The sequence below is a fragment of the Lissotriton vulgaris genome, chromosome 4_1, assembly GCF_964263255.1.
Source record: "Lissotriton vulgaris chromosome 4_1, aLisVul1.2, whole genome shotgun sequence".
Lineage (NCBI taxonomy): Eukaryota > Metazoa > Chordata > Amphibia > Caudata > Salamandridae > Lissotriton > Lissotriton vulgaris.
The window spans coordinates 1044790394-1044934572 of record NC_141691.1 but is presented as its reverse complement, the minus strand read 5'-3'; positions in this window follow the sequence as shown (position 1 = coordinate 1044934572).

Below are 144179 nucleotides of genomic sequence, written 5' to 3'. Positions count from 1 at the left end.
GATGGTGGCACGGGTGAACCAGAGGGTGGCAGTGGTGAACCAGAGGGTGCTGTGATGAACCAGAGGGTGGCAGTGGTGAACCGGAGGGTGGCAGTGGTGAACCAGAGGGTGGCAGTGATGAACCAGAGGGTGACAGTGATAAACCAGAGGGTGGCAGTGATGAACCAGAGGGTGGCAGTGGTGAACCAGAGGGTGGCAGTGATGAACCAAAGGGTGACAGTGATGAACCAGAGGATGGCAGTGGTGAACCAGAGGGTGGCAGTGATGAACCAGAGGGTGGAAATGGTGAAGCAGAGGGTGAAAGTGATGAACCTGAGGGTGGCAGTGGTGAACCAGACGATGGCAATGATGAACCAGAGGGTGGCAGTGGTGAACCAGAGGGTGGCAGTGATGAACTAGAGGTTGGCAGTGATTAACCAGATGGTTTCACGGGTGAACCAGAGGGTGGCAGTGGTGAACCAGAGGGTGCTGTGATGAACCAGAGGGTGGCAGTGGTGAACCGGAGGGTGGCAGTGGTGAACCAGAGGGTGGCAGTGATGAACCAGAGGGTGGCAATGATGAACCAGAGGGTGGCAGGGGTGAACCAGAAGGTGGCAGTGGTGAACCAGGGGTGGCAGTGATGAATCAGAGGGTGGCAGTGATGAACCAGAGGGTGACATCAGTGATCCAGAGGGTGACAGTGATGAACCAGAGGGTGCTGTGATGAACCAGATGGTGGCAGGGGTGAACCAGAGGGTGGCAGTGGTGAACCAGAGGGTGCTGTGATGAACCAGAGGGTGGCAGTGATGAACCAGAGGGTGCTGTGATGAACCAGAGGGAGGCAGTGGTGAACCAGAGGGTGACAGTGATGAACCGGAGGGTGGCAGTGGTGAACCAGAGGGTGGCAATGATGAACCACAGGGTGGCAGTAGTGAACCAGAGGTGGCCGTGATGAACCAGAGGGTGACAGTGATGAACCAGAGGATGGCAGTGGTGAACCAGAGGGTGGCAGTGATGAACCAGAGGGTGGCAGTGGTGAACCAGAGGGTGACAGTGATGAACCAGACGGTGGCAGTGGTGAACCAGAGGGTGGCAGTGATGAACCAGAGGGTGGCAGTGATGAACCAGATGATGGCAGGGTTGAACCAGAGGGTGGCAGTGGTGAACCAGAGGGTGGCAGTGGTGATCCAGAGGATGGCAGTGATGAACCAGAGGGTGGCAGTGATAAACCAGATGATGGCAATGGTGAACCAGAGCGTGGCAGTGGTGAACCAGAGGGTTCTGTGATGAACCAGAGGGTGACAGTGGTGAACCAGAGGGTGCTGTGATAAAACAGAGGGAGGCAGTGGTGAACCAGAGGGTGACAGTTATGAACCAGAGGGTGGCAGTGGTAAACCAGAGGGTTGCAATGATGAACCAGAGGGTGGCAGTGGTGAACCAGAGGGTGGCAGTGATGAACCAGAGTGTGACACTGATGAACCAGATGATGGCAGTGGTGAACCAGAGAGTGGCAGTGGTGAACCAGAGGGTGGCAGTGGTGAACCAGAGGGTGCTGTGATGAACCGGAGGGTGGCGGTGATGAACCAGAGGGTGACAGTGATAAACCAGAGGGAGGCAGTGGTGAACCAGAGGGTGGCAGTGATGAACCAGAGGGTGGCAGTGGTGAACCAAAGGGTGAACGTGATGAACCAGAGGGTGTCAGTGTTGAACCAGATGGTGACAGGGGTGAACCAGAGGGTGGCAGTGGTGAAACAGAGAGTGATGTGATGAACCAGAGGGTGGCAGTGGTGAACCAGAGGGGGGCAGTGGTGAACCAGAGAGTGGCAGTGATGAACCAGAGGGTGGCAGTGGTGAACCAGAGGGTGGCAGTGGTGAGCCATAGGGTGGCATTGATGAACCAGAGGGGGCAGTGATAAACCAGATGGTGACAGGGGTGAACCAGAGGGTGGCAGTGGTGAACGAGAGGGTGATGTGATGAACCAGAGGGTGGCAGTGGTGAACCAGAGGGTGGCAGTGCTGAACCAGAGGGTGGCAGTGATGAACCAAAGGGTGACAGTGATGAACCACAGGATGGCAGTGGTGAACCAGAGGGTGGCAGTGATGAACCAGAGGGTGGGAATGGTGAACCAGAGGGTGAAAGTGGTGAACCAGAGGGTGGCAGTGGTGAACCAGAGGGTGGCAGTGGTAAACCAGAGGGTTTCAATGATGACCCAGAGGGTGGCAGTGGTGAACCAGAGGGTGGCAGTGGTGAACCAGAGGGTGACAGTGATAAACCAGAGGGTGGCAGTGATGAACCAGAGGGTGGCAGTGGTGAACCAGAGGGTGGCAGTGATGAACCAAAGGGTGACAGTGATGAACCAGAGGATGGCAGTGGTGAACCAGATGGTGGCAGTGATGAACCAGAGGGTGGAAATGGTGAAGCAGAGGGTGAAAGTGATGAACCAGAGGGTGGCAGTGGTGAACCAGACGGTGGCAATGACGAACCAGAGGGTGGCAGTGGTGAACCAGAGGGTGGCAGTGATGAACTAGAGGTTGGCAGTGATTAACCAGATGGTGGCACGGGTGAACCAGAGGGTGGCAGTTGTGAACCAGAGGGTGCTGTGATGAACCAGAGGGTGGCAGTGGTGAACCGGAGGGTGGCAGTGGTGAACCAGAGGGTGGCAGTGATGAACCAGAGGGTGGCAATGATGAACCAGAGGGTGGCAGGGGTGAACCAGAAGGTGGCAGTGTTGAACCGGGGGTGGCAGTGATGAATCAGAGGGTGGCAGTGATGAACCAGAGGGTGACATCAGTGATCCAGAGGGTGACAGTGGTGAACCAGAGGGTGCTTTGATGAACCAGATGGTGGCAGGGGTGAACCAGAGGGTGGCAGTGGTGAACCAGAGGGTGCTGTGATGAACCAGAGGGTGGCAGTGATGAACCAGAGGGTGCTGTGATGAACCAGAGGGAGGCAGTGGTGAACCAGAGGGTGACAGTGATGAACCGGAGGGTGGCAGTGGTGAACTAGAGGGTGGCAATGATGAACCACACAGTGGCAGTGGTGAACCAGAGGTGGCCATGATGAACCAGAGGGTGACAGTGATGAACCAGAAGATGGCAGTGGTGAACCAGAGGGTGGCAGTGATGAACCAGAGGGTGGCAGTGGAGAACCAGAGGGTGACAGTGATGAACCAGACGGTGGCAGTGGTGAACCAGAGGGTGGCAGTGATGAACCAGAGGGTGGCAGTGATGAACTAGATGATGGCAGGGTTGAACCAGAGGGTGGCATTGGTGAACCAGAGGGTGGCAGTGGTGATCCAGAGGATGGCAGTGATGAACCAGAGGGTGGCAGTGATGAACCAGATGATGGCAATGGTGAACCAGAGCGTGGCAGTGGTGAACCAGAGGGTTCTGTGATGAACCAGAGGGGGACAGTGGTGAACCGGAGGGTGCTGTGATAAAACAGAGGGAGGCAGTGGTGAACCAGAGGGTGGCAGTGGTAAACCAGAGGGTTGCAATGATGAACCAGAGGGTGGCAGTGGTGAACCAGAGGGTGGCAGTGGTGAACCAGAGAGTGGCAGTGGTGAACCAGAGGGTGGCAGTGGTGAACCAGAGGGTGCTGTGATGAACCAGAGGGTGGCAGTTGTGAACCAGAGGGTGACAGTGATAAACCAGAAGGTGGCAGTGGTGAACCAGAGGGTGGCAGTGATGAACCAGAGGGTGGCAGTGGTGAACCAAAGGGTGAACGTGATGAACCAGAGGGTGGCAGTGTTGAACCAGATGGTGACAGGGGTGAACCAGAGGGTGGCAGTGGTGAAACAGAGAGTGATGTGATGAACCAGAGGGTGGCAGTGGTGAACCAGAGGGGGGCAGTGGTGAACCAGAGAGTGGCAGTGGTGAGCCATAGGGTGGCATTGATGAACCAGAGGGGGCAGTGATAAACCAGATGGTGACAGGGGTGAACCAGAGGGTGGCAGTGGTGAACGAGAGGGTGATGTGATGAACCAGAGGGTGGCAGTGGTGAACCAGAGGGTGGCAGTGCTGAACCAGAGGGTGGCAGTGATGAACCAAAGGGTGACATTGATGAACCAGAGGATGGCAGTGGTGAACCAGAGGGTGGCAGTGATGAACCAGAGGGTGGAAATGGAGAACCAGAGGGTGAAAGTGGTGAACCAGAGGGTGGCAGTGGTGAACCAGAGGGTAGCAATGATGTACCAGAGGGTGGCAGTGGTAATCAGAGGTTGGCAGTGATGTACCAGAGGGTGACAGTGGTGAACCAGAGGGTGGCAGTGATGAACCATAGGGTGGCAATGATGAACCAGAGGGTGGCAGGGGTGAATCAGAGGGTGGCAATGGTGAACCAGAGGGTGGAAGTGATGAACCAGAGAGTGGCAGTGATGAACCAGAGGGTGACAGTGGTGATCCAGTGGGTGACAGTGGTGAACCAGAGGGTGCTGTGATGAAGCAGATGGTGGTAGGGGTGAACCTGAGGGTGGAAATGGTGAACCAGAGGGTGAAAGTGATGAACCAGAGGGTGGCAGTGGTGAACCAGAGGGTGACAATGATGAACCAGAGGGTGGCAGTGGTGAACCAGAGGGTGGCAGTGATGAACCAGAGGGTGGCATTGATTAACCAGATGGTGGCGGGGTGAACCAGAGGGTGGCAGTGGTTAACCAGAGGGTGCTGTGATGAACCAGAGGGAGGCAGTGGTGAACCAGAGGGTGACGGTGATGAACCAGAGGGTGTCAGTGGTGAACCAGAGGGTGGCAGTGATGAACCAGAGGGTGGCAGTGGTAAACCAGAGGGTGGCAGTGGTGAACCAGTGGGTGGCATTGATGAACCAGATGGTGGCAGTGATGTACAAGATGATGGCAGGGGTGAACCAAAGGGTGGCAGTGGTGAACCAGAGGGTGCTGTGATAAACCAGAGGGTGGCAGTGGTGAACCAGAGGGAGCTGTGATGAACCGGAGGGAGGCAGTGGTGAACCAGAGGGTGACAGTGATGAACCAGAGGGTGGCAGTGGTGAACCAGAGGGTGGCAGTGATGAACCAGAGGGTGGCAATGATGAACCAGAGGGTGGCAGGGGTGAACCAGAGGGTGGCAGTGGTGAACCAGAGGGTGGCAGTGATGAACCAGAGGGTGGCAGTGATGAACCAGAGGGTGGAAATGGAGAACCAGAGGGTGAAAGTGGTGAACCAGAGGGTGGCAGTGGTGAACCAGAGGGTAGCAATGATGTACCAGAGGGTGGCAGGGGTGATCAGAGGTTGGCAGTGATGTACCAGAGGGTGACCGTGGTGGACCAGAGGGTGGCAGTGATGAACCATAGGGTGGCAATGATGAACCAGAGGGTGGCAGGGGTGAATCAGAGGGTGGCAATGGTGAACCAGAGGGTGGAAGTGATGAACCAGAGAGTGGCAGTGATGAACCAGAGGGTGACAGTGGTGATCCAGTGGGTGACAGTGGTGAACCAGAGGGTGCTGTGATGAAGCAGATGGTGGTAGGGGTGAACCAGAGGGTGGAAATGGTGAACCGGAGGGTGAAAGTGATGAACCAGAGGGTGGCAGTGGTGAACCAGAGGGTGACAATGATGAACCAGAGGGTGGCAGTGGTGAACCAGAGGGTGGCAGTGATGAACCAGAGGGTGGCATTGATTAACCAGATGTTGGCGGGGTGAACCAGAGGGTGGCAGTGGTTAACCAGAGGGTGACAGTGATGAACCAGAGGGTGGCAGTGGTGAACCAGAGGGTGGCAGTGATGAACCAGAGGGTGGCAGTGGTAAACCAGAGGGTGGCAGTGGTGAACCAGTGGGTGGCATTGATGAACCAGATGGTGGCAGTGATGTACAAGATGATGGCAGGGGTGAACCAAAGGGTGGCAGTGGTGAACCAGAGGGTGCTGTGATAAACCAGAGGGTGGCAGTGGTGAACCAGAGGGAGCTGTGATGAACCGGAGGGAGGCAGTGGTGAACCAGAGGGTGACAGTGATGAACCAGAGGGTGGCAGTGGTGAACCAGAGGGTGGCAGTGATGAACCAGAGGGTGGCAATGATGAACCAGAGGGTGGCAGGGGTGAACCAGAGGGTGGCAGTGGTGAACCAGAGGGTGGCAGTGATGAACCAGAGGGTGGCAGTGATGAACCAGAGGGTTACAGTGGTGATCCAGAGGGTGACAGTGGTGAACCAGAGGGTGCTGTGATAAACCAGATGGTGGCAGGGGTGAACCAGAGGGTGGCAGTGGTGAACCAGAGGGTGCTGTGATGAGCCAGAGGGAGGCAGTGGTGAACCAGAGGGTGGCAGTGATGAACCAGAGGGTTGCAGAGGTGAACCAGAGGGTGGCAATGATGAACCAGAGGGTGGCAGTGGTGAACCAGAGGGTGGCAGCGATGAACCAGAGGGTGACACTGCTGAACCAGAGGATGGCGGTGGTGAACCAGAGGGTGGCAGTGATGAACCAGAGGGTGGCAGTGGTGAACCAGAGGGTGGCAGTGATGATCCAGAGGGTGGCAGTGGTAAACCAGAGGGTGGCAGTGATGTACCAGATAATGGCAGGGGTGAACCAGAGGGTGGCAGTGGTGAACCAGTGGGTGGCAGTGATGAACCAGAGGGTGGCAGTGATGTACCAGATAATGGCAGGGGTGAACCAGAGGGTGGCAGTGGTGAACCAGAGGGTGCTGTGATAAACCAGAGGGTGGCAGTGGTGAACCAGAGGGAGACAGTGGTGAACCAGAGGGTGACAGTGATGACCCTGAGGGTGGCAGTGGTGAACCAGAGGGTGGCAATGATGAACCAGAGGGTTGCAGTGGTAAACCAGAGGGTGGCAGTGATGAACCAGAGGGTGACAGTGATGAACCAGTGGATGGCAGTGGTGAACCGGAGGGTGGCAGTGGTGAACCAGAGGGTGTCAGTGGTGAACCAGATGATGGCAGTGATGAACCAGAGGGTGGCAGTGGTGAACCAGAGGGTGAAAGTGAAGAACCAGAGGGCAGCAGTGGTGAACAAGAGGGTGGCAGTGGTGAGCCAGAGGGTGGCAGTGGTGAACCAGAGGGTGACAGTGATGAACCAGAGGGTGGCAGTGGTGAACCAGAGGGTGGCAGTGATGATCCAGAGGGTGGCAGTGGTAAACCAGAGGGTGGCAGTGGTGAACCAGTGGGTGGCAGTGATGAACCAGAGGGTGGCAGTGATGTACCAGAAGGTGGCAGTGATGAACCAGAGGGTGGCAGTGGTGAACGAGAGGGTATCAGTGATGAACCAGAGGGTGGCAGTGATGAACCAGAGGGTGGCGCTGCTAAACTGCCCGGGAGCCCTGTGGGTATGAGCCCCTGTGCTGCCCAGGGGTTGTGAGCCCACGCGCTATTGAACCGCCCCAGGGCCCAGTGGGGGTGAGCTCCCGTGTTTCTGAACTGTTCTGGAGCCCTCTCAGTGTGAAAATCTTTCGTGCTCAATTGCCTGGGAGCCCTCTGGGTGTGAGCACACATTGTGCTAAGTGCCCCCCTGCCCCCAGTACATATATACCCATACCGCACAACACCATTATGCTCTTGGACCATGAAGTCTGGTGCCTGGATGCTCCTGATCCGAGTAGGTGGTACCACCGACTGGTGCAATCAAAATGTAAAGTCATAACTTGCTACACAGCACTAATAAACACGTCTCCCCCTTGCACCGGTATGCGCATGTACGAGCCGTGGAGCACCCGCATGCCACTGCACCCTACTGCCCAGTGCAAGCATATGCCTGTACGGGGCAGTTTAGTATGAGATGAGACATTGTCCAGCAGCAGCAGCTGCATGCTCCTGAACCCACTGAGCAGGATCAGAATGGCTTTCTACCAACATGCGCAGCAGAGCTATTTTGGTCATCTGAAGGATTCTGGGGTCCTGTGCCAAACGTATTTTTGCATCCATGAGTTTCCCGAGCGCCATCCCCACGTAGCTCCTGAGACCAGGAGGGTGCTTTCTCTTCATCTGCTGCTCTGCTCGGTCTCTGACCCTTTATAAACAAGATGCATGTGAACTCGCATAGAATCCCAGCCCATTTGACCCCGTCCACAACACACTAGAGGTATGAAAGTCTTCCCGCCCGTCCCCACTATAAGGGTCAGCTCACTCAAGGGACCTTGGCGCCTTTTGGCGTGCTGGCAAAGTTACAGGCACACGTGATCACATATTTGTGCAAATAGTACAAAAATCCGCGAGTTCGCTGGAAAAGTCGCAAACTCGTGGATTTTTGTGCCATTTCGCACGAATTCGCGGACCGCGAATTCGCAATTTTCGCCCATACTTAGTCACAATCCCAGAACCCTTCTGGAGAAACTGCCTGCCTAACAGTGTTCTTTCTAGAGTAATATATTATTTATGAAACATACGGTACTATTTGCATTTGGCACAAACACAAAAAGAGCCAACACAATGCCTTTGTTGCCTGCACACTGGATTCACAAAGGAGTGTAACGTTAGTATGGCAACCCATTGGTGGGAACGTGTAGGAAAATTGAATAAAGTCTATTACTGTTTTTAAAATAAATATATTATAATGCATAATGTAAATGATTGGCATTCCTTTTCATTACAACTACTTTAAGGTAGGCATAGAGGAGAGAAAGATGCTAATAAATGGGTTTCTGAATGGCAGGGAAAGATGTCCCTTAAACATGTATGCCTCTAATAGAGATTATAGAAACTTCTTTGGACACTGCTGGAACTGGGAATCCCCTAGCACAATGTTCCAATAATCTAAGTGGAAGACTTTAATTAAGTATTTGATGATCCAATAATCTAAGTGGAAGACTTTAATTAAGTATTAGATGAGATATGGACAGGCATGCCCAAAACAGCATACAAAACCTGGAATGAGGACTGCGTTGGCCAAGATCATGAGCAGGGTAGGCTGTCTAAACCTTTGGTGGGTCCTCCATCTAATAACAAGTGAATATTCCAGCCTTTTGACCACACATAACACATACAGCAGACTGCAGTGAATACAGGCCTCACAAGTGCTTAGTTCAAAGATCCAGGAGGTCTTATACCTGAATAGATATTTCTCACATGCCCCTCTCTTTAGGTTGAATACATAAAAAGACAGGTTAACATTTGAGTCCCTGCATGAAGGCTAAAAATGGAAGCCTATAGAGGCACAGGTTCTTGACTGACATGTGTACTAAAATTAAAATGTACTTGGAGCATACCTGGGGAACAGCAGTCAAAAGGTATAGTAAGTAAAAGTCTATGCAGGTGGTCCTATGACAAGAGTACATGAATAAAATATGTGGTGCTAAATGTCAGCAAAATCCTCTTGCGACCCAGGAGCAATGGGCGTCTCAGATGTAAAGACAGCAATCTGTAGACCTGCGGGCTATAAACAGACTCCTGTAAGAAATTAGAGAACAGGAAAAGGTTTGGGATAATTTTACTCTCAACGTATTCTGGAAAAGGCTCCACAGAGAGGCTGATGAATAAAAATGGAGAACAGCCCAGCTCCTTATAACTGTGCCTGAATTGAATAGACAAGGCTATGACTCCAACTAAAGCAGTATACATGACTTATTGAAAGAGCATTAGGTTCAACTCTGCAAACAGAATCTGACTCTGAGATTCCCATAGGGGACTTCCTCAATAGTTTCCACCTTCCCAAACTTACAGAAGACCCGGTGACAGAGAAGAGAGAATTGGTAGAAGAAATTTGGAAGAAGCTGGAGGAAAACCACTGCGGGGATAACCTTTGCCCAACTTCTACCCCACATTTATGGTGCAGCTGGCAGAGAAACTACTAGAGGTATATAATTAAGCTAAGTGATCTGGAGTACTCGTAAACACAATGAGAGAGGAGATCATCATCATCATGTTTCAAGCTGGTTCCCACTATCTACAGGCCTTTATCAATAGAGAGATATGGAAGAATGAAGTTTAGCCCTGGTGTTGGACTTGGCCCTTTCTGCAGGGTCATCACCAGACCTTTTACCTTCCCTTCCCCATTTTTGCTTAATACATTTTTGTTGGCCCTAGAACTCTGTGCAGTTTGCCACGGCTACCCAGTGCTAAAGTGCTTGTGCTCTCTCCTCCAAACATGGTTGAATGGGCTTATACACAATCAGCATATTTAATTTATTTATACATCCCTAGTATAGTGGCCCTTCATGTGCTTAGGGCCTGTAAATTAAATTCTACTAGTGGGCCTGCAGCACCGATTGTGCCAGCCACGTATGTAGCCCTTTGAATATATCTCAGGGTTGTCATTGCAGCCTGCATGTGCAGTTTTAAACTGCCAATTCGGCCTGGCAAAAAATAAATCTTTTGCCAGGCCCAAACTTTCCTTTTTAATTTAAGTAAATGACCCCTATGGTAGGGCCCGGCCAGCTGAGAGGGAAGGGTACCGGTATATTAAAAAAGTGGGACATGTCCTTTAACTAATGCAAGTCCTACCTCTCCCATAAGATAACATTGGAGTTACCTTAGTACATTTTATATGCTGTAACTTCTAAATGGGATCTGGTAGACAGTTCAGTTTGGTCTCTAAAGAATTATAACTAAAACCCCTATTGAATGGTAAAGTCAGATTTGTATTCACGGTTCTGAAAATGCCACTTTAAGAAAGTTGGTATTTTCTTGTCCTATAACAACAACAAAGCAAACGTGCTGCAATATGGCTCTCAAATATGGGAACCAGAGAAACTCATTAATGAGCTTTTTACTCAATTTAGGATGATTTTTGTTCTAATAACTGGAGAGGGCATGTTTCAGCCCAATAAGGACCTGCAGATGGGTCCAGGGCTTTCTTTAGGAATAGGATCCTGTTTGTCTCTTTTTGAACCCTGTCACAAGCATCAGCATCCATTCAGTGCACAAGCAAAAATTCATACTTTACCCGTTCCTAATGGGTGGTCAAGGTCAATAAAAGGGTACTAAAAAGACAAAAGACATATATAACATTTGTATTTGATAAAACAGCATATTGTGCAAACCCAATTAATTGGGACATGTCATATTTAAAAACACTAGCAAGACCGACCAGTGATTGCTAGTATCGAAGGACTCAGCCAAGCCACTCATGGGGCAGCATAACTACCTTTTAGATAGGTGTGTGTGTGTGTGTGTGTGTGGTCTCACTCATACAACATGCATGTAACGCAATGTGAAAATGTATGTTTGTCACACACAGGCCCACACTCACAATCTAACTCTTACCCTAATTTTGGCACAGATAAACCTCATGGAGGACTGGGATGAGATAAGCCTTGTAGTCACACACTTTTGGAAAAATACAAAATTGTTGCACAATCCATGCAGTTTAATAACTGCAGGGGTCCTTTTTAAAGTACTGCAAGCAAACAAGTATGCACACCCAATCTGTTTTACTTCATCAAAGGCCATTCCCTGCCATCAGCACGTATTCATACTTCTCTGTCTTCCCAGACTGATGGCAGGGAGAGACCTTTGATGAAGAAATGACAGATTGGGTGTGCATACTTGTTTGCTTGCAGTACTTGGAGAAGGACCCCTGCATATATAATATCTGTTCTAGAGGGCATTTGGTTTTAACGTTTTGTGCTAATTTTGCCACATTTATAATGAACGTACAGATTCTGCTAGATCAGATCATGCAGGATAGAAGATTGAGCTGCGAACCAGACAGAGATTTCTCCAGTCCCTTCTCCTATTCGCCTTTGTGATGTATCCTCCAGTGATAGGAATAAGAGTGGTGCTCCAGGAGTGGGGTTTCAAGGTAGGTACTACCTCCCCCACAGTATCAATCTATGCTGATGGCACACTCTTATAACTTAGGTAGCCTCAGATGCCTGTTCCACGCCATCTTCAGGAGCCAGACAGGGTTGGCTCGGTTTCTTGATTACAGACCAACTGGGTTAAGACCACTTTAATTCCCTCAGAGAATATGATGGAAGCAGATGCACCGTGTCTTCTAGACCTAGTGTTGCACTGGGACGCAGAAATAATGAGATAACTGGGTTTACATGTGGAACATCTTGCTATCAAACAATATACATACAACAACATCCAAGAACTCAGCAGGTATGACAGCAATTGCTGCTTGGGTGAGAGAGAAATTTCTCCAGTTAAATACTGGGGATACTGAGATCGAGCTCTTTGGTGACACCCCTTTACTATGGTTGACAGAGTGGTGGCCACCCGAGTAAGGTTCTCCTCCTGCCCCTAAGATAGTGGTCAAAAATCTGGGCATCTCTCTAGACCCGAAACTTATGATGAAAGATCAGGTGGCTGCCACAGTAGATTCCTGATTCCATATGTTAAGCCCCTGTGCAGAATCTTCCCTTTTCTTCCTCTCTGTGTGTGAAAAACACATTTTCAGGCACTTGTGATAAGCGGCCTAGATTACTGTAATGTCTTCCTGATTGCGGCAAGACTCTAGGAGGTACAAAATACCGCTGCCCTTCTCATTAAGAACTCACCAGCCGGAACAGCCTCCCTCCCACTCGTACATCACCTTCATTATCTACTGACACGTAAGAGGGTTAGGTTTAGGATATGCTGCATTGTGCAAAAAGCTTTGAATGGCAAACGGCCTGGGTACTTAACAGAAAAACCTATCCGCTACCAGACGAATAGATCCCTACGATCAAGAGAGAAATCTGTGTCCCTCACTCCCTTTGTTAAGAAATCTCGCATGGGCGGAAAGGCTTTTTTCTATTTAGCCCCCTACTATTGGAATCAACTTCCGATTCATCTTGGTAAATGCTCAGAATATCTTACGTTTAGAAAACTTCTTAATACTGAGCTTTTTTGAGCTGTTATTACCTGGTCTGCACTAACGGCCATGCCTCATACAGCACGGAGATAGCCTTTGAGGTTAATTCGGGCACTTTATAAGTAAATAAATAAAAATAAATAAACATGGATAGATTGATTTCCGACTAAAATATTCAGTGTGATAATTTGCTACTCTCCACCATGGGGAGAACTGCAAACACCAAAATGATATTCCTTAAATGGTGCTTGTATTTATTGCTAAACTCTATATTCCCCATGGGATGTACAACTTTTAATGAGCTAGATGGGTTTATGATATCTCCGTCTGGGTTGGAAAAATCTGTAGGCTCCAAATCGACTCATTGAGGCAGGACTGATAGGATGATGGTCTGGTACAAGCCAGCATAGCTGCATAACTGTAGCATGCAGTCAGATGGTTAATGAAGGGCGACAACTGGGACAAGAGTTTTTCAGTGCAGGGGCCCTCAATCTGCTAAATGAAGGGGTAAAACTCCAGCGCTCTCCATGCTTTGAGACCAAGGTCACCAGAGTTAGAGCTGGGCCCAGGCAGGCCAGCTCACAGGGCCCTCTAGTAGAAGGGAAGTCCATTGTGGCGGTTCCTCCTTGTGCCAAGCAGTCCTCTTCATCTAGATCCAAGTAAGCACAATCAGCCCATTTCCATGGGGTCACAGCCCCAATATTTATACCAGCAATGTCTTTATTGTCCCCCAGTCACCCAGTTCTGGGGGACACCTACACATTTCTATGCAGTGCACAACATCTTCCTTTGTCAATGTAGGATCTGGCCCCATACACACCACAGGGGGCGGAGCCAGCATTGTATAAGGCAGGCTCAGTCCTTTTAAGGCCCAGGTGCTACTCCTCCCACTACTCCAAATGCATATTGTCCCATTCAGCCTAGCTCTGACTCACCCAGCCACTCTGGAGCCACTGCATCTCCCTAGTCTCTGCCACTCAAGAGCTAGACATGCAATACACAACAAACAGGTACAAAGACCCATAGCACACAGAAGTGCCCACCTCTAAAAGTGGCATTTCTAAAAAAGTGATAATAAATCTGCAAACACCATTACACAGCATTTATTACCACTATTCCAAACATACCAAACTTGACCACACTACTTCTCTCATGTCAGGAATTACCACTGAAACACATATCAGGGAATCCTTAATGCATTCCTATGAGAGGACAGCCTCACAGAAGTTAGAAACCAAAATGGTTGTTTGTCACTACCAGGACATACCACCACACAGTTATGGCACATGTCCTATCTTTTACCTACAGCACACCTTGCCCATATGGTTAGCTAGGGCCTACCTTAGGGGTGACTGATATGTAGAAAAGGGGCGTCACAGACCTGGCAACCACTTTATGTGCCATGTCACAGTGGCAGTAAACTGCGAGTGCAGGCCCTACAATGGAAGAGGGCTGAGACAGGTTTGAAAGGCTACTTTGGTGGGTGGCTCAAGCAACGCTGCAATCCCTCCAGTAGCATTTAAGTAACTGGCCCAGATATATAAGATACCACTTTACAAGGGACTGAGAGGTAAGGTAAATATGCCAAACAGGTGTAGTCCAATCTTACTAAGTTTACCGCAGAGAGGACATGCATACTAACACTGAACAGCAGTGATAAAGTGCCCAGAGTTCTAAAACCAGCAACACCAGGCCAGAAACAATACCAGGAGAAAGGCGAAAAGTGCAGGGATAACCCTGAGAAAAGAGCCAAGCCTAACAATTTCCAAAAAGATTTCCTACCTGTCTAAGGTGTGGGGAGTTGGGGCTTTCTTGCTAATTATGACCTGATCCAATATTGGATTTATATGGGGCTTGGTACACCTGAAGCACTTTATGCAAGGCTGCACGTTCAAGCAAACTATTTAATGAATTCTCTCCAGTTCTTTGTGGTAGATGAAATTGAGAGCTAATAGGAGATATAATTAGTCTGGGTGTGGGGTGTGGGGGAGGTATGTAAGCTCATACAGATGTTTAGTGAAATTAATGGTTGAGCTAGAAGAAGTTGGGTATTGTTACGATGCAGAGGTGCAACTTTCAAAAAAGGAGAGTTTTGAAATGAGTTGTGTGCAAAATGCAGAAATACATAATTAGAGATTAAGGCAATCATGCAAGTGATTTAGTGAAGGTTGTGTCAGATAGAAAAGACTTGCAGAGATGAGAAAGGGAGAAGAGTATCATATAAAAAGAAAAAGGTGAGATTATATTCAGAAATTTTAAGTAAGAATACATTTTTCATGCCTGATTTTATGAATACAGAGGACACTTCGGGACACAGCATGCAGGATTCTAGACAGAAGCGATATTTTAAAATTATTTGAAGATATTGCTATGTTTGGTACATTTGAAAGCACCAGAACTGACTTAAATTTTGATGATAACAATACAAATATATGGAATTATAAACAAGGAGATAAAGCAGTAATCAGTTTTATTTACCCTTGATGTAGATGTATGTTTGGTGCATCATTACTGGGTTATAGAAATATAGGTAAGGGTCATATATAGATTCATCATGCACAGAAGGAAAAAATAATTTTGGGGTATACTCTATCCTGTCCCCTTTAGTCTGAAAGGGTCACTCTTTTGAATTGGAATTTTATGTACTGCTGATTAGACTTCCTGATGCAATAACCCACTTACCCGAATCCCATGTGGTTCTGATGTGTTGACGTTGAAATCCTTGGCTTCCTCCTAGGGGCCTGTGCATGAGGTCAGGATATAAAACTGCTTCAACCACAGGCCCCTCGTGGAAAGGGGGCTGGGGTTAGAAAGACAAGATGCTGCAGTTCTCCTCCATGCCAACTGCAGTTAACCTCGCAAGTTACCGCCTGAGATCTTGTATTGCACCAGTTAAGTAGGGCCTGTAAGGCACAAGGGAATAGGTGAGCACACAATCTTTAGGTCTTTTTCCCCCTTGAAGTATGTAGCACATTAGTTGTGACCATACCGTAAACAAGTATCTACGGGGCACTGTCATTCCGATGAATGAGTCCTCCGAACTCACTAAACTGGAGGTTGAAATCCTGCCAATGTCAGAGCGGACATTAAGACTTGTAAAAAATGAGTTCCGGATGCTGTGCTTTGTAACTGGTCCAAGACTCAGTGTGGTAAGGAGTAGATTTGTTTATAGTGTGGACAATTCAGGCGTGTCCAGCAAATAGCTGGGGTTTGACAGATCCCTGTCAGAGGAGATTAGATGTTGCGCTTAAAATTTTGCCTTGCAATGGAATAGTCCAGGAAAGCTACAGAGCTCTGATCATATAAATAAATGCATATATTGATTGTGAACAAGTATAGCTTGAAGCTGGAATTGTTCTTGATTTCTCCTTAATCTCTTTCTTCTTCTTGTTAAAGCCTTCTGAGGGATTCTCCTACTCACTAGATTTTCAGACAGTTAAGTGTCTATATTTTGAAATGGCTAATGGTTGGTACTGCATCAATTGGGTGAACAGAACACAAAGCATTTCAATACAGAGAATAGATATGCCTATTCAGAGGGTGGTGGAAGAATTGAAACATAGTTGATGTCGAATTGATAGTTGTGCTGTTGCTGAGACTGTGAAAGTCATCCCTTCTGAAGGCCATCCAACAGTGTGGGGTTTAGTGGGATGAAGTGCATGAAAGCGTCGAACTATATAGGGAGAATGAACAAAAGATGCTGGTTCCCATGAACCTTCTGAGGGATCATAGCCCTTCCAATTAATCAGATAATATAATTTACCTAAAAAGCTTCTAGAGTCTACAATACTTTAAACCTCATACTCCTGTTGTCCCTTTACCTGAACTGGTGGAGGAGGTGTAGCTCTGCGATTGTTTGGATAAAATGGTAGAAGGAATGAAACAGGAAATACTGGGTAAATCGTGTATTCTGGGTGTAGTCGCAACTTTACAGTAACTGGATTGATTATCTTAATGACTTCATGTGGGCCAATTAATCGTGGCTGTAAATTACATGGATTCTCTAATTGCAGGTGTCATGTGGATAGTCAAACCAAGTCTCATTCCTCATACTTGGGAACTGGGGTATTATGCTTATCATCAAATGCCTTCATGATGGACTTAGCCTTAACCAAGGTCTTCCTGGCATGTTCCTGAATTTTACGTAGTTGTTCTAAATGTTCAGTGACAGAAGGGACTTAACTTGAAAGTCTTGGGGATTCTAGGGTGATAGGCTGTGGCAAAGAAAAAGGGATTGAGTCCAGTGGCAGAGCGTGTATGGTTATTTTAGGCAAATGGTAAAGCATGATCCCAATGCCTGGCAAAGGTGGATAGGAGGCATAGAAGTGTGATCTCTAAGGATTGGTTAACTCATTCTGTTTGGCCGTCATTTCAGGGATGGAAGGCAGAGGTAGTGGCCACTTCTATACCTAGTTTGTTGAAGAGGACCTTCCAGGATTTTGAGTTGAATTGTTGGTCCACGGTCTGAAATAAGTTTGTATGTTAGACCATGCAATTTTACTATATTTATGAACACCTAACTTAAAACAGGGGCGGCAGGCAGCTTTTTAAAGGGTATAAAGTAAACCATTTTTGATAACGTGTCCACTGCTACCAGGATTGTGATAAGAGTATTGTTCACTGGGAGATTTGTAATAAAATCCATACTTTTGGTGTGCCAGGGTGCAGGTGGAATGGGCAAAGGTAGTTGAAGACCTGCACGGGTAATATGAGTGGGCTTGTTGTGGGCCCAGACTGGGCAGGTGTTAACAGACACCTTTATATCCTTAGACATAATCTCCCACCATAAATATTTTTTTTGCAGAGCTCTAAAGTCTTGTCAGTCACTGTGTGCCCAGCTAAAGTAGAGTAATGATTCCATTGAAATACCGTGTGCTACAATTAATCTGTGGATACAAAGAGGTTCATTGTAAAAAAGAAAATTATCCTTTATAGTCTGTTTTAGATTCTGTGCTCAGACATGAGGATCTAATCTTTGATGTTCATTCTGTATGTCTTTCATGAAAGACTCGACTTTAGTGAATGTGACTTGTCTTTTCATAGGAATAACACTGGGGGTCATATGAAGGACTCAGGGCATTAGTATGATCTGGTCTAGATAGAATATCTCACTGAATTTGTTTTGCAACTGGGTGATATGTGATAGTAAATTTGAAGTTACTTAAATAAATGGAGCAACTGCATTTGGTGTGGGGTCAATGCCTTGACAGAACTGAAGAATTGTAAGTTCTTATGGTCAGAAAAAATTGTGCCCATATGTTAGGCACCTTGGAGATAATGTTGCAACTCGGCGAAGACTAATTTAATGACACACTGACACTGACCTGGGCGTTGCGGAGGGTGCCCACGAGTGCCGCAGCTTTTCTGCGCCGTTCCCGCTGTCTTCGCCAGCCTTTCTGCCTTCCTGCCTGCCTGCCGCCGCAGCCACTGGACACCACGGCACGGCGGACCTGGGACTACATCTCCCAGTGGCCTTGCGACAGGAAGTCGCGCACGCCCTGTCCCGCCCCCGGAGGTGCTCTTAGACCAGCGAGAGCCCCGGGGGAGCGGGGGACACACTGACACTGACCTGGGCATTGTGGAGGGTGCTGAGGAGTGCCGCAGCTTTTCCGTGCCATTCCTGCTGTCTTTGCCAGCCTTTCTGCCTTCCTGCCTGCCTGCCACCTGCCGCCCCAGCCACCGGACACCGCGGCATGGTAGACCTGGGACTACATCTCCCAGCGGCCTTCGCGACAGGCAGTTGCGCATGCCCTGTCCCGCCCCCGGAGGTACTCTTAGACCAGCGAGAGCCCCGAGGGAGCGGGGGACACACTGACACTGACCTGGGCATTGCAGAGGGTGCCGAGGAGAGCCGTATCTTTTCCGCGCCGTTCCCGCTGTCTTCGCCAGCCTTTCTGCCTTCCTGCCTGCCTGCGGCCTGCGGCCGCAGCCACTGGACACGCGGGGCGGCAGACCTGGGTCTACATCTCCAGCGGCCTTCGCGACAAGAAGTCGCGCACGCCCTGTCCCACCCCCAAAGGTGCTCTTAGACCAGCGAGAGCCCCGGGGGAGCGGGGGACACACTGACACTGACCTGGGAGTTGCGGAGGGTGCCGAGGAGTGCCACAGCTTTTCCGTGTCATGTCCGCTGTCTTCGCAAGCCTTTCTGCCTTCCTGCCTGCCTGCCGCCTGCCACCACAGCCACTGGACACCGTGGCGCGGCGGACCTGGGACTACATCTCCCAGCGGCCTTCGCGACAGGAAGTCATGCATGCCCTGTCCCGCCCCCAGAGGTGCTCTTAGACCAGCGAGAGCCCCCATGGGATGCGCGCAGGCGGCACCGGGTGAAGCCCGGGCAAAGGGCGGGCCGTCTGTGGCCATCTGGGGCAGGGGGAGGCATGGCTGGGCCACCCCCCTGACATCGCCAGAAACATGGGTAAGCGCAAGAAAACACAACATGCTGAGGAGGGGGGAAAAATGCAAAGGTCCCAAGACACTCAGAGACCATCATTTCATATTTGTCCTCAGCTGTGGGAGCACTTACTAAAGAAATTGCGAGTGCTGAACAGGAGTTGGGTCTGGCTTCACAGTCCATAACACATGGTCCAAACTCTGCTGACATTCCACATATACATACACTGCACATTCCCTTGGAACCGGAGGTGATTGTGGTTAAACCTACTCCGTCTGTGGCACAAATACCCGATCCCCTTATTGGCAACATTCTGGACCAGAACATTCAAGGGACCGGCCCAGATTTGAAGCAATCCTCCAAAAAACGGAGGAAAATGGAAAGTACATCTTTTGCAAAACAAGTGACTGTTGATAACCTGGGCGTTCAGCTTGAAGCTTTATTTGTAAATCGCATTGAGCCCTTGTTACTGGGCATTGCCAAAGACATTGTGGAAACCTTAAATACTTGTCTTACTGGTTTGTTAAAGAAATGCTCACTTATTGATAAAATTGTTAATGACCATACACTAGCCCCGTCCTTATTGAGAGCGGGCCTAGATCCTCAGGGCGCAAACCCTAGCAAGGCTATTGAAAAATCTGGTTTGTTTCAGTGTGATAAAGAGGAGTCTGCAGTTAAAAATGGGCCCCGGAACTTAAATATAGCCCCCTCTAACATAGACGTGGCAACCTTAGATTTACACTACCCGGGTAGTTCTCCTCAGCGCTCAAGCATTGCCAAAAGTAGGCAGGCAAGAGGTTGCCATATGAACTTAGATTTGCCCCCTGAGGCAGCCCCATTTGTTGCTATATTCAATGGTGTACCCCCACTCAATGAAGGCCAAGGTGAATCCACAACGGAACTTTTGACTAAGGCCAGATCTTGGTGTAACGATTTTTTCCAGTGGCAGGTTAAATATCTCAAATAGGATTATCATGGCTAGAAGGGTGGGCTGGATCGGGAAGTGCCCAAAAGTGGTCCAGGGGGAATGTGTGGTAATACATTTTAATTGTTATGACCTGGCAGGCAGACTGTTATGGGATGGCTCGAAGATTTTAGATTCGGGCACCTTGAGACCGGTTCCTTTGGTTTTTTTCTACCCGTCCCTAGCAATCCATTCAGGGGCTTATTCCGCTAACACAGCCAGGAGGAGTTTGAGCCCAGTTATGGGAAGGGACAGAGGGACTAGGCATACACATACACTTACCCCATTTGTTGGTCTGGGATCCCGGTTGGTACCTTCTCCTACGACAATACCCATATTATTTAGAGACGAGGGACCAGTCTTGTGTAATCGTTTTGCCCCTCTTTCAGATATAGAGGAACTGGATTGACAGTCAGTCTCGCTCACACCTGCCACCCCTAGGGTTATCCTAGGTTTATCTGCCCTGATGCACCAGCAGTTTGTAAAATCATTAGCTGGAACGTGGCCGGAATCAGAGCCAAGAGGGCAGATGCGGCCTGGGTTGAATTTGTTATGAGTCATGAGATCATCGCTATTCAGGAATCCTGGGACATTTCTCCCGGTTTTTGGTTGGATGGTTTCACCAGTTTTGTTTCCCCGGCTGCCCCAAGCTCCGCTGGTAGGGCCAAGGGGGGCCTTATTACTCTTTTTTCATTAAAACTTAAGGGGCCCCTGACCTTGGATAAAGTATGTTCACTGAACCTCTTAATTGTGGAATGCGCAGTATCGCCAAGTTGCAAAAACATTTTTATTAATTGTTATAATTCGTGGGATAGGGACAACGGAAATGACCATATCGCTGTCTTGGAATTTCTTTTATCAAAACTCAGTCAAAACAATCACATTGTCTATGAGCTTATCCTAATGAGTGATTTTAATATTCATCCCTGCAAAGACCTGTGTAATACTGGAGAAGTGGAGGGCCCAACATGTGCAATGACCCCTCATTTTTAGCATACAAAGGCAGGAGAGGCTCTAGAGGAAATGCTGGCTAATCATAATCTTTTCAAACCAGCTATTACCGATGGGGGGGGGCAACATTAAATACATATAAAGGTACTGACCCTGGGTCTGTAATAGATTACATCTTCTTGACCCCAGGCATTTTACATAGGGTTGCGTCCTATAGAGTTATTGCATCTATATACAGTGATCACAATCCGGTGTTACTTGAGATACATTGGGGAGACTCAAAGGGCATCAGGTCCTACCCTGCACAACCAGAACCAGCTACACGCCCCGTCGACCAAGGGAGAAGGCTAAAATGAACTAAGGTTATCCCCGAAAATGTTATTGAAGAACTACTCCCCAAAATTGAGAGGGATATGCTGATTTGCCAGGATAATAATTCTACAAACCAGGAGATCATGGGGGCCTTTGAAACTATGTGCACACAAATCTCTAAGGCGCTGATTGTTAAATCAGGCTCGGGCGGAATCAAACATCGCAGATGGTTTGACTCAAGCTGCTCAAGAGCCCATAGGGCATTATTGCAAGCACTAAAAACTAGTCCAAGAGATAAAGTAGCTGTTGCCATTTTATGGAAAGAGTATAGGGCAAAAACTGAAAGAAGAAAGAATAATATAAAAAACACAGCCTGGGAAAATTTACTCTCTATCGACGTACTGCGCGATAGCACCCAGTTCTGGTCAATAATAAATCAGCCATTTTTCTCAGACTCAGATAACTTGGACACGGATTGTGTTATCCCAGATGATCTATGGCTCCTGCACTTTAGAAATATTTATGGTGATACTGATTCTGGAGCACAAGGCTGCTCGAGTGTGGCACTGGATTCTGCCCCTTTAACCTTTACTCAAGGGGAAGTGGAGAGAGCTATTTTGGAGACCTCTAAGAACAAGGCCCCGGGGCCGGATGGTGTTCTGGCTGATCTTTATAGATTTTCCCCTAAGCTTTGGGTCAAGGTACTCACAAATGTTTTCTCGGCTGCAAATGGCGATACCATCCCCACTACCTGGGCCACATCAATTATTGTGCCAATCTTCAAAAAAGGGCAGCGTGTTGACCAGGGGTGTTATAGGCCCATCTCCCTTCTAGACTCTGCGATCAAGATACTAGGCAGAGTCTTACTATTCAAACTAAGGGATAACATCGACAATACTGCATATGTTAATCGCTAAATATAACGTAGCCAAGGAGGGGTCGTTATTTTTGGCGTTTATGGACCTCTCCTCGGCTTTCGATTTAGTGAACAGGGCCAAATTATGGAAAATTCTTTTGGAGATTAGGATAGACAAGTCGCTGGTAAATTTCATGGCGTCCCTCCACCAGGAACTTTTTGCTACAGTTAGGGTCACCAATGAGGGGAGGTGCACCAGCCGCTTTAAATCTGTGCGAGGAGTGCGCCAGGGCTGCATCTTGGCCCCCCTCCTCTTTACCATCTACATTAATGGTTTGGGTAAACATCTAGAGTCAGTGGAGGGGGATGTCCCGCGTGTAGGAGGAGCAAGAATACCGGCACTCCTGTACACGGACAATGCAGTCCTAATAGCTCGCACTGGGGTGGACCTCCAGCGTCTGTTGGATTCATTTGGTGCTTTTATGGACCAACTGGACCTAAAAGTAAATGCCAAAAAATCTCACACAATGGAAGTTGGCCTCCACAGGAACAAGCGAAAAATCAAATCTTTTATTTGTAAAGGGGACGTGGTTTCTAGGGTTGCTGTGTTCCCTTACCTGGGGGTTCTTTTCGATGAGAGGGGTATGTGGGGCCCCCAAGTGAAGGCCAAGGGTATATCCATTGCTAGATCAACGTCTGCCCTCATGGGGTTTTCAAAAAAGTTAGGGGTGAGGCCCATGGAGGCCCTCTTAAAAGTCTATAATACTAAATGTATTCCAATTGTTGTGTACGGCTCACCTCTATGGGGCCACACATCTATTGAATTGATCCAGAGAGCGGAGAATAGATTTCTGAGATATCTTTTGTCTGTCCCGCAGTCGACACCAACCTTTTCAATCCACTGTGAGGTTGGTCTAGACTATGTAACCGTTAAGCTCAATTTGGCACCATTAATATTTTGGCTAAAGACCTGGTTCAATTCTGAGCTAAAGCTAAATCATGCAATTTTGTTTGATGTCATGTCACTGGACCATGTCAAGAAAATATCTTGGCTGGAATATTTGAGAAACACTTTTGCCCAGCTAGGCCGCCCAGAACTCTTCCTATTACTATCTAGTATTAAGCAGGAGGACGTTAATTGGACCAAAACACATTTCATGGAGAGGGCAAGATTGGCTCGTGAGGAGCAGGAATTGACAAAACCCTCAGTAAGAGCCTATTACATGTTAACAAATTCCCCCTCACTTGAGCCATACCTCATGATTGTAACTAATCCTCTGCATAGATTTCTATTGATTACATTTAGGTTCAATTTGATTCATTTTTCGCTGGGTAGCTATCAAACATGGTCAAAACCAGAAGAGGGCCCACCCTGTTGTTGTGATAAATTTTCACAACAGGATACAATGCTTTTTATTATGTTTTGTGGCTTATATTCGGACAGCAGGCAAAAATATCTGGCACCAATCCTGAGAGAGGCTGGATTCAATCAGGTGAGGCCCGCTCTAGCCTATCTCCAGTCCTTGAATAGTACCCGCATTATATTTTGCGTGGCTAGTTTCTTGGTGGCAGCAATCAGAACTAAAACAAATATTTGCGCATTCTTATTTGACAAAATGAATTTTCCTATTCAAATGCATTATTTATGTTGTGTGTACCATGGATAGATGAATTACAATTAGAATTAAATTGAATACTGCGCTTTACATTTTATTGTAATGTACTTTTTCACTCTAAATGTATTATTTATGCTGCGCATGGTCAGAGGTATGCACTTACTTAGATTACCCCTGCATTGTGTTCTTAAAACTCACGGTTGTCTAAACTTATGAAGTGGATATTTTTAAGTATGTATATACATGTTTTTTTTTAATGAAGGTATATTAATGTTTTATTCCCTTTTATGATTTTTTTAAAATCAAATAAAGTGTTTTTGACTGACTGACTGACTGACTAAGAGTTCTCTTTTAGCAACCGTATAGTTTTGCTCTGCCAGAAGGAGATTCTTAGAATAAAAGGCTATGGGATGTAAATGATCAGTTTTTGGGTCAGTTTGTGATGAAACTCCTTACAGGTTATCTGCGCGGCGTTGGCCTCCACTTAGAAGGGCTGGTCTGGGTCTGTATGCTAGAATGTTGGTGCTGTGGTGAATTTATTTTTCAGAATGGCCAATGTCTGGTCAGATGCTGGAGACCAATTAAAGGCTTGACTTTTTCTTACTAAGTGTGCGATGGGCGCTACAATCCCCAAGAAGTGTGAAATGAATCAGCGATAAAAATGAGCAAACCCAAGCATCTGCTGGAATTCTTTTACCGAAGTGGGGGCTGGCCAAGCTCTATTTGCCTTCACCTTTTTGGGATCCATAGTCATTCCAGAGGGTGATAGGTAGTAACCTAAAAATTCTACCGATGAGAGAAAAAGGAACCTTTCTCCAATGTTACAAATTGGTAATTTTCCCTGAGTCATTGTAGCATTGAGTCTACATTTTGCACATAGTCATGTTCAGAGTTGGAATAAATCAGTATGTCATCAATATAGACGATAGTGCACATGTCCACAAATTGTCGGAGAATTTCTTTGATAAAATATTAGAATGCTGCTGGAGCATTACATAGCCCAAAGGGCATCACCGTCACTCAAATAGTCCAATTTCAGTAGACTTGATAGGATCAAAAAGTCATGAAGATCTAGATACTCCTTGGGTTGTCTTGGGACAACTTCTTCCTGAGTAAGGGCAAAGTGTAAAGGTGTTTGAATCTCTTGAGCTTCTTAGTAACAGGTGATGGCACACAGGGGGAGTCTAATGTGACTGTGCAAAGTACCCAATCTATTTTTGGGTGTGATATTCCAACCTAGGTATGCTCAGGATTATACCAAATTTGGGAGTGTCAATTAAGCCAAAAACTGGTGCGCATTTTCACAGACTAGAGTTAGGGCCTCAGTTTGGAAGCAACTTGAGTCTGAAAACAGTTCAGAACAATCCAGTTTAAAACTGGTTCTGATAGGTCAAAAAAGTCCAGTTTGATCTGGAATCTATGAGCACAGGTAATACATGCCTCTGTTGGGCCTCTAACAGCACTGTCAACCTAATGGTCAGGTAGCGAGAGACTCTGTTCCCTACGCTGGTAAAATATTGTGACATTTAAGTTATTTCTCTCAACAAGATGATCTTGTTTCCCGACAAGGGCTCTAGTTTGCCTGTTCTTGATTGTAATTCTTTATACTGGCCAAGGTTTTGTTCTTCTTGGGTCTGTTAGTACATTCCCGGGAAAGTGTCTACCCTTACCTAAAGGCACATGTTTAGTCTGCGGCGGCGTTCTTTTTCTTCACTAGACAAGGGACCTTTTATTCCCCCTATATGCATTGTTTCACCCTCTGGAATCATATTTTCTTATTCTCTCTTTTCTGTCTTAGGAACAACTATCCTAGAATCATGATGAGTTTTGTCTCTGTTTCGTTTCTCTAATCAATTGTCTAATTTGACCACTAGGTCAAAAGAATTTAGAGTAACCCTCACAGAGGTCGATAATATGTGATAAGGAATCTTTGAGATGGTCTCTTAACCCTCTGTAAAAAATGGATGTTCTTTTTTCTTCTTGCCAAAGTGTTTCGGCTACTAAACAATTGAATGTAGTTATGTATAATTTTGAGCGTGAAGGTTTAAAGCAGATACTACCAGGTTTTCAGAGAGCAGCTATTACTAATCACACAGTACAAATGATGTTACCATTAGAATATGGTCAAGACAAAGAGTGTGCAAAGAGACGCTTAAGTATAAAACAATTATTTACTCACCAGAAACTGAGGAAAGTGAGCTGGTCTGACCTCAGTGCTAGACGCTGCAACCCAGAGCAAGCACAGGAGTTGTGTTGGACAAGTGTGCTGCCATCTCCACAGTTTCTGAATATCTGAGACTCATAAACCAGACTACAGAGATCCACATGCAGTGTCAGTAAGTTCCACACTGGTCTACAATGTTGCTGCTTTCCTGAAACCACCTTCACAAGCTGATACTGCCAAAAAGTACTATATTGGCAACAGATGGACTGCTTGAATAGAGACATTTGATCATTTCATTGATGAACTTGAAGAGACTGATAACAGAAATATTATCAAATATCTCAAATATCTAGCTAGGGTGGTGAAAAATAAGTCATTAGGAGAATGCCGCAAACTGATGAAGAAGTCACATATTGACAAATTAAAGAAGTGTTAAATCTCAAATTCAATCAAATGCCAAATATTGATTACAGAAGATTCAATTTCAGCCAGGGAAGCCTGAAAGTTGGTGAAATCATTGATGAATTTGTGTTAAGACTTGACTCACTCATCAGACATTGTAAGTTCAATTAATATAATGATGAAGAAGCCATGCATCTGAGAGGTATTAATGGATGTTTGCTACATTCATTTAGACAATGAATGCAGAGAGAAACTCTTCAGGTGTTATTGGCTGCCAGAGCTGAAGAGAATGATGATAAACAAAACTGCCAACATGTAGGCTGGAGGTGCCCAGAATGAATCAGTCATGAGCATGAAAATGAAGCTAAATCTAAAGACTGAAGAAGACAAGGTGATGTCTGCCAGTAAAAAGAATTTGTGTTTTAGATGTGGATCTTTATTTTCACATTGAAGGAAACGTCCTGCTATTGGACAGATCTATAAAGGCTGTGGGAAGGATAACCATTTTGCGACAGTTTGCAAAGTCAAGAGAAATGTAAGTGTGTTACGGCGTGAAAACAAAATGGCCTCAGAAATGTTTCAGAAGCAAAATTCGACGTGCACCCACAAGGCCTAACGGCAGCACCAGTTAAGACAGATTGACACTGAACAACATCGATCATCATCCATACCATCATGAAACAGGACTTCTGCATAGGTATCAAGTGAGAGTAAGAAATGATTGAGCTATGTCAATGTTTACCTCAGAAAACGATGCACATGTTGGGTGGGCTGCTTCTGAAGAAAAATGTCAGTCAAAAAAAAAGATCGACATGCCAAAGTACCAAAGTCATTCAAACATTGCCCCTGAAAATTACACTGAAAATAAGTGGTTGTTCGATACCTTTCATTATAGACAGTGGTGCATCAATAAACATTAAGCCTGAGGAGAAATACAATGAATTATCTCTTTTACCTCAACACAGACCTTCAAAATCCAAAGTATACACTTGGGATGCATTGATGCATTGATGCCTTTAAAAGTCAGTGTTCATTTGTAGTGAAAATGAAACACAGGAGAACAAAGGTACAAGAACCCATCCATGTGCTTCAAGACCTGTCTATTCAACTTCAGCACAGTCGCTGATATGGGACTTATTTCTGTGATTTATAAAATGAATGCTTAAAACAATATAGTAAATCAGTTTCCTTTCAATATTTTATGGTTTGGGAAAGCTTAAGACTATGAAAGTAAATTTGCATAATCATGAGGATGCTTGCCTGTTGCTCAAAGATATAGACACATTGCTTTTAATTTGCAAGAAGCTGTTAAGGAATAATTTGAATAGTTACTGAAGCATTATATTATTGAGTATTCTAGCGGTCCGATGCCATGGGTTTCTCCCATTCTGATAGTGCCCAAAATGGACAGTGAAGGAGTTGTAGGCATATGCGTCGACATGCATCAGGTAGCAAGGCAATTGAATAAGATTGACATCCAAGTCCACACATTGCTAACATGATAACTTAGTTAAATAGTGCCGAGGTCTTCTCTCACCTTGATTTAAATAAAGGATATCATCAGTTAGAACTTGAAAAATAATTCAGGTATTTTGCAACCTTTTCTACACATGTTGTTCTATTTTGGCATAAAAGACTAAGGGCCTCATTAAGACCCTGGCGGATGGGTTACTCCATCACAATGGTGACGGATATCCTGTTCGCTGAAATAGAAATCCCATAGGATATAATGGGATTTACATTCCGGCATAGAGGACATCCATCACCATTGTGACAGAGTAAAACCTCCGCAGAGATCTAAGTTAGCCCATCAGTTCTGGTATGTCATCGGCTGCAGAACTGTTTCAAAATGTCATTTGATGAATCATACAGCCTGTCATGAATTGCGTTCAGTTACAGCAATGACAAACTGGTTTTTGGAACTACCCAAAAAGAACACCATAAGTATGTAGCTAACTTGCAGAAGCAGGTTTAACTTTGAAGCAGACAAGTGTGAGTTTCATAAGACAAAGCTAAAATTCTTTGATCATATCTTTTCTGATGGTGATGTGACAGATGATCTGGCTAAAGTACAAGCACTGTCAAATGCTGATCCCCGGCAAAATGCTTCTATATTGCATTAATTAATTAATTAATTGTGGGTTTGTAATGCGCTAGAATCGACTCCCGAAGGAGTATCTCTGCGCAGTAGACCGCTGGGGAACCCGTCCTGGCTTTCCCTGTGAGATGGTCCCTACTGGGTATCTCCAAGGTGAAACCAGGCATCCCCGGCGTATGTGGGGGGCCTTTGTGGAGATGAGGCAAGCTAATGCCCAGAGTTGTCGAGTGTGATCCCTGGTTAGAGTAGGCCCCGAGAATTATCGAGCCGCTGACCCTGGTCCACAACCCTGCTGCGTCGGTAATTGAACCCTGGTCCCAGGCCTTCCTCTGCTCTCGGGTCTGCCGCCTCTAACCAGTGAGCCACACCACTCCACATTTATTTCTTAACATGGCCAGTTAGTGTTTTATATACATATAAGAAATTTCCACTGTAAGTGCTCTGTTGGGAGACTTGATGAGAAAGAATGTTTAATTTCATTGGTCATATGAATGTAAAAAGAGTTGTAAGAAATTACACAAACCATTGAGAATTCTATTGAAATGGCATACTTCAGTCTGAAGCTTCATAGAGAGGTTGTTGTTGAAGTTAGACAAGTCGGGTTTGGCACTATCCTTGCACAGGTCATGCAGCCTCTTGACCTCCTTCCGATCACTTTAGGAAGCATTCCTTCAAACCAGTCAGTCACTCTTACTACTCAAACTCAAGCCTAAGCCTGGCAACGCTACCGGGCAAAACCATGTAGTCGGGGGCCAGGTGAGGAAAGGGTAGTTGGTCCACCACACTGTGGGCCAAACAGAGAACATCGATGAATAGGGAATGAAGCAGGGAGAGCCAATTGGAAGAAAGAGGCATCCTGTCAGGTACAGGGCAATCAGAGTCACACCTAAGCAATCTAGGCACAACCTCTAGTGTCCATTGATACAGGTCACACCAGACCATTCCTGTTACACACAACAAAGAGTTGCAAATTCCGCAACTCCATGGAAATGAGACACAATGTCAAGTGCAGGTTTGTACTGGTCGCACCACGCGATTCCAGTCACACTCACAGGGGCATGTTCGGCAATGCTTCACGAGATAGAATAAGGCATTACTAGGGTTACGCCCCCAAGTCTGAGGGACACAACCTGTGGATCGGATCCCACATGCAATAAGCATGTAGTTGGAATGTCGCAGAAGAACGATATGGCACAATAAATGAAGCAGGCCATGCTGGATCCTGCAACCTGTGAATCAGCTCACCACCAAGATGTATATGTGTACAGAGGTCCCCATGATGCAGGAGCCACACACCTTAGATGCGGGCACAATTTCTGTGACCCCGTACCAGGCAATCCAGTCTCCAGGCACAATTCTTAGTTCCCCACTAATGCTTTGCTACAAGTTGGAATACAGCAGGTGATGTGGGCACTTAAGAGGGCATGGCCCTCCAGGTGTCACAAGCAGATGGTGTGTGTCCCTCATAGGAGATCTTTGATGTTCCTGAGACTATGGAAAGAACACGGGCAAGGCAACAAGCCCTTGGAGAGCACACTTCAAAGAGCCACATATCAGGAGGTAGCCAACCCAGGTCAGCCACTACTTAGGAAGGGTGCACAGCTCCATTCAATGGCAGTAATCCTCCTTTGCACAACACATTCCTCTGACACTGTGTGCCACTGAGTTCAAGGCTCTCCAGTACCACGTCTCCACAAGTGTGTCCCTGCCCTGATGAAGTATTGCACCAGTAGGTATACTATAGTGTGATTTTAAAGTTGAGGGTGGTTCAAGGGTCTTTCACGCCAAGAGGCCCATAGGAATCAATGGGAAGTCATTCTCAATTTGCGATTAGCAATTTGCGAATCGCAAATTGAGAATGCATTTTCAAGGGTGCAAGGGGGGTCCAAAGGACCCCCCTGCACCCCTGAAATATAACTTTAAGTGCATTTTTCACACACACATGCCCCAAGGGCATGTGTGTGTGTTAAATGAAAATTTAAAAAATGCACTTTAGTGCATTTTTGAAAGTTTTCGCAAATTACCATGAAGGTCAACTTCACGGTAATTTACCTCTCCCTATTTGCGAATTCGCAAATTTAAAATGTTCATGCATTGCATTTAAGAAACCTCAAATTGCGATTTCTTAAATGCAATCGCAATTTTTGAAATCGCAACATGATTGCGATTTCTAAAATTGCGAAAGACACGATGCATCCCAATTTTGTCAATTGCATTCGCAAACGGCCGAAAATTGCAATTCGCACCGTTTGCGAATCCAATGGACAGTAATGCATGTGCCTGATAATTACACATCAGTCCTGGAAACAGTACACTCGACTGCTCACTAGTGATGGTGAATATCAAAAATAGAGTCGAGAATGCTCATTCCGGAGAGTGGTCTAAGGCAGAAAATAAATTAAGTGCCCAATGAAGGACACTGTGCAATTGTTTTAACCAAAAGAGCTCTCCGAGACCGAGCCTGATTTCCTTACCTTGATGACAGGGTTTAAAAGGAATTAAAGGCCTATCAGTTATGCAGCTGAATTTCCACAAAAACGATTCACCAACATGTCAGAACTCCTGAAACATGCATGGGAGAGAATAGCTAATGACTTTTTTGGCCCACTTGGCAATGGAAATCATCTGTTGGTGTTCATGCATGAATACTCCCGATTTCCATTGATTGAAGATCCTTTATCTAACACTGAAGAACAAGTTATTGAAAGACTAGATGGCATCTTTGTGACCTGGGGTGTTTCAGCCATAGTGAAGTCTGACAATGACAGCTCAGAGATTTCTTGGAGCAATTAATATAAAGCATCAAAACAGCACACCTCTATGACTACAAGCCAATGAACATGCTGAGCGTTTTTTGTGTACACTAAAGAAAGTAGTGCAGCATTCTACTTTTGAGAAGCTCATTTTGAAAACTGTTGAATTCTACTTTGACAACCTATCATTCAACACCCCACTTGACCACAGGTGAAAGTCCTGTGACTTTGATGTTCAGGAGAGCAATGAACACCACATTACCTCAATGTACCGATCAAAGAAAGAAGAATGAGATGACCGCTCATGAGAAGGACTTGGTAAACCAAACAAAAAATGCAAGTGTATGCTGACGACGATGACATGTGAAAAACATCATCTTGAGGAGAGAAGATCCAATGCTCATATGACAAATGCAGAGAAGAAAATCTGATGCTCTTTTTGGAACAGAACCTTTTCAAGTGATGCCAACCAAGGGACACATGGTGACTGCCCAGCGCCCTGGGAAGTCTATTACCCAAGACTTGTCTGATTTCAGGTACTTGACCAGTCGTTCATCAGATCCAGTAGTTGAAAGAGAGATTATGGGGCCTATTACGATGTTTGTCAGTTACACGCAGATGTGTAATACTAAGCTCCATGTGGAGCGTAGTCCTTTGCGGGTAACCAGGCTAGGGAGGATGCTACATACATGAAATGCATTTTTTCACAGAAAGGCTTGCATGATTTAAAAGGAACACAAAGCCGTTTTGCTAGAAAGCTGAATAATGTGAACCAAAAGGGATCAGAGGCTAAACACATTACACACCCCAGCGCGTGCTCTGAAAGTACGAAAGGGCCTTTCTGTCGCCCACTGCTCTGGGGGGCTGCCATCAAGGACTTTCCAAACCGCTCAGGTACACTTGAAATCTCACGAGTAATTATAATAAAAGCTTCTTCGACAGACAGTCCAAGAGGATGTTCAACCCACCTACAGCTGCTTGATGAATAACCACATTCAGTTTCTCTCTCCAGAGACTTGGGCGATGTAGCTATGAATACGCGATAAATGTATGAACTATTGTGCTGTCATCACTTGCCATCGATCATACCACTTCCTTTTCTTTCTGTTCCCTTCCAAACCGAGTCTCACCTATTTGTGCTGTTATCTCACTGCTAAGTCCAGTGTTAGCACTCCCATATATATTGTTCATTCAGTGTACCGCGCAACAGCTCGAGCAGTCTGGTTGAATTTTGATGTAGTTCGTGAACACCGCATACTTTGCCATGGATATATATCTATTCCTTTTAGATTGCTTTATTATATACGAATTCTGACAAGGTGGCACGGAGTTCAAAAAGCTTTTAGAATTAAAATTAGAATATACGAACATAGTTTTACGTGCCTCGTTATTTTGAACTTTTTCATTTTGATGGGCTCTTAATTGCTTCAGTTCTTCTTAAATTTTCAATTTGTTTAAGCCAGAGCGCTAATACTTTTCCTGCCTTTCTTTCAGATTCCAAAAATATCTAAATAGTAGAGAGTACAGATTGCTCAGCCTTAACTGTTAATTGGTTGTTTTGCTCTAGTTAAGACTTTTTTTGCTAATTATTTGACATTTTCGGCTGATTAGTACCTCCACATTTAATAAACTTAATAACAATAATATAGCCTGCATAAAGATAATCTTCTATTGTAGTTGAAGCACGAAAGAAAAACATGAATATAAAATACATTTGAACATAATATGTTTAATGACAAACGTTATGGGGTGGGGGTCAGATAGAGAATATGTAGCAAACTGATAAACTGATTACTATCCCATGAACCCAGTTTGAAGAAACAGAGTAATTAATAAATTCATAGAACCTAAATGTAGACTATGTAATGGCATACCTTTATCCAAAGGGGATTTTAGTAGAAGAATGCAAAGAAAGAGAATGCTCTTCCTAGTGATGGAAGAAAAATTTAAATTAAAATAATGTTTATAATTTGGTTGGCTGTAGCTTTGTACCAAGGGCCCAAAGTTGCGCATATACTTGCCCATCTGAGCAATCACTGTGTAATCATCTGGGTTTTGAGTCAGAACTCTGTCTGCCCTGGCACAGCTTGGAAAGATACAGGGCCCACTGTGCGGCTGTCCTCGAATGTGAATCCCTTGCAAACTTCAAACTTTGTAAACAAAATACATTTTCCTCACATTTCTGTGTTGGAAAGTTCTGGAATCTGCGGGGAACTGCACACTTTCACCCACCCAATCCTCCTGACAAAAATAGTACCTCCCTTGTGTGGGTAGGCCAAGTGCCTGTGACTGGAAACAGCCAAAACATAACATGGACCTATCACATTTTTCCACATAAAACTGACCCTTTTTTGCATTGTGCCTAGCTGCGATTTTGGGCACTAACTCAGCCGGCACCTAGAAAAACCTAGAAAACCTGTACAATTTCTGAAATGTAGACACCTGGAGGATTCCAGGATGGGGTGACTTTTGTGGCTCTCACCAGGTTCTGTTACCCAGAATTCCTTCCAAACCTCAAACTTTGTAAAAAAAAACATTTACCTCACATTTCTGTGATGGAACATTCTGGAATCTGTTGGGAGCCACAAACTTCCACTCCCCCACAATTCCCGCAAGTCTTCCGATAAAATGGTACCCCACTTGTGTAGGTAGGCCTAGTATCCACCACAGGAAACGGCCCAATTTGCAATGCGGACCTATCACGTTCTTCCTTAGAAAACTGACCCTTTTTTTTGCAAAGTGCCTAGCTGTGGATTTCGGGTCCTAGCTCAGCCAGCACCTAGGGAAACCTAGCAAACATGTACATTTCTAAAAACTAGACAGCCAGGGTAATCCAAGATGGGGTGACCTGTGTGGCTTTCAATAGGTTCGCTTACCCAGAATCCCTTACAAACCTCAAACTTTGTCCAAAAACACAAATTTTCCTCCTAATTCTGCGATGGAAAGTTCTGGAATCTGTGGGGAGTCACAAACTTCTACCCACACAGTATTCCTCAAAGTCTCCCGATAAAAATGGTACCCTACTTGTGTGGGTAGGCAAAGTGCTAGCTACACAAAAAGGCCCAATACGAAATGTAGAACCATCACGTTTTTACACAGAAAACTGACCATTTCTTTGCAAATTGCCTTGCAGTGGATTTTTGGCCCTAGCTTAGCCGACACCTAGGGAAACCGACGAAACCTGTACATTTTTTTAAATCTAGACAGCCAGGGGATTCCAGGATCCTCCACAAAGCTCAAACTTTATTTAAAAAACAAAAACACATTTTCCTCATATTTTAGTGATGGAAAGTTCTGTAATCTGCGGGGTGCCACACTCTTCCACTCACCCAGCATTCCCCTAAGTCTCCCCATAAAAATGCTACTCCACTTGTGTGGGTAGGCTTAGTGCCCACGACAGGAAACGTGGACCCATCATGTTTTTGACAGAAAGCTCACTCTTTTTTTTTTGAAAAGTGACTGATTTCAGGCCCTAGCTAAGTCAGCATCTAGGGTAATCAACCTAGCAAACCTGTACATTTTTGAAAACTAGACACCCTGGGAAATTCAGGATGGGATGACTTGTGTGCCTCTCACCAGGTTCTGTTCCCCAGAATCCCTTGAAAATCTCAAACTGTATTAAAAAACACATACATTTTCCTCATATTTCAGTGATGGGAAGTTCTGGAATGTCCTGGGTGCCACAAACTTCCACTCACCCAGAATTCCCCCAAGTCTTCCGATAAAAATTATACCTCACTTGTGGGGATAGGCCTAATGCCCAAGACAGATCGGGGGTGATAACCCTCACTTGCTTCCCGAGGGAGGAGAAAGACGGACCCTTTTGTGTTGCAGTGGGGGTATTGGCATGCCCATTGTAGCCATCCCCCAACCCTCTTTTAAAAAAAACAAAATCATCACTGGTGGCTAGTGGTCTTTCTGACCCCGAGGGGGCAGAAAGACTGTGCACATTTTTGAGGAGTGGTGGAATTATAAAGCCCATTTTAGGTAGCCCCCACCTCTTAGCATAAAAAGTTTGAAAAAAATCCTTGGGGTTTAGTGTACTTTCTGCCCTCCTGGTAGGGCAGATCAGCAGTGATAACCCCCATCTGCCTCCTGGGGGCAGAAAGACTGTCCCTTTTGTGTTGGGGGGGTTTTGGTATGCCCATTGTGAGCAGACCCCACTCCTCTTTTATAAGAAAAATCACTAGTGCCTAGTGGGCTTTCTGTCTCCCGGTGGGCACTTTGAGGGCTATTGCACCCATCTGCAGCACAGGGGGGAGGTAAAAAAACTATTGAGAATTTCCTGGTGTCTTGTGTGCTACTGCCTGCATCTGCCTCCCAGGGTGGCAGAAAGACTCATCGTGGGCAAATTACTATGGGGAGCAAAAGCCCTTGCCCAAGGAGCAGCTCCCCACTCCCTGGTGCCTAGTGGGTGAATCCCTGCCTGGGGATCACCCTCCAGGGGCTATCCCCAAGTAGGTATCCAAAAAGAAAGAATACCATTGGAAAGGGGAGATGCTACCCTTTCTAATGGTACCTCTCCCATGGGATTCTGTGCTCGGGGGCTAAGATATCCCCTTTCTGACATGGAAAGGCTGTTGGAAAGCGACACTGGGGGCGCCTAGCAGGGCCCACTTCATCCATGGCCCTCCGCCACTGCACTGTGTGTCAGGTATTATGAGCTGCCTGCCACATGGTGCAGAGATGTTCACAAACTCCCATTTCTCAATGGGAGCTTGTGCTGCAGGCGGTTTCCGCCTGCTGCACAAGCTCACACTGAGAAATGGAAGTCTGTGACTGCACCTTGGGCAGTCACATCCAAATAATGCTGTCGGAACCGCAGACCTGAGGTTGACCGGTTCCCAATATACAGCAGTGTCGGTCGGAGGCAACTCTGACCGACACTGCAATAAGGGCCACGGAGTGGTATTTTAATTATAATAATATTTTTATTTATTTATATTTATTAAACATTATTACACATTTGTAATTTAAATATTTAAATGTATATATACAATTTTTATATTTAAATATTTATATTGTTTTTCTTTAATAAAGTTGTTAAAATATTTTATTAGTTTGAAGTGAAATTCTCTCTCTACTGCTGCACTGACTGGAGTGGGAATATAATTTTTTACCCCTGCTGAGTCTAACACTATTCCTACTGTTGCAGTGACTGGAGTGGGAATAGTAATATTTACCTCTTTTGAGGCCAATGCTTTCCCTACTGACTACAGTGGGAATGGTAATGTTACACCTTCTGAGTCCAACACTTTTCTTACTGTTGGGCAGACTGGAGTGGGAATATTAAATGTTAGCCCTCCGTAATCTAACACTTTCCCTACTGTTGCAGTGACTGGTGTTGGAATAGTAAATTTTAGCCCTCCACAATCCAACACTTTTCCTACTGTTACACTGACTGGAGTAGGAAACATATTTTTGACCCCTCCTGAGTCCTACTCTTTCTCTCCTGTTGCAAAGACTGGAGTGAGAATAGTAAATTTAACCCCTGCTGCGTCCAACGCTTTCCCTACTATTGCACCGACTGGAGTGGGAATAGTAATTGTAACCCCTCATGAGTCCATTGCTTTCCCTACTTTTGCACAGACCAGAAAGGGAACAGTACATTTTACCCCTCCGCAATCAAACACTTTCCCCACTGTTGCATTGACTGCAGAGAGAACAGTAAATGGTACTTGTCCTGAGTCCAATGCTTTCCCTAGTGTTGCGCAGACTGGAGTGGAATAGTATTTGTATTATTCCTACAATTTTACAGTTGTGTTTATTTTGTTCAAATGTATGTTATCATGATGAATCAGTTTATTTTAAATTATATTATTTTTAATTAGTAATGTTCATAATGTGCAATATATTTTTAGTAACATGTAATTTTTTATATTGTTTACTTTTTTATGCGTAATTAAATTGGTATGTCTTTAAATATTTTCCAGTTTATGTGTTACGGTTTTTTATTGTTTTTGTGTCTATACATATATATAGATATGTATGTATACATGTACATATATCTATATATAAATATATCTATATATATATTTTATATTACCTACTGGCGGTCACCAGTAGGTAGTTATAGTTAGGATTTTTTTCAATGCAAAATCTCAAAATTCTATTTGGAATAACTTTGGCGCCGGTTGACGAATCTGCCTGAAAATTTCCTCAAATTTGCCTCGCGGAGTTCCGGTCCTTCTGTGAAAGTTTGGGGGGATTCGTCAAGCGGGGGCCGAGATAAAAGAGGGGTCCCAAAACGTGTTTTCCCCATGTTAATTTCCATAGGGCGGTCGAACTCACTTTTAGCCCGAACGGCTGGATGTATTTCCACCAAACTTGGCAAAATTGTAGGGACTGGTAGCCCGATGTGCCTTTGCTATGTCTCAAGATATGTGCTCCAGTGGATTTTGAGTAATTTAGGTTAAAAAAATATATATCTATAGACGCGCCCCGGTACGCGCACCGGGCGTGCAATGCAACTTGCGCACAGAAAGCTGATTGGTTCACGGGTGTCTGTAAATATTCGAAACAGTCCGGAGCAGCCGCCATCTTGTGTCTCGGTAGGATCGAGACACAAGAGGTGGCATGAAAAAAAGGGGGAAATGACTATGAGGGGGCAGGGTAGACCCCCCTGACCCCCTAGGTTTGATGTGGGGGCTATAATAGGGTCCTGCGGGGCAAAAAAAAGAAAACACGCACCAGGGAGCGGACCGGGGAGCGAAGCATGGGGAAAACCCAGTTTATTCACTGTGTCACCTCTACGACCCTTTCTTGCGTCAATACGTCCCTTTTGCATACATTACACCTGACGTAGGAATAATGCGGCGCAGGGGCTTACAAAGTGACGCAACTACCTAGATGCGTCACTTTGTAAATATGACTGAATAAGGTGCATTTTTTACAGCAAGGTGCGTCACAAAAAGTGACGCTCCAGTGGCGTTAAAGTGACGCATGGCCTCATAAAGGAGGCCTTCAGTCTTCTACTCATGCGTCATATTAAATTTATGACGTATTATGTTGGAAGTTCTACAGATACGTCAGTATTTCAGACGTATCTGTAAGCGCAAAAGAGATGCATTGATGGATTGTGTCTCAAAAATGAAGCAACTCCAGCAATGCAGCTTTCACATGGGGCAAGCCCCATGTGAAAGGGCCTGCACGCCTGCTGTGAAACAGGCATAATATTTGGAAGCAACAGCGTCATAAAAGTGACGCTGTGATATCTCAGAGATTTCACTGCGTCACCTCTATGACCCTTTCTTGCGTCAATACGTCCCTTTTGCATACATTACACCTGACGTAGGTATAATGTGGCGCAGGGGCTAACAAAGTGACACATCTACCTAGATGCGTCACTTTGTAAATATGACTGAATAAGGTGCATTATTTACAGCACTGGTGCGTCACAAAAAGTGACGCACCGGTGGCATTAAAGTGACGCATGGCCTCATAAATGAGGCCTTCAGTCTTCTACTCATGCGTCATATTAAATTTATGACGTATTATGTTGGAAGATCCTACAGATACGTCAGTATATCAGACGTATCTGTAAGCGCAAAAGTGATGCATTGCTGGAGCGTGTCTCAAAAATGATGCAACTCCAGCAATGCATCCTTTCACATGGGGCCGGGGCCCATGTGAAAGGGCCTGCACGCCTGCTGTGAAACAGGCGTAATATTTGGAAGCAACAGCGTCATAAAAGTGACGCAGTGATATCTCATAGATTTCACTGCGTCACCTCTACGACCCTTTCTTGCGTCAATACGTCCCTTTTGCATACATTACACCTGACATAGGAATAATGTGGGGCAGGGGCTTACAAAGTGACGCATCTACCTAGATGCGTCACTTTGTAAATATGACTGAATAAGGTGCATTTTTTACTGTACTGCTGCGTCACAAAAAGTGACGCTCTGGTGGCGTTAAAGTGACGCATGGCCTCATAAATGAGACCTTCAGTCTTCAACTCCAGCATTGCATCTTTTCTTACCCTACCACACCCCCGTTCCTTTTCAACATTTTCTTTGAATATCCACATTCCCCATATTCACTCTTCTTCTCCTTACTTTCCTTCCCAACACTTACCTTCTTTCGGTGCCCCTACTTCACTTCCTTTCTCCTCATATACCTTTCTGTTCTTTCTTACTCATTTTCCTTTCCATTATCAATGCACTCCACTTCACTTACTCTTTTTCATTTTTTTAAGAATATAGCTCTTTGATGAGAATTGGAAGTAGTTCTGAAAAGAACTTTTTTTTTCTTTTTTTTTTTAAGAACAGAAACAAAAACAGGGAATGGAAACTGCTCAACAGGAGCAAAAAAAACAAAAAAAACAAAAAAAATTAGGACTGGAAACGGCAGTGTGGGTTCTCCAAAGCTCGAACCATGAGCAGGACACTTTGCTCCCCATAGGTAAGGAGTTGATCGCAGTATTTGCATTTCAGGACACCTTTGTTGAATGCAGGTTGTATATTAGGAACCAGCTCCTGCGATTGCCCCCTTCCAGAAGTAGTTGCTCCTCCGGTGGATTTAGAGGCCCCATCACTGGGAACCTCTTGTGCCAGAGCCCCGACACTTTCCCGGGCAAAATTCTGGGGGTGCCTCCTCTCCACATGGCGTATCATTGTGAAGTTCCCAAAATAATATTTCTTTTTGGGGTCACCCCGTGACAGGACTTTTTTGCAGATCCTGCACTCCACTTCTGGAGCATTCACCTTTTTCTGGTCAGCTGGTATTGAAAAAAAATTCCAAATGAAATGCTCCTTCACCTTTGCCTGAGGAGGCTCTTCATCGATGAACACAGGCTCATCTTCACTGCTGGATGGTCTGGCAGCCATGATTAACCCAGAAAGATGCAAGAGCAAAAAGGCAGGTCTTTCAGTCACAAAAGTGAAAGAAGAAGTGAAGGAAATGGGTGGAGATTTCATTCTTTGTAAAAAAACTGTTAGCAACCAATTAAAAGTGTTATTTTAAGGTCACATGACTTACGCGCTGACGCTGCGCGCACCGGAGCGCTTCCGGGTGCGCATACGCGGCGCGAAGGTAGGCGCTTCCGGGGCGCACACGCGGCGCGAACGTATGCGCTTCCGGGGCGCACAGGCGGCGCGAACGTAGGCGCTTCCGGGGTGCATACACAGCGCGAACATAGGCGCTTCCGGGGGTGCTTACGCGGCGCGCCGAAGTGACGTTTTGATAGTTTCACGGAAATGCAAAATCATTTTCATTTCCTTATTAAAAAAAACTGCTTTTATATGTATGGTACTAAATGTCTTGCATTATTATTTACTTTTCATTCATATTTTTTTTCACGAACGAAAGTAGCGCTCTGGGTGCGCTTTCCGGAGAGCTTACCGGAGCGCGCACTCAGAGCGCCCCAGGAAAAAATTATAAAAAAAAAAAGATTATAATTAATACTTACACAAAACAGCAAATTTATAAAAAAATCGTAGGTTAGAAACTCGATATAGAAAGGAATTAGCATTTAAAAAACCTATGAAATTCACTGAAAAAAACATAGGTTTCACACCAGTTATAGTTAGGAATTAGCATTTAAAAAACCTATTAAATTCACTGAAAAAACCATAGGTTTCACACCAGTTATAGTTAGCTGGAAATTTTACTGACATAAAACCATTGAAATTCCACGTTATAGTTAGTTGGACTCACTATAACTTGCGCGCCTGCAATGCACTGCTGATGATGTCACATATTACATCACTCATGACATGGCCAGAGGATTAAAAAAGAGGTGATAAAAAGATGTTATATACAATATTTTTGAAAAAAGCCACACAATGTATAAAGAGTGCTAAAAATGAAGATTGTGCATACTCATACAGAATGTTTAGTGAGCAAAAATACCAAGAACGTAATCGGTAACAGCAACATAAGTGTCATAATGTGCAAAGTGATATAAACACGGCTAATTCATCAATTATACAAATGGCAGCAGGAAAGTTTATTGGATAAGGTGCAAACAGTGATGTCTAGTAACAGACCCTAGCAGGCAAATCAATTCAAATAATTTAAATGCTTCCACAGAGATTGTAAAAAATTCCTTTGGCAAAGTGTGGTTGTTAACTTATCTTAAAAAACATGATATTTCCATTTACTTTCTGATCATTAACAACCCCTTCCGAAAGTCAAAATTATCCTCAGCGCACAAGAATTCGGAAAAGACCATAAAATCGGTAAAACCAAATTAAAAAACACGCTAAAAGCAACATATTGATAAAAGCCAAAATCTAAAAGCTATTTAATACTGTTGCATAAAGAGGAAGCTCATCATACTGGGCCTTCATAGTTGTCCCAAAACTAAAAAGATTTTAAAAAGGAGGTTTCCAGGGTATATGATCAGATATATTTACAGAAAATTATGAAGGTCCTCCCCCATGTTGAGGCCATTTGGGATTTTGCTATTGAGAAGTACTATATAGTGGCTCTCCAATTGTCTCAGTCTTTTTTCTCTATCCCCTCCCCTCTTTGAGATAGGGACGGCGTCAATAACAAAGTATTTCAAATCATTCAGGTTGTTCTTGTGAACTAGTTTGAAATGACGCGCCACTGGATAGCTAGCATCGGAGTTGACTATTGCCTATTGACTATTTGTGATATGGCCCTGAACTCCTTACTAGCACATTCAGCACCCTTGGTTTCCTTCAGTTGGCGCACTTTTGCAAACACTGAGGCAAATTGCAGCATCAATTTTGTATCATGGTTCTAGTGCAACTCAGAAGCACCTAATGGTGGATGCCACTCCGTGACTTTAAGCACGGCTCTGCCTACCTTTGTGCATGAATTTATGAACTGTCAAAGTGTGCATGTAATATGTCTATGTGTGCGTATGCTCAAGTTCTGTACATAAGTCAACCTATTGAATTTGTTATTACTTGTTTTGAAAACGGAAAACGGAAGAGTGTGTATGACGGCTGACCATGAAGTGGGGTGCAGGCAGCTGAGCACTCTAGACTAAGCCTGGGCGGAAAATCCGTTCCGCTCGAGAATTTTGCGGATTTTTGGTAAATTCGCAATCCGCGAACGCTCGCGAATTTACCGAAAATCCGCAAATTCGCACGCAGCGGATTTTTTTTTCTTGGTGATACAATTTTGCGGCGTGCGGTGTAAGTTCGCAATTGTGAACATGTAGGTGCGGCGGGCAGCAACAATCTCGCACTCGCGAAATTACAAAAATTGCAATTCTGCACAAGAAATCCACTAGCAAGCAGCATAGACCCTCTGAAAATGATGATTTTTATCAGAATAACTCCTCAGATTGACATTTGCCTGCACTTTTTTGGATTTGAGGCCTTTTGACTTTCTTTGGATCACTTTTGGATTAGAAATCAACGTTCACAAGTAAGCTTGTTTGGGGCATTACAGTTGCTGTAATGCTGTTCTGCAGAAAAAAGAGTTTTGCAAAAGTGAAAGCATTCAGCAGGTTCGAAAGTTCAAACTCATCATTAGTAACAATTCCCTGTAGTGCTTCCTGACTGGGGCCCCTCCAGAGTTCAGTTGCTAGTTGCAACAATTGTATGACCCTGCTCTGACCCTCACAGCAGGCTCATAGAATAGCTACAAGTAGGCCACAAAGGTCCTGGAAAAAAAAATTGCACTGCAACAGAAAGCAAATTACAGATAAGGAAGCAGGTGCCAGACTGGAATTTTAAAACAGTGACACAATAATAAATCAACTTAATTCATGTCAGTTGAAGCAGGGCAGGTGTGCTTGCTTTTCCCCCCATAATCTACAGTGATAATGAGGGTGGCATTGATGTACCAGAGGGTGGCATGGGTGAAACAGAGGGTGGCAGGGGTGAAACAGAGGGTGCTGGGAACCTGTGATGATGAACCAGACGTAGAAACAACATAATCGCAACCGTTCCGAGCCGACATGTAAGTTCGCAATTGCAAACTTGTACAAAACCCTCGCAAACTGGCAGAAATCCTTGCGAACACACAAAAAAAATCCGCAAATTTGCGAGAATTCGCGGATTTTGCGGATTGCGAGTTCGCAAATTCGCAAAATTCGCAAACGCCAGATTCGCAAAATTCACTCATGCTTACTCTAGACTATCTCTGGGGGCGCAGGGTGGACGGAGGAGTACAGGGCGCACATGCTCTAAACTTGGGGTGACATCTGTGGGGCGAGCTCTAATGTTGGTCAGCGGGGATGACCGGCTTTATGAATTAGAGTGAGTGAAATCAGAGGGTGCTGGGTGGGGACAGAAAGCAAAGTGCTCAAGAGACGGGTGTCCAGGATCACAATTTGTAAAGTAGAGTGCAGGGAGCAGAGGGCTGTAGAATACATCTGGGCGCACAGGCAGTGCGTAATGTCAGAGGTGGACACTAGAACAGAGAGTAGAGAGAACACCACCTCGAGTGTACCGTAGTAATTCAAAGGAGTGTAGAAAGTATCAGTTCAGCCCAAAAAATGGGGGATTCATTATTTACATTCGATAGTATGTCAGAATGGCCTACAGGGGGAAATGTGCTGGAAACAAAATGAACATAGAACACGAGGTGAAAAGGTTGGGAGAAGGGTTTTGGGGGTGTATTTGTGTTTAAGATGGTGAATCAGCAGATCTCTGATGTAGCGGGTGTAACTGCCTGCGACTGGTACAAAAGGGGGTGGTGATGGACGGAGCATCTGAACCAATCAAACACTCACACCCAGTCAACAGATCTGGGTTTAATCCATCACCGTTCTTTAGCCCACTCTGCCACCCCAGTTCAGACATGGCCATATGCAAATCAGTCTGACCCTGTGCCTCATGGGAACAGTCCAGCCCGAACTGCCAAACCATGCCTTCCCTGGACCAGAAACAAGCTTCCTAGGACCGGTTTCTGCCATTCCAGCTGTCTTCAGCCAGGCTTGCTTGAATCCAGTGGCAAAGTGAGCAAGGGACTCACGTCTGAGCATACCCTGCCAACTTATGGCGAACAAAGCGGTAAAAAAGGGGTGGTGATGGACGGAGCATCCGAACAAATCAAACACTCACACCCAGTCAACAGATCTGGTTTTAATCCATCACCGTTCTTTAGTTAGTGTAGTGTCTCGCTTGCCCAGCCACCATTTTAGGCTCTGGTGACCTGGTGGCTGGGAGCGCTGTAGTGCAGGTTTTTTACCCCCGCCCGCCCTCTCTTGGGTCTTTGGGTTTTCTGGGAGCTTATTTTGGGCAGGGTTTTTTCAATAAGGGCGTGTTTGGAACAGGTGCATAGGGGTTTGGTGATTGTTATGCTGTCACTTGGAACAGGTGCTGGCGGAGTTGTTTCTGAAGTTGGCCAAGTTTGGCTGGAGTTTGGTAGTTTATCGTTAAAGTTTGGGGAGTTGGTGAACAGGAGCGGGGATGGTTGAGCAGGTTGTAAGTTTACATTAGAGGTTTGTTAGTTACAGTTAAAAGAAGGCAGATAGGATTGGAGGTCTTGGCAGGGTAGGAGTTTGAAATGTTATGTGATAGGATAATGTATTATTTAATGGTATTGGAATGTTATGCATTGTATGTTGCAGAGTGGGGGGTTTTATGATGTGGGGATCATAGGGGAGGGGGAGGAAAAGTCAAGGGGTCAGGTAATTCGATGTTTAGAGAGGTTTTAGTTTTGTAAGGCAAAGTGCCAGTTAAATAAAATTGTGATGCGCACCTGTTTCACTAAAGCGGCCTTTTACACACACAAATGGTTGTCGGTGTGGCTTGCCCCCTCATCCCTCCCAATATGTCAAAGGGTGAGTGGAAAAAGGATTGAATGTGTCTTTGTGCCCTGTCAATGCTTTGGTTATAGAGCTTCAGTTTGAACACTAGGGTCTCGATGACAAGCTGACCGTACACCTGGACGGAGCAGTTGCGGTAGTTCAGGGATACTGCACATGGAGACTTGCAATCAATGCCCAAGACCCTTAAGTGGTGCTGAGATGTGCTCACTATTAAACTGAGCTCCCTATTGAGCGGTGTCTGTAGATCCTTACTCGCTCGCCTTACACTAGATGAAATAGGATATAGACAAAAGTGTGTAATAGCTGAAATATGGGCTGCGGAAACAGTGGCAAAAAAAAGGTTCAATGGATCCTAATGCAATTTAGGATACAGGGCCGCCATCCCCTATCTGGGTAGTAAAAATAGTTACTTATTATGAGTGAAGTGGGCCACTCACACAACAGGATTCCAGCACCTTCTGCACTTGCTGCACTATTAATTGAGATGCCCAGCAGTAAGAATTGCGCTCTTGGCTGAACAGTGGGCTGTGACAAAACGTGTCTGCGGCTCTCCACTGCAGTTTCCTTGGGAAACTGTTTGAAGGACCGAAGCCCACACGTGTTCACAAAGCATGAACCACAAGGCAAATAAAGCTGTGGTCAGGCTACTTTGCTCTACACTTGTTGTTATGGCTCTCCCGTGGGTGCTACAGTGTCCTGTTCTTGGGTGACGAAAATAAATGTCGACGTAAAGGGTTTAAAACAATAGACAACACAGCAAGCTTGTTCTGCAACCACTTTGCTTTCAACTGCTTGCATCTTTTTTTTTCTAGAATCGACGCAGCTTCTAATAGAATAACAGTCAGCTCCATGGGAAAATTCCAGATGATGCAGGCTTCATAAGAGATTGTGTGATTGCAGTCCACAAAGACAGTGCTATATTTTCTGTAATTTAACATTGTACCCCTATCGCATGGCGCTTTTAAAATTTCTACATAGGTCGGACTGGACCGTGAAATGGGACATTTACTGAGCTCCCACAATGAGGGTCATTTAAACGGAGCAGCCTTGTTGCCCCGGAGCCCAGCGGTAGTCCGGAGATCTCTTGATCCCGGAAGAGGCTCTGGGACCCTGGGAATGCCATTAGCGAGCACCCAAGGAATGTCTACCCAGTGAGAGGGGGTGAGGGGGGCAGTGGCCCCGCGGCGGAAGCGGGAAAGGTCAGCCTGCAGTTGCCCGTATGTTTGCAGCAGATGTAAAATGAAAATGTTTTTTTATTGAATATCTCTGTAGGACTTGTAGTGTTTTTATTTCTGTTAATTGTAAGTCATGTCTTCCTTCAGTGGAACAACTGTTATTGAGGCACAAGATGGCTGCCAACACTTCCTGGTTTGAAGTCTTGGCATCCAATTAGAACCAAGCTTGTGCTGGGGGTGGTTAGGCTCCACCCAGATATCACTATCTTTATTATTTGATTTTCTCAAAAACTATTGAACGGTTTTACACCATTTTAAAAAAGGACGCTTTCTGTTCCAAGCAGTACCTTTTTGACAAATTTGGTGTAATTCTGTTCAGCAGTTTTTGCTATAACCGTGTCTAAAGTTTCCTGTGAGAAATTGATTTTTTAACCTCTATTTTTTTAATTTCTCAGGAATTACTAAATGGATTTACACCATTTAAAAAAAGCGCTTTCTGAACTAAGGGCTACCTTTTTTGCAAAATTTGGTGCAATTCCCTTCAGCAGGTCGGGCTGTAGCCGTGTCTAAGATTTCCCATGGGAAATAACATTGGGAAAACATGTTTTGGGATACCCCTTTTTTCTCGGCCCCTGCTTGATGAATCACCCCCAAATATTCAGGATAGGGGGTAAATGGAGCGCCCCACGAGTTTTGAGAATTTCGCGAAGATTCATCAACCAACGCCAAAGTTATTGGAAATAGAATGTTGTGAATTTCCTATGGAATGTAGGTCCTAACTATAACTACCTACTGACTGTCTAAGTTAGTGATTCGGTGTCTTAGTGAATGTATGGGGGAGAGGAAGTTGGCTTAACGGCTAGGGCGGTCAACCTCGAATCTGGGGAACTCAGTTCTAGTCTCGGCAATGACATTGAACATCCTATGATTCTGGGCAAATCACTTAAACTCCCCATGCCTAACAAAAAATTGTATGTGTCTTCATGTAACTCAACTGGTGCTGTGTGAAGTGCTCTGATACCCGATACCTTCGGGTCACGTTCGCGCTATATAAAATTACGTAAAATAAAAAAATTAAAATGGGTGAGTGACTAGGTTGTGTGAATATCTGTATCTGTCTGTCAATTGGTTTCTAAGTGGCTGTATGGGTCAGTGAGTGTGTACATGAGTTGCTGTTTGGGTTAATGATTAGTTGTCTGAGTAGTTGTATGGGTGTATGAGTGCCTGATTGGGTGGGTGAGGGGGCGTGTGACTACCTGCATAGATGAGTAAGCGGGTGAGTCAGTGGCTGTACAGGTTAGTGAGTACATCTTTGAGAGGCTTCATGTGTGACTGAGTCTGTGAATGGCTGAGTGGGGGAGTGAATAGATGTATCAGTGGTATATGAGTGAATAACTGCATATATGAAAGGCAGTGTAGGTGAGTGTTGGAGTATATGAGTGAATAATTGTGAGAAAGGCTGTATGGGTGAGTGTGTGCTTGTGTCAGTGACTACAGGTGAGTATGAATAAGTGAGTGGGTGTGTGTAGGACTGTATGGGTAAGTTAGTAGCTGTGTGATTGACTCTCTGGGTGAGTGAGTAGGTGTATGACTAGGTAGCTGCTGCTGCGAGAGCGCTTCGCGCGTTTTTGCAGTAAAACTGCTGTTTTAAAAACGTTATTTCATTATTTCAGTTGGTTTGGTCATTTTGACCCTTTTTTAAAATTGCCCCTCACTTGCACCATAAATTGTGCCCCTTCACCGCCGTTTGGGCGGGTCTGGTCCTGGGGTGGGTGCCCTGCTCGTTTTTGGCGGCCATCTTGGAGTGGGGTGAGTGGAGTGAGGCGTTTCAATCTGCTAGCGCTTGAGTGCGCATTTGCCGCCTGGGAACACCTATTTAAGGCGAGTCCCTCCTATTCTTAGCCCCTGACAAGGTAGCTGCTGCTGCGAGAGCGCTTCGCGCGTTTTTGCAGTAAAACTGCTGTTTTAAAAACGTTATTTCATTATTTCTGTTGGTTTGGTCATTTTGACCCTTTTTTTAAATTGCCCCTCACTTGCACCATAAATTGTGCCCCTTCACCGCCGTTTGGGCGGGTCTGGTCCTGGGGTGGGTGCCCTGCTCATTTTTGGCGGCCATCTTGGAGTGGGGTGAGTGGAGTGAGGCGTTTCCATCTGCTAGCGCTTGAGTGCGCATGTGCCGCCTGGGAACACCTATTTAAGGCGAGTCCCTCCTGTTCTTAGCCCCTGACAAGGTAGCTGCTGCTGCGAGAGCGCTTCGCGCGTTTTTGCAGTAAAACTGCTGTTTTAAAAACGTTATTTCATTATTTCTGTTGGTTTGGTCATTTTGACCCTTTTTTAAAATTGCCCCTCACTTGCACCATAAATTGTGCCCCTTCACCGCCGTTTGGGCGGGTCTGGTCCTGGGGTGGGTGCCCTGCTCATTTTTGGCGGCCATCTTGGAGTGGGGTGAGTGGAGTGAGGCGTTTCCATCTGCTAGCGCTTGAGTGCGCATGTGTCGCCTGGGAACACCTATTTAAGGCGAGTCCCTCCTGTTCTTAGCCCCTGACAAGGTAGCTGCTGCTGCGAGAGCGCTTCGCGCGTTTTTGCAGTAAAACTGCTGTTTTAAAAACGTTATTTCATTATTTCTGTTGGTTTGGTCATTTTGACCCTTTTTTAAAATTGCCCCTCACTTGCACCATAAATTGTGCCCCTTCACCGCCGTTTGGGCGGGTCTGGTCCTGGGGTGGGTGCCCTGCTCGTTTTTGGCGGCCATCTTGGAGTGGGGTGAGTGGAGTGAGGCGTTTCCATCTGCTAGCGCTTGAGTGCGCATGTGCCGCCTGGGAACACCTATTTAATGCTCCTCCCCTAGCGCAGCGGGATCGCGCAGCGGAGGCAGGAGTCGTGCCAGAGTCCTGCCCGTCTGCGCCCGTCCGCGCTCGGTTGCGCTGGTTTCGCGGTGGCTTTAACATCAGGTGCATCTCCAACTATGCTTACGTACACCAGGGAAACTCTCCTGGCAATTAACAACTGTCTGCCTCTCTGTGCCGGAGCCCGTGTTCATCCTTTGTGTGGCCCTCATCGCTGTGCTTGTGGCGGCTGGCTACTCGAAGCTCCATCTTGCTTGGGGTCCTGTATAGTGCTGCCTGCCATAAGCAGTAATGTCTCTTCGCGACATCTCACCATCTGGAATCTGAATGTAAGATCGGCGGTCAAGCATTATCAGGATATTGCTGATCTTATGGACAATGACTCCCCTGACATCTTTTGTCTGACAGAGACATGGCTGCAGGATACCGATTCTACTGTACTGAATCTGGCGCTCCCCGCTGAGTATTCCATCTACACGCTCAACCGCTCTTCGAGAGGGGGCGGAGTCGCTCTTGCAGTTAAGTCTTGCTATCCTTGCGCCTGGAGTGTGCAGAACATCACAGGTTGCGAAAGCGCCCTGTTCAAGGTTGCAGTTACACCGCATTTTACCTTGTCAGGATTGCTGATTTATCGACCACCTGGTAGTTCAGTGGCATTTCGGGAGGCTCTTCCTGAGGCAGTCAGTTCACTAGCAGTAGGGTCTGCCAATTTTTCTATCATCGGAGACTTGAATCTCCATTTTGACACTCTGTGTCTTTCTTCAGTGGGAGGGATGGTGGCGGATCTCGAGGCCCTTCAACTGTTCCAGCTGGTCTCAGACCCCACTCATAGTGGAGGCAACATTCTGGACCCCTTTGTTTCTAACTTAGAGGGGGCTACAGTGCCCCCCCCCTCCCCCTGACCTGGTCAGACCACTTGCTCGTGACTATTTACTGTCCTCTTAAAGAAGCCCCACTTAAGGCGCCACTGCGAGACATGCCCAGACGGCGCTGGAGCAAACTAAAGGCGGAAGATCTCCACCGCCTTCTTACTGACGATCCACTGGGTGCAGTGGAGAACGTGGAATCTGGTTATGACCATTTCTGCGGATGGGTAACCAGGGCCCTCGACTCCCTTATCCCGATGGTTTCTAGTAAGCGTGGTCTCCGCGCCCCTAGCCCCTGGTATGATGGCAATCTAAGGGCTCTGAAAAGTGTCTGCAGACGTGCAGAGAGAGACTGGAGGAAGAGGTATGACAGCAGCAAAAAAACCCTGTATATGGCTGCGGTCAAGTCTTATCACCGCGCGGTTTGTAAAACCCGGGCTGCATATTACGCTCTGGAGTTTCGCAGCAGTGGGAATCCTGTTAAAACCATCTTTAAGGCCCTTAAAGACCTTGTGGCAAGGAAGCCTGCCGGTAATTCCATCAGCTCCAATACCCATTGTGAAGCGCTGGCGGCTTTCTTCCTGGAGAAGGTCCAGATCATATATAGGGCCTTCCCCACCACTGCACAAACCAGTATGGGGCCACCCATCCGGCTGGATCAGGTGGTACTAGACTCTCTCCCCTATCTCTCTTTGGAGTCTTACACGGCCCTGGCTCTCCGAGCTAAGTCTGGGTCGCCGGTCGACCCACTCAAGCCACCAATGTTCAGAGACCAGACTTTTGCTCGCCCGGTCTGCGACTTAATCAACATGTCGCTATCATCTGGTCAGGTGCCTTTGAAATGGAAGCATGCAGTAGTAATGCCCATTTTGAAAAAAACATCTCTCGACTCTACAAAATCGGAGAACTACCGCCCGATTTCGCTTCTCCCGTGGCCAGCCAAACTCGCGGAGGCGCATGTTAACACCGCCCTCACTGATCATCTGTCGCGTGCCAACATTCTGGACGATACCCAGAATGGTTTTCGGGCCGGCCACAGTACGGAGACAGCATTGCTATCTATGGTCGAGCACCTGCGGGTAGTTCTGGATGCAGGTCAAACGGCGGCGCTTGTTTTGTTAGACCTAAGTGCCGCCTTTGACACGGTCTCCCATGATATTCTCCTGCAGCGTCTTGAGGAGATAGGGGTGATCGGCACTGCACACCAGTGGTTTTGTTCGTTTCTCAGGGATCGTTCCTTCTGTGTGGCGTCCCCGCCCTATCAGTCCAAATGTCACCCTCTGTCTCTTGGGGTCCCGCAGGGTTCCTCGCTGAGTCCCACGTTGTTTAACATCTACGTGAGGCCGCTGGCTGAGGTTGTGAAGCTCTGTGGTATGACCATGGTGTCGTACGCAGATGACACCCAGCTAGCGGTCACGATCAGTGGGGACTCTGGGGTGGATGCCCCAAGATTCAGAGAAGGACTTAGGGCGGTGGCTGGTTGGATGACGTCCAACTGTCTCCAACTAAACGCCAAAAAAAAGGAGGTGATGATCTTTGGGAAGCGGACGGACCTATGGGGAGATACTTGGTGGCCCCCTGAGCTGGGGCCGACCCCCACTCCGGTTGCGGAGATCAAAAATCTTGGTGTTTGGCTGGACCCTTCCCTTAACTTCGTTGGCCACACCAAAAGGACGGCGGCGTGCTGTTTTGGCATCTTGCGCAATCTGCGACCTGCCCTTAAATATTTCGATGCCGCAACTCGTCAACTGGTGGTACAAGCAACGGTTTTGGCTCGGCTGGACTATGCCAGCTCCCTTTTCATAGGGTTAAACCAGGCCGAGCTAACCCGACTTCAAAGAGTGCAGAACGCAGCGACCAGAGCAATCGTAGGTCTTCCTAGGTTCTGCTCGGCCGGTCCAACTTTGCGAGCCTTGCATTGGTTACCCGTTAGGCAGCGGATCCACTTTAAAGTACTGTGCATTTCTTTCAAGATTCTGAAGAGCCTATCGCCTCCCTTACTGCGCCAACTTTTGTGCCCATATATCCCGGGCCGCACTTTGCGCTCGTTGGACCAAGAACTAGCGGTAGCCCCTCGGTTCAAACTCAGCCGTGCGGGGGGTCGCTCTTTTAGGGTGCGGGCAGCCGCACTTTGGAACGCTCTCCCCTTGAAACTCCGGACCCTTGGCGACTTGCTTTCTTTCCGCAAGGCCGCTAAAACTCATCTATTTTCTGAGCTATGTTAAAACCTCAACTCCCCCATTTTTAATAATATTTTCTGTTTTCCTGTTGTGTTGTGTTCGCCACCTTGTCGGTGCGCCGGGACGCTCCTTCGCTGGAGCAGCCGTGCACAATATAAATAGCACTAACATAACATAACATAACATAACATAACATAACTAACTCTGTGGGTGACTGACTATGTGAGTAGCTGTATGGGTAGCTGTATTTGAGTAGGCATGTCAGTAGTTGATCTTAGTGAGGGAGTTGGTGTATTATGTCTTAGAATAACGTGTACTACAAAGATGTAGACGTTGTTAACATGGAATTTTCATGGAGGAAGAAATGTTGTTTTCAAGTGGACAATTTGAAAAAGTGGATAGAAGTAGATTTGCAAAAATATATGATCATTACACTACACATCCACTACATTCAAAAGAGGTTATTCGGGATGCCATTGAATTGTATCAGATGAAAGTAGCTCAAATAACTCCATTGAGTGTCTGGAGAAACGTTTAGAGGCTCAATAGTTTCCTCAACTATTTTAAGCTGGACTAAGTGGATGGTATGCGGACTGACCTGCGCAAGTACCTGCAGCAGACAAAAAGTCAAAAAGATTATATTCGGAGGACCCTAGATTTCATATTCCATATGTATTCCATCAGTTGTTTGAAATAAGTTGCTTCTTCTCAGTTCTCTTTGGAAGAAAAGAAAAATTATAAAACAGAAATACCTTCTTAATAAACATCAGTACTTTTAAAAAACATTTCAAAAATACCCGACAAAGTCTTCCCAGCAGTAGTGACTCAGTTTCTAACTAACCCTGAATTTCAATCTGCGCCCCTCTGGGGTTAATTTATACTTACTGACAAGGGTCTCCTTTATTGTGAGATACCTCAACCTCTTCCCCTTCTCGAGAGCCAGAATGTTTTCCCATCCCTGATTAATGTGACTCCAAAAGCACCTCTGCAATGCTCCTTTGACATCCTCTATACCTCTACAGTTACTTCTATTTCCAGAAATAATCTGTATATATATATCAACCCCCTCCTTAAAGCAGTTACCAAGTCTCTGAATATATGAACTCTTTCTTCTGCACTGGGAACAGTAGTTGTGCTCCCAGCATTTTTGCTTAACTCTAACAGCTATTTGGCCTTCAAGTACACCTCCTTGACACTCAAGCCAGGAAGACGCCTTTCTCCTACAAGGCCCTCTTAACCTCACCTTTTTTCTCCTCTACACCCAGCTATGCCAGTCGCAGCCTCAGGTCCCACTCAGCCTGTATGTCTTTAAAGTCCTCAGGGGACTGGATTTGAGAGGAGACAGTACTTCCTGCACCATATCTAATAGAGAAGTCTCCCTCTGGGGGATGCCCTCTCCTCATTGGAGACATTACCCACTAATGTATCTACTCCTCTCCCTCCTTCTGAATTCCATTACTGTTTGGGGCTGTGATTCTGAGGTCAACTATATTCTGGGTTCTCCCATTTTCAAGAGTGGGGAAGTAGTCCTCTTAAAATTATTCTTATGGTGCAGATTGCATTCTGCCGCTATCCCCCATGCTCTAAGGGTTAACTAATACTCAAACCTGGATGCACACATGAGTAAATGGGTGTGTGACTGTTCTTATGGGTATGTGAGTGAGTGTCAACAGTCATGTCATGAGACATGACACTGACTATGTCATAAGTGATGTACTATGTGAGGTCATAAGCAGTGCATTGCGGGACGTCAGTTATAGTTAGCTCAGATGACTATAATTGCTGAAGTACTATGGTTTTGTACAAGTAAAATCTGAGTCTAACTATAACGTTTCTGTAACCTTTGGGTATTCCAGTGTATTTCTAAGGTTTTTTAATACTATTTTATAACTATAACTTAAATGTAACCTTTGGTTTTCCAAGTGAAAGGGGCAGGCATTCAACTAGCTCACAGTAATCCTGCTATGTGGGATGTACTGGGGGTAATGGGAGGGGCGTTTGGTGACCAAGGACCCTCAGTATCCAAGAGGAGTTCATCCCCCAACTAGTAGGGTGCCAGGAGGCGCATTTGCAGAGTGGTGGAGAAAGGGTGTGGTCCTCCGACTTACTGTTATTTTGTGTCCCTGCGCTAGAATGTCATGCTGCTATGGCTACACAGAGGAGGGTTGTTTAAAATAGAATGTTTTGAGCTTGTTCTGGAGGATCAGTTCAGAATTTTCCTGTCTTAAGTCATGGGGAGGGAATACCACAGTTTAAGGGCTAGCAGGCTGAAAGAGCAGCCTTCTTACTGGGCTCTTTTTACCCTTCGCATCGCTGCTAACCTAGCCTCAGAATATTTGAGGCACTGATTTGGGTGATGGGACTTGATCAAAGTATGAAGATAATGGGGGCCTTTGCCATTTAAATTCTGTGGCAGAAGCAGAGGGCTATACATGTCCCTCTATTTTTAATTGGGAGTCCATGCAATATTTTGAGCACTAGTTCCAAGGATGAGCTTCTGGGGATATTCAGGAGTAGCCAAACGGCTGTGTTTTGCACTCTTTGAAGCATCTTTAGTCTGCCTTGGGTGCCACACAGATAGAAAATATTACAGTCATCTAATATGGAGCTCAGGAGTGCTTAAATTATGTTATCCTGGCCACTATTGGTAGGTGGTCAAAAATCTTGCTTAGTGTTTTCAATATACCAAAACACTCCCTTGCTAGTTTGGATATCTGGTTGTCAAACTTCAGGTTGTTGTCAAACAATATTCCCAGGTTCTTTATTTTTTGTTTGGGGGGTTGGAACTGAGCCAAGTATCCCTGGCCACCATGCTGTGGACCAGATTGTTTGCCCGCAATTAATGCCTCAATTTTCACTGCATTCAGTCTTGGGCAGCTCTTGTCCATCCATTTTGCCAGGCTGCCAGGCAGGAGCGAAAGTCAGCCACTGGGATATCACTGTCCTGAAACAAGGTAATGATAAGTTGGGTGTTGTTAGCGTATGACACTATCATCAATTAAGCTTTATTCGACAATTTGTCATAAAAGCATATACCTTTTACATCAGGTCCCAATAAAACAGATAAAATCCGATAAAATGAGTAGCATCTCTCAGTTAAAAAACATCTACAAAAATAAAAATAAATAATTATAAAACAGTGCAACTAGAGCAATAAACACACATGGAAACCCAGCTCATAGTAACAATAGAAAAGGAGCAGTACAATGTTGCTAATTTGGGAGCCGTGACATGTATAAATTCATATATATTGAAGTCTCTATAACAATTAAAGGCATATACACTAAGCACATTAATCATGATGCCGCAGTAGCTTTGGCTCTTATAGTCCATTCCCAGCCTAAATATTTAGCTGCAGCAATATTAAGTGGCAGCCATGTTTCAGAGCGAAGCAATCTTAGCGCCTCATCGCATTTCCTTATCCCCAGGGCTCGACAAATAGGGGCCAGCCATATTCGTCTTGGGCGAATATAGGCGGGACAGGAAAATAGCAAATGAGCCAAAGACTCAGAGGTTTCCTTGCAACTAGGACAAAGAGTGTCCGTTGAGGCCTCCCACCTTGCAGTAAACAATTTGACTGGGAGCGTACCTACTCTCAATTGAAACAGGAGCTTTCTATCTTTTTGCTTTGTGATAGCATCCCAGTAAGGTTCTAAGTTTTGGACTGGTTTAACCATGAGGAATTGGCCCGTCAGAGTCAAGGGGTCACTGTTCTTATATGTAATGGTATCCACTCATCCCCAGTATATTTCCTTCATTTGTTCTCTGGACGGGAACCGGGCGTTCTCAGGATTTTCCCACATTGCCACCAAACCGATGTTTAGCATAAGTGATCTAACCTGCTGTAACCGGATGTATGACGTTACAATGCATACTTTTACCACGCATGCCTTTACGACGCGGTTTTTACATCGCAAACCTTTACAACGCATAGCCCTTCGGGGTGCTGGATAGTGAAAAATTTAATTTACTATTCCAACTCCGGTCCCCGTGGACACTAGGGAAGGTGTTGGATAGCAAATTAAACTTATTCCCTATCCCAGCGCAATGTGTTGTAATGGTTTGCGTATTAATGGTCGCGTTGTAATGGTAGTGCGTTGTAAAGGTTTCGTTGTAAAGGTTGTTCACCGCTGTAACCATGAGATCTTTTTAAACCGGTCACAGCGTATCAAGGCCTAGATGTATCATCGTTCTCATTTGCGAATTCTTAACAGCGATTTTTACCGAATCGCTATTAAGAATTAGCAAAATGGGATGTATGTTTAAAATCGCATTTTTTTTGCGATTCCTTATGATTCCTAATTTGCGAATTCGCACGTTGCGAATTCGCAAATTAGGAATAATTTCCCATTCATTCCTATGGGCCAGGAGGCCCATAGGGATGATTTGGTAAAAATTCTCAAATTGCGATTTCGCTATTTGCTAATCGCAATTTGAGAATTATTGCAAGGGTGCAGGGGTGTCTCATGGACACCCTGCTGCACCCCTGAAACTTACATGTGTGTGCATATGGCGCACATACATGCCCTATGGGCATGTATGTGTGTCACATGCCACACTCAAAATTGCCACATTTTGGTTTTTTAAAGGATTTCGCAAATTAACACGAACCTCAAGTTCGTGTTAATTTGCGATTCCTTAACCTGAATTCGCAAAATAAAAAAGCTTCATACATGGCATTTAAGGAATCGCAAATTTGCGATTCCTTAAATGCTTAAGCAAAATAAGGAATTGCAATTTTTTGCGATTCCTTATTTTGCTAATTTCACATACATCTCAAAAGATGCAAAATGTCAGTTTGCGATTCGTTAAGGCCGAAATTCGCAGAATTTCGGCCTTAACGAATCGCAAAATGCTTGATACATCTAGGCCCAAATCTTTAAAGCCCTTAGCATAGTGAGCCAGTAATGGGGTTGTCCAGATTCTCCACCAGTACATCAAGGGGTGTAGTCTAGTCTAGCGCTATCCGTGAGTACATTCCTTCCTAGATCATGGAGCATGGGCTTTACCGGGGTGCTTTGCGGAGTTTCACTAATTTTCAAAAGAAGCTATTCTCCGCTACAGCCAATTCAGACAGGTTATGAAAGCCCCAAAGTTCTGCCCCATATAGGACTGCACTAATGACTTTCATATTGTAAATAGTCAAATGAGGGCTTGCTGGCTTGGTAAGGGATGCATTAAATTCAGACAATGTGGTACGCCCTAACTGACGATGTTTTAATGTGACCATGTCCAGATGCTTATCCCACTTCATATTATGCTGGATAATAACTCCTAGGTATGTGAAGTCATTCACCCTCTCCAAGGGATGCTTATTCAATAGCATTACTCCTCCTGAGGATCTTTGTGAGTTGTATGTCACGTATTTAGTTTTTGAGACGTTTATCTCAAGACCCCGTGTATTACAAAATTCCTCAAAGAGAACTAACGCACGCTGTAAACCACTTGGAGTTTTTGCTATTAAGAGGGTATCATCGGCGAACATAAGAATCGGAATTCTTACGCCCGCCAATTTAGGTGCGTCCGTTGGAGTGTCCTCTAAGAATTTTGCAACCCCGTTTATAAAGATGGAAAACAAAGTGGGGGCCATAATGCAACCTTGTCTCACCCCCCTGCCCAGTCTAAATGCGGGGGTAACCTGGCCCTGAGTTCCCCACCTAATCTCGAGGCACTAGATCAAAAGCTGCACTTAGGTCTACAAAGGCAGCAAACAGGCTGCCTTTTTCCAGGACCACTGTTTTCCAACAAAGGAGAGTGAAGCAAAATGTCTGATCATTAGTGCTTACGCCTGAGCGGAAGCCTGCTTGAAGGGGGGATAGGATGTCCTGCTCAATAAGCCAGTCCTGGATTTTATCTAAAACAAGGCGAATCATGATCTTTTGGGTTGAGTCAATTAGACTTATGGGACTATAATTTCCCAGATTAGACTCATCACCCTTTTTAAATATTGGGATGATCACAGCACCTTTCCAAGAGTCAGGTATTGGTGCACCCATTGCAATTTCATTCATTAGAAGCAAGATGTAACGGCTCCATATAGTTTTATCATGGAGAAAAATATCAGCTGGAAAGCCGTCAGGGCCGGACGCTTTACCTCCCTGCAGGGTATCTAGTGCAATGTCGACATCCGTTTTTAAGAAGGCAGGGCCGTCATAATAAACCCATGGGGGGTAGACTGTTCCTCGTCAACATTACTAGACTCATATTATGATTCAAAGTGCTTGACCCATTGATCTTGGCTCACATAATTGACTAGTTCTGCATGGGTCCCACCTCTGCCCCATTTTACTACATCCCAGAAGAGTTTCTGATTTTTATTTTCACAGGCGCATTTAACTTCCTGCCACCTTTTTTCATCCCAGGATTTTTTGCCATCTCCTGGGCTTTCTTATATTATAATAATGCCTAGCATACCGAACTGAGGGCATATTACCACCCTTAATTGCTTTCCCCAGAGAGCTACGGGCTTCTTTGCATTCCTTATTAAACCAGGCACTTTACTTTTTCTGGATGGTACCATTATTTTTACCAGTCTTAAGAAAATAGGTGCAAAGCTGTCTAAAGAACTCTGTGTGGAAACTAATAACCTCCTCAGATGAGGCCCTATTAAGTAAAAGTTCCTCCATGACTGAAGTTGCATTAACTGCATCTACTGCTAACATCCCTAGGACTTTCGGTTTTACTAGGACATTCGCCCATCTCAAGTGCCTCATATTATTTGATGGAATTGGATCAAGGGTTAACAAATCCCCTACAGAGGGAGATGTAACTATGTCTGCTCTAATTTAAAAGACCGCAACTAGCGGGTTATGATCGCTTTCGATGCGAACAACAACACTCATGTCTCTTAGTTTGTGCCATAACTGACAATTAATTAAAACATAATCAATACGGCTTTGACTGGTGCCATTGTTGAATGTGGGCGCACCGTCTTTGTCTGACTGAGTTCTGCCGTTTGTGGCCCTCAGGCCTTTCTCCATGCAGAGTGAATGAATCTGAATTATGGCTTCTGTCCAATTTTTGACAGGAATTAGTTCTAATTTCGGGATATTCCACAATTGATCTTCAAGATCATAAAAATTAGAAGTCCCGTTTAAAAGGGGTTCAAAATTCAGGGTAAAATTTCCTACTAATATTACATCTCTGCCCCTAGAATGCTGGTCAAGCAGTGAGTCTAGGGCTGACAGTACATCCGACTTCTTTCCCTTAGTGCCCCTCGCATAGATGTTATACACATCAAGCCTTTTGCCCTCACCCCATGTGAATCTAAGTACTAATATGTCCTTACTGTAAGATTCTTAAACCTGCACCGCAAAGCCAACATCTTGGCGAACCCAGACTGTTAGACCGCCCGATGGCCGGCCTTTACCACCTGCAATAGCTGATACATAAAGATTTAAATAGCCTACACAATAGATCAGTTCCATTGCCCAAGTTTCCTGAAACAGGCACACATCATGCCCAGAAATAAAAGATTGCCATTCAGGGGAGCTGGTTTTAGAACCCAAGCCCGCTATATTCCATGACACTGTCTTTACGCCTTGACCCTTGACCGCAGCATTTAAGGGGCGCATATGCAAGTTAAAAAGAGTTGGGCTCAGTGTGGAGCCCTGCCGGATCACCTGCGTCTGTTGAGCCATCTGGTAGGTGCGGTTCTGAAGGAAGCTGACCAACCATTTTAGGGCAATGCCTGTGACCTGCACTCAGGTCCAGCATGATCAATGCTGCGGTTTTGCCTTCCTCCTCTTTGATTCTCAGAGATTCAGACATGAGCTGAAGTGCATATTCTGTTCTAAACTGGGGGCAGAACCCTGATTGAGTTTCATGTAGCAAGTCCTTGGGCATGATATAATTCATCAACTGTTGATTTACATGTTTTTCTGCCACATTAAAAAAGAATGGGAGCAGAGAGATGGGCCTAATGTTTTCTAGTTTGCCTGCATCTAGACTCATTCTTTTTAACAGAGGCATCACTGTTGCATGCTTTCATTTCTGAGGGAGTTGGCCTGAGTTATACGAGTGATTAATCCGATCACCGAAGCTGGGTAGTATGGCCTCTAGTACTTGCTCAAGCATCACTGAAGGGTCTGGATCAAGTGGAGAGCCTGATTATACCTTAAGAGCTAACAAACATAGTTCTGATATTTCCAATATATTAATTGTGGATAGGCCACTTGTGGAGTTGGGTAGCTCTGGCCAGATTGTGGGATTGGAGATCTCTTTGGATTCTGAGGTGAAGGATTTATAGATCTTAGAGGTTTTGGGAGAAAAATTGAGTAATTTGATTGCATTTCTCCACCAAAGATACTATGGCTGGGGCAACTCACCCCGAAGAGGACAAAGATTTCACCATCTGGAACAGTTCTCAGGATGAGTTTTGGACTTACTTGATTTGATGGGTGTAAAGTTGACTGCGTACAGTCCTGATCTGCTCATAGTAGGAATTCCTCACCTTATCATAATTGGCCTTTGCTGTAATTTTATATTCTTTACGCCATATGTGCTCCAGTCGCCTACAGGTTTGAACCACTTTGCAGAGGGTGAGACGTGGGTTGTTTTTGTTAGTGGTCAGTGGGGCTAAGCTGTCCAGTGCACTGCTAATACAGTGACCTACTTGTGTGTTGGCAGTATCTAGGTTGCTGTTCAGGGTAGGGCAGTTCATTCCCAGAATCACTGTAAAGGACACTGGCATTACATTAGCCCACTTTTGTTTTAGTCAGTGCTGACTGCCTACTGACATAGGAGTGCAGGGAGGCAAAGTGCCTTGGAAGGGCAACAGAAAATGGTCTGACCAGGCCATATTTATTGTAAAGTCCACACTCACCTGGGGGGATTGGAAAATAATGGGTCCAGGGTATGACCCTACTTATGAGTGGGAGCATGAACCAATTGGTTGATATGAAAGCCTCTAAGGTACTCCTTGAGGGAGATTGCCAAGGGGCATGGGATGTCCTCAAAATGTAAGTTGTGGTACCCTAGAATTTAAAGGTTGGAATATTTAAATGAATGTAACAGGAGGGGTTGTTGTCCCCAAGCATCCTCAGCATCCAAGGGGACTCCATGCCCCAACCAGTAGTGCACCAGTTTGCAGAGTTGTGGAAAATGGGGGCGGGCCTCCAACAACCTCTGCGCAATCCCACTGTGTAGGACTTACTGGAGATAACAGGACCCTCAGCATGCAAGGGGACTTCATTCCCCAACCAGTAGTGCACCTGGAGGTACGTTTGCACAGTGGTGGAGAAAGAGGCCATGGCCTCTGATGACTACTCAACAATCTGGCTGTGTTGAACTTACTGGAGGTAAAAGATGGGGTAGTTGGACCTCAAGGGCCCTAAGAAACCAAGGAAACTTCATTCCTGAACCATCAGCGCATCAGGGGGCATGTTTGCAGAGTGGTGGAGAAAGGGGGCGTATCCTCCTAAGGCCTGTCAGCAAGCCGACTGTGTGGGCCTTACTGGAGGAAACAGGTGGTCTTGTTGGCTCCCAAGGGCCCTCAGCATCCAAGGGAGCTTTATCTCCCAACCATCAGTGCACCAGGAAGCCTGTTTGCAGAATGGTAGAGAAAGGGTGCTGGGCCTCCGACGAGTGGTCGGCCATTTTTTCCTTTTCTTTTGGGGGCTACGATGTCACAGCTCATATATTCCATAAGCAAAACTCTCCTGGTTTCAGAAGTGTAAATGAGCCCTCCAGTCAAAAATTGGTAAACATATGTTAATCCACACAGTCCATGGGCATTCAATCATAACGTGTTACTACCCTCACTGGTCTTAATCATATGAGAATGCAGAGTAATTGCTTGCACTCTTTGGAAACATTCAAAGTGCATAGGCACTAAGGAGAGACTTCCCACAGGATCAGGTCGATATAGTGAAATTTATAGCTATCAATTAGCAGTGTTTATAATACATACATTGGTAATCAGTCAGAATCTGGTTTTTGCCCTAATTATAGTACAGAAACAGCTCCGCTGGAGGTTGTTGAATATTTACTTCACTCCCTTGTCTACCATGGCAGAATCATTAGGGGCAAAAATTGAGTACTGGGAATATGGATTTTTAAATTGGTCTTTAGTTTTTTTTAATTTATAATTGTAACCATAATGAATCTCAATGATTGTGATTGTACTGTATGCTTTAATGAATTGTTTTTACATTTCGAATAAAGCTTTTTGAACTTGAACTTGAACTTGAGTCATATGGAGATACATTAAGCCCCTAGTTCTCTCCATTCTCTCCCTGCTGCCAATCTTTCTGTAGCAGTCCCAGGACACTCCTTGGAGTGACAGTCGTTTATAAATAATTTAACATAGGCATCTTGTAATCTCCATTCACAAAAATATATTGTATTTGTATTTACACAATCTATGTCACTGATAAATTCTGAATGTCTTGTAATTTGCACATTCATGTCACAGATTAGTCCTCCTATTTTGATCAACAGCTGAAATTAGAATTAAAACCTTCCTTTTTAATGGTGCCTTTTTAATGTGATTTCCCATAGGAACCTTTAGCCACACCAACAGCCCTAACCACTGAAGGGACTTATACCAAATTTGGCAGGGAGGTAGATGTTGGTTCACGGAAGTGCCTTTTGCTTATTTGATGTGAATCCATTCAGATGTTTTTGAGAAATTTAAGCTGCAAATTACAGTGATATCTCTGGCCAAAGATATTGGCAAAGGTTTGCGATGAATCATGAATGCACACGTCAACAGGAATGCTCTGATTGGCTTGTTGCAGCCTGAACAAAAGCTGCGGCTGGCAATGGTTCCTGGGCTAAAAGTTTGTTTACAGGCCCACATAAGAGGTCAGGGTGAAGATACTCTGACCCCATGGTGGAGAAATGGGGTGTTAGTTACACAAGTAATTTGTCCAAAATAGATTTATTTAATTACGCATAATATTTGTTATGACACCACGACCATCCCCTTGAGTACCGGACATCATGACTCTCGCCATGTATCACAAATATAGGTGGAAATAAAAAAAAATCAGTCAATAATTAGTAAGCATTATTATAGAGTTGTTGCGATTCTGATAAATGTTTTTATATAGTTATTTATAGAATGAGTTATATACTGTGATTGTTAGAGTTAATTATATAGTTATAATTTTTTTATGTGGTGATGGCTATTGAATTCCCACTTTTGCTTTCTGCTTTCAGGATTTACCTGCTGGGATCATAATGACCAACGTCATTGAAATCTCCGACATCACCATAGAAAGGGAAAGTAGGTTATAGAGATGGTTTTTCTACAGATACACTGGAAAAAAATGAGTGTGAAGTGTACAGTAATAAACACCTAGGGCCAGATGTAGGTAACTAATTTTTACCGATTCTAAAATACCGAATTTTACCGATTTGGTATTTTAGAAAAGGGAAATGAGATGTAAGAAAAAAACGGTAAAAAATACAGATTCGGTAAAAATCGGAATCCCCGAATCCGTACTTTCTGAATCGGTATTTACCGAATCGGCAAATACCGATTCGGCAAATCCCATTCATTCCTATGGGCCTGGATGCCCATAGGAATTAATGGGATTTACCGAATCGGTATTTGCCGAATCGGATACAGAAAAAGCAAGCAGTTGAGCTACCAACCAATCACATGACTCCACCCCGACCCTCAGCCAACCAACAGAGCAATCAACCAATCCTGTGCAACCACCCCACCCCACAACCAGGAAGTGGCCACACCCATGCAGGTGCAGAGTAACTGATCACCCAGGAGGGCAGTTACACACTGACAGGCTGTTGTGAAGCTGAGCTGTGCAGGACTGACAAATGGATTTCCAGGACTCCCAGAGGGAATGTGCAGAGAGGAAGAGGAAGAGGAAGATGAAGTTCAGCACAGGTGAACTCCAGGTGCTGATGGAGGAGGTTGTAAAGCACTACTCCAAGATTTTTGGAAAGCAGTCTCTGCAGGTAGCAGAGGCTGTGAAGAGGAACACCTGACTGGGGATACAGTCCAAAGTGAACGCGATTGGAGTGACAACCAGGGAAGTGGACGATCTGAAGAAGAGATGGTATGATCTGAGGATCATTACCAAAAAGAAATTGGCGGCAAGAAGGAAAGAGGCCAATGCTACGGGTGAAGGAAAGAACAGGGCACCTGCTCTCACGGATCTTGAAGAGCTCGTGGAGTCCACACTGGAGCCAGAGTGCGTTGTAGGAATTGGTGATGCAGACAGCTCAGCCCGAGCTGCATCAATGAAAGGTAAGGGAAATGTCCATCATTCCTCACCTCTTGCCTGTCTCCCTCCCCCAATGTGGCTGTGTGTTGAGGTACTCCAGTACAAGCTTCTGTATCCACCTGCAATGCATGATGGTAGTGGTAGTCATAAGAATTCACATCAGAGCAGGCAAAATGAAAGAATGTCAGGCATGCCACACAATACAATTAGAGACAGGGGAGGACCAGGAAATAGTGCAAATGATATGTGATTTATTATAGTAATGCACAGTGAAAGCACCACTAAGCCACTGTCCATATCTGTCCACAGTAGAGACTTCGCGCATGACAATGCAGGAGAGGGAGAAGAGGCCACCCTAAAGGGAGAGGAGTGAGGAAGGAGCCAGGGATGCAGTGCCCAGCACAGCAGCACCTCCAGCACCCTGCACACAAGCATCTCCCATAGCAGAGGCAGCCAACATGCAACTGCCATCATCTCCTCTGCTCCTTGACTCACCACAACATGAGCCACAACAACTTGCCACACCAGCAGACTCAGAGGTGTCAGAAATCTTCAGGCCCAGGTGGCATGACGTTCCTCCGCAGAGAATCTTACAAACATCCTCTGATGAGGAAAGGGAGGGTGAGATACCAACAGAGTCAATGGCAGAAAATATAGCTGGTCTTCCATCCACTCCTGTCACTGTATCCGGAGGCACAAGACGCCGTAGGGTCCTGGAGGCAAGCTGTACTGGGCATGATGACGGTGTCTTCTGTGCCCTTGAGACAACAATGGTCAAGGTGCAGCGCCTGCAGGCGAAAGCAATTAGTGCAGTGCACAGACAAATGTGCCATATGAGCAAAAACTTTGACACCATGAACCAGGGGATCACATCAATGGCGGACAGCATAAGGGACATTGCTGATGGGGTCAGGGACATGTCATAGTATGTGATGTCACTTTGTGATGAACTCCACCAGGACCGCGCACAAAGGCGCAGGGAGAGGCAGTGCATGCAACAGCAGACAAGGTGCATGCACCGTCTTGCAACAGCGACTTCACTGCTGTGTCGCCGTTCTGTTGCTATGCCGGAAGGGCTGGTGCACTGCTGCACAGACCTCACAAGGGGGATGGGGAGAGTCACTACAGCAATGGAAGTGCTGCTGACTAACCAGTCAGCCACCACAGGAGGTGAAGGTTTAGGGGACACAGACAACACCAGTAGCAGGAGCAGCACCCCTATCCCGGTAATCCAGAGGAGCAGCAGACGCCAGAGTACAGGCGCTGGCACAGCAGACAATGATCATACCCAACCACAGGCATCACGCAGTGCAGTGCATGGGCGCATGCAGTAAGGCTGCCAAATTTGAGTGGACATGTGAGGGTGAGGTAACCCCTGTCCGCCCAGTTGTGCTAGGCACACTTAGGATGTAACAAATATGTCTTCAGACATTTACCGTAGTGCCAAATAAACTACGTTTATTGCATTAAAACCCTTGCTGTGCCTCTCTACTTACTCAAAAGCAGTTGTGTGTGATCTCTGCCCGTCTCTGTCTGCCATCTGTCGGTGTTGGTACTCCTACTGTGTTGGCTGCAGGTAGTGCCTGGTCATCGTCATGGTCTTCATAGTCGCTCAATTCCACCTCCGTGCCCTTCTTAGTAGCGAGGTTGTGCAACTTAGCACAAGTTGCAATGATCTTACAGCATATGACTGGTGAGTACTGCCGTGCCCGTCCACGTTTGTGGAGGCAGCGGAACCTGCTCTTCAGAAGGCCAAAGGTGCGCTCCACGATGTTCCGGGTTGATTTATGTGCCACATTGTATCATCTCTGGCTGGGGGTCGTGGGGTTGAGGTAGGGTGTCAGGTCGAAGTAACGGAGGGCATATGCACTGTCCCCTAATGTGAAATGAGAAAAACATTACTCACAGGCACACATAAACATACGTCTGCATTATCTATCAAGGGAGTGTCACACAGTAATTTACCTAGCAGGTATCCTTCACCAAATTCCCCTGCTGTCAGGCGGGTGTAGATCCCACTGTTTTGGAAGATGTAGGAGTTGTGGGTGCTTCCCGGGTACCTGGCCACTATGTCCATGATCATGTACTTGGCATCACAGATTACTTGTACATTTATTGTGTTGGATGACTTCCGATTCCTGTAAATGTGCTCAGTGACAGCAGGTGGGAATATTGGGATGTGGGTTCCATCAATGCAGCCAATCACGTGTGGAAAATGTGCCAAAGTCAGTCTTGGTCCTGAGCAGGTCCGCATCAGTGTCCGGGAAGCGGATGTAATGCTCCATTCTTTGCATCATGGCATCCAGGAACTTCCTGAAGAAACGGGACAGGCATCTCTGGGACACCCCACCTACTGCAGCAACAACACTCTGGTAACTCCCAGATGCAAGCAGGTGTATGCTACAGAGCACCTGCACATGAGCTGGGATGGTGTGCGCCCTTGGTGTTGGGTGCTCCAGGAGTGGGTGCAGATCCCTTATCAGGTCCAGGATGGTTTGAGGGTGTAGCCTGTACCTTTGCAGTATCTCTGGCTCAGTCAGATGGAAGAGCGTGATCCTCTGCCTGTAGACCTGCTCCTCCCTTCTCCATTCCCTCTCTCCTGCTGCCTGTAGCCATAGCCACCTTGCTATGATGTAGAATGCCGCCATTCTGGTTACAATGTTGCATTTTGGGGCCCTATTTTATAGCCTGCACCTGGTTACCACCTACTTTCAATCCATGCTAAATACCGACTCTTAAATACCAAATTTGAAGCAAATTCGGTATTTTAGGGGTCACCTACATCTCAAGAGTCTTATTTTTCCATTTCTTATTTTCCGATTCAGTAAATTTACCGATTCGGAACATTTACTGAATCGGAATATTTACCGATTCGGAAAATTTACTGATTCGGAATATTTACCGATTCGGTATGTTTACCGATTCGGTAATTCTACCTAATCGGAGAATTTACCAATTCGGTAGTTTTTGTGAGCCCTACATCTCAATGTCCAAATACCGGTCGATAACGGCCGAAATTACCTTTTTTAGGCCGTTACCGACCGGTATTTGGCTACCTACATCTGGCCCCTAGTGTGTAAAATCCTGTTATATGTGAGCATATATGTGTTTTCACTTTATGGAAAAAGTGCAATGATCGTGGTTAACAAATTCATTATGACTTCCCGAATAGCCATGATAACGATAAATAAGTCTTGAAGATGGTTTTTGAAGAAAAGTATTACAAAAATATGAGTTTAAACATGCTTTGATGTATATACTAATATGCGTAGTGCAATGTTCAGAATCGATTTGTTTTACATACTTTTTTTGCATGTCTTGGTGGTCATTGAATATCTGTGTTTGTTTTCTACTTTCGTGATGTGTCCGGGGATCGTGATCACCAACTTCATCGGGTCTCCACAGTCACTGCGAAAAGATAAAATGGGTTTTAGAGATGGTTTTTATCTAAACTCTTTAGAAAAACATGACTTTAGAAAATAGTGTAAGAAACCCCTAGTGTGTAAAATACTGTACTAGGTGTGAGGGATATGTGTTTTCCTTTTATGGAGAAGGAGTGATCGTTGCTGTTAACATCACGCAACGTTCTGAATAACCGCAAAAATGGAAAATAAGTCTTGAAGATGGTTTTTGAAGAAAAGTATTACAAAAATATGAGTTTAAACATGCTTTGATGTATATACTAATATGCGTAGTGCAATGTTCAGAATCGATTTGTTTTACATACTTTTTTTGCATGTCTTGGTGGTCATTGAATATCTGTGTTTGTTTTCTACTTTTGTGATGTGTCCGGGGATCGTGATCACCAACTTCATCGGGTCTCCACAGTCACTGCGAAAAGATAAAATGGGTTTTAGAGATGGTTTTTATCTAAACTCTTTAGAAAAACATGACTTTAGAAAATAGTGTAAGAAACCCCTAGTGTGTAAAATACTGTACTAGGTGTGAGGGATATGTGTTTTCCTTTTATGGAGAAGGAGTGATCGTTGCTGTTAACATCACGCAACGTTCTGAATAACCGCAAAAATGGAAAATAGGTCTGGAAGATGGTTTTTAGAGAAACTTAGTACAAAAATATGAGTTTAAACTTGCTTTGAAAGAAGTATTTATATAGTACAAAAATATGAGTTTAAATATGCTTTGAAAAAAGTTTTTATATAGTAATATGTGTAGGTAAATGTTCAGAATGAATAAAAAAAATGGGATGTGTTGGTGGCTATTGAATGTCTGCTTTTGTTTTCCGTTCTCGCGACGTGTCTGCGGTGATTGTGATGTCATTGTGAACATCCCAAAAAACTAAAGGAAAAAAAACCTTTAGAAGAAAACTTCACAATATTTTGGGTACAGGTTGTGTTTATACGGCTGCTATACAGAAGACCTGATTCAGGTTACTTAGAAACAACATGTTGCTTTCATCTGTAAAGTGCACTCCATCGTTTCTATAAATTCCATTCATGTCAATACGCAGCTTGTTGTTATAGATACTGCCCATGCAATGATCTCTGAGGAATGCAGAAATTGTTTTATGAACATGTTTCCTGGCTTTATCAATCTGCAGATGAAATTCATTTGACCATTCCATTTCTGTCTTTGGCTTATATTAGAGTACACCAAGACAGTGTGAGGGAAAAGAGGCATCCGTTTTGCAAAGGTTTCTTTCATTAGGATTTCCAGCCTTACCCCCAGTCAATGTGCCTAGGTCACTGCCACCACAGTGCACAATCAGGAGGTGAGAACTGATGAAACTTTAACCCTCTCTGGCCAAACCAATCAATCTGCACTTTTGGCCACCAAAGTCCCTTACAATACCTTTCTTTTTGTAGCTTCTTTAGCCCAATAGATATAGCTGTGGCTCACAATCAATACTGTAAGTATTTCGAAGTGAAATAGCAATAGAAGTCAAGAGAAGGCTGGATCTCAGTTAGATAGTTTTCCAAAGGAAAAGCAGTTAAACATGAGTATTTTTGTTTTTTGATATATTTCATTGATGCAGCATGAACATGAATACAATTTAGTAGTGTGTTGGATGCCTTTGCAAGAAGTCTTTTACTTGGCTGTTTTTTAAGAAAAGAAATGAAGTACAGACATGGATATGCTTTTGAATCTGTGGAGTAAAGCACACCTACTGTATCTTATTTGGAAGCAGCATGTTCCTTCTAGAATGTGCTGTGAACTTGTGACATACTGGTTCCACCAGGTTGCTGGGTAAACTGAGGTAAGCCTGTATTGGGGAGAAGGGTGTTAAAGAGTCAGAACATTTTTTTTAAAGTTGAGGAGTGATGACACAACCAAAGTAATTGCAAGTTTTAATTTCCAACTCGGAACTGTAATAAACTGCTGTGTAGTATTTAAATTCAGAAAAATGAAGCTAGATATAGGTTTGAACTCCCATTTTGTTCTTGCTTTCTCCGCGATTATCATGAAAACATTGCAAAAATGCACTGACAGGAACCTTGTTTTGAAAGAGAAGGAAAAGGTTAACAGATGCTAACCATTCACAAGTGGAGATTCAGAAATATAAAATAAAACACATGATTTTATTTGCTACTTTTCTCATGATGATAGAGTGGAAAGATGAAGAGGTTGCCATTTTAGAGTTGCTTTGTATGAGAGTGGTGTACCATACTTGTGCTTAGTTTTTACAGATCTTAACAGTGTCAAAACTGTCCAGAAAGAGCTAAAACAACAATATAATCCACTTACTCAATTCACTGATATCTATATAACTTTGTAATTATTTTAAAAAAGGGCTCATTAGAAATGAAGGTGTATATGGGAGTTTGATTAAAAGGAGTATCAGAATGATGTGAAAAAATATATGAGATGAACTGCATCTATTAGAGGGTATGTGTTTAAGAGGTTAGTGGTGAATGTTTTAGGAAGTAAAAGATAAATTAATTAGTGCCTCTTTATATATTGTGCGTTTTATTGAAAAATAACAGTCTAGTAATGTGTAAAGTTGCAATGAGGAACTAAGAATGTTTTAAATGTGTAAACATCATATGCAAAATAGATACATCTGTTATTGGTATTCTGGGAGTTGTAGAACTTTTAGTAACATTATTAAACAGAATTAGTGTTGTGAGAAATAAAAGATGGGAACATGTTGCCCACCTTTGTATGATTTAGGAATAGGTAATACCTTCTATGTATGTATTGGGAAGTGTTTGTCAATGTGTTTTTTAACATTTATGACCTCTTTGCATATGCTTAGATGGTGAGAAATGGTTTTTATGCTTGCACATAGCTATATGTAAGGTGGGAATTTAGAGGTTACTTAAGGATGCAGCGAAGTATATAGTTTTGGAAAGGTGGCTTGAAGGTGTACATCTATTAAATAATCACATATGTGTATACATTGTGATCTATGTTCAGTAAGTCTGATAAAAATGTCATATGAATGGTGAGGGTAGAGCTTTTCTTTAAACATGGTTTGTTTAAAATTGAGGAGGATTAATAGTGCAGAATGCCTCTAGAGTTCTTGTACTAGCTTCATTCCAAGTGCTACTTTTGTTTGAGATATGCTGAATATATGTTTTAGAAGCAGAAGAAGTATTTGTGAAATTATGTAGATATGCAATTCTCAAAAGGTTTTGTGCATTAAAAAATTTCAAAATTATACTTTCTGTTTTAGAAACTTAATGATGCATTTGCCCACTCAGTAACAAAGCAATGTATGTTTCTAGAGAGCCATGTATGCATTTATATATCAAGTGTAATAGCTAGATTTAACTCGCACATAGCTCAGAAGAAAAGCATATATACAGTAAAACAGGTAGTTTGATACTGACAGAAGGATGTAACCAATGAGTCAGAGATTTTGTGACAATTGCTATGTATCTGGCAGCAATGAACGTATTTTCACAGTCAGTCAGGCAGTATTCAAGTACTCATGAAATCACCTAGCTGCTACTCAGCAAGTCCTCAAATCAATGATTCACTATCCATAGAGCTATTCAATCACCCATACATGACACATTTTCTCTTGCAGTCAGGCAGGCAGAAATTATGTAGTCTTTTAATTATGCAGTCACTACCCATACATTCATCTAATCACCTAGGTACTAATTATTGACTTATGAAATGAACAAGGCTGCAACTATGCATTCATTCCAATATTTTGACTAGAACCTTTGCAGCCATCTAAACACCCACTTACAAACCATATAGTAATTGAAATAATAAGGCACACACGTGCACTGATTAAACACTCAGGCACTACTCATACACTCATCTAATTATGTAGAGAGTTCCATTGTAGTAATCAAGTAATCATATCACCCATCCAGTAACTATGCAGCTATTTATTTATTAAGGCAATAGTCTTGCACTAATGCAATCACACCCAGCAGTGCACTTACTTTCATCCAATCTCTCAAAATCGAATCATGCTGCGACCCAGACACTAGTCATGCGCTCATCTAATTAGCCAGGCACTACTGATGCACTTATTTAATCCTCCAGGCACTACTCATGTAGTTATCAAAGCATCCAGGCACTACCTATTCAAGCAACCAAAAACAATTGGACAGCACTCAATCGCTGAAACGCTATTCATGCACTCATCCAGTAGCCCAGGTGCTGTGCATGGGTGTAAACAATGACGTATGCACTGTCCATGCACTCTATATATCACCTATATACTATGTAGGCACTCTTGCAATCATCCAGGCACTAGAGTTGCACTAATTTAATCATCCCACCAGTATTTATGCATGTATTGAATTATTGAAGCATTAGTCACGCACTTGTCTAATCATTTCTGTCTCTACTCATGCACTCATCCAAACACCCAGATACTAGAGGTATAGTCATGCAAACACACAGTCAGTAAGTAGGCAGATATGGAATGACTCATGGAGTTACGACATAGTCAGGGAATCATCTATGCACTACTTATATCCTCAGGGAATCACCTGGGCACTATGTATGTATTCATTCAATCATCCAGGGAGTATTGATGTATTAAACCACAAACCCATGTATTTACAAGTTTAACTGAGGAATATGTAGTCTTTTAGAACCATATGGGGAATTATATATGCAACCTGTCACACACTCTTTGCAAGTACTCAGAAGAATTAGTAAGATAAATATTTGAATGTGCAGATTTGTATATGCATCATTTCCCAAAATATTAATCCTATACATTTAAATAGAAAAGTACTGAGATACTAAATACACCAGTGACAAGGTGGTAGAGAGACTTGCAAATGCCTCTTATGGTGTGTTTTTGGATTTAAAGAGTTGAACTGTATGCACTTTTACACTTGGGTAATGTGGCGAAGAGCTGCAAGCCATTTCGCTGGGCAGTTCTGCATTGCTTTCATAGCACATGGATGCTTCATATTTACAACAATATGATGGACCCCTGTTGCTCTCCCCTGTGCTGGTGCACAACTGGCTGTCATGCTCCAATGGAGGCACCCTTGAAGCATGATGCAAGAGTACCTGTGTTGCGTGAATTCTTTTTTTTGTGCAGGAAGGCACACTTTGCTGCAAAAAACAATCACAAGAGGTGTTTTTCTCTTTCTATGTGTGCTGCAGAATGCAGAAGAAAAAATGAGTAGAAATAAAAGTAATTCTCCTTGTCCTGCCTCCCTACACGTCTCCTGGTCAGTCTTGGAGTTCTGATATATTCTGGTGTATTCCCAGGTGTATGAATCATTGTATATCTGTGAATGTGGTAAAATGCATTGGTGTTGCGTGGGGAAAACACCCACAGAAACACCCTCTGCAACTCCTTTCACGTAAAGTGCTGGGTGGAAAGGACTAACACTTACAAGACCACGAAAATCCACGCAGAGTAACTTTATGTGGTCTTGTAAATATGGACCATCACACTATGCCAATGATGTGTCAAGAAAAGTGATGCTTTGGTGCATGGGGATTGTAAATAGGCTCCCTTGGCTTGATGTTCATTTTAAAATTTACTACTGAATGGATAAACTGGTTTTCCAGCATGCATAAGTTAGAAGTGAGATGTGGTGCAGTTGTGTTGTAGGAAAAGGTGTCAAATGTGAAAAGATAACTAAGTAATAAAGGTTTGTGTTTTGCTTTCGGTATGCTATATTGAAGTAAGTGCATGTAGTAATATAGCTAGGGTCATCTGTAGATTTTAAACTGCAGTATACCATACAACCTGTTTTTGTATAATGTGTAAGTCAGTACTGAAGTAGTTTGTACGTTGGCTAGGGTAAAAATTAAAATTTACTTTTTTTTACTAAAACAATATATAAATAACTACACAAAGTTAGAATGCCTACAAAACCTCAGACGAAAAATCAATAGAAGCAACCACAGTGTATCTGCAGAAATGACTTTCAGGAGGTTCAAAATGCAGAGAAAGTGCTAAAAGAAAAAAGAGCTACTCGAAAGAGGACAAAGTAATTTCTTAAAAATATATGTGGACATTTGCAAAGATTACAAATTAAAGAAAATACAAATATTACTATGAAAAACAACAAGAGTGGGCAAAGTGTACATTGGAAGAAGAGAAAAGATTGTAACAAACATGGACACAACATAACCAGAAGATAGAAGCAGTTTAGAGAAATCAAAGCCAGGATGTTTCATATAATAGTGGTTGTAAATTTAGTGAGAAATTTAAAAAAGTGTAGAAGAAACAGAGTTGCAGTGAAACAGAACGACAAGTTGATAGAGTAGATGATAAGGCCTTTGCTTTGAAGAGGCAGCTTTCCATTTTGATTCTCAATAGAACAAAGTGTTTTAACAAAATAGTGTTGTTCATGAAGAGACAAAACCAGAAGAAAAGATCAGTAAACAGAAATAACTTTTGTACAGTTTTTAGTGGAGAACGGATACATACTTGTTGTATTGAGCCTTTCTTTATTGAAGAAAGCTATCTTCAGGTTAACAGACTACTTCATGCTATTGATGAAATAGGACGATGTTATGAAATGAAGAATGTTAGTCCTATAGCAAAAGAGGTGACGGTACCTAAAAATGTAGAATAAATTATTGCAGAAGAGATGCACGGAAGGCGTAGTCAGAGTTCTGTATTAGAAATGGAATTGTAGTAGTGTTTGGACTATATAACAACAATCCACTGACAATGGGAACATTTCTACGTATGCTTCCAAGGCAAAGTTTAAAACATAAAACAAGTTATATCACTAAACAATGCAAACTTTAGTTAGGAGGCTGTACTATGTGAAAACACCTGCTTTATGTTTAGGAGAGATGAATGGAGTACTTTTGCATGGTAGTGTGGCAGACGTAGAAAAGGTTTGTGGTGATGTGCAATTTCTTTTCTTTGATCCTGAGCAGGGTGCTAGGTAACATGAACAGTTGATAAGAGAAGAAGTTGCAGAGCAGGACACATATATCACTGTTGATACTTTTAAAGAAGAGAGTGAAACATTTAACACAGTGTTGTCTAAGAAACCAGAGTGGATTTTTTTAGGTTGTCAATTCACTTACTAGAAGATTTAAACACAGACTGTTGATATATTTAAAAAGTGAATAAGTAAATAATGATAACTGGCAAAAGTTACTTGTGTATTTATTTGTGGAGAGACGGTTTGACTTATCTATACTGCAAGTTATATGTAAATAGTGTTACAATAAATTAGAAGATAATAAAAATAACAACTCATAGACATTACATACCCATTTGGTAAAATAATAAAATGCCTTCTAATGTGGAAAACCTATGAAGGGCCAACATTTAAAAAAAAATCTGCATTTATTATTCTTTGCAGCATTGTGAAGGGCCATTATAGACTCCTCTCCAGCACTCACTATAAGTCCACAATACATGTGATATGAACCCCAATGTACCCCAATTAAGGCCTCGGTAGTTGTATGATCTTTTACCTACATCTGTCCTAATATTGTTCTTCATAACAGGTCTGACACCGACCTTTTTACCTAGTTAGGTACTACATGACTGTCGGGTGGTTTTCTCTAAAAACCTAACCTCATGTGTCATGCATGAGGATTCTCAGTATCACAGCAGGATTACCATCTTCTGCATAATTAGTCTGTATAAGGGTTATCTCTATCATCATCCTTGCCCTACATGCCCATAATACACTTTTAGATAGAACCCCTGAGGGTACCATCTGGTATATAAGCACTACATCTTCGCTGGGCAATCCAGAGGAGAAAGACTTCCATGCTAAACACTGACGTGAGATGCTGAGGTTCCTGCATGCAGACACTCCAGCATGCAGTGATCTGACATCCCTCGCTGGGTGTTCATCTCGAGACCGCTACAGAGTCCTCCTCTCTCCCAACGACCACGTTGTTAGAACGCGATGCCATTACAACACAAGTCATTACGTCAACTTGCAGTAGATGGCGCTCTAACATTTGGAATAGTATAATTTAGTATTCCAACTCCAGCCTACGCAATAGTAGGCAAGGTGTTGGAATAGTAAATTATACTATTCCTTATGTTAGAGCACCATCTACTGCAAGTTGATGTAATGACTTGCGTAGTAATGGCATCGCGTTCTAACAGCAAGGTTGTGTTGTAACAACCCCGTTGTAAAGGTATCGCAGTCTAATGACCGTGTTTTGAAGGTTGTTTCCCTCTACATACATGCTAAGTACACTTAGGCACATCTATTTAGGGTTGCATTGTATGAGGATGCATTACATACATACAAGACAACACCAGCATAGTGATTAAGAGTGCGGACAAAGGGGGAGGGATAGTCATACTTGACAAGAAAGACTATGATCAAGAGTGCCGCCGTTTGTTGGGTAACCAAACAAATTACATACCTCTGAGAGAGGACCCATCAAGCAGCCTAAGAACAGAGATAATTGAGTTGGTAATGGAGGCAGAAAGTAAAGGAAAAATAAGTAAACATGAGGCCGATTTATTGACACTGACGGAGGGTAAGATACCATACTTTTATACCCTTCCAAAAACTCACAAAGGTATCTACCCACCTCCAGGGAGGCCCATTGTTTCGGGTTTGGGTTCTTTGTTGGAACCGTTATCAAAATATTGTGATTTTTTCTTACGACCCATTGTTGAAAATACCAGCACATATATAAAAGATACCAAAAGCCTACTGGCTATGCTACAGACCATCACATTGCCAGAGGAATCCTCTTTTTTGGTTACATTAGACATAAAAAGTCTTTATACCTCTATACCCCAGGATGCGACAATTGAGGTGGTTACGGATATCTTGGAAGAAACTGATTGGCAATATCAAACTTCTCGCTCCTTTGTAATAGAGTGCGCTACTTTGGCACTCAAGAGGAACTTTTTCCAATATGAAGAAGACCTTTTCCTACAAGCCACAGGTACATCAATGGGGAGCACTTTTGCCCCTAGTGTGGCGGGCTGTATGTGTTCAATTCCGAACGCAAGAACATCCTACCATCAACGAACCCCCATTTTTCTAACATCATTTTATGGCAAAGATTTATAGATGATGTTTTGCTGATCTGGAAGGGTGATGAAGACTCACTGTGTTCCTTTTTTGTCTGGTTGAATCAACAAGACATACATTTAAAGTTCACACATGAATTTGACAGAACTAAGATTGAATTCTTAGATGTGACCATCACCAGAGTAGGTAGACGTTTGAAGATGAAGATCTTTTACAAACCCACGGCAAAGAACAACCTTTTGCACTATTCAAGCTTCCACCCACAACCTCTGAGAGAGAACCTTCAGTTTTGAAGTATTTCGGGGTTCCCAAGGCCTACACGCTCCAGAGATTACCCACTTACTCAAGAACTGTTGGCACGGAAACTGTAAAATGCAAAGAACAAGTTTATTAGGACCCCATGGGGTGGTGGTACACTCAAACAGCACCCTTCGGTAATGCAAGAGGTATCACACCGAACACCGGTGTGACCCCGTTTATATACAATTTTGGGGCAATAAAAGATAGGCGGCACAAGTTAAGACACAGTTTTAGAGACATATATGGTCATGTTTTGGAATACTGCCAGCTCATTGGAGAGTTTCAAACCCACTGGTCAGTTAGCGACACATTCCTGAAGGTTTACGGGTCAGTGAGAACTGCGCATGTGTGACTTGACCAGTACTAAAAATAGCCTGTTGCTGGGCAGATGAGAGTGGTCAGTGGAACGGACAAAGGACTAAAGGGTGCGTCGGCCACAAGGCCGCTCATGGTCTAAGATGGCCGCTGCAACATTCAAAATGGCGTTTATCGTATATAGCCAAGTTAAGGAGGACAACGTGTAGGTTCAGCTAATCGCTAATCCGAACGGGCAAATTACGACAGACGACCCTTTTAGCGTTTAGCTGAATCTACCTCATAATGAACATAGTCTGGATGTTCGTCCTCAATGTCTATTAACATAATTTTTGTCACCTCTTTGTGTAGCATCATTTTGTCATGGGCAAGAGCTCGTCTCGATGGTAAGCAAGCTGATAGACACATTGAACATAAGGCAGGGCCACATTGAATACACAAGCATATAAAAAACATTGCTCCCACAAGTATGCAGAGAATTGTCAACAATTTCCAGCCCCAAGTTGCAATCATGGACCAGAACCATCCAGAAAGTGTCCAAGTTCCATTGTCCGGGTGTATTTCGGCAGCTATTTTATGCAGCTTGGAAATCGCATCATACACAGATGGAGAATTATCAGGGACATAAACACAACAGCTGCTTCCGATGATTCTACATGCCCCCCCACGATCAGCCAAAACAACGTCCAGCACCATCCGGTTTTGGAGGGTGACAATTCTGGAAATCTGCAGTTCTGCAGTAATATTTCCCAGGGCAACAGCAGTGTCATTCGCAACAGCCTCGACAACGCGAGTCAGCCGTCTGATTTTCCGGCTGTTCAATGCAGCCCCCACAAAGGAGAATAGTCCCAGGTTGAAATCCACGTATTGTTGTAATGCAGTATCCGTTTGATCAATGTCCTCTAGAGCAACAGTTCGCTTAACTCTGTTCAAAACAAAATCGTGATACAGAGTATAGTCGTTGTGGTACATCGGAGGGGCAATGAATACAGGAGGTAGCACAAACGATACATAACATGTGCCCAACCACCCCACTGGAAGCTGATGGTACCCCTTCGTTCCACAGATGAAGTAGGTGTTTCGAGATGCAACAAATGAAATGCCATTCGGGCTATCAAACGTGAGAGTAATATTACATTCGCTTTTCCCCACTGCAATCGTGCCCTTGTTTCGAATACATAAATCGGCTTTTGTGGCAATGACGTTTATGACATGAGCACTGGATACATTCACATTTCGCTGATTGCTATATATTCGTGGAGCAGATACATTATCAGGCCTGTATTCTTCCCACTCAAAACGTGTACCCTCAGCCCGGGGAAACCCATCCTTGTCATGGGAACATATTTTATTCAAACGGAAAAGCACCCCCCCTTTGGTTGGCCATCTCAAAGTAAAGAGGAGGGTGTACCAGGCATTGCATGACCCATTGTGCGAAAACGGGAGTGGAATAAGTGGGGTGCCCCCTCTCTTCTGGTGCCCAGGCAACATTCCACACACCCAGCAGTTAGAGGTATTAGTCATATTATGCGTGTGGTGAAGAATCTGAATGAAGCTGTTATTTAAGTACGTTTGGCGATGGCGTTCTTCATGGAATGGCAATGTAAAATGGAAATGTTCAGACGGTGCCGGGGTAGTCGGCAGCAAATGTTCTCGTACAGGCACCACAAGTTCAACTACCCAAGCAATAACAGCTATCACCACAATCGTAAAAACAAAAAGAAAGGCACCCAGTATTTTCTTATCACGCGATGCCGTTGATGCCATAGTTTCAAGGGAGTCTGTGCGAAGTCTCAAACGACACAAATTGTTCACAGTTTTTCACAAATAGTCTCTGATACACGTACGTGTATACCCTAAAAAAAAGAAAAATGTGGTGCTGAACTCCGAGGTAGCCGTTGTTTTCTTCTCCGGGCCAAGACGGGTGTCGCTACTCTGGCAGAACTGATCCCCCCCCCTTGGAATTCCCGGTTTCCGTTTCACAAACCTGGAGCGGTTACCAACCAGTCTAAAAAGGAACAAAAATCTTCTTTATCGCGGTCGTAGATTGTAGCGCTCTCTTCCAGTAGCAGATTGGTCCGGGAAGACTCCCTCCACTTCGGCCGACGTCACAGCTGGGCTCTTTTCTTTCTCCAAGATCTCCTTATAGTCAGTCAGCACAGCAGGAGTCACCAGGTCCGGAGAGACACGGCGACAATGGGTCGAATGCACCCACCGCTTCCTGTTCGTCACTCGTACTGCAGTGCGGGTCGCCAAGAGGACCTGCTCGGGGCCTTTCCACCTGGGCTCCAAACTGCTTGCTCTCTCAAACGAGCGGATCATCACATGATCCCCAGGACGAAGATCGTGGCCTTCTCCAGTGGAGTTATCAGGGAGCGCTTCTCGAACCTGTTGATGAATAGAGAGCAAATCATTTGTTAATCGTGCCAAATAATCATTCATCATAACACAAGGCACATCATGTATTAATCGCGGCTTGGGCACCCCCCAGATATTCATGGGGCGGCCAAACACCACCTCATAGGGCGTAAGGCCTGTTCGTGAGTGGGGTACTGATCTAAGAGAGAGCAGTGCTAGCGGCAATGCATCTGGCCACTTCAACGATGTAGACGCCACGATTTTGGCCAGCTTAAGCTTCAAGGTGGCATTGTACCGCTCGACCAAACCTGCTGACTGAGGGTGGAATACAGCGTGGAACTTTTGCTGAATCCCTAACCCCTTCAGTACATATTCCACAATCTTTCCAACAAAATGGGGCCCATTATCGCTCCACAAAAATTTGCAAACTCCAAAGCGAGGAAAGAATTCCTTAAGCAACACCTTAGCTGTTGTCAAAGCCGTATTGTCTTTCGTGGGGTAGGCCTCAACCCATTTGCTAAAAGCACACACCACCACTAAGACGTACTTCAGGTTATTGCAGCGCTCGAGTTGGATGTAATCCATTTGAAGCACTTCAAACGGTGCAGAAGGTGGAACGAACCCTCCTTTCGGAGTATAGGCCCCCTTTCCAGGATTGTGTTGCAAACATACCAGGCAGGTCAGCACTACTCTCTTTGCGGTATTCGCAATCTCGGGATGTTCCCAAACTCGTGTTAAAAGCCGAGTTATTGCAAGAGCTCCGACGTGGGCCAGTCCATGAGTCATCTGGACCATCGCCTGTAAGTAAGCCGCAGGCAATTTCCACTTCTCCATGTCTTTGCTTCTCCAACAACCTTCGTCATCTAGCACCCCATCTGCTGCCCAAGCCGCAAGTTCAGATTCTGTAGCTGATTTTTGAATATCCCGTATCTCTGCTCTAGCATCACTCCATCTCTCGGCCTGTGATTGTACCACGTACATAGGGGAGCTAGTTCGGGACATGGCCGTCTGCCTTGCTATGTTGTCTGCAAAGGCATTTCCTTGACCCACTTTATCTGTGATCTTTTTATGGGCACTGCACTTCACTATCGCTACTTTCTTGGGGCAGAGCAACGCGTTTAGGAGATCACGCACTAACTCTCCGTGCATAATGTGCTCTCCGTGTGATGTCAGAAACCCACGTTCCCTCCACAGAAGTCCGAAGTCATGGGCCACTCCAAAGGCGTACCGGCTGTCTGTGTATATGTTCACACATAGGCCAGCACTCAATTCGCAGGCTCTTGTCAAGGCTATCAGCTCTGCTGCCTGAGCCGATTTTTGTGGTATTCTAGCTGTTTCAACCACCGTCTTAAGAGTCGTGATCGCATATGCTGCGGAAGTCGTACCATCTGGTAGCCTCAAACACGATCCATCAACCCACAGTTCCCCATCCACATCAGGAAGTGGCACATCCTGTAAGTCAACACGACCCTTTGTCTGTTCTTCAGTCAGGAAAACACAGTCATGATGTTGTTCTTCCTGACTCTCCTCGGCCGGATAGGGCAATAAAGTCGCGGGGTTCAAAGTAGCGCATCTTTTCAATGTTATGTGTGGCGCTAAAAGCGTCAGCTCATATCCTGTAAGTCGTGCGCTCGTGAGATATTGGGTCTTTGTTTGGTTTAACAGGGCATCTACTGCGTGAGGAACTAACACCAATAGTTTGTGTGATAACACTATGCCCTCACTCTGTCGTATGGCTACTGCTGTTGCCGCTACCGCCCGAAAACACCCAGGCAACCCTCGTGCTACAGGATCCAAAATGGCAGAGAAGTATGCACATGGTCTCTGCTTATCCCCGTGTAACTGCACTAACACTGACAATGCGCACCCATCATTCTCGTGCACGTACAATGTGAAAAGTTTCGTGTAATCTGGTGTTCCTAGCACAGGTGCAGAACAAAGAGCCTGTCTCAACTGCTCAAAGGCTTTCTGACATTCGTCTGTCCACTCAAGAGGCATCGGTGTAGTTTTGGACAACAATGCTAGCAAAGGTTTTATGATATGTGAAAAACCCATGATCCATTGTCTACAAAAAGATGTCAACCCTATGAAGGCACGCACATCTCTCTGTGTGCGGGGGACTGGTGTGTCTAAAATTGCCTGAATTCGATCAGATGTTAATGCCCGCCCCTCCTTAGACAACAGATGACCGAGGTAGGTCACCTGGGGTCTACAGTATTGAAGCTTTTTCTTGGAAACCTTGTGATTGTTTTGTGCCAAAAAGGAAAGCAACGCAAGCGTACTCTGTTCACATTGTGCATAGGAGTCGGCGGCGAGCAGAAGGTCATCCACATACTGGATGAGTGCCACGCCAGACTGCAATGTAAAGGAATCTAATTGACGTTTCAAAGCCTGGCTGTAGATGCTAGGGCTCTCAGTATAACCTTGGGGAACACGACAAAATCTATACGATTTATTATTGAGCGTAAAACCAAACAGATATCTGCTATCCGGGTGAACAGGGATAGAAAAGAACGCATTCTTTAGGTCAATAACGCTAAAAGTGGTGGCTGTCGGTGGAACCAAAGTAAGCAAAGTCGTGATATCAGACACCACTGGGTATTGGGGAATGACAATTTTATTTATTTCACGTAAATCAATAATAAATCGATAGATCTTGCCATCTGAATCTCTTTTAAGAATCGGTAGAATAGGGCTATTACAAACATTATAAGGGACCTCCTCCACCACCCCTGCGGAAATCAAATCCCGAACAATATGCGTCAGTGCAATTTCACCTTCCTTCGAGATCTTATACTGTGGCACTCGTGGTAGGGGGGCCCCCTCCTTAACAGTAATGTGTATTGGTGGAATGCGCATCTCTCCCACATCCGTATCAGATGTCGCCCACAACGTGTGCGGCAGAGAGGCCAGAGCGGGAATATCTAAAATGACACAAAATCTGTCAGGGTCAGGGCAATCATCAGGGTCAGGGTAGTTGTCATTCAGAATAACCCGCACTCCCTCTGGAGCGCAGCGTATTGTTGCTCGAAAATATTTAAGCAAGTCAATGCCCAAGATATTATCTGGGGTATGGGGCGATAACAAAAATTGGCCAAAGCTAAAGTATTTGTCAATGCATAGTGCAAGGGGCTTGGACAATGGGCTGGGGGAGGGTGTGCCATCAAACCCTGCACACGTAATCATTTCGCCAGACAGGGGAGCCCTCGGAACCAAGTTTTTCGACAGAGCGCTACGAGTAGCTCCTGTGTCGACTAGAAACTGATCAGTAGAACCCAAAATACCCGCTGTTACATATGGACCTTGCTGATCTACTGGCACTTCAACTGATTCCTTACCCCATCCTACGCAATCCTATGCATGCACATAATCCTGATGTTCCACATTCTCTCCTTCCGAAATCTGATATTGATTCCGTCTATCAAACGTATTTCGTTCGTCCTGGCCACGGCCCCTCTCCTCAACCTGTCTACGATCACCTCTGCCACCTCTCGTTCCAGTATAACCTCCTCTTGACCTTCCACTACCTCGACCACGCTGACTACGCTGTTCACGAAGTACCGGACAATCGTCGGCCCAATGCCCAAACTCCTTACAATAAGCACACTGATCCTCCGCAATGTCCGTACGACCATACGATGCGTTACCTCCACCTCGTCTACCTCTCTCATTCCCTCTACCCTGTGTTCCCCGAACCTGCGCCTTTTCTTGTCTTTGTGTGGATTGATATGGATGTGAATACATGTGTGTGGAAGTGATGGTATAAAAGTGATGCTTGTATGTATGAGTGGATGAATTTGGTGCCTTTCTTTAAACTGATCTTGCGTGTCCTAGCTTTTTAAACTGTCATTTGTTCCTTGATGATTAAATTTTCTAATGTTTAAATGAATTTATCTAAAAGAAATATTTTGATGTTTACATGTGAAAAAAATGAAAATTAAAAACTCTTTTGAATATAATCTTTTGTATTATTATGTGTGGGTTAGCCGCTGATGTGGGTTGAATTTCTGTACTTTGTTTATTAGGGAACACCCTTTCATGTTTTTTCCTCCCCGAACCTGCGCCAACATCACCTTCGTTTTCAATTCCTTCGTCTTTTTCTCTACACTTTCTTTAGCCTCCACTTCCTGCTGCTCGTAATACTGAGCCATAGTTAACAAGGACGCAGGGGTTGCCGTGGCCCAGGAACTTTCACTCGATTTCAATCGCTTAGCAATCTCCGGTAGGAGATTAGCTACATACTTATCTACAAACAGATGCCGACCCGTATCGTCTGTTAAGGATTGACCACTGTAATCATGAAAGGCCTCCTCGAAGCGTGTAAAGAAATCAGAGACCGTTTCATCGGGTTTCTGCTTGCACGACGTTAACATGGTCCAATCAATCTTTTTGGCGGGAACAAGCGTTTTCAATTTATGCAAAATAGCTGCCGGAAGATCTAAAATTAGCGGACAAGGCTTACATGCCGGTTCCCTATCTAAATCTGCAGCGTTTATTTCTTTCCAGGTTCCCCCCAAGATCGTTTCATCATTAGTCTTACGAATTTGCCTCCACATATCAGGTGGTAAAATTAGCCCAAAAAACAAATCTATATCTACAAGAGTCATCACACAAGACGATATAGCCCCTTCCACCCCCTCATAAAATGCCGCTGGGTTCTTTCGGAGATCAGGTAGAGAATTTTTCAGTGCCATGACATCTGCCCTATTCCATGGCGTATATACCCAATTATACACAAAATACCCTTTCGCATCCTTCGACAACTTATCATCATCCGTACCTTCCCCTTTTGGTGGAACATACAAAGGCGCGGCTTCACGCATAGGCATAACATGCAACGCAGAGCTCTTATCTGAACCACGGAGAGAACACTCCTTAACCGCCCCGTCATTTCCCGGCTCGGACTCTTTTTGCCTCCGTTTCCGTTCCTGCCTCAAATGGGTTGTCTCGTCTCGCAGCTTGATCAATTGCTTGAACAGGTCGTCAACATCTGAAAGATCAAAGTCACCTTTAGCTAAATTTTCACGGTACACCGACAACACTTTTGGCTCTAACGTATCCGAAAGATCTCGATATGCGCTTACAACCTCATCAGCCAAGGAAGACAAAAAATACATCACTTCAAGATCCGTCCACCCTGCTTTCTCTGATATCAATTGATCCTGAGTAACACTATGCTTATTCACTTTGCGAGCCCAACTACGTAAATGAGCGGACCTCTCCGCAGTAAACCTGAGAGCCGATACCCCCTTCTTGCCCGACTTATCCCGTCCGTCATCGTCAAAGTCCACAGCTGGGGCCGTCGGCGTAACATACGGAGGCGGTGACCGATCTAACAAAGAAAAATCATCAACTTCATTATTAAGGACAGGATAAAGTGGTCGGCGAATAGGAAACTGACCAGCAGTTTGCAAATTACGTTCCCGTTCCTCCCTTTCTTTCTTCTCCTGAGCCTCCTTTTCCTCAAGCTGTAAAGCCTTATCCCGAGCAGCCTTGCGCTGCTCTTTGTCCGCCAAGGCAACCTCACGCTTCATTCGTTCACGTGCCGCTTTCTCCCACATTCGCACACAATCAAACATGTTTTGTCTAGACCTGCGCTGAAACATACATTGCTCCACAAATTGGATTTTACTCAAATCGTATGACCCGTGTAGGGGCCATTGCAATTCGGGATCGGCCTTAGTGTACTTATGCCACAATTTACTGTACATAATAGGGGGGAGGCCGAACTTGATATACATTTCCCTATTTGGAGTTCCCTCTGGGGGAGCCGGCTGTGATTCCGCTAACCTGATTGAGGCACCTCCTCCAAAACAACACATTCCTCGGAGTGTGCTAAAAACAGGCATGTTCGAAAAATATCACGAAAGCGTGACACCAGAAAAAAATGGCACTTACAATTCTCCCCACGATTGTGCCGCTCAAGGGAAAAAAACAAAGTTAGAGAAACATCTCTACATGCCTGCCTATGTGAAGTGCACTACACATATAAGTTCAAAAATCACAAATTCACAATGTTAGCTAACTCAAATCAAAGTTCATAGAATTCGGCAAGCGTCCTCACCGGTCACAAAGCACAGATTTTTCAGTAAGCGTCCGAAGACTACCTTACCGAACACAATTCGTAGAACTCCAGTAAGCGTCCGAAGACTACCTTACCGAACACAATTCGTAGAACTTCAGTAAGCGTCCGAAGACTACCTTACCGAACACAAAGCTTACCAAATACTCAACTGTCCAGGTTCCAACTGCCAAGGTCTTGTAAGCCAAATCAGCCAAACGGCACTCTCTCAGTGATGCGGACACTTCGAAAACTCAGTCGGAGACCGGCGCCACCTGGAAGGTCAGATCGGAAGGAAAGGAAAAACACCGTGGCAGCCAAGACTCGGGTCACTCGTGGCAGCGCGCGCCCATGGCGGATTTCCAAGCCTTCGTCACGACCTCTCCTTCGGGCATCCGAGTCGCCGATGAGTCCCTTCGTGGTCGCCAATTGAAGTATTTCGGGGTTCCCAAGGCCTACACGCTCCAGAGATTACCCACTTACTCAAGAACTGTTGGCACGGAAACTGTAAAATGCAAAGAACAAGTTTATTAGGACCCCATGGGGTGGTGGTACACTCAAACAGCACCCTTCGGTAATGCAAGAGGTATCACACCGAACACCGGTGTGACCCCGTTTATATACAATTTTGGGGCAATAAAAGATAGGCGGCACAAGTTAAGACACAGTTTTAGAGACATATATGGTCATGTTTTGGAATACTGCCAGCTCATTGGAGAGTTTCAAACCCACTGGTCAGTTAGCGACACATTCCTGAAGGTTTACGGGTCAGTGAGAACTGCGCATGTGTGACTTGACCAGTACTAAAAATAGCCTGGTGCTGGGCAGATGAGAGTGGTCAGTGGAACGGACAAAGGACTAAAGGGTGCGTCGGCCACAAGGCCGCTCATGGTCTAAGATGGCCGCTGCAACATTCAAAATGGCGTTTATCGTATATAGCCAAGTTAAGGAGGACAACGTGTAGGTTCAGCTAATCGCTAATCCGAACGGGCAAATTACGACAGTTTGGTCAATATCTCCGTATTAGGAGAAATTGTAGTGAGGTTTCTGATTACAAGGAACAGGCAAAGGACCTAACAAGAAAATTAGAGACGAGGGGATATCCAAATCACCTCTTAACTAAAAGCTACAAGAGGGCACGCAATCAGAACCGAGATGCCCTCCTAGAGGATCTCCCTAAGCAAAGTGAAACAGAGATACCCTTGACATGCGTCACAACTTACAACACAGCATCCAACATGGTTAGTCGTAGTATCAAGAGACACTGGAATATCTTGACATCTAATAATTGCGCATGGGAAAAAACACTATTCTCTTACAAGAGAGCCAGGAGCCTGAAGGACTCCCTTGTTCACACACGCCCAAAGAAACAACAACACATAACAAGGAGTGTACTGGATGCCTGGGGGTTACCACCAGTGACCGGGCATTATCCCTGTGGCAGTTGTAGTATATGACCACTCACCTCGATGTCAAAAACACTCAATTTGGAACCAGGGAAGACATGGCAACAAAGACAACACACGAATTGCAACACTTGCAATGTCGTGTATCTAATTATGTGCCCCTCTGGTCTTAGGTACATCGGGATGACTAAAAGAATGATAAAACTCCAGATCTGTGAACACCGAAGTAGCATTAGGTTTGGGAAAAGCAACACCAAACTCACTACCCACTTTTTGGAACACAAACACTCTCCAACAGACATCCACTGGACGGTGATAGAACATTTGGAACAGGGAACAAAAGTAACACTCTTCGAAAAAGAGTTGAGATGGGTTTATCGGCTCTCGAGTCATGTAACTGGCCTTAATGATGACATCCCTTGGGGGTCGGTCTTGAGACGTTCAAACTGAACTCCCCATTCCCAGAAATATTCATGAATGTTCAGCACTCAAAATTAATACTTGAATGAAGCAGACATATACAGGGTGTGCATGTGAAAATTTACTGTGGTAGTAACACGATCCTGCAATGTAAGAAAAGCATACCAATATTTATTACTGACAGTTTAATTGTTAGATTGGGCTAGTGGGTCTTTTAGGCTCAATAACCTTTATTCTGGCAAAACAATTTACCCTGTCCTAAGAAATTACTATAGGGACAGCAGATAATCCGTTATTCACAGAAGACCGACTAGTGCTGGCGGCGGACAATCAAAATATCAAATTACATTGGTGTGTTTATCGGTGTAAACTCTTTAGAATAAATATAACACTCCTTCGAATAAATTGATTCCCCCTCTTTTAACTATAGGGAGTGTTGGTTATACGGATCTTCACAAACAAACGTTTCACCAACAATTGTTAAGTCTTATGGTCATCAATAAAGTTGGATTTGACGTGCGGGTGAACACTCTAGTGTTTTATGTCTGACAAACGCTACCGAGGACGTCTCCTCTATCAGCTGACCTGATCACGTCAGACGCACGACGTCATACGCATCACGTTACCTGGCTAATAATAATGGCGGCTCGGTGATCCGAACACCACCTTCGGATAGCAGCAGTTCCCGAAGTAGGTGGATTGTGGCGAGTCGCGGCGTACCAAGTAAGTGATGCAGAAGCAAAACGCTCTGATTAACAACTAGATTGTTATTTGAGGGTTGATTTACCATCTACTGCCTCAAAACTATTGTTGGCTTCGTTGTTGTTGTTACAGATCATACGCAGCGTGAAGAAGGTTGCCTTGCTGCTAATCCATGGGGAAAGCAAAGTCCCATTATTTTGTGAGTACTGGGCAAAACAATTTTAATTTCTTGACATTAAAACAGATCCTTCCAACTGTCTGAATTCCCAATCTTGCCGTCCTGTTAAAGGACGCGTTTATAAAACAGGTGTCGGACGCCACTCCACAATTGCTTTAAAAATTATGATACAACGCTAGATGTAGAAATTACAATTCGGCGCGAAGCAGGACTGATAGATTAGTCTTCACAATTCGGCGCAAAGCTGGACTAACAGATTAGTCTTCATAATATCGACCAACTTATCAGTCAAAACTGGTAACTAAAAGTTCGCTAAAAACGTAGCGAGTGTTTTCTTAAAACATAAGAATAATATGGAGAGACAAACAATAGAGCAACTCACTTCTGATGAACACTAAAGGCAGAGTGAATGAATGTAAAAAATGAACATGATTGTTTGCACTGTTTTTATGTCCTCTCTTTACAGAGTGGACCCCTGGTGAATTTCTGGGAGCTTGAAGAAACGGTACAAAACCGTGAGTCTGTATGAGAAACTTCTGAATAAGTTTTTTCTTAAAACACAAAAAAAACTTTTTGTAGATTTGTTTGTCACATATATATCCTCTGGGCTGGACGTGCCTTAGCGAGCACGGACCGCCCGTGGATTTCACTTTATGGTCCTGATGAAAGCTGAGCTGAACATAGCAACTAACAGCAGAAACATGTCGACCTTTTTTTAGGACACAGTGGTTTCTAAGAAAATCACTATATGGTCCTCACTTCTTTTTAATGTGACCAGCTAACCCGTGAATAAAATCATTTAAGGGTACTGCTGGGATCTTTTAACATTAGCACGCACTTCACTGAACACACACTGACTGTTTCACAAAGAACCTGCTCCGCTGCACTTGCAGGCGTCGAAGCACACAGGGGGGACATTCGGTCTCCCTCGTGGGAACCCAATGATAAAGCATGTCACCACTAGGGTGAGTGTGGGTTCTTTTTACATATAGAGTTCTTTCTCTTTACCAATAGGTTTGTGTCTGTCTCCTTTTTCAGATTTTGTTCTGATTTTTTCACTAATCTTCACACTTACTTTAGAGTGTATTTTTGGTTTTTAAATACACAGTTAGTCACTCTTTAGATGTTGTATGAAGATGCATTAATAGAGTCATGTATTCCTATTCCTGCATATATTCATTGTTTTTGCACTATGGTAGACTTCTACCTTTTCTTTACTCTGCTGGTGCTCATAACCTTATATATCCGTTTCTGGTTCATGGTTGTTGCAGCACACGTATTTTATACTGGAATGAGGCTGGCTAAATACTTATTGAAAACGTCCCCATCGTTTATTCTGTATATCTCTCTGAGACAAAGTGAGCACAAGTGACTGAGCAAAAGTACTGTCATGTTTCCATGATCCCTGAGGGGTCAGGGTTGTCATGTTTGATAGACGTTAGAAACTATTCGCTCCTTGGAAAGAGGGGCTCATAGTGGCACTGTGAGCTAGCTGGTCTGCAGACTAACATATCCTTTAGGGGTGTCTGGAATCAGTCCGGACACCAATCCCTTAGTTTATGTTGTCCAAAAGCACAGATCATATATAGATTTGTAGAAACTACATGACATGGTGGCGCCAACGTTGGCTTGGTTCTTATTTAATGGTCGAATCTGAGTAGTTCAGTTGTGCTTTTCTCAAAGACCACTTCTCACGTTTACGCAGAGACTTCTGCAGTGGGAAGGGAAAAAAATTGCCACAGCTGAGCAGGCATATACTATGTATTGGCTGTAGGTTTATTCAAGCTTGAAGGATAGTAGTTCCCTACATTGTGAAAAAACCTTATCTCGTTTGCCTTGAAACTCTTTCAACAATGTCTGTTGAAGAGGACACTGTGTTACATGCGAATGCAGCAGGGGATGGGGAACAGGAAGGTGCTATAAACATTTCAGAAAATGTCAGAAATGCACTTACTTTAAAACTAGCAGAGTTTGGAGTTCCAGCATTAGGTGGGACTGCAACATTCGTGATTGAGGCACATGAGTCATTCAGGATGGAGGTATTCTATTCATTGGTTACATTTCCACCTGCAGATTCATGCACAAATACATTTCATACTAACATCCCGGATGAAACTCAGAGGAATATTGTCCAGATCAGGACATTAAAGTTCTGCTCAATTACCAGGAATATATAAACTGGTTTAAAGGTGCCCTTCCACACACCACAGATAAAGTGAGAAAGTGAGACTCGGTCCACTCAGCAGAGACAGAGCGACTTGGTAGGTACTAGCGGCTTACACACTACATCCAGACATTGACACATTGCCAATAGCAGACTTACGTCCATTTAACAAAGAAATAATAAAACTTTACAGAAATCTGACACAGGTCTTTATGAGAACACTCACACTTCAACCAACTAAAATGACACCAGCAGGACATCTACAAGGAGCTGCAACTAAAATTACCCCACAAACACTGAACTTAGTTTTGGGAAGAAAGCCTACTAAACGTGAGCAAATACCAATCTGGATAGCACATAAAATAGCACAGTGTTTCCAGACACAGGAACACACGAAAAACACAGAATATTGACAATTTGCTTGCTATGGGGATTGCTCACCAAATAGAGGATTGTTCCACTTGGGGTACATTTTTTGCTGCTATCTATACCAGACCTCATGGTATACCTTCAATAGCAGTGATACCAGAAGTATTAAGACAAATTCAGAATGAGTATGGAGCAGAACCAGCTCTGATCTTACAGATTAAATTATTAGGCAATTTTCCCAGGTATATACAATTATGTTAGCAAACATAAAAGAGGAGGCAGAAGCGGTGGCTATACGCCAACGCCTGAGGGAATGCTCTCCTGCACAACAGGAACAAGAATTACCAAACATTATTGAAGATACATATGTTGAATTAGATATAGATAATTTGGGGGCCAGAGCTATGAAACCACAAGTAGTGGGTAGTCCTGACAGGATCACACCAAGCAAGCACCTGATTCTTCCCAAAAGAAATGGGAGAATAGATCACAATCAAGTGGTAGTTTTCCTCAGCAGGAGCCCTCAGAAAGGAGGTATAACCTTAGAAATCGTGATAATATTTAAAAACCTGACAGGTATCAGGATACTGATACACGCTTCTCTCATTTCTTTCAGGGTTCATCAAAACACTCTCAAAGGGAAGGACAGTCAGATTATAGATCTGAAGAATGATCTAAGCCAAGAAACACACAACACAGTTCACACTTTATTATCAAAAATAGAATATAAACCAAAATCAAAACCTCAATTTAAGAAAAAGAAAGTAGCAAGACTTAAAATAAGAAATGCCCAGAACTCAACTTCTGAACAGGGAATAGGCTCTGATGATGCTAGCCAGCGCAGCAGAAGTAACAATAGCTCACCATGGAATTTCTGGTGACAGCAGCATTGAATGAACATATCAGGGTGGAGACACCTGATACTATGGTAAGTGTCCTACACCACTTATACTTCATATGAAGCAGGCATTCCCAGGAAAGTTAAAGGTCTCTTTTGGGAGAACCTGTCATTTGGATAAAACATTCTTCTAGCACAAAAAAATCGGCCACAAGAGTTTGTTATGGATTGCCCAAAGGAGAAACAGTCATTTTACCAGCTTTCTCTGACCTTGTCTCAGAATCACTAAAACATTCATACACGCAGGAGTGGGTGGTAGTACTAGCTCCTGCATTATACCACAATCATGCAAGGTGGGATGCTTAGTCACCTCACCATGTAATCCCAGTAAAAACTATCTTATATGAACTTGAATACCAAGGTATAATAGAGAATTGCACCTCTTCCATGAATAATCCTTTTTTTCCCATAATGTAACCCGATAATTCACATCGTCTAGTTTTGGACTACAGGCATTTGAACACCTGGCAGTCTCGGGGTTACGGACTGCTCCAGAGTTGGGGAGGGCCGTGAAAAAGCTGCGGAAGGCTGCGGAAGGCTGCGGAAGGCCGGCGTGTGAGCAGTGGCCGTAAGTTTCTGCGGGTGCTCTGTGAGACAGTGAGAGACAGTGAGACAGCGAGGCGAGGGGGCATTGAAGCTGAAGCGGAGCGGCAGCAGGTAAAGTGGGGGGCAAACGAAAGCGGCACTCCCCCGCCGTTACCCGCCAATTCCGCCATTACCCGCCATTACCGTCCTTAGTGCGGCTATCATTACTGCAAACAGCAAGGCAACTCTGTGTCCTGTGAGCCTATAAGCCTGCAAGCATTGAGTTAATCCCGTTTTTCCTGTTAGCGGGAGACAGCCAGCCCTGCGGGTGGGCCATGTGGCGGGAAACTATTGGGCGATACTGAATTACAAGTAGTGCTGTGATTGTTGTCTATTGTTGTTTATTGGGATCACTGACAGAATTTCGACCACAGAAATATCGACCTACAAGAATATCGAGTCAACAATATCGAGGGCAAAAATATCGACATCCTATCTACAACATGGTAAGTACAAAAATATCGAAAAAATAATATCGATGTAAAAAATATCGATGTTAAAAATATCGTTTTTTTTTTATATATATATAAATGTAAAAGTAAGTATATAACACTAATAAATAAAATATACATATTTAAAAGTATCTAATAATGTTTAAAATTAATAAATAATACATATATATTAATAATACATTAATTAAATATATACAGTAAAGATATAATATATATGTACTGAACAATAAGTATTAATAATTAATTTACTAATTTATAAATTAATGAAATATATTCTAATTTACTAATACATTTACAAACATAAAACAATAACATAAATAAAATGTAAGTAATATAAAAAATAAAATAAACATGTGATATTTTAACAATTAATTATATAAAACGTTGGATAGCGTAAGGGTAAAAATTACTATTCCTACTGCAGAGAGTGGAACAGTAGGGAAAGCGTTTGATAGCGTAGGGATAAAATTACTATTCCCACTCCAGAGAGTGCAACAGTCGAGAAAACTGACCCTGAACCCAAAAAACACCCCTTTACCCACAAACTGAAAACTGACCCTGAACACTAAAAATACCCCTTTACCCAAAAACTGAAAACTGACCCTGAACTCTAAAAATACCCCTTTACCCAACAACTGAAAACTGACCCTGAACCCTAAAAATACCCCTTGACCCAAAAACTGAAAACTGACCCTGAACCCTAAAAATACCCCTTTACCCAAGAACTAAAAACTGACCCTGAACTCTAAAAATACCCCTTTACCCATGAACTGAAAACTGACCCTTAACCCTAAAAATCCCCCTTTACCCAAGAACTGAAAACTGACCCTGAACCCTAAAAATACCCCTTTACCCATGAACTGAAAACTGACCCTGAACCCTAAAAATACCCCTTTACCCATGAACTGAAAACTGACCCTGAACCCTAAAAATACCCCTTTACCCAAAAACTGAAAACTGAGCCTGAACCCTAAAAATACCCCTTTACCCAAAAACTGAAAACTGACCCTGTACACTAAAAATACCCCTTTACCCATGAACTGAAAACTGACCCTGAACCCTAAAAATACCCCCTTACCCATGAACTGAAAACTGACCCTGAACCCTAAAAATACCCCTTTACCCAAAAACTGAAAACTGACCCTGTACACTAAAAATACCCCTTTACCCAAAAACCCCAAAATGACCCTGAACCCTAAAAATACTCCTTAACCCAAAGTTAAAAAATATTATTTAATTAGCAATTAATAATTAATTAACAATAACAATAAAGTAAATATATTAGCACATAAGCTGTAATTAATATAATTTAATAATTAAGATCATTTTCCCCCAAATAATTAATTAACAGTAACTAAAAAATTATATATATAAATAAGTTACTCTAATTAATGTAATTAACTAATTAATATTATTTAATTACCAATTAATTACTAATTTAAAATATGTTCAAAATTATATTAATTAATTAGCTAATTAATATTAATTATTTGCCAATGAATTAGTGATAAATATTTAAAAACATATATTAATTAATTAATTAATATTAAATTACTCCCCACCCTATTCCCCTATAAACCCACATCCCGCTACAGAAAATATATATCAATTAATCAATTAATTATTTCCCAATTAATCAATATTAATTAGCAAATAATTATAATTAATTAATTAATCCTACTAATTATGAATCAACTTACCATAATTAAATTACTTCCCACCCTATTCCCCTATAAACCCACAACCCGCTCCGGTACTAAAACATCAAATTTCCTTATAAATTTATATATTATTATAGAAAATGTATACACATATAATAGTAATTATTTTAAATACTTAAATTAAACATATAACACATACATAATAAAAAACTATAAAATAATACAAATATCGATATTAGTGTCATCGAAATTATTAACATCGATATATATGCTATCGATATTACTAACTTCGATATTACTTACATCGATATTAAGTATATCGATATTACTTACCTTGGGTCGATATTCTGTCCTACGATATTCTTGCCTTCGATATTATGCTCCTTCGATATTTCAGACTCAATATTATGGTAGGTCGATATTTCCAACTCGATATTTTGACTGTCTACCGTTTATTGAGCCATTAAGCCTTGGATTGTGAGAGGCAAGTGGCGTGGGAGCGGTGTTTGAAACACCTATCAAACTGTCGAGCAACTGTCGGAGGTCGAGTAGAGAGCAACGGTCGAACAGTGAGCTGTGGGGGCAGTAAAAAGGTAAAGAAGCGTGAGGAGCCGTGATCCGCGTGGACACTACTGCTGTTTAACGCCGTGCTGAAAGGTGCCAAGAGGGGCTGTGATAAAAACCAAACACCGTTTCAAAAGAACTTTGGGCTGTCAGTTGGTGTGAGCTTTAGGTGGCTCACCGTTATAAGGCACGTAGAGTTAAGTCAACTGAAGGGGGGTCGTCTATTTAACATCATCGAGCTGAAGATTCAGGCATGTGTCTTTAAACTAATGTGATTGGAAAAAGTTTCTGATAGTGGTCGGTTTAAGTTCACTTGATCACTGATCACTGATCATTGTCTACTAAACATCGAATATCGAATTGTGCGACTCAAAGTCTTCCATACATATTCTGTTTTAGTTACTATTTTGTGTTGGGATTAGCTATTTGTTATTGTTATTATTATTGTTATTTGTAGCCCTATCTGGGAGACGGTTGATGATGAGATCTGGTCGTCAGCACGGGGCTTTGCCAAAACTAAAACAACATCTGAAGCCTGAGGTATCAATTATTGTGGGGTCTCATGTAAAGCAAGATGAAAATGAGGGGTTCAGTGGGACAAGCTGTGCAAGTAGAGGATGCGCTTTATCAAGGGAGCTCCAGAATGAGTCAGTTGAGTGGAGTTCCACACCTTTATCCCCCATATCTCCCATAAACCCTGGAAAGATTCAAAAAATCTCCAAGACCGATGCCCAACCATCGATTAAGAGTTTCTTTTTTAAGTAACACCACAGTCTGAATCATAAACAAAAGAAAAATACAACTAGGAATATAGACTCTATTACGGAATGTAGAATATTTGACTCATCTACTCCGGTACAATGTCTAAAAAGTGCTCTGCCTTGTGAAACAACTGAGTCTAAATTTAGCTCGAAATGTGTAAAGTCATGCAAAGGGGCTAATTCTCCAGAAAGGGGTTTAAAATCTGATCAATTCTGTTTAGTTAAAGAGTCTAAAATTGCCCCTGGTTTATGTAAGCAGCATGTAGTACCTGGCCTTATGGAGAGGGGGCTAAAGTCAGACAATGTGGTACAGGATTCAGTACCCCTTCCACCCGAATGTTTATTGAGGCAGCCTAGTAGGCCGCAGACGCAAGATCAAATCCACTGCCAAAAGATTGTGGAACATCCTACCGGGCCAATCCCGGTGGAGGACTCACACACTATCGGACCAGAGAAGCTCTGCAAAAAAACGACTGAGAGCATAAATATGGCTCAGTAATGGATATCTCCTCTGGCTCGATGCAAAATGTGAGTGATGTGGCAGTGGTGTTGGATCATAATGCTGACAATTTAAAAAATAAAAATGATGAGGTAGATTTAGTATCAAGTCCTATTGAACAACCTTTACCAACTGGTGATGCACGTCCTTTTAATTTGGACCAGTCTAGTATAATTTTGGAGAATAGTTTTCCTAATAATAAGTCTATTTTGATTCCAGGTATGGCTAGCAGGTGTAATAACCCTAAGGCAAATACAAACAAGCAATGTCAATCCCTTAACACAGCTGACTTATCTTTGTTAACAAAATTTGACTGAAATTTTCAAGCAAGATCTGGTGCCTTTGAAAATAATTCCAATAAGCCAGAGCGTGGTGTATGGGATTGTATGCTAAACACTATGGATGCTATAACAAACGCCCTTAATTTTCACTCAGACAAACTAGACATGCAGGTGGACATTTTAAATACTTTAGCATCACATGTTGTAGGAATCGATGCAAAGGTATTTCAGATAACTAAACTGATATCTAAGGTACAAACAGACAAAGAGAATCAGCTAATATCCTGCACATGTGCTCAATTAATTAATGAAATTTCTGACTTGCCTTCAATTGTTAGCTCTATGGTCCACGAAGTAAAATTGTTGTCAAGTAGAAAATTTGAGGGTTGTGATGAATTAACAATCCCGGGAAATAAAGTTAATAATACCCAAGCTCGGAAACTTACCCACTCATTGATTAATAGCGACAAAAATACCGCTCCCCCGACGGTAGCTGGTAATATTTGTGTACCTCCTGAGTCTGATCAATCCTTAAATTTGATGGAAAAATTGGAGGCGAATAAGATCTGTATTAAAGAAAGTAGGACTATAGAACCTAAAGTAGAGCCCGAGGTTTTATCAAAAAGGGCGAAAAAAATGTTCAGGAAGACACATAATAAAGTAGTACAGGACAAAAAATAGTCCCTCTTTAACCACTAATCCTAAATCTGTGAATCTCTTCCCTATTTTTACACCAACAAAAGTCTCTGAAGTTGATAAAAAGGAAAATCAATCTACTAAAGATAGCAGTAGTTTGATAAACGAAGAGTCTGATCTAAATGTGGGGCCCAAAATCCAGGCCCAAGTATTTTCAGGGATGTTAGGTGGGCTAGTTCAGCTAACTGATGAGTCAGACTCCCAGTTTGGTAAGCAAAACTCTTTTAAGCAGAATCTGACTGGTACCATTTAAGTTATAGTAGGGCCCAAAAATAAAACACCAAAAAATTCAGGGGAAATCGTGCCAGTTCGATCGAGAGACGATGGAATAATCCCAAAGGGAGACCACAATATGGTTCAAGTGAAAAGTGTAAATTCCATCTGTTTATATAATAACCAGTAAAGTCAGAGTGAACAGCCCTGCAGCCAAGATCAAAACCCTCCTAATGGAAAATTATTAAAACCTGATGACCTACAATTAGGGCTCCCGGTTTTCCATTTTTACGTATATGTACATATAAATACAGACGGAAATCTATATTTCCTTTGTCTGTATTTATATTTAGAAACGGCAAAACACTGGCAAATGTTGCCACGCTGCCGCTGCATGCTGTTTCCTTTGCACGCCCCTGGGAATTCATGTTAATCCCTTTCAATCACGGTCTTTCAGCGCCCTCATGTGGACCCTGCCCCCCCTATGCCCCGGCAGCAGCAGAGGGTCTTATTCTCCGTTGTCAAGTGGGTGAGGGGGAGGTGGGAATTGTCCTTTATTTTCTTAATTACCATGCGTGTTGAATTCCACAGGGTGCCTTGTGTGCCATAGTAGTATCATTAAGGCTCGGAGCCTGCAGTGTCTCCAGAACAGAAAAGCTTATTATTTTATAGCAGGGGTGGAGGGAAAGGGCCCGCCGTCGCGACATTACATGATTGATTGCCTACTTAGCATGAGGTTAACAAACTGGGGGGGCGGGATAGAGGTCAGACTGACTCGAGAGCCATGATTCTGTCCCCCACCTGCCTTAACACAGCTCCGGCCTCCCCCTCATAGCAGCGTCTTTAGTTCTCGCACATACCACACCCAGTAAACCCTGAAGAGCAAAAACCAAACATCGCATAAGTACACAAAACAAAATGAACAAACAAAACATCTGGTTATTTATTTCTGCATAATTTAAAATCATGGCCTAGTCCATGCATCTTTCCGCTTATATCAGAGTCAGGCAGCGGCATTCAACAAACTGTGAAGCTAGCAAAATGTGCCCACATGACTGCTGCTAAGTAGCACATTCCCGGAGTGCAGCTCCCATTATGCCACAGCAAGTGGCTGTGTGAGAGACTGGATCAGATTAAAAACTGCACTGACAAAAACATGCACCCAGCAGATGCTGCTCTGGGCTTTAGTTGGGTTTATCCAGATTCCTGGAGCCTTTCATCAGGGCATGTTTGCACGAGGCACAAGTAATAGACGTATGAGTTCAGAGAGAAATGTTAATACCATACCACTTATTAAAATTACTGATTAAAGTTACTAAGCATATCACCTTAAAAAACTATAAACGATTTACCTTTCCACAACAATTGCATTGCTTGGACATTATAGAGACACCATTAAAATACAAGCCTAAAAAGGCGATATTTGAAAGTTCTGTGAGCTCACATTAATACCTGACCCCTTTCTTTCCAAGCAGCGCAGCGATCCTCCTCACACAGGGCCTGTAACTCACTGTGAATATCACAGGCCTCGGAGCACAGGTCTGACTCGGCTATCATGCGCCCTAAGAAGAAGAACCTATTGAATGCACTGTTCTTGAACACATTGCACAGATGCTACGTTTCTTTCGTCCACTTTTTGCTTATTTTTCACGGGTAGTAAGCGCTATATAAATGCAGTAAGTAATGGCTTCTTAGCAGCCATGGAGTTTCAGTCATCAGCAATTCTCCTACCTTTTTCCACAAGAGTAGTTCAAAATGAAAGGCAAAATATCCTAGTGTGCAACAAAGGACTACAAGGTGTAGGAGTCACATGACAACCATACTAGTAAGCAGCATAGTTTAATAGTAATTGGTCTGGAGAAACAAACTCAAAATTTAAAACTTAATACCATGGTTGGGGAGTCTCTTTAATAATCAGAATAGATTTCTACCCAAATTAACCCTTTTTGCCACATTAGGCTGATCAAAGACTGGAAGAAAAACCATAACGCTCTAACTTATACCTTGCAATTTGCATACAGCTCTTACGTGACAGTTAATAGCTTACTGTTCTATGTTAATATTTTTACTAATTAACTGCAAGTAACAATAGGGTCTCTCTGACAAAAGCAGTAACCCACTGACCTATTTACATTATGTGTACCTCTCGAGATCTACTATGGAGTATTTTCTATTAGAAGCCAATTACATATTGGAACTAGTAACTTGTGTTTTAATTTTGGTTCATGTAGTATTTTATTCTTTTTAGAATGTCCGCAAAGTCTCTTGAAATGCACATGTGCTTGTACTACAATGGCAATGTTTTCAAATGAATGTATTGTGTTGACCAATAACAACCAGGCGCTGGTGTGCATTGTCAATTAAAATAAATGCGGAAAAATACTAGCTGTAGCAGCGTCTTTTGCTTGTGGCAAAAATAAATGTGGATAAATACAGAAAAAATACCCCAAAAATAAATATGGATAAATACAGACGAAAATGTCAAAAAAATAAATACCATAAAACCGGGAGCCTTACCTACAATGTAATATGAAAGATCAGGAAGATCGGCGTAGTATTCAGGTCCAACCACCCTTAAAGCAGTGTGAATATATAAACTTGCAGACTTTGGCCCTGCCAATGAATGATGGAATGGTAGCGGGAGAGAGAGCAAACAGGAAATTTGCATACAAGATAGGCTCTCACAAACTAGGTCAGGTCAAGTCTTTCTCCTATTTAGGTGTGTTATTAGATGAACACCTAAATTTCCAACCCCTCATGGAAAAGCATGCAGCGAAACTGGTGGCCTCATCGGGGGCTATAATGGGTTATGGGAGAAGACTTGGCAGATGGTCACCAGAACAAGTGCTAAACTTGTATAGGTCAATCTGCTGCGCAAAAGTAACCTACGGCTCAGAAGTATGGGGTTTCTCAAATAAACATATTCATCAGATTCAGTTGGAGGAAAACAAGTTTTTCAAAAGAATCTTGAAAGTGCCACAGAGGACTCCAGCCTATATAACACACGAAGAGTTGGGAGAGCACTACATTGAGGACCGAATTAAGATCAGACCGCTATTACCTTGGATTAAAATCTGGACTAACCCAGAGGCGGTCCTTACTAGGCAAATATTTAAAGACTGCCTGAAACGAGACAGAGGGGGTCAAATTCCCTGGATAAATTATGTAAAGGACTCCTTGGATGCAATTGGCTGTAAAAATGTTTTTACAGCACCGGATACCTTATGCACTCAGAACAAGTTAATGGTCAAAAAACTCTTCAAGGATAAGACAGTTACTAATAGGGCTGTTGCTGAAAAGAGTAAATCTACAGTCTTGACCTATTGCTCACTGAAACAGACCCAGGGAATGGAACCATACCTCACCTTGCAGTATAATGCACAGGATAGATTCTACATGACTCGTTTCAGACTTAATATGTTACACGATCTACTCTCTGTCCCCTCTGGTTGCACCACATCATTGGAGTTGAATGGTACCTGCGGCTGCGACAATAGGTCTCCGCAGGATACCCTTCACTTTGTTTTGTTATGCCATTTTTATTCTGTCCCTAGAAGTAAGTTTTTAGTGGGGATCCTGAAGGAAGCTAAATTTAGACAAGCAAAAGCAGCATTAATGTTTTTACAGGAAGCCCAGGATGCTCACACACTGTTCTGCACAGTAAGCTTTATCAAGGTGGCATTAAGGTTAAGGAACACTAGAGAAGCAAGAGACTGTATTGCCCTGTAATCAGAGTCTTACTTTTTAGAACCATTTTTAAATGATTGCAATACTTTGTGGCCTTTTTAAATCATTTTTTAAACATGCATTTGTTTTAAATATTTTTAAAAATGTATTTGCTTATGTACTTTTATGGTGCCTTTTTAAGTGCCGAATGAAGATTTAAAAAAAAAAAAAAAAGAATGATGGAATGATGGTACTAGGCGTTTCAAGGGTAAGGGGAGATATAGAACCCCCCCGAATTATTGGCCAAAAAGAGAAAAGTGTTTTTTGTCCCCTCTATTTTACACGAGGTACTCATGATATTTTGAATAGGGGTAACATACTGAAATTACTAAAAGTAATCCCAGACCTAAAGGATGTAGTATCTGATGACCTGGATTCCGTGGCGTTTAAAATCGATGGTGGCAATAGGGAATCAACCATTACGACTTGGCTAAACAATGACATTGTTAGAAAAATATTAGCCAATGTTAAAAACTTCGAAAGTTGGGGGATTAAGGTAGGGAAACTCCAAGGTCTTCAATACCCACCCCATTATTCCCGATTAAATCGTTGTGCAATCCAGTAGTGAAGAAGGATGCTCTAAAACTAATTGAGGCTGACCAGTTTAGAGTGTTGAAAGGTGCACCAGGACCAACTTCAACTTTAAACAAGTTATGTGGCATTAAAATCTAAAGTTATCAGCCTGGATCACGTGAGTGTGAGGAGCTAAAGAGGGTCCCCGAGGCGGTGGATGATTGGAGCTGGCTCCCATCCACACTTTCAAGAAAAAATATAGTGAAGACAGACTGATGTCGGGGTACTCTTGCTAATGTTCCTTCCTTCAAACTTTGCTCCTGGAATACGAATGGTTTCAACTCACTCATAGAGGACGCAAATGTTATAGGCTTTTTAAAAACATTTGATATGTTAATTTTGCAGGAAACATGGAATATGTGTAGTACTCCACTGATCGGCTATTATGAATACTTGAATGCAGCATTTAGAGATGCTGCTTTTGGTCGACCAAGTGGTGGTCTCTCTATATATGTTTCTTTAAGTCTTGATGCTAAACACTATGAGATTGACCTTCAAGTTAAATGGATACAGTGCGTTAAATTGATTGCTAGACATTTGTTAATTTTTTTAAATGTTTATTTAAGTTCGAAAAAAAAGGTTAGATTGCTACAATTTATCCAGTTATGGGAAATAGTAAAAGCACTTTATTATGAACATATGGACTCACAGTTAATCATTTCTGGGGATTTTAATACTCACCTTGTAAGTTATAAAAAGCAGAATATTTAATCAGATCTTCTGGCCCAATGTTATGTTATGTTATGTTATGTTATGTTAGCTGGTGTTTTATTAAGCGCTCAGCTACTCTGACAGAGTGTCCAGATGCTATCAGACCCATAACAACAGATCCCCGGAGAAATGGAGGAGACTTATTGGTCGAACAGCCACGTTTTAAGCTCCTTTCTGAACGACAGTAAGCTCTCACTCTTTCTTAAGGACAATGGGAGGGCATTTCAGGCCCGGGGGGGCAAGGTATTTAAAAGACCGCCTACCGATCCGAGCACGCCTAATTGCCAGGATCGTGGTCAAAGACAATGACGCCGAGCGCAAGGCTCTGGAAGGCAGATGAAAACCAATTCTCTTCCTCAAATAGAGGGCACCGGTGCCATGGAGTGCCTTAAACACCATGGTGAGAGCCTTAAACTCAATGCGTTTCTGAATTGGCAGCCAGTGAAGAGAATCCATCAGTCCCGCAGCATGGGATCGGTGGCCGAGGCCAAAGATTGCTATGCGGCCGAGTTCTGCACTACCTGCAAGCGTGAAAGAAGGTACTTCGGGAGACCCAGGTAGAGGACGTTAGCGTAGTCCAGCCTTGATCCTATCATAGTCTAATTGTGAGTTCATTAAATATAATCTAAAGAATCTGTTTGATAAAGATCAATTTCCAACATTTAATAAAACTGAGTCCATTGATAATTGATTACAGTATACTCTCTAATCTAGTTTAAAATTATGAGGTGATTCCAATGATTGAGAGTGACCACATCCCCAAATTATTGCCTTTAGTTTCCCCTCTGAGTATTTGTCTGAAGCCAGAATACTAAAATATGCCCCCGTCGCTTATAATCTCAAAAGGCTAATATGGAGTGATAAAACTGAGAAGGATATTATTGAGTTTCTTTCTCATTTAATTCCAGAAGCCCTGGTTTCCAACTTCAAAGGGAATTCAAGGGTTGCTCTTTGGCCCTCCCTGTGTGATTTTTTGGATCCAGTAGGTGGGTGTGTCCCCCCAAGTATCAGTGACTCTTTATCCTCCTACGATATTGAGTCATGGTCGGTTGACACAGTTAAAAAAGTGTTACCTAAGATTAGATCTAATGGAGCACCTGGCCCCAATGGTCTGCCGAATGATATTTTAAAGCTAAACTTACAAATTGGTCAGAGTTATTAATGCTCCTTTTTAATGAGGTTCTCAAAACTGGTCATATCCCGGATTCATGGCGGGGAAGTATTATACAGCCGATTTATAAAAGCGGCCCTCAGGACTACCCGGCCAATTATCGCCTAATAACCCTCACAGATGTAGAGGCGAAAATATTTGCAAGTCGTCTGTTAGAGGAGCTGGAATCCTGGGCGCTAAGAGCAGAACTGATTCCCATTTTTGCAAACGGGATTTAGGAAGGATGAATCAACTCTGACAAATTTGATTTTATTAACATTATTAGGTGAAAGAGCAAAATGTAGGAAATAAAAATTGTACATCTGTTTTATCGACTTAAAAGTCACTTTTGATTCCGTTCCCTATGTCCTAATTATGATCACTTACTTAAAGTTATGAGAGCAAAGCTCATTCCCTCCCTGGACTATGGATCAATAATTTTTAGGGGCAGGGATGTGAAATTACTAGAGGACATAGTTGTAAGGACTTATAAATCAGTTTTTAGGATTCCTAGACAGATCCCGGGTGCTAATTTAAGACTGGAATATGGCTTAAGAAACCAGATCTTGGTCTGCCAAGCTACATTTTTAAAAACATTATTGGCATTATCTCGAGCAGATGAGGGCACGTTAGCAAATCTGTGCTGGTGCGAGATCTCGAAAGGCCATTGTTCGAGAAGCTGGCAGGACTTCCTATCTGAGTGTCTTTTATGTTTCGAATGCCCTAATCTGGTCGATGAAGTGAGGATCAACTCGGTATATAAAAAGATAATGAATTCAACCGTTGCTCTACTGTCAGAAATTATGGATAAAGATGAACTAAGAAAAAGAACCCACTTCTGTACTATAGCAAACTCTTTTGAGAAATTGTATGCCCAACCATATTTACTTTTTCATTTAAAACCTTTGCTTAAAAAGAAATTTTTGTTCTTAAGGTTTGGCATTTATCCAACTAAAGATGGAACTCCTAAGTGGGAGTATAAATGGTCATCAAATGTTTGGAGGCTTTGCGGGCTGTATGAGGAAACTTTGCTGCACATTGTTACACTATGCCCAAAAATGTGGCAGGAAAGGAAGACAATTTTATAACCTATCTTTGAAGAAATAGGAGTTAGAACTTGTAGATCTGCATTAATATCCTGTGTAAGTGGTGTCAATGTCTATAATATAAAGCAATTTGTACAATTCATTTTTAAAGTTGAAAAGAAATTATGTAAGGCTGATACACAAAGTAAATGATAAACCTGCTTCGGCTGCGAAGGAATGATTTTATTGTTTTTAGGGAGTATGTGGGCAAATTTAAGGTACTTTTAATCATTTTTAAACAGTGTAATATTGCTATGCGGTTAGGCAATTTTTATAGTTACGATTGATTCAATGATTTTAAAGACTTGAGTATGTGCACTTCATCTCCGTATGGTGCTATGTTGTACAGATTAGTTTTATAATTAATCAATAACTTGTTGCAGTTAGCACGAGGCACTTTAGCTTTGTCGGTGAAAAATGTAATGCACTTTTCAGTTTGCTGCTGAAAGCACAGGTCACTTTAGTATTGATGTTGGGATACCATTGTAATTTTGCTGCTAATAGTAATAGTTATTTTATAAATGATGTTATATTTGCTGCTATTACATTGCACCTTAATTTTTATCATGTGAGCTCATTGCATTTTATCTAGAATTTATAAGCTGCTATCAAATGAACTTATGCACTTATGCACTTTACCCCCTAACTGGAAAATGGCTAAACAATTGTCGGGCATGTTATATTTTGGCATTGCATTCATATATGTTCAATCAGACTTTGTGCTTGTTATGTATTTTCGTTTTTGTAATGATTTTAATTAATCAACAAATAAAGTGCTTATCTATCTATCACTACCTTCACAATTGATGCAATGGCCTAATTCTCCCACTGCAACAGATGTAGACTACAAATTTGATTTTACAATAAAATATCAATATTTCTGCAGTACGAACAAGAATATCCTCTCCCAAATGAAATAATGCCTCTAGAACAATATGATGACATCATTTACACTGACCGTTCAGCTCAGCCAGTCATAGGAAGTAAACAACAATACAGTGCAGCATGTTCAATTTTAAAGAGTCATAGTCGATACGGCAAGTTCCGTACTCGCAATATGCAGACGCAGTCCCCAAGAGATTACACGGCTCAGCTGGAAGAAATTAAAGCTCTAGTACTAGCACTAAAAAATATGGATCGAGAATTCCCAGCACTCATTGCAAGCAATTCTTTTAATTGTGTCAGTCATACAATGAATAACTATTGGGGCCAGAATGGATTTACAGATTCGAAAGGTTTCTGTCATGAGTTCTCATGTTGTAGTACATTAATGGTATGCACAGAGTTTAGATACGATGTTCATTGTGTGATTGTGAAATGATTTGTCAATTGTTGTTAGCAATGCTTGTTTGTATTAGAATTGCTCAGTCACACCGAGAAACATCCTCTTGCACGTTTTCAAACTGACTTTTGCTGCACGTGTAAAGAGGAGTCAACGCCCAGTTCACAGCCCTATATAAGCACCATCGTCCCCAGTGACGACGCTTCTCTTCCTGGCTCTGCATCATCACAAACGTTCCTGTTCCCGACTTGGATTCACACCCTGACTCTCGGAGAAGCTCCCTGATCTAACGCGTCTGCATTTGCAGGCTGTTAGTTTCCCTGACATCCCGCATCCCACCTTCCGACTCCTCTTACCTCCGTCTTCGCATCTTGAAGAAGGCCACCGGCAGCAATCCTGGAACTGCCTGATTCCGGTCCAGGTGATGTCCGTCGGCTTCCGGTTCCTGGAATAGAAGTAAGAGTATTCATTGGTTACTAAGCAACTAGGAACCTCCCAAAGAAATAAACATTGGTAGCAGCAAGCGTTTTGGCAAGCGTTTTGGCAGTGTATAAAGACACAACAACAGACAATAAACAAACATTGGCAAGGACAATTCTGAGTCACAAGAAATAAACATTGGCAAAGACAATTCTGACTATACTGTAGCAGGGTTTCCGTTCTCCCACAGAACTGTGCACAGAGATCTAGAACCTGGGTGAGTTAGGGTGACCCAAAATTCACCTTAGTTTCAGAAATCCCCTTACCAAGCTAGCTACAGTGTCTCATCGGTAGTAATAACTTCCCAATGACTTAGACAATCCAGAACATGAACTTAGGGTACCTCAGGTATCGTGGAACACATGAACACTCTTTCGTTATATAATCATTACAAACCGAAACTGGGAGGCAAAGAACACACGTGCAAGTTTAAAATGTTTATTTTTCAATGCAAAGTTCTCAAACGCAGTATCTTATATAATATCAACATACATATTATAAAAACCAGAGTTAGCAGCATCGTCACTAGTCCATAATAAGCGAACGGTGATAGCATATTATAATGCAAAATCTATAGAAATCTGTATCACCTATATTTCGCGCACCCTATTTAGCATATTATATTATATCTAAGAAGGTCTCATTTGGGTTCTAGCAGGGCGGGCCCATACCTCTAAATTTCAGTAGGAGTAGATCACATCAACAGCTACCAGCTCTCTGCATGCGAAGCATCAAGTGTGTTGATTCATTCCCTGTAACTCTATCTTAAACCCGCGTAGAGCCCAATGTTGGCAGCAACATTATTTGTGTTATGTCTAATGTAGTGCGAGGATCAGGCTTTCAGCAACCTTGTGTTAGGTTATTTTTAGAGGGTGCAGTTCTCAGTGTGCAGACAGTTGTACCAAGCACGACTGATATCAGAGCAATAACATATTATTCTCAAATAAATCACATCTTTCGTCTAGGTTGAAAGCTACAATAACAATTAGGTGTTGTGTGCAAACTGAAGCCGAAGGAAAATATGTCGTTTAAACATTTAATAAACTCATGCTAACTTAACACAATATATAGAGACGCAGTAACCATATGACACCCCCCCAATGATCCGAGGACGGTTAAAAAAGGAAGAAAATATAAGCCAATACTATATGAGAGGCACAACATGAAAGCAGAGTTCAACAATATTGAGCCAAGCTAAATGTATGTAAATGTATATATGTTTTCAATAATTAAAAATATGTATGAATGCCTATAGTGGCCACACAAAAATATAAAAATTCGAACTTAAGGCCAACTATAAGTCCACAGGCCTAGAACAAATGAAAAGTCGAATGTTCGTAATAAAAAAGGCACCATTCAGAATTACTAAAAAGTCACGTGCCATAATAATGAAAGTCTTCAAAGTCACTCATGGGTTGAATGAATATGCAAAATAGGTAGCTACAGCTTCCAACATGAAATTACTGTCATCATCCGAAAACAGTTCAGCCATCCAATTAAGTAATGGGAAAGAACATACGTGCTCCTCCAGCACTGAATCCTCTAGCAACATCAGAGTACAACTCAGTGGGTTCTCGAGAATGCTATGCGCCAGAAAGTCATGCGCCGCTGCGGATATATCCCACTGACCCATTAGTCCATGCATCGCTGCCACGGCCATAACCCTTTCGCCAGAACAAACCAACTCATGAGCAACTACGGGGCTCATCAGCTGATCAAAATCGACGTCAGGAGAAGTCGGTGAGCAGAGACACAAATCAATGGCCCAGTCGAAATCACAGCTCAGGCAATGAAACACAGGCTGGACACTCGTGAAATAGGAAAATCGGAACGATAATCCAAAAGCCGTGCTTAAAGTCGCAAGCGGTAAGGAGCCATAGTAATCAAGCATCCGGTTGCGAAAAAGCATCAGTAGTGGCTGAGCGTTTCCTTGCGCAGGATGGGCATCCATGTTTTATAAAGCAAAATATCACCAGAACGCCTGCAGCCAAAGCCAGCAAAGCAGGGAATCCGCCAAACAAGCTTGCGAATATAGAATGAAAAAACGCAGGGATAATACCAAATACTTTTTCAAACGTAGTCACGAGACCACTGCTAACCAATTTAAAAAAATGTGCTAGGCCAGTCGTGGAGGAGGCATTAAAGATTTGATGAACCAGCTCGTAGAATTGAAACGGCAAATCAGTATTTAAAAGTGCCTGCACCTCTGTGCGTGTGTTAGCTATGTGAAGGACATAAGTTTCGCGGGCCGAGCTCAGGGCCACTTGTTTTTGAGACAATAGGGCTCTTATTCGGCTCAAACCATTGAACTCCGCTCTCAAGGTTGGTATTCGTGGCCAAATGGAAACATCAGAATTCCCATGCGTGGGTGGATATAACACATTTTTGCAACACACCACACGTTCTGATACAGTAACCACATAGGCGATACCGACCATTAACCCACAAAACATTTCGTTATTCAAAAGTGAATAACTACCGTTAGATAATAAAGTGAAAGTGGGAACTATTGCAGGAACCGGTGTCCCTTTTAAAACACAGGCTAAATTAGGCTTGTCCTGATTACAAGAACCATTCAACTGGATGTGTCTGCATATTAGTGAGCGGTCAGGCGACTGTGTACATTCTTCACCATTCAGATTCACTTCATTCCCCTCCTTTAGACATCTGTATGTGTATGGTAAAGACCATGTCTCATGGAGGAAAGCACTGCCTAATGGTTCATATCGCCCTATAGCAATATATCTCATACAATTGGTAAATTTATACAGAGCAAAAGGTAAGGTAATAATACCATGGATAAGCCATGTAGCAGCAGTTACCTCAGCCACAGAAAAGGGCAAGGATTCTAATTTTTCAATGTGTAACATAGAAAATGATGCCTCTCGCATGGAAAGCATGCGCTGTTTTTCAGTCAAATTAAATGGGGCAAATAGTGATGAGACGTTCATATAACTCCAAGGCACTCGACCAGCCTTCAGAGTCTGTAGTGTCCAAGCAAACTGCATTACAGAACGCAATTGATTTTGACCATGATACAACACAGACACTTCATCATGTACAATGTCAACAACAGAAGACACAATATTGTTCAACGTGTAAAATTCGTGAAGAAAGCGTGTTAATACTGTTATCGACAACTGCAAGCACTTTTTCTAAATTTGCTTGATCAATTGCCCTCAGGCGCTTAGCAGCCTCAATTTGAGAAACTTTCCAAATTTCATTGTAAATCGCATAAATCCATCGTTTAGATCTACCTTTAGCTGGGCCTTTTATAAAATCGTTCAAATCCACATTTTCAGTTAATTGAGACAGATGTAGTTTAACTGCAGCTAATGTGGAATGTTGTAACCAATTCTGACCCAGCTTCCCCACAGAATAAGTTGTGACAGTATAATCTTCTTCAAAACGGGGATCAGGTCTGACTTCTGTGAACCCTTCAGCCAAACCCAGAAAATGACGTTGGCAAGAATCAGCACTCCTATGCCACATCAGCCAACCCTTGGAATCCAAACTGGAAACGTTAAAGGATGAATTGTGCAATAGAGCTTGCAACTCATGAATGGACAATTCAGTATAATTACCCCAACCTGAATATTCCTCTAAGTCTGGGATGGTTGGTGTATTTAATTTTTTAGAAGTAGCCAATCCAAAGCATGTTGTTTGGAAAATGGATGAATTTAGAAACAACATGTGATTCGGGATGAGACATGCACGGTGCAAAGCCTCAGTGCCTTGTACCTGCCAATCTTTGGTACCCCAAACCGATTTAAGGTCAATTGTTCCTTTCCAAAACTCGTAGCCGTCTACAGCCAATCTGTCTAGAAAGGACTTCGAATACAGTAATTTTGTATCGGTAAGTCTAACTTTGGACATGGACTTTTGTGTCATTTTAAAATAAAATGACTCAGGATTTGATTGATTAAAATCTGTGAAATAAGTGTATTTTTTCAGAAACGTATTGGAGCTGCCTCCCAATGGAGCAGGGCAATGTTCCCATTGTGTATAATTTACAGCAACCCTCCTGGAATTTGTCTTATGCAAAAAATGATTACCATAATGCTGAAAACAGAACAAATCACCATAATTAATAGAATCTAAATACAGATCCTCAGCATCGAAGGCAGCATAGTATTTCAAATCAGAGAATAATGCTTCTACGGCCTGAATATCCCAATCATCTGAACGTATATTTTGTTTAATCACATCTCCCATGTTTACTCTAAGCACATTCGGAACATTAATAACTTCAGTGGGCCCATGTATTTGAAATCTAACCGCATCCCACACAATCCCATCAAGGACAGGCCAAGCAGTAATGTTGACTGTATTCAAGTTTCGTTCCAGTTTGTGTGCTGAATGTGAAGAAGAAAGAGGGGCCAATGTTCCATTTAGGTAACGAATTCCTGTTCTTTCTTTAACGTAGTGACCATCGATCAGGCGGAAAAAATAAAACACAAAACCAATTGACATAAAAAGGTAAAATGAAAATAGGATCAACCAAATGTATGTCCAAGGGGGAATTAAAAAATGTTTTTTAAACAACGTGACATATTTCGCAATAGTTGAGGGTTTCACTGAAAGTTCCGAAACAGAGTCAAAAGAGAATCTGGACTGGTCGGCCAAACGAGTCTGTAAATTAGGCATCGATAAATCAGCAGGATAGGTGTAGTTCAGCTCATCAATGTTAGTAACAGGAATAGTATTTAATAAAGGACTGGAAATGGCAGGCATCTCAAGGGACACCTCCTGTTCTGCACCAGAAGTTATTGCTAGCACAGAGTGCCTCACCATGGAAGGACAGGATACAGCCGGTGTCATGCTATGAAGAATCGGCCACCCTGTGTGTCTTGACATTGTCAATAGAAATAAATCTGTTTTCCTTACGACCTGGAAGTGGTGGTAAAATGACTGTTCTTGTGCCCTTCACTCCAAGAACTCGAACCGGTGCTCGATATGAGGGACCAAACTCTTTCTTGTTATTGATCTTCTCTCGAACCAGTTCTCCAACTTGGGGTAGCCAGCCAACTACCGGGATCTGCAACGCATCATCCGATGTGGAGGGCAAATGTTCCTTTGCTAGACTGTCTCTGGTCTTTTGTAGATCCTGTAAAACATTGCAATGTTCATCTACATCAAAGGCCGAGGCCTGGGCCTTGCCGTCTAAACCATCAAGGTCAGGGACGTACATCTTGATACCAAAGAGCATTTCGTACGGGGTCCACCCACCCAGAGATCTTCTAGGGAGATTATTGACCAGAGCGACGACCAATTTGAAAGGAAGAGACACATTTAAAAACACCCCGGGAAGAGAGCAACGAGCTTGGCCGACGTTTGTCAGCACACGCGATCTAATAAAACGAAAAAACAAAGAAGTGTTTTACGCGCTAGCAAAATGCCGTAGACGGGAGATACATATCACCCAATCACCGGCAGCGCATTTATTTGTTCCATTAACTGGATATACAGCGAGCTCAGCGTAAAAGAGAGCTCCTGATACAACCTGAGAAGTACTTCCAACCCCAGATGACTCTAGAACCCGATGGATTGTGAATAGCCCTAGTCCTGAAGAGGCCAGAATTGATTGGCTGAAACGCGTCGACTATAAAGAGACAGCAGATATATAAAAACATTTTGGATTAATTTAAATAATTTGTTGAGGGACTTTAAAGACATTGGGTCTAAATATGTTTCACCTATTTGTTTTCCTCACATTAGTCTGCTTGATCTCGATAGGAATGTCTTGTTTATTTTTTCAGTGAGACATCCTAGCTTGGAAACGAAGGGCTTCTATTGTATATATGTAAAAACTACTTGTATATACAAATGTGTTTGAAATTGGAAACGAGAAATATTGAAAATTTCCTTATTTGATAAAATAAAAAAACATTCAGTAATAATCTTAGACGTGTTTGTGGGTCATGACGAGACAAGAGACTGTAAAAGGTAAAAATAGACTAAGTGTGGTCATAGTAATATAAATACTAAATAGGGAATACTTTTTCTTTATTCCTTATTATTGCAATTCAGAACATATACTGTATAACCAAGGTACCAATTTCTTATTTGAGTCTTTATTACCCAGGTACCGTTTGGTTTAATGGGTTTCCCCTGTCATTCATAGAGTCTAGGGAGATTATTAAGCGCACGCTGCACGCCATTGAGGTGGGTTAACCAGTTTCTGCCAGTGCCTATAACTCGGGCTGTCAAAGATTGCTTTAAGTCACGGTTCATTCGTTCCACTACACTGTTACCCTCGGGTCTGTACGGACTTGAAAACTTGACTTGGACCCCCAACGAAACCATAGCATCCTTATACGCCTTAGAGGCGAAAGCCGGACCCTGATCCGAATGGAAGGTACCACAGGCAAAAATCCCTATAAAGCCTCGCAAATTCTTGATGACAGTCCGTGAATCAGGGCTCCGATGTGGCCATACCCACACAAAGCGTGTGCATGAATCAACTGCTACTAAGATGTACTTGTATGCAGTATCAGAAGAAAATGGACCGCAGTGATCCAAATAAACGCAACCAAGCGGTTTATTAGAGATGTACAACTTTGTCTGAGGCGGACGCGCAGCAGTTGAAGGTTTAATCTGCTGGCAAATGTCACATTGAAGGGCATATTTGCGCGTCTGTTTGTACAGTCCCCGCCACCAGAACCTCTGTTGTAGCTGAGTTACAGTGGCTGAGACGCCCGCATGCGCAGACGCCACACCTTCATGAGCCGCTGTAATCAAAGTAGCCCTGCGATCCGAGTTGGGAACTAGACGTTCGCCAACATCAGGAATTTTCACATAAGGAACCTTATCGGGACAGAAGTGGTAAGTGTATTTAGAAGGGAACCACGCAGGATATTTACTTCCCTTCGCGGTCGCAGCAACAGCTGCCAAGATGTCATCATCTATTTTGCTTTTGGACCTCGTGACCGCTGCAACTAAGTATTTCGATACCGCTGATTTCGCTGCTTCATCAGCAAGCGAATTACCAACAGCGTGGACCCCCACGCGCTGATGGCCGAGAGTATGAATCACAAACACGAGTGGCAAGTTCTCTTTAAGTTCCGCCACTCGGACCCAGATCATTTTATGTTTTATTGTGCTACCTTTGGAATCACGAAATTCATTCTGAATCCAAAAGAACAAGTTCTCATTGTAAGACTGGACACAGTAGTAAGAGTCACTTACGATCAAAGTCGTCACACTAGGATCAGCGTACTCCAATGCAAGCATCAGAGCACGAAGCTCTGCTAATTGTGCGGTGCAGTCCCCAAGCGTCTGCGTGTGCACGACACTGGACTTGAACTCACCGTTCACCATGGCACCGACCACAATGGCGCAAGCGGAAACGTAGGCATGTTTAGAGCCATGCGCAACCTGCGCCGAACCCTCAGTGTAAATGATGCAATGGAAATCCTCCAACGACCGCATTGCTAAAGGAGCAGGATGAACAAATTCATACTGTAAGTACTCCTGCGACCGTAAAGTGGCGTCAAAAATAAACGTGACATCCTGGGATGTCAAGGATGCAGCCCACTGAATCCACCTAGGGTGCAAAGCTTTGGAATTAGGTACACTGGCTTTCGTAACTGCCTCCAAGGCAGGACACGGGGTACCAACCAACATACGTTTTCCTTGTGACAGGGCACGTTCTTTAAGAATTGCCATCTGTACAGCAGTTAAAACTTTCTCCACAGTGGAAAAACGCAATTCAGCCGAAGTGTACAAGTGTGACTTGTAAGCAATAGGTACTGTATCTCCCTCATTAAAAGTCAGGTATGTGAAACCCACCGCCCCAGGGATAATTCTTATCACCAGGTTGGTCTGGTTATCACGAGTCTGTAAGTATTCAGAAGCGAGCACATCAGCCTGCAAAGACTGCAAAATGGCTGAATGCTCAGGCAGCCAGCATGATTTGGAGAAAGATGGTTGTATCAAAGCATACAAAGGCTTGATACGCCGGGCATATTCCGGAATGTAAGTTCTCCCGAAATTCAAAAAACCCAGCAAAGATTGTAATTTTTTCAGTGTTGTCGGAGAGCGCAACTGTGCGCATTTCTCCAGGAAGTGAGGCGCTAACCCCTTTCCCTCGTTGTTAAGTTCGTAGCTGAGAAACAACACTGTGTACTCTGCAATGTGCGACTTTACAAAGTTAAACTTGTAACCTATGTCTGCAAAGTTACAAATTATGCTATTTACACGACGCAGATGCTCCCAAATATCGTCGTCCGTGCGATAAATGTCATCCACATATGAACAAGCAACTGGGTCGATGCCCTCAAGAAGAGAGACAATGCGGGCGGAGAATACCCCAGGACTATTCTTATAGCCTATTGGGAGACGCCGAAACATTTTTTGCACACCGCCGCATGTAAAACTGGTCCATTGGGAACTCAGACCATCTAATCTATGGGCATAAAAACCATTGGAAATGTCAAGCGTGGTTTTGAACCGTTTACGCTCAAGACTATTCACTAAAGCAGAGCCATGAGTATTCTGTACTGCGCAGTTATGGCAATGCGAGTTTAAATGCCTATAATCCAAAACCAAACGATATGAGCCGTCCGGCTTGTTTACAGTAAAAAGGGGGTTATTCATCGGTGACACACACGTTTCAATTACACCTTGATATTCCAATTGTTCAAGGATAGCCGCGACTGAAGCTTTGGCTTCACGACGTATGGGATATTGAGGTTGAGGCTGCGGCTGAGACCGTAACGGAATCTCGTGGCTCGGAGACAATTTATCCCAGCCACACTGATTGCGGTACACAGCCGGCGCAAGCGCCAGAGCCCACTCTTCTGCAAAATGCAGCGCTTCCACTCTCGGCACAGTGTGCGCGAAACTGGGAAGGATCACCTCCTCCCCTCGTGGAGCTGCGAGAACAAAAGGTGGGGGCCAGTCAGCCTCCGAAAGCAAAATGTCATACGTAGACGAAAGATTTTCCCAAAATACCCCTTTTACAGTCCGCTGCATGTCACCTTCTATTAACAGGACAATTTCAAAAAGACGTTCAGGGGGAGCAACATGCGTATCAGCAGTCTCAATTACAACATAAGTGTCAGTCGCTGTCACCTTCAACAGTGGACGGAGGGCCTCCCTCACTATGGTAATCTCTGCTGCGCTGTCCAGCAAGGTCAGAGCCCACGTCAGATTCCGAAGCCGCGTTCTCACTATCTGGGGCATATCGATGCGCTGTCAGGGCGGCGACTTTCTTCGTGGCAAACTGTCGTCTCTTGGGCGTAGCGCCTTCCTGCTGATCTCTCCCGTTACGCGGGTGGGGCTGACCACGTCCTTGCTGGCCACCCCGGCCCCTGCCACCCCCTCCACCACCGGTTGACGGAGCCGATGAGTCCTGAAAGGAACGAGGAGAGCGTTGGTCAGAAGCCTGAAACATTTCAGGTGACTTAATCATCGCGCGTACGCGCAAATCATAAACCCGATCTGACTGCGCAGGCAACGGAGACGCAGGAGCAGAAACTTGTGTTTGTTGTTGTTGTTGCTTACCCTGAGCCTGCTTTTTTGGCCAATTTTGTTTCTTGGACTTTTGTTGACCACTAGTTTCCGAAGACTGACCCTGGGGCTGCTTTTTCTCTTTCTCAGAAAAAGTCTTAAGCCCTTTTGCATTGCGGCCAACCGTTTTATAAGCTGCCACAATTATCCTTGCTAACTGACGGGGTCTCTCGGCCTCGGGAATTAACGCTAAAGCGTTAGCAACCTGAAAGTTCACTGCATCCCCCTTGACATTTGCAAGGATCAGATCGCAAACTATATCAAAGGTGCCACACAGGTGCATGCCCAACTCAACCGCCGACTCCGGTCCGTGCTCATCTTGAACACGTTTAAGGACCGCCCCCAGATTGGTCACAGACGGGGTGCCATAGCACCTCGAATAGACCGCTGCAAAAGTCTTACCCCAGGTCTCACAGTCAAGTTCAGGGGCCAAATCCTTCGGTAAACTTAACGTAAGAATCCAGTGCTTGTCACCAGGATTCGTATTAGGAAACACAGCTTCCAGCTGGCTGGATTTCTCTGCAAGCCAGAACGGAGGCTTTTTGCCCATCACGGAATTCACCATGACAGGATTGATCTTCAAACCAGCCTGTTCTGCACGAAGCTGCGCACCCCTAGGGGCTGCGTCCTGAACATTACGGCTAGTGTAATGAACAAGCGCTCTAATCACTGCCACTGCGACCTCATGAAGTTGCCGCAGATCAGCCACGCCACAAGTGGCGCGATTAGGGTGAGGAGAGAATCCGGCCAAAGCGGGCCAAGGTGTACCCGGAATGGATAAAGGACCCAACCTCGGAGCGGTTAAAGCGTGTGGTAGGGCGCCACCAAACCAAACTCCATGCTGCCAAGCATCAATAGGAACCTCCAGCACTCTGTACGGAGCATACGCAGCCGGTACAGCCGTAGCAGTGTAGGAATGGAAAACACCAGAATTAGTGTTTACCGCCGGAAATGTCACCCACGAATAAAATAGTTCGTACGGGTAAGCATGTTCCGCACTCACCACCAGAACAACAGCCAAGCCTTCCACAGGGACATTATAAGCCCGCAAGTGGTCCCGCACCGCAACTCGACTATGCTGCGGGATGTCCACGGCTTGTGCCATGATAGCACAGGAAGATGAAAAAACAAAGATTACTTTGTAGCACAACTGGGTAGTAATTCAAAGAAACCTTTTTAGATAGATTCAAGCTTGAAAAGACCTATTTCAAACATAGGTAGGTTTTCCGACATCACCGTTTTCCGGAAACGGGAATGAAGGGGTTAAGGTTTGAATGATATACTACTCGAGTGTCATGATATAAGGCCAACAACGTATGGGCGCCATGTAGCAGGGTTTCCGTTCTCCCACAGAACTGTGCACAGAGATCTAGAACCTGGGTGAGTTAGGGTGACCCAAAACTCACCTTAGTTTCAGAAATCCCCTTACCAAGCTAGCTACAGTGTCTCATCGGTAGTAATAACTTCCCAATGACTTAGACAATCCAGAACATGAACTTAGGGTACCTCAGGTATCGTGAAACACATGAACACTCTTTCGTTATATAATCATTACAAACCGAAACTGGGAGGCAAAGAACACACGTGCAAGTTTGAAATGTTTATTTTTCAATGCAAAGTTCTCAAACGCAGTATCTTATATAATATCAACATACATATTATAAAAACCAGAGTTAGCAGCATCGTCACTAGTCCATAATAAGCGAACGGTGATAGCATATTATAATGCAAAATCTATAGAAATCTGTATCACCTATATTTCGCGCACCCTATTTAGCATATTATATTATATCTAAGAAGGTCGCATTTGGGTTCTAGCAGGGCGGGCCCATACCTCTAAATTTCAGTAGGAGTAGATCACATCAACAGCTACCAGCTCTCTGCATGCGAAGCATCAAGTGTGTTGATTCATTCCCTGTAACTCTATCTTAAACCGGCGTAGAGCCCAATGTTGGCAGCAACATTATTTGTGTTATGTCTAATGTAGTGCGAGGATCAGGCTTTCAGCAACCTTGTGTTAGGTTATTCTTAGAGGGTGCAGTTCTCAGTGTGCAGACAGTTGTACCAAGCACGACTGATATCAGAGCAATAACATATTATTCTCAAATAAATCACATCTTTCGTCTAGGTTGAAAGCTACAATAACAATTAGGTGTCGTGTGCAAACTGAAGCCGAAGGAAAATATGTTGTTTAAACATTTAATAAACTCATGCTAACTTAACACAATATATAGAGACACAGTAACCATATGACAATACCTTTGCAGGACTGGGTAAAGAGGATTTGCCTACTTGGAGCTACTTGTTAAAACTTCGCAAATTATACTTTGTGACTATAATTAATCATACCTTGTGCATATTACTGTATTTCTTAGAGTTGTAATATCGGCTACAAAAGTACAATTGCACTCTGATCCTAGTCTCTATGAAAAGCAACCAAGAGTTGGATAGGTTGTTGTTTTCTTTTTGTTCTTTTTTTCAGAATCCAATTTATGGAGCAAAATTAGCATTTAAAAGGTAGGAAAAGTTAAGGTGTGTTAAATTTAACATTTGATTAACCACTAACCAGTTCTTTGCATAATCATTTCTTGGTCAATCAATTCTTAGTTAATAATCTTGTACCTTTGTATATCTTTAAGGCACATAGACTGAATCAAGGTTGCCTTATTATACAGAAGTGTTAGCAATGGCTTACAGGATTGTGGTATGTACTGTTATTAAAAAACTAGAATATATTTCATGTCAAGATTTCAAAGAAGGTTTGTTGGTTCATGCATATGCCTTGTTAATTTAGAAAAGCTACTAAGACATCCTGAGTTATCGCAAGAAGCCCGGTGCACTGACATCTCAGAAAGAAGAGATCCAGTGTTTGTTTGTTTTTCTCACTCCACTTCCCCTTTCCCTTGGGGATTAATCAGTTGCGCCAAGTGTTATTCCTTGACTGACGGGTTAGTTCACGAGGGAGTTGGGAGCATACATCATCAGGAAGGAAACAACAGGAACCTTGTAAGCCGATGCTTGACAGTTGCGCAATAAAGCATATGTTGCTTTGGGAACAAGTGGCAGAGCTGAAAAAAAGGCTTGCAACTGGCTCACCTGATTAATATGCTAAGTCATCAACTTGGTAGTGAGCACGTTGAAGGGAATTCATTGGCTGATGAAGCCGCCAAGGCAAACGTGCAAACTGCTGCCATAGCTGCAATCACTTGTTCTCGCACAAGAGTAGATGGACAGATACTGATAGCTGTCATCGCCTCTCAAAAAAAAACAGCACAGGCTTGCCAAAAGGTTTTCCACTAACTACTCCTACAAGTTAGATGCACAAAATATTCTTATGCTCAAATTCCAAGAGTGACAGATAAGGTAATACCGAACATTGTTTGAGTGTACCATTGCAGTACTCCTCTCCATGTCATCCCGAGGAAAATTCGATTGTGGAAAGGAAAAACTGGAACTTAAAGCAATCCTTAACAGCAAAGGTATTAGGCTCGGATGGCAGTTGGATCAAATACCCATATTGGTGCCAGAGGGCACTTAATAAGATGCCAAGAAGCTCCCTGGGAGGCCCTACTATGTACGAGGTCCTGGGTGGTACCAGAATGTGGGTAACCAACCTCGATTGTGGCAGCACAGTGGAGGATGAAATAGCATTCAACATCAATAATCTTTTGGCTGTTTTACAGGAACTCAATGAATTTCGGGCATTACAAAGCAATGGCCAGTTAAAACGCACCGCCATTGGGAAAGTTAAAGCTGTTCTGGCAAGATCTGCCTGGGTCCCAAAGATCGGTGACCTGGTCAGAGAATAGATTGTGGAAAAAGTAGAATTTGGAGCATCATACAGACTTTCTGTACCTATCCTGGCTTTCAAAGGAACAAAAACAATACTTCTTCCACCTCTGGCCGCCAAAAAAGAAAAGAGATTCTCCTCCATTGATCTGGTAAAACCAAACTATTTGGCAGATACGAAATAGCAGGCAGCATGGGCTCCTGGTTGGCCCCAATCTCCTCTTGCTACCATACAGAGATTTCAGACAGAAAGACTAATAAAGTTTGAAGATACCACTTAACCCCTTGCAGGCTCATGACAGAATGGTTCATTCATGAGCACAAGTGCAAGTGTGCTCATGACGGAACCATTCCGTCATGAGCACACTTTCAGAAAATCAGCAAAAAACTGCATCCCCAACCTCCCAAAGTATAGTTAGGGTTTTCTTGCAAGGACGATCACTTGATTGGTGCTCTGCTGTTATTACAATAAAAACTAAACTGTTTCAGTTTCACAGTTTCAGTGCTTGTGGGGCTATCTCAGCCTCGGAGTACCGAAAAACATGGGAAAGGGCCGGTTAAAAAGGGGAGAATCTCCCCTTTCCAATAGGTCCCTTCCCTATTGTATCCCTGCTTGGGGATTGTTCCAGGAGGGTGACTCCCAAGCAGAGATCCACCCACTAGCCACCAGGGAGGGGAGAGTGGCCCCTTTGGCAAGGGTCTTTGCTCCCCTATACAATTTGGCCGGACACCCCTTCTGCCACCCCTGGGGGGCAGATGAGGTAGTAGCACCCAATCTGCCCCCTCGGGGGCAGACATATGAATGGCCCCACCCCCAAATAAAAAGTTGCTACAGTCTTTCTGCCCTCCCCAGAGACAGATGGGGCAGTAACCCCTTATCTGCCCACCCAGGGGACTGAAAGCCCCCTAGGCTCCAGGGATTTAATTCCCTCAAAGTTCAGGGTGGGGGCTGCCCAGAATGGGAATGCCAATGCCCCCACCCCCAAAAATTGCCATAGTCTTTCTGTACCCCCAAGAGGCAGATGGGGCAGGAGCCCCTGAACTGCCCCGAGGGGTAGAAAGCCCACTTGGCACCAGGGATTTTTTTTATACGTAGGGGGGGCTGCCCAGAATGGGCATGCCAATGCCCCTCCCTAAAAAACTCACCACAGTATTTCTGCCCCTGGGAGGCAGATGGGGCAATAGCCTCTTATCTGCCCTTTCGGGGGGCAGAATCCCACAAGGCACCAGGGATATATTTTTTCAAAATTCAGATGCTACAGTATTTTTCCCTCCTAGGAGGCAGATGAGGGCAGGAGCCCCTGATCTTCCCCCATGGGGTGCAGAGAGTCCACTAGGCACCAGTGATTATGCTAGCTTTTTTTATACGTAGGGATGGGGCTGCCCAGAATGGGCATCCCAATGTTCCCACCCATCCAAAAAATAGCCACAGTCTTTCTGCCCCCCTTGGAGGTATATCGGAACAATAGCCCCTATTTTCCCCCTCCCCAGGGCGGCAGGAAGCCCACTAGGCACAGACTTTTTTTCTGAATGTGCCTACCTGTGGATTTTGGGTCCTAGCGCAGCTAGCACCCAAGGAAACCTAGCAACCCCATACATTTTTTTAAACTAGACACCCAGGGCAATCCAGGATGTGGTGACTTGTGTGGCTCTCACTCAGTTCTGTTACCTAGAACCCCACTGAGTGGTAGGAAATTTGTAAATCCATGCAAATTCCAGAACTGTTCCACACAGAAATTTGAGAAAAATTTGATTTTTTCAGCAAAATGTTGAGGTTTGCATGCGATTCTGAGTAGTAAAACATTGGGGGAACCATGCAAGCCATACCTCGCTGGACTCCCCACAGTGTCTAGATTTCAGAAATGTGTGTTTTTGGTAGTTTCCCAAGGTGACCGCTGAGCCTGGGACCAAAAACCCAGGTGACCCCCTTTGCAAAACCAGGTTGTTTTGGTATAGGTAATTTTGATGTCTCCTCAATACATTTAGGGCTGTTGCCTGTTGCGGGTACTTGACCCACCCATGCAAGTAAAGTACCACTTTTCTCAGAAGACTTTGGGGAATGTGGGGTGAGTGGAAATTTGTGGATCCATGCAGATTCTGAACTTTCCACCACAGAAATGTGGAGAACATGTTTTTTCAACAATGTTTGAGGTTTGCAAGGGATTCCCTTGGGTGTATAGTCTTCAAAAATGTATAGGTTTGCTAGGATTCCCTTGGTGCCAGCAGAGCTAGGGTTCAAAATCTACAGCTAGGCACTTTGCAAAAAAGGGTCAGTTTTCACTGTTTTTCATGTTACATTTTGTGCCGTTTCCTGTCGCGGTCACTAAGCCTAATCACACAAGTGAGGTAACATTGTTCTTGGAAGACTTTCGGTAATGCAGGGTGGGTAGAATTGTGTGGATCCACGCAGAATCCAGAACTTTCCACCACAGAAATGTGAAGAACATGTGTTTTTTTTGCCAAAGTTTGAGGTTTGTAAGGGATTCTGGGTAACAGAACCTGATGAAAGCCAGACAAGTTGCCCCATCCTAGTTTTCCCTGGGTGTCTAGTTTTACAAAATGTATAGGTGTGCTAGGTTTTCCAGGGTGCTGACAGAGCTAGGGTTCAAAGTCTACAGTTAGGCACTTTGCAAAAAAAAAGGCCAGTTTTCACTGTAAAAATGAAGTTTGTCCACGTTGCTTTTTGAGCCATTTCCTGTCACGGGCACTAGGCTTACCCACACAAGTGAGGTACCATTTCTATTGGGAGACTTAGGTTAACAAATAATGTAGAGCAACTGTTATTACCTATTGACTTTTGATACGTTTCTGCCTTCCAAACGAAAGACAATGTGTAAAAAAGAAGTCACTTTAAAAAATGTCCTATAACTCTCATGCTAGTATGGGTACTCACAATTTCGGATATGTGCAAAGAGCTACTGTTTCTAAACTCAATATTTTGTTCCAATTTCAAAAATGCATAGGTGTCTCCCATCCCATTTTTTCACTATATATATTTTCCCAAATCAATTGCTACATACCCAGTACATAATAAAAAACCTTTGCAAGATGCTGCTCAGTTATTGACTCTGGGTGCGTCCGGATCTTGGTGAACCTACAAGTCCTATATATCCCCACAACCAGAAAGGTCCAGAAAATGTAACTGTATATTGTTTTCAAACATCCTTTATAATTAGTAGAAGTTACAGGTGAAAACGTTGGCACAAATGGCTGGTTTTTTTCAACTCATTTTTAGTTTTCCCTATTTTCAACAGTTAGGGCCATATGTATGAAGCTATTTTTGATTCGCAAAGGCCGAAATTCGCCGAATTTCGGCCTTTGCGAATCGGAAACGGCAATTTTTGCACATTTGCAATGTATGAAAAAGTAGCAAAATAAGGAATTGCAAAATTTTGCAATTCCTTATTTTGCCATAGCATTTAAGGAATCGCAATTTTGCGATTCCTTAATTGCTATGTAAGAAGCTTTTTTCTCTTGCAAATTTGGTTTAAGGAATTGCAATTTATCACCAACTGAAAGTTGGTGGTAAATTGCGATTCCTTTTCAATAAGCACAAATTGGCATTTTTCATTGTGGCATGTGACGCACATGCATGCCCTTAGGGCATGTATGTGCGCCATATGCGCACACATGTCATTTTCAGGGGTGCAGCAGGGTGTTCTTGAGACACCCCCTGCACCCTTGAAAATTCGCACAATTTGCGATTAGCAAATTGCGATTAGCAAATTTCCCCTTCATTCCTATGGGCCTCCTGGCCCATAGAAATGAATGGGAAGTATTCCTTATTTGCGAATTCACAATTTGCGAATTCGCAAATAAGGAATAGTAAGGAATCGCTAAAATTCCTAGATTACCTACATACATACCGTTTTGCGAATTCTAAATAGCGATTCCTTAAGATTCGCTATTTAAAATTCGCAAAACGGAAGTATGATACATATGGCCCTAAGTTTCTATAAAGAAGTTTTGAAGGATCTACACAATTGACCCTGTGTTGAATTCAAAATGTTGTCTCCTTTTTTGAAATGTATCAATTTCCGGGATCCATTATTGATTTTATACCCATTTCTACTATTAATTGGAAGAAGGTTGAAAGCAGAAAAAAATGGCATAAATAGGCTATGTCCCAGTAAAATGCCAAAACTGTGTGAAAATGTTGGTTTTCTGTCAAAAATCCACTAGTCCCTGAAAGCTGTGAATATTGTGATTTCAGCCCCACAAACCCTTTGTTGATCCCATTTGCAGGGAAATAAAAAGAAGCTTTCATTTGCAGCACTTTTTCCCATTTTTTCCCCCAAAAACAAAATGTAGCTGTATTTTGGCTAATTTCTGGGTCCCCTCCAGGGTAATCCACAAACCCTGGGTACCTTTAGAATCTTCTATATGTTGGAAGAAAAGGATGCAAATTTGACATGGATACCTCATGTGGTCAAAACGTTATAGGGGCCAAAGCACGAACTACACCAAATTGCCCAAAAAAATGCTTAGCACAGGGGAGGAAAAGGTCTAGCAGCGAAGGGGTTAATGAAATAGCCAGAAGTGGAATGGAACTCATGCCTATTGAAATTGAACAACAACAAGATTCTAACAAAACACATATCTCAATTTGGCCTAATACTGATCTCTATATGAATATGCCTCAAAAGGAGTCCTCTGCCAGTTTATCAAAACCTGCTAAGCAATCAAAGAAAGATCGAACAGGGTCTGCTTACTTCATCAATTTTGACACCGTTTCTCTGGATCCAAGTGAACGTGAGATACCACCAGCTTCAGTATCCCGCTAAGAAAAAATATATAACATCTCCCTTTGTCTGAAAAAGACTTACTTTGTTTTTCCTTGGCTACAGCTCTGGATTGTGATTGGTTTACTATTCCTAGTCCTCTGGATAGGTGTAGTGACTATCTTTTTCCTGCTTCTGAATAGACATTATCTCCCAGACCGCTCTGCAGTACAACATGTTAACTTGGTCCTGAAACCACATGCATCATCTCATCGTGAACAAAGAGACCTGTCCCTTGTGAACATTACAGCAGTTCTGATTCCTGAAGGCACAGTTGGGGATAGGGTTTCATATGGTGTATTTGGTCCCACTGAACATTTGACTACACCACATGTATTTAAAATTACTTTGAATTATATCATCACCTTCATTACATTCTCTCATGATTGAGACTTTGAAACTCTGAATAGCATGCTGTCTGATTTAGAGTGATGTGCTGCATTTGCTAGAATCAAACTGTATGATGATATATCTGATTTTGACACCATGTATTGTTAACAATGTTATGGTAATCATTTTTAGCACAAGACAAGTATTCCACATAACGTTTTTGCTTATCATCAATGGGAACATAGACAAAACCACCAAAAGGTAATTCACAAACATTTGCACAAATGTTTGCATATTTAGCTGGGTTTAACACTTCAGACCGACCTCATATTATTATAAGGTTGCACCTACATCTGCGAAGAATAATATGCTCCCCAACATGAAACAGATATGCTCAGCTTCCTTTATTTCCCAGCTGTCTTTACAAGCTTTCTGATTTTGGATGCACACTATAGACACACAATCTGTCAGGGGGACTAAAGATTTGCAAGTTGAGGGAACTGACCCGTTATTTAGAGCATGGCTCATACCACAGAAAATTATCTTCCTGAATGAAACCGTGAAACAGACTTCCTGTCTTGGATTAGCCAAGTTTAAGCACTTGAACACACCTCAGGTTCCCACATTTTCGTACTTTGAGGGATGGCAAAACTATACACAACATAGTGAGAATAAGCTTGTTGACATCATACATGAGGGTTCATCTAATTCCAAAGACGATAATAGGAAGGGATGGCTAGTTTGGCCTATCGACACAAATGGGTGTCAGTCAAGACTCACCGCCAAAGGGTTTAGTATCCTTAGGCCTGACCAATGCTATGTACAACAAGAACATCTGAGGTGGTGACATCCTACAGTATTTTCCCAGGTGAAACAACACTTGTCCTTACTATCAGATGACATTGATTTAAGGAATTTTTTGCCAGGTCTCCCGATACCACGTCATAAATGGTTCTCATTTGCCATTTACAACAAAGTTTGGACAATCTCTAAACAGGAAGCTGCAGAGAGGTTATATGTAGTTGACAGTGTTAACTTAGAAAAGGCTTTGGCAGTGGTTAATTATGTATTGACCATCAAATGAAACATGAACTCTGAGCACATGCAATTTTATATTCCAAAATAAAGTACTCTAGCAGTCTTTAGATTCATCAGACCTTGTCTTTTAATCAATTAGCACCTCTTGCACCAACCAATATGTATTTCATCTTTGTGCAAATCACCCTACGACTTCCTCAGGGCTGGAATATTAAATTAACATAGAATTGTCTTAAGGCGACCTCCCGAAATGACTGTTGTCTAAAAAGTCATTTCCCAAGTGCCTTTTTATAAAAACAAATGTCTGAAATGAGTGACCCCACATAATATATCATAGGAGAACCCATGAAAATAAGGTTAAAATTAATGCTTATTAAATAGACAGTTAATAAGCAGAGTGAAAAAATATCAGTGACAGAACAATTTATGAATCACAGTATATAAAAAAATAAGTCCATGTTCCTATCCTACAATTGCAACTACCACCACAAGATTCAGTGAAGTGTATCATAATTATCACCATGTGTGCAAGCAACCCGTATCACAAAGTAGTGTTCCAGAATTAGATCCTGCTCTAATGGACTTAGAGTCACTTTTAGTCAAAAAGTTATCTGTAAACTCAAAATTCTTCTTTCTAATGAAAAGAAAGCAAAACTCATATTATATCTCCACTTGAGTGAAAGAAGTTCAGTGTGAAAATGTTACCCAAAATTGTATATAAAAATAAAACCAAATACCTTAACAAAGTTTACCTCTATCATCTACACCATGTTGTTGCTATTATAAGTGTGATGATTGCCTCCCTGTCAGAAGTATCTTCAGGGAGTTATGTGTTTGAGTAAGGTTAAGCTTGCGACTCCTATAAACAATACAGAACAGCCATGAAGCTCCAAATGTGAGCTTAATTATAGCTGGTAAGAAAGTTATATACCAATTGCATATATGGGAGGAATTGAATATCTACTCTAGGTGACATCAGTAAATACCAAGGATTAAGTGTAAACAGGTTCATCTCTGTTTACAGAGCTGGGTCTCCCCCCAAACATGCATAAATAGACTCAGTATATAGGAACATCGGGCCCGATTCACAGAACTAACTTAAGACAAAATCCTAAACTTACTACTTTTGGTATTCACAGAAGTTAGGATTTTGTCTTAAGACAGACTTAAGACAGACTTAAGACAGACTTAGGACAGAATCCTAACTTAAGTCTGTCTTAAGTCTGTCTTAAGTCTGTCTTAAGACAAAATCCTAACTTCTGTGAATACCAAAAGTAATAAGTTTAATGTTTCGTCTTAAGTTAGTTCTGTGAATCGGGCCCAATGTTACATTATTCATAATATCGGTAGTTGTAATTACTGCAAATTAGCAACTGTAGATATGGAGTAGTTGCCGTCTCTAAGACTACAGAGGTGAATCAGAACCTGAAATGTATGTAAAAATCAGTACATAGGAACATTTTATAATTTCTCCATGATATAAATAAAGTTACAACTTGTCAACATAAAGTGGCTGTATGTATGTCAAACCAGCCATTCACTAATCCAAACAATGCCGAGCGAGAGCAAAAGCCATATACTCTCAAATTTCTCGTAATACTATCTGTATAGCTACTGCATTAGTGATTCAGGATCGCTGAGTCTCACAGCATGGCATGTAAACTGTGTAGTTTGGACAAAGTCAGAGCCAGGGAGAAAGGAGGTGTGTATATAATGCGTCATAATAAGCATGACGTATGCGGGACCCAAGCCAGACCCGCTATCTTTGTAACAGCAACACCTATGAATATTTAAATGGACTAGATACTATTGTACATTTCCGTGAGCAATTCCAAATTCCAAATTTTAAATACAAGTATAATTTATAGCGTAAAGCAAACCAACTATAAAAAAAATATTATATACGTACTAAATTGTCCCACTAATTTAATGGTGTCGCTGCATCTAACTAGATGTAAAGTATAATGAGTCCTATCGCTAAAACGGCCACCATTTTGAAGTGTCCAAACTAATAAAGAACTAGTGTGAAAAGAAGGGTCACATTCGTTTACAGATCGGAGATGAAAACATGGTAATGATATTATATTATATTCTTGATATCATTTGTATATCAGGAAACATTGTCAAATCTTACATAGTGAGTAGTGGCAATTGAGCACAATGTAAATAAGGTACATGTTCCACATTTCATTCATACTTTTACACCATTGTAAAATATTCCCAAAATTAAGAGGAAATGTTTGCAAAAATAAAATTATCTCCCATTAAAGGATCTATGGAGTAAAACTTCCATAGTATAAGTAAAATTACAAAAATTCAAGGCTCAATTTCTATGAATCCATGATTCGATGTCTACCACTTTGACTATATACTTTGTTTTTAATTCATTTTTGCCTCTATAGTCACAAGTCACTTACTGTTAACAAATTTACCCATCTCTTAGGAAACAATGCAATTCCTGCTCAGTATTGAGGCCAGTTTCAGCTGTCTGTAATCACAAGATCCATTTAGCTTTCCAACTTTTCTGTGTCAATTCTCTATTTCCTTTCCAATGGGGTCCCTTGCTATATGATCTATATGAACAAAATTCATGCTTTTATTAAGTCTCTGTGATCTATACTCATTTATGTGGACCGCCAGTAGGTAGCTATAATCAGGATGTAGTTTCCATAAGAAGACTGTTCTTTCTTTTGCCAATTATTTAAGTGTTGTTTCTCAAATACTTGTGAAATTTTCAAAACTAGTTTGATGCTTACTTCAGCTGCTGTCTTGAAACTGTCAGGGTGCTCCATCAAGCAAGGGCCAAGAAAAAGGGGGGGGGGGTCCAAAAATGAGATTTCCTTATGTTAATTTACATAGGAACTGTAGACAAGGCTGCCGCACAAACTGCTCAACTGAATTACCTCAAATTTGGCAGAAAGGTAGCTGTTGTTCCAGAAAGTGACCTTTTTTGAATAGTAGTTTTGGAGTTATTTAAAGATTTTTCAGATACACAACTGGGGACATGAAGTGTTTGCATTTCCAACACAGGGCTACTCAAATGTACGCAGCAAGAGAAGTGTTGCAATTGGCTAGCTTCAAGCTGTGGAAAAAGTTTCAGCCGCCATTTAATGATGCAGAGCTGGCGCGGGGTACTGTGCAAAAGAAAAAAAGCTAACACGTGTGAGTTTAGGAGTACCTTGACCACATGGATGGATTGTAGGGGTCTGTTAGTGTTTTTTTATAAGTTTTAAAAGAGGCCAGTTCTTTTTTTACACTTGGTTGGGGTTGTGACTCAGTGATAGCACTCAGCACAGCCCCCATGTAATGTCATGGTGGGGTCATGCATCCAGCTTGGGATTGGGCCACCATTTTATGAAGTTGGTCCCGGCGAATTTCTGTAAAATGAAAATAGTATAGAAGGGGTCAGGGTAGGGGTAACTTGATCCCTAAACTGTATTGTAGGGCTTGGGAAGTATACCATTGAGTTACGAAATGTCATAAACTTTACTTTTTATTCTGCGCAAGAGGAATCAAGATACTGCCGCAGCACAGCTCCCCGGTGTAACTTTATGATTGTGTCAAATACCTCAGCAAACATCTACACATAGACCCACTCATTGAGTCATGCAACCTCTCACAAACCCACTCACAGACTCACACACCCACTTATAGAATCACTCAGGCAGTCAGTATGTGATTCCAAATTCAAACTTAAAAAAAATATATAGTATCATTATACTCTTCTCACCCATTTTCACTAAGAATAACCAAACACAACTTCAGCTACAAAATTTGAAGATAAATAAACTCTCCTTCCCTCATAAAGGACCATGGACACAACAACATCTCCTGCAATCACCACTAACTATCAAATTATAAATTTTCTAAAAATAATTCACAAGTCTCAATACCTTTTCCCATCACCGTACCACCACAAATACTTGACTGTTCAGCGCTAATGGTTGAACAGTAAAGTCATCTTGCATACTGAGGGAACATAGGGTCCTATAAGACCTTCTGGTACCTCCAGTAACTGCTACACAGCTAGATTCCTGAGACCCTGTTGGAGGCTTCAGAACCTTTCACCTCCACATTCTCTAAGCGAGTACTACTTAACAAACAATAGAAATTCACTAAAAAAAGCAAAAGTTACAAGAACATTATAGTTAGAAATCAGCATTCTCAAATATACAGTTATTCACTGAAAATGCCAAAGGTTACAGGTAAGTATGGGCGAAATTTGAGAATTTGCGGTACACGAATTTGTGCAAAAGTGAATTCGCGTTTCACATAATTCCCGAATTTGTGCGAATTTGCAGATTTTTTTTTGCAAGTTCGCTGGGGCGCTTTGCGTGTTCGCGGTCCTCTTGCAGCGCACCGACCTCGAAGTTACCCATGCGGTCGTACATGGGCGCGGCCATCGCGTATTTCCATTTCCGGGCGCTAGTTGCATGCTCGCGTTGTGCGCAGGGCGTGATTACGTGGTCGCATGCGTTTTTGCAGGCTCGCGGGAAAATATCGTGCAAACTTACCCATGCGGTCCTCAATGGGCGCGGCCATCTTTTTTTTCATTCATTGCTCTGGTTCTGGGCATGCTTTTTCAATCCTCCCCAAATCTTTGCAATCATTTGTTTCTTTTAACTTTTTTTGATCTTTTTTACTCATTATCTATTCCTCTCTTTTTCTACACCTATATTTTGTGTTTTCTTTCTACGTTTGGTTACTTTAAACTACTTTTTTAACTCTTTTCTTTTATTTACTTTTTCCCTATTCTTTCCTATTTTTTTTTTACTTTCCTGTCCAGGACCATGGCAAAGGGAGCCGGGAAGAGTAAGGGGAAGGGTCCCGCACCCCGTACCCGGCTCCCTTTCGGGCAATTAAGGGGGGAGGATGTAGTGGCCAGGGAGATTTCCAGCGCGGTGGAGGTGGCCGCACTTATATTTTATGTTCAGCGCCACCTCCCGAAGACCGTGGCAGCAGGGGGCATGCCCGGTTTAGGGTATGAATGCAAAATCCAGGCTATGGCCTCCGGGAGTGTCGCCAGCTCTGGGATAAGGTGTGCCGGGCCATGCGTAGGGAGTCGGTGGTCCGGCGCACCTATGACCAAACGACGCAGCGGTGATCAGACGTCCTTGACCGGGAGCAGGACCTGCTCCACCTGCTAGGCGTGGAGATCCCTGGCCTTGGTGAGTAGCTATTTAATAACTACTTTGTTTTCTTCTGCTCTGTGTTATATTGCTAATATATGATTTTCCCTAAGAGCAAAAATGCTGCCGATTTGATTACATTGAAGTTAAATTAATGTTTAAATAGCTTCTGTGATTGCAGGTGCTCGCCTGCTCAGTGGCGTTGCTACTATGCTTACTTGTTTGCAACTTTGAGCTCATTTGAGCAGAACTGCGCAATGCTAGAGAGACTAGAGACTCTGGTCTAGTCCTTCCTTTGTACTCCTGCTGCCACTAAGAAGAGATAGTGGTGGATTGATAGGTTGAGTATATTATGACTTGTTATTTGGTAGTATGACATTTTTTGTGGTCTGCAATCATGATGACGGACTGTGTCTGTCACGTCGCCTGCTGCTGAGTGCTGACAGTCGTAGTAGAACCTTTTTGTTGTTGGTTTACTTAGTGATTTACATAACTTTCCAAGTAGACGGTCTGTGAATCCAGCAATACTGTACTATCTATCCTAGTTGACCAAATCAGATAGGTCCATCAATACATGTAGTGCAATTGTTGGTAATTTGTTTCCCCAAGATAAATTTTAGATTGTGGTCAAAGAAATCAAATATTTAAAAAAAACAATCATCCATGTTTGTGTTTATTTCATGATCATCAGCACCTCCCAGGGGCAAGAAAGAAGACTACACCTGAGACTCCGGCGGAACAAAGTGGGCAGGAACGGTCCTCTGCAGGCTCTTGTGCTGGCCCAGTAAGTTGTTCTGTTGTTAAAATAATTATGCTTCCCTAACTCTTACAGCTCCTATTCATTCCAAACTGTTTCCTAATTCTATTTTTTACAAAATAGTCTTTGATCCTCTTGTAGACTGTTTCTACATTCTTATCCTGCCTCTCTACCATCACTCTCTGTGCTACTACTATTTACTATTATTATGAGTCGGTCTGTGTAGGTAGCTAAGCTTGCCTAGTCGGCAAACGGTGTTAAACAAAACTCTGATCCAGCAAAAGCTCTAGAGACACTGAGTGCAGTCCTCTGGGTTGCCCTTGCTGTCGATTCCAGTCTTCTTAATGTTAGTGCTTTGACAATTTCCTTTTTTTTAATATATTTATTTGAGCAAGTTCAAATGTATACAACAACAAGACCAGTAAGAAAAATTCAGTTCATATATAATAAATAGCATAAATAAATAATAACCAAGAAATATCTCAAAGCATACAGAGTCATAATCTTCCATTACACCAAAAGAAAAAGGTCAGAGGTAATATCACTCATTGAAGTATAGAGTTCATCTATAGAGTTCATAGTTCTATCACAGGAGGAATTTAGGGACCTCTTTTATTCTCGTACCAGAGAGTTATAGGGGCCCAAATCTGAGCCCCAAGGATTCCTGATTTTTTTTCCCTCTAGTTTTGTAGATAGCTGTTTCTTGCTTATAAGTCCCCAAAAGTCGGCATAACCCCATTTGAAAGGTTGGTGCGTCTGACTCTTTCCAGTGGGCTGCCAGTATGATTCGAAACACAGCCATGCCTAGGAATACAGATATTACTTCTTCCTTACTGTAGCCCAGAGAATCATCATGACCTAGTAAGTACAAAGTCATCGAAGTTCTTAATTTATGCCCAAAAATTTCTGTCCAATATTCGGAGATCATTCTTTTAATAAGATCTAATTTAGGACAATCAGCAAACATGTGTATGAGATTCGCTGGGCCTAGACCGCATCTCGGACATTGATCATTAGGCCTTTGGCCCCAGGTAAATAGCTTAGCAGGTGTATAATAAAGGTCATATATTGTTCGATAATATTGGGCCTTTAAGTTGGACGCTAAGAACAATTTAGACAATAAAATCAGTGACATGTCAACATCTACATTAGGATTATCTAGTTTTGTTACCCATTCTTTCTCAACGCGCTCCATATCATCACTCTGATTCTTTGTCAATAATTCATATATAGCCCCTATCCTGGTGGTCCGCTTAGCTATAATTTCAAAGAAGGGGATAAATTCTGGCTGAATTTTTGGTGAGAGTTGCCGAATGGTAGTGTAGACTTGTATGTATTTCAAATAATCAGTGGGAGAGATCGAGAATTTTTGCTGTGTCCACCCTAAGCGTGGAAGGGTATACTCAGATGTGAGTCCCTTGCTCATTGCACCATCAGGATTCAAGCAAGCCGGGCCGAAGACGGCTGAAATGCCAGAAACCGGTCCCCGGTAGCTTGTTTCCTTCCCAGTGTAAGAATTGGCTTTTGTAGTTTGGTTTGCCCTGTTCCCATCATGCACTGGGACAGGAACAGACTAATTTGCATACAGCCAGGTTCTGAAACTGGGATGGTGCAGTGAGCTAAAAAACGGTGTTGGATCTAGCCCTGATCTCTTGACTGGGTGAGAGTATTCTGTTTAATTCAGAGACTCTGTCCCTCACCACCCCTTGTTGTAAATATTTTTGTCCACCCTAAGCGTGGAAGGGTATACTCAGATGTGAGTCCCTTGCTCATTGCACCATCAGGATTCAAGCAAGCGGGCCGAAGACGGCTGAAATGCCAGAAACCGGTCCCCGGTAGCTTGTTTCCTTCCCAGTGTAAGAATTGGCTTTTGTAGTTTGGTTTGCCCTGTTCCCATCATGCACTGGGACAGGAACAGACTAATTTGCATACAGCCAGGTTCTGAAACTGGGATGGTGCAGTGAGCTAAAAAACGGTGTTGGATCTAGCCCTGATCTCTTGACTGGGTGAGAGTATTCTGTTTAATTCAGAGACTCTGTCCCTCACCACCCCTTGTTGTAAATATTTTTGTCCACCCTAAGCGTGGAAGGGTATACTCAGATGTGAGTCCCTTGCTCATTGCACCATCAGGATTCAAGCAAGCCGGGCCGAAGACGGCTGAAATGCCAGAAACCGGTCCCCGGTAGCTTGTTTCCTTCCCAGTGTAAGAATTGGCTTTTGTAGTTTGGTTTGCCCTGTTCCCATCATGCACTGGGACAGGAACAGACTAATTTGCATACAGCCAGGTTCTGAAACTGGGATGGTGCAGTGAGCTAAAAAACGGTGTTGGATCTAGCCCTGATCTCTTGACTGGGTGAGAGTATTCTGTTTAATTCAGAGACTCTGTCCCTCACCACCCCTTGTTGTAAATATTTTTGTCCACCCTAAGCGTGGAAGGGTATACTCAGATGTGAGTCCCTTGCTCATTGCACCATCAGGATTCAAGCAAGCCGGGCCGAAGACGGCTGAAATGCCAGAAACCGGTCCCCGGTAGCTTGTTTCCTTCCCAGTGTAAGAATTGGCTTTTGTAGTTTGGTTTGCCCTGTTCCCATCATGCACTGGGACAGGAACAGACTAATTTGCATACAGCCAGGTTCTGAAACTGGGATGGTGCAGTGAGCTAAAAAACGGTGTTGGATCTAGCCCTGATCTCTTGACTGGGTGAGAGTATTCTGTTTAATTCAGAGACTCTGTCCCTCACCACCCCTTGTTGTAAATATTTTTGTCCACCCTAAGCGTGGAAGGGTATACTCAGATGTGAGCCCCTTGCTCATTGCACCATCAGGATTCAAGCAAGCCGGGCCGAAGACGGCTGAAATGCCAGAAACCGGTCCCCGGTAGCTTGTTTCCTTCCCAGTGTAAGAATTGGCTTTTGTAGTTTGGTTTGCCCTGTTCCCATCATGCACTGGGACAGGAACAGACTAATTTGCATACAGCCAGGTTCTGAAACTGGGATGGTGCAGTGAGCTAAAAAACGGTGTTGGATCTAGCCCTGATCTCTTGACTGGGTGAGAGTATTCTGTTTAATTCAGAGACTCTGTCCCTCACCACCCCTTGTTGTAAATATTTTTGTCCACCCTAAGCGTGGAAGGGTATACTCAGATGTGAGCCCCTTGCTCATTGCACCATCAGGATTCAAGCAAGCCGGGCCGAAGACGGCTGAATTGCCAGAAACCGGTCCCCGGTAGCTTGTTTCCTTCCCAGTGTAAGAATTGGCTTTTGTAGTTTGGTTTGCCCTGTTCCCATCATGCACTGGGACAGGAACAGACTAATTTGCATACAGCCAGGTTCTGAAACTGGGATGGTGCAGTGAGCTAAAAAACGGTGTTGGATCTAGCCCTGATCTCTTGACTGGGTGAGAGTATTCTGTTTAATTCAGAGACTCTGTCCCTCACCACCCCTTGTTGTAAATATTTTTGTCCACCCTAAGCGTGGAAGGGTATACTCAGATGTGAGTCCCTTGCTCATTGCACCATCAGGATTCAAGCAAGCCGGGCCGAAGACGGCTGAAATACCAGAAACCGGTCCCCGGTAGCTTGTTTCCTTCCCAGTGTAAGAATTGGCTTTTGTAGTTTGGTTTGCCCTGTTCCCATCATGCACTGGGACAGGAACAGACTAATTTGCATACAGCCAGGTTCTGAAACTGGGATGGTGCAGTGAGCTAAAAAACGGTGTTGGATCTAGCCCTGATCTCTTGACTGGGTGAGAGTATTCTGTTTAATTCAGAGACTCTGTCCCTCACCACCCCTTGTTGTAAATATTTTTGTCCACCCTAAGCGTGGAAGGGTATACTCTGATGTGAGTCCCTTGCTCATTGCACCATCAGGATTCAAGCAAGCCGGGCCGAAGACGGCTGAAATGCCAGAAACCGGTCCCCGGTAGCTTGTTTCCTTCCCAGTGTAAGAATTGGCTTTTGTAGTTTGGTTTGCCCTGTTCCCATCATGCACTGGGACAGGAACAGACTAATTTGCATACAGCCAGGTTCTGAAACTGGGATGGTGCAGTGAGCTAAAAAACGGTGTTGGATCTAGCCCTGATCTCTTGACTGGGTGAAAGTATTCTGTTTAATTCAGAGACTCTGTCCCTCACCACCCCTTGTTGTAAATATTTTTGTCCACCCTAAGCGTGGAAGGGTATACTCAGATGTGAGTCCCTTGCTCATTGCACCATCAGGATTCAAGCAAGCCGGGCCGAAGACGGCTGAAATGCCAGAAACCGGTCCCCGGTAGCTTGTTTCCTTCCCAGTGTAAGAATTGGCTTTTGTAGTTTGGTTTGCCCTGTTCCCATCATGCACTGGGACAGGAACAGACTAATTTGCATACAGCCAGGTTCTGAAACTGGGATGGTGCAGTGAGCTAAAAAACGGTGTTGGATCTAGCCCTGATCTCTTGACTGGGTGAGAGTATTCTGTTTAATTCAGAGACTCTGTCCCTCACCACCCCTTGTTGTAAATATTTTTGTCCACCCTAAGCGTGGAAGGGTATACTCAGATGTGAGTCCCTTGCTCATTGCACCATCAGGATTCAAGCAAGCCGGGCCGAAGACGGCTGAAATGCCAGAAACCGGTCCCCGGTAGCTTGTTTCCTTCCCAGTGTAAGAATTGGCTTTTGTAGTTTGGTTTGCCCTGTTCCCATCATGCACTGGGACAGGAACAGACTAATTTGCATACAGCCAGGTTCTGAAACTGGGATGGTGCAGTGAGCTAAAAAACGGTGTTGGATCTAGCCCTGATCTCTTGACTGGGTGAGAGTATTCTGTTTAATTCAGAGACTCTGTCCCTCACCACCCCTTGTTGTAAATATTTTTGTCCACCCTAAGCGTGGAAGGGTATACTCAGATGTGAGTCCCTTGCTCATTGCACCATCAGGATTCAAGCAAGCCGGGCCGAAGACGGCTGAAATGCCAGAAACCGGTCCCCGGTAGCTTGTTTCCTTCCCAGTGTAAGAATTGGCTTTTGTAGTTTGGTTTGCCCTGTTCCCATCATGCACTGGGACAGGAACAGACTAATTTGCATACAGCCAGGTTCTGAAACTGGGATGGTGCAGTGAGCTAAAAAACGGTGTTGGATCTAGCCCTGATCTCTTGACTGGGTGAGAGTATTCTGTTTAATTCAGAGACTCTGTCCCTCACCACCCCTTGTTGTAAATATTTTTGTCCACCCTAAGCGTGGAAGGGTATACTCAGATGTGAGTCCCTTGCTCATTGCACCATCAGGATTCAAGCAAGCCGGGCCGAAGACGGCTGAAATGCCAGAAACCGGTCCCCGGTAGCTTGTTTCCTTCCCAGTGTAAGAATTGGCTTTTGTAGTTTGGTTTGCCCTGTTCCCATCATGCACTGGGACAGGAACAGACTAATTTGCATACAGCCAGGTTCTGAAACTGGGATGGTGCAGTGAGCTAAAAAACGGTGTTGGATCTAGCCCTGATCTCTTGACTGGGTGAGAGTATTCTGTTTAATTCAGAGACTCTGTCCCTCCCCACCCCTTGTTGTAAATATTTTTGTCCACCCTAAGCGTGGAAGGGTATACTCAGATGTGAGTCCCTTGCTCATTGCACCATCAGGATTCAAGCAAGCCGGCCGAAGACGGCTGAAATGCCAGAAACCGGTCCCCGGTAGCTTGTTTCCTTCCCAGTGTAAGAATTGGCTTTTGTAGTTTGGTTTGCCCTGTTCCCATCATGCACTGGGACAGGAACAGACTAATTTGCATACAGCCAGGTTCTGAAACTGGGATGGTGCAGTGAGCTAAAAAACGGTGTTGGATCTAGCCCTGATCTCTTGACTGGGTGAGAGTATTCTGTTTAATTCAGAGACTCTGTCCCTCACCACCCCTTGTTGTAAATATTTTTGTCCACCCTAAGCGTGGAAGGGTATACTCAGATGTGAGTCCCTTGCTCATTGCACCATCAGGATTCAAGCAAGCCGGGCCGAAGACGGCTGAAATGCCAGAAACCGGTCCCCGGTAGCTTGTTTCCTTCCCAGTGTAAGAATTGGCTTTTGTAGTTTGGTTTGCCCTGTTCCCATCATGCACTGGGACAGGAACAGACTAATTTGCATACAGCCAGGTTCTGAAACTGGGATGGTGCAGTGAGCTAAAAAACGGTGTTGGATCTAGCCCTGATCTCTTGACTGGGTGAGAGTATTCTGTTTAATTCAGAGACTCTGTCCCTCACCACCCCTTGTTGTAAATATTTTTGTCCACCCTAAGCGTGGAAGGGTATACTCAGATGTGAGTCCCTTGCTCATTGCACCATCAGGATTCAAGCAAGCCGGGCCGAAGACGGCTGAAATGCCAGAAACCGGTCCCCGGTAGCTTGTTTCCTTCCCAGTGTAAGAATTGGCTTTTGTAGTTTGGTTTGCCCTGTTCCCATCATGCACTGGGACAGGAACAGACTAATTTGCATACAGCCAGGTTCTGAAACTGGGATGGTGCAGTGAGCTAAAAAACGGTGTTGGATCTAGCCCTGATCTCTTGACTGGGTGAGAGTATTCTGTTTAATTCAGAGACTCTGTCCCTCACCACCCCTTGTTGTAAATATTTTTGTCCACCCTAAGCGTGGAAGGGTATACTCAGATGTGAGTCCCTTGCTCATTGCACCATCAGGATTCAAGCAAGCCGGGCCGAAGACGGCTGAAATGCCAGAAACCGGTCCCCGGTAGCTTGTTTCCTTCCCAGTGTAAGAATTGGCTTTTGTAGTTTGGTTTGCCCTGTTCCCATCATGCACTGGGACAGGAACAGACTAATTTGCATACAGCCAGGTTCTGAAACTGGGATGGTGCAGTGAGCTAAAAAACGGTGTTGGATCTAGCCCTGATCTCTTGACTGGGTGAGAGTATTCTGTTTAATTCAGAGACTCTGTCCCTCACCACCCCTTGTTGTAAATATTTTTGTCCACCCTAAGCGTGGAAGGGTATACTCAGATGTGAGTCCCTTGCTCATTGCACCATCAGGATTCAAGCAAGCCGGGCCGAAGACGGCTGAAATGCCAGAAACCGGTCCCCGGTAGCTTGTTTCCTTCCCAGTGTAAGAATTGGCTTTTGTAGTTTGGTTTGCCCTGTTCCCATCATGCACTGGGACAGGAACAGACTAATTTGCATACAGCCAGGTTCTGAAACTGGGATGGTGCAGTGAGCTAAAAAACGGTGTTGGATCTAGCCCTGATCTCTTGACTGGGTGAGAGTATTCTGTTTAATTCAGAGACTCTGTCCCTCACCACCCCTTGTTGTAAATATTTGTGGATCCTCAAATGGCACTGTGGGACCTCGACCAAGAAAATCTCAGACAGTAACAAGCCCTGAGTTTTCCTATTTTCTAGAGGTGCTATCGTTAAGCTGAGCTGGTAAGATCGAGCTATACCATAGAGGGGTATACTTGGTGAATTTCGGTATTGCTAGATGTTTTGATGTACGTTTCCAGATCTTCCATGCATCAGTAATAATCTTGAATTAGATTTTTTTAAAGTATGAAGGTTCTATTTGCCTTAATAACAGCCCTCTGGCTTTGTCCCCTAATACCAATTCATATATCGAAGGTATATTCTGATCTAATTCAGCAGCGGTTATTGGCTTGGTGTTAAGCAGAGGGGCCATTTGATGAAGGAGAGTTGCCCATAAATATAGCGTCAAATTTGGAATGGCTAACCCTCCCCTATGCTGTGGTAATGTCAAATATGGCATCGCCCTCCTGATTTTTCCATAGCTCCACACAAATTTGGACATACAAGAATCTTAATCTTTAATAATATTATCCTCAACCATCAGCGGAATTGCTCGAAATAAATAAAGTATTTTTGGGAAAATATTCATCTTGAGGTAATTCTCCCTCCCTAGAATTGATAAGTGGAGATTATTAACTCTTATGAGATCCTTTTTTTTTTCTTAATCAATCGGTCATAGTTAAGTTGGTTGATTTCATTCACCTTAGGAGATATACAGACTCCGAGATATGTAGCTTGGTTGACTCTATACAGGCTTTCGTATTGGATATTTTCTGTACATAAAACCATTGTCTTGTCCCTATTCAGGGAATACCCTGAAAAAGAGCCAAAGGTCTGGGTAATTTTTTCAATCTCCAGAATTGCCTCAGTAGGGTTAGATGTTAATACCGCCACATCATCGGCGTAGGCTAAAATTTTAGTATGAGATATGCCAACTGTCACAGGCTCTATTAAGGTGGAAATTAGCAGCTTTGAAATAAGTGGATTGATGTAGAGGGCAAATAAGATTGTTGAGCACGGACACCCCTGTCTCGTGCCCCTTTGAATATTGATGGACTCCCATTCGATGCCCCCAATGGTGAGTTTAGCCTTAGGGTCGACATATAGTGCCTTGATGGATTGAGCAAAGCCCGGTCCGAAGTTGTTTAATTCCAAAACTCCCCATAGGAATTGCCAAGAGACTTGATCGAAAGCCTTCTCAGCGTCAAGCAGGATCATGGACATCTGGCCCCCCGTCACTCCCATGATGTCAAAGAGGGAGATGGCTCTATGGGTGTGATCTGTAGTGCCCTTACCGGGGATGAAGCCATGTTGCCACGGGGAGACCAGATGTTTGACAATTCTGCTAAGCCGGTTAGCGAGAATCTTGGTGTAAAGCTTCGAATCGGAGTTTATGATTGAAATGGGTCGATATGAGGATGGCAGCTTGGGAGATTTTCCTTTTTTGGGGAAGATAGCTATGTTTGTGTATTTCCATGATTCAGGTGGAGTGCCACGCCATTGAACCCCAAGGAATAGCTCTAATAAATAAGGGATGATCTGCTTTCCAAGTATTTTATAAAGATTCAGGGGGATTTTATCTGGGCCTGCGGCTTTTCCATTCGCCAACTCTGAGAGTGCTAATTCAAGCTCGGTAACTGAGATTTCTTTTTCCAGGTCTTCCCTAGTTGGTGCATCAATCGTTCTAATTAAGTCTGAATCTTGAAGCAGGTCATTTAGAAAGTCTTTTGCGTCAGCTACCATTACTGGATCCTCGTTTTGATAGAGTTTTTAATAGTAGCGTTGGAAAGCCCCTGCAATTTCTACAGATGACGTATGTTTCTGTCCCTCAAATTCAATAGATTGTATGGCATTATGAGATTGTTTCTGGCGTGTTCGAAGGGCAAGTTGTTTCCCCACCTTTTCCCCATTTTCATAGATATTATTTTGATTCACCTGGAAAGTTTCAGCTGCTTTTTGGGTCAGGCCGCTTTTGATCTCTGCTTTAAGGACTAATATTTTACGCAAGGTGCTATCGCATTTTTCCCCTTGGTGTATCTGGGTGGCATGTTGTTCTTCTAAGTTTGCTAATTCGGAATTAAGTTGTTCGTTTAACCTATCCTGGTCTTTCTTATCTTTAGCCACAACAGCGATGGTATCCCCCCTTAGAGCTGCTTTAAAGCATCCCAGACCACCAATCTGGGGGCGCTATACTGATTATAGTCGAAAAATTCCTGCCCCCAGAGCGTGATATATGTTATGTACTCTCTGTTGACCAGGAGTTTTCGATCAAATGACCATTGAGAGTAAGGCCTCTTATAGTTGGTGATGTTGAGGGAAAGGATAAGCGCATTGTGGTCTGACAGTGTTTTGGGAGATTTAACAATCACCGCGTTTGCAGCATTTTCCATAGGAGTCATTATATAATCGATCCGGACATATTTATTGTGTGGAAAGGAAAAATAAGTATATCCAGGATCGTTTCTATTTTTCAGAGTCCAGATGTCAATTAAATTGTGGCTATCCATGAGTTGCCTTACTGCCCTATATACTTTAGGCTTATGCCCAGTATAGGTCTGCTGTAATTGACTGTTCTGTGTATAACCCAGAGCTACATTAAAATCTCCACAGACAAATAATGAGCCTGCCCAGGATGCCAATTCAAGCTCAAGATCTTGAAAAATCTGGGGGTCGTCCTAGTTCTACCCATAGAGTGAGCAGATGGTAATGCCTAAGTCAAGTTGAACTATAACCCATCTACCATGCTTTGACAATTTCCAACAACAAAATGTCAATGTCCACCAAGAATAAGCTAGTAGCTGGATTTTTGATTTGATAGTAGCACATACCATACCACTAGTGTTTCAGGGACTATTCTACACATACAGAAGTATGGACAAGAGAAATAGGATGATAGGTGCATTTCGACTTTCCACATACCTCAGTCAGAAGTAACTGTGCGAGACTCAGGAGCCTAACCTTGTTGGAACTTCAAGCCCTCCTGGTGGTGATGAGGAGTAGATGGTTCTGTCTGTAATTAGGAAATGTTGCACGTTAAAAAGCAAGCATTCATCAGTTGTGCCAAAAAGTGTTGAATGCTATGGCTAAGCATATGAGTTAACACCCTCCCAAAAACCGTGACTTTTTTCAGTCCCAATATTTAAAAATTGTTTATGTATTAACTTTTTCTCTTCCATTACGAGACGAAATAGGGGGTGGTGTATGGCATTTAAAAATATGACATATTTTTTTTCTAGGCGTCACAACATCGGATGCTGTACTTCCCACCACCAGTGCCGGGGCCAGCAGCGTGGAGGGGTCCACTCCAAGGGCTGATGCAGCGGCGCCACAAGTGCCACTAGGAGGAGCTGAGGGGGATGGCTCAGCAGCGGTGGACGGTGGTAAGTTATTATACTCCTTATTTATTGACATTTTAGAGTAGGCTCGCAAAGGAGTGTATGATGTACTGACAGTAGACAGTACAGTAGTACAAGTACACTGTACTGTTAAGAACAGTTACTAATTTAGAACTACAGTTTTGCCAATCACAGAGAAGACAGTCACCCTTGACTGACCAATAGCATTAGCAGCGGTAGTTCTCGAGTAAGGAATGCCCCCCTCTATTTGACTTCAACTCAGCTGGGAAACTTTTATCGTGAAGCCAAGTCATATCAGATGAACTTGAGGGATGTGATGAACGAAAAGGGATAGAACTTAGGGTGAAAAGAAAGATGAGAGAGTCGTAACATTTGTGACTGTAAAGAATGATGTGTGTTTTTGAATGCAGGCAGAGGTGGCTTATAGAAAGGAATCAGATGCATGGCTGCTTGAAGCAAGGATGGTTGGAGGAGAAAGAAAAGATGACTGCCTGTGTGGGTGAATCAGAAAATGCATGTGTGGTGTGCATTGCAATGTATCATTTGGGTGAAATTCAAATGCAAGTCAAGACGGCGGTTTACCAAATAAAATGAAAAGGGTGTTAGTTGGTTGTTGAGAAAAAGTAAAGTTGGTATAGTTGAGACATTAAGAAGAATGATAGACGTTTACTTTGTAAGCCTGGATGGTATCTTCTTCCTCATAAATAGCAGAGGTATATGTAGAGCAGACGCTCATAGCATGAAGAGTGTTACTTTGTTTGAACAGCATGTTCGTGCCAGAGTAGCAAAGCAGAGGAAATCCAAATACTAGAAGTTGTGATTGTTCAGAAACTCTCCCCTGCATAAAGTAACAGTACAGTAGTTTACTTTGCAAGCACAGCATATATTGTGTATGTATTGTATAGTTGACAATTATATCAAGTCAAGTCCCTTCCTCCGGCAATTATGGTTACCACACTCACTCCCTATGTTAATAATTTTCTTTCAGCTGTGTCAATCATGGGTGGACTATCGCTGTTGTTCACTCAATCTATCACAACAAAGCACCTAAAGTCCTCCATCGTATAAGCAAAGATCATTTGATCGGCTGGATACATGATCAGAAATGAATAATCTTCATTTTCCTTTTGTAGTACTGAAGGCCCGGGGCGGGTAGTGCGAAATATAAATTACATTGAGCAGTAGCCCTTGATGTAACCAAGTATGGCCAGTGCCACCCCTGTAGAAAAGTAAGAGCTTCCCTATCCCCACCTGCATGTACTGCTTAAAGTAATGCGAGTATGCGTCATCATGGCTTGTGTTTGTTTTTCTTGGGTGCAAGCTGACTGAGCTGGCATAATGCCGGCTACCACAAGTTCACGTACAAGTAATTCTTTCACAAAACTAGAGAAAAAAAGAAGAAGGCTGGTGTACTCTCTGACTATGTAGTGAGTCCATAGTGCTGCTAGTAGAATTCTTGAAACTCCCACTAATGTTATAGGCCTACAAAGACGGCGGAAAGATACATGTCAAAATGTTATACTGTGCTTGCAAAGTGCTAGTGTTACTGTGAGACAACTTTCTGTTGAAATATTTTGTGTTATTGTTAAAGAGTATTGGTTACAGTATTTTTCTTTCTTTCTTCATATAGATGCTCCAAAAAAGCTCACCCGAAAGGAGATGGCTGTCCGGGCCAGGGCCAGGAAGCTGGAGGCCATTTGTGCCAAATATCGCCGGCTGTGGGCTTGGGGACAGGAGGAGGAGGCGGCAACAGCTGCATCCTCCTCCAGTGCCCCGGGTCCACCAGCCAGCAGCCTCCAGCACAGCGCCATGGTCCGACAGCCTCCC